Here is a 141212-nt window from a genome sequence, read left to right as displayed (position 1 = left end):
TAGCAATATTCTGCAGGCTTTATAGTTTTTGGGGGGTTTTTTTGTTTTTTTTTGGGGGGGGGGGTGTTGTTCCCTTGACAGCGTCGTGGTTGCGTAACGACTCCCAGATCTGCACAGGCGCCTCTCGCACACTCCCCCCCCTCACATGTAACACGCAGTTGCAGCGTACACATTCTTTCACATGGCGTCCGCTTCCGGCGCATTCTCAGCAGAGGCCTGCTTTCTGAATGCATTTTTTATTGCGCTACATTTTATTGGATTTCTGCTCTAAATGGCATTTTACCTCAAGTGCTCCCGTAACAGATTACCGCCGATGTAAAATCATAAGCTTGTAAGCCGGCTGCGCTGGTCTCAAACAGGTAATTTAATACCATAACAACATGCGATCGCAATTCTCCCCAGAGCCTCCATGCACTGTCTCACATTGCACAGTGATGAATATTAAAGCAAAACAGCGATTAAGATGCGCCGTTCAATGCATGTGAATTAATACATGTGTTGCTTGTCTTCAGTTATGTTTGGAATGCAGTGCAGTTCCTGTGATGAATTTAATATGACATTTAAAAGCAGCCAGTTAATGCAGTCACTACTTGTATGACATTCTGAACAAAGCAGAGACTTCCACCATGTCTGATTTAGTTTTCACTTGGAGCTGAAGGACGTGAGAGAAATCAGGGTCAAGAAGCATGAGCAGTGTGTTCTGTACTGAAGTGGTGTTGTTATGGTGATGTACTCTGACAGTGTATGCATCACTATGGTGATGTTCTGTGGAAGTGTATGTGCTGTGGTGGGGATGTACTCTGACCATGTGTATGTTGCTATTCTGTTGCACTGTGACACTAAATGTGATATTATGGTGATATACTATCACAGTGTATATGTCGCCATAATGATGTACTGTGTCAGCGTACGTTACTATATGGCGTTGCACTATGACAGTGTATGTGTTGCTATGGTGATGCTCTGTGACAATGTATCTGTTGCTATAGCGATGCACTGTGACAATGTATGTGCAGCTCTGGTCTTGCATTGTGAAGTGCATCTGTTGCTATGGGTTTGCACCATGACAGTGTGTGTGTTTCTATGGTGATGCTCTGCGACAATGTGTGTGTTGTTATAAGGATGCCCCATGACAGTGTATGTGTTGCTATGGTGATCCACTGTGACAGTGTATGTGCAGCTATGGTCTTGCACTGTGAAATGCATCTGTTGCTATGGGGTTGCACCATCACAGTGTGTATGTTGCCATGGTGATGTCCTGTCACAGTGTATGTTGTCGTGATGTTATTATGGTTCTGTGCTAGTGCTGCGTTACTGGATAATCTTTGTTTGCCTCTGCCTTTCCACAAACACACCTGGAGGTCTTGCATTAAACACTTTCCTTTTCAAAAGTTCAACCCCTACTTACTCCAACCCCAGACAAAAAAAAAACAACAAAAAAAATCAATAATTTTCAGGTCTCAATCCGTTTTCTTCCCACCATTCACGAAACGATTCATTTCAGATGCTACGGGTTACCGGTGGTTTTTACTCTCTGTACCCTAACCCTTCTTTCACACAATAAATTATTTTGCCTTCTCACTCTATTACTTCAATCCTAGATCGCCGACATAAGGTTAAAAACTACCCTATACCCATCAATCACCATGGCAACATAGCAGTTTCATGTTAATTCCCCCAAAATGATTTTAATTCCCAATTAAAATTCAATCGCGCTAGGAGACAGATTAAGGACGACCACAGCTGTGTACAACAGCGTAACCTTGGTAACCATTCATGACATCTTAAAAGAGAAGCTCCACTACCACCTTAAATATAATGCATTAATTACAAAAATATTGTAATTATGCAGATATTTTGTGATTATAATTCAATTCAAATAATTCGCCATGATCCTTATTACCGAAATTTTGTTGGAATACTTTAATATTAAACAGTTTTATTGTTTACTGGAGCCGTGATTTGCAATGGAAATATAATGTATTAAATTTGCCTCATTTGTAGGAGATGTTCCGTGGCTTTAAGGTCTATATACGGATTTCATGTTTGCTGTTTTCATTTTCTCTGCTCGCCGATATAAAAAAAAACCCAACGCAATGTTCCAAACGGCTTTACTGGTGGATTAAGACAATCTGCCGCGTCCCGGCGCCGCGCGGAGGTCCGAAACGGAGTCGCCACGCTCCCCGCGTTGAAGGAGGAGTCCGCTCCGGTGAAATCCACCGAGGAGCGGCCCGGAGGCACGAGAAGCGGCTCGGCTCGGTCCGTTCGCTCGGAGATGCTGCTGGGAGCCGGTGGAGACGCCCACTCCTGGAGAGGGCCAGAGCATGTGACTCACTATGGATAAAGGTGTCAGCTGGAGGGATAATTGCCTCCAACGTCGGAATGCGGATTGAAATGGATGCACTCGATTTTTCCCCCCCGTCTAAACGCGTTCATTTGACATCGTGCGCTGCTGATGGCACTTCCAGTCTGTGACGACGCTGAGCCAGAGTTCAGAGGAGGTGTTCCGCATGGAGATCGGATCGGGCACCGAATCCCTTTTCACGGTGAATACCCCCCCCCCCCCTTTGCTGCCACCCGGTAGCGAAACTCGCAGCTTCACACCCCCCGCCCCAACATTGCTCTCTTTATATCTCTTCACACCTCCTTTACTCCCCGTCAGTCTCCCGGCTTTTTCTCCGAGCCTGTGCTTCAGACGCCACCCCCCCATCCCCCATCCCCCAGGCTGGCTCGGGGTTCACCGTGTGAGGAAGAGGTGCGGAGGGGGGGGGGCACGCGTGACTCGCTTTGAAGGCTCTGCGCCGCGGCAAAGAACGGCGTTGGGGAAACATCTCCTGTCGGATGGGCCAGAAACAGCTCCGCCCCCCAAGGGGGGACGCTGATGTGAAAGCCTTACAGAAAAACTACCGTTTCGACCTCAGCTCTGGCCTTGGGTTATATAAACACAAAGTACAATTTTAGACATGAAAGCACATTGGGCAAATTCATTTTGGAGACATTCTTATCTAAAGTGGCTTCTATGCCTATTAAGGCCTTGGTACATTTAGTGAGGTTAATTTATAAGTTTGTCGTTATATTTTAAGAGGTCAAAATGTTATTAGCTGTCCAGTCTGTCTGCTAAATGCTCCGTTCCCCTTCATCGTTTATCTGTCTGGCAGAATTAACTCCATTTTTTTGGGGTGGGGGGGTGGCGGACTCGATGTCAGCATGCAGCTGAAGTCACCTTTAACTGGGGCAGACTGGAGGATATTGGAGATAAAACGAATTATGCAATCCCACAAGTAACCACCAGGGGCATGCAAAGGCTGTTACTACTGCTTTTTGCGCTTTGCGTGATTTAATAGTTTTCGCCGTCTTATTTTTCAGCTGAAAACGGTTAAAATAACTCTTAATACAAAGTAGAATGCATGGAGGATAAAGCCCGGCTTCAACTATAGAAATCACAGTCAATCGTAATCTATACAAAGATAGATGATGAGGCCTACGTGTTCTCCGCTGCTTACGTAGGACCCGTACATGTGTCACTGAGGTACATTTCTGACTCTATAAGCTACCTTCAGTGTGTCAATGCGAACATCAGCAAATGCTCCATCACAGACTGGCACGTACCAGTTTTACCTGTCCTTCTACAGCTACTTCACTGCGAACAATTACTGAAAATGAAGGGATGTTTGGGTATCCTGGGGTAAAAGCTACGTGCTACTTACATGTGCGGTGCGACGTACAGGCTACTTCGCTGTAAAGAGGCACTCCTGGATTTTACCACTGGACTGCACATGCAAATTGAAATATTAGTGCACTTTTAATACAGTGATTTGAGCTGAGCTTTTGTTTTATGCATGTTCTTACCTTGCAGCATCGCCGGGAGATATTTATGGTCTGATTTGTGTTGCGTGAGTGTTGATTTTCGTTGTCACTTCCAATCTGTGAGTAAAATGTTTGCACTCGACAAATCGCCAGTATCTACAAACATACAACTATCTATACCCATGCGACCAACTTTTTTAAACTATCCCTTCAATACTTAAAAAGAGAGGACATGATCCTTTGATGTACTGTGGGGTATTCAATTGCCAATTAATCGTTGGGGCTACATTGAAGTAAACATCTGTGATATTGGCGAAAACTGTTCTGGGAAATTGCCAACTACCAAATGTAATCCACACCCCAAGTAACAAAAAACCGAATTGGCCTGTCGTCTCATTTACTTGTGAAACGTAATGTGTTACTTGAACTTTTCTAATACAGTACAGAGTCTACAGAAATTGAAATTTCGATGTAATTCCCTGCTACCTTAAAATCAGTCACTACGGATATTAGGCCTACCTGCCTTTATAGTTGGACCTAAAAAGCGGTAAGAATCGTACCTCTCCGGACGTGTTAAAAACCCAGTAGTACGACCTGACAGCGAGGTGTGAATTTAGCCGTACAAGAGGAAAACAGATAGGCTAACACGTAAGTACAATCCATTAGATTCACACAGTTGAGCAATCCCATTCTCACACTTCAATCAGGCCACTCGCGAATGCTGCAAGCTGCCGTATTCCTTCTATTTTTGATAGTGACAAAAGGCGCACGGTTAATAAAATATAATGCTCTTTAGATTTAATTTTCATTAATTCCAGACTATTGCCTCATTATTCCTTCACGTCGTTTAATTGCGACGTAATGGGTAACCACCCAGAGAACATCGGGCATATTTGCATAATAAAATTGTCCAACAAATGCAGAAATAAACACGTCAATAATGCAACGAGGCGACATGCTATAGTGATCCCGGTGAGTGTTTGCGGTACGGCGCGCGCTACACTCCCTGATAAGCAAATGAAACCACGGCAGACTAAACGACTCCAGTTTAGAGCACGATTAGATCAAAGTGCATGATTAAGTCTGCCCGGGGATACCAGGATACTTGCAGCATACAAGAGAACAAAACAGGATGAACAGAGCTATAGTTGAAGTATAATACTGAAACACATAGGAGTAAATCATTAAAAAACTGCCCAATGGAACTAATTCATTGGAAAGTGCTGAATTTACTCCGGATGTAGGTTCACCGGGTTATAGTGCACGTTACAAAGTGTTTTTTTCTTTGCGGACTACGGACAGTCAGCAGTTTAAACCAAGAAAGAGAAAGCCATCTGTTCAAGGGCGGGCAAGACAAGTCCTCGAGGGACAAACATGTGTGCCTTTCAAATTATTCCAAAGTAATTGCTTTCACCGATTCGTTCTTACGTGCTGTGGATTATAGATTTACGTAATCAGAACCATGACGTCCTCATTAATGTAAATTACTTACGAATGTAAATCAAACAGACAGCTGTAGAACAGGTTCTCTAAAAAACCGAAACAATTCATATATATATATATATATATATATATAACAAGTTAGGAATTAAAGAAATATTTGACTGGAAGGCCGGACAGGCCCACCAATAATTGATGAGCATGATTCAAAATCGATACTAACATTATTTTTCCATTGGATATTTCTATAATAAATCTGTATTCAGGCTTTAACACAAAATTCGTCTCAAACCGAGTTGTTAAAAGTTCTTTTTATAAATGTCTTACTTCTTTATCCTTTTTTTGTGGACTCAAACGTGATTTTCCCCTCGTCTATGCGGTTTAAATCCAAAGGCTACAGTGATAGATGAGCTGTCTTTATACTATTCAATCACCTTTCACACTAAATGAATAATCAATATGCGTTGAAGCACCTGAACGACAGTCATCTTATTTGGAAGACACAATAATTAATAATACCTTTGTCTGAAAATGTGGTTAATACTCTCCAAACGCGTCTAAAAATGGGGAATCTTCTGAACCTCTGTGGAATTATATTTTTTTAATGACTGTCAGTTGTATAACATAATTCCTCGTTTGTTGCGCGAGATGCCAACAGCAGAAGGGACGACTGGGTTTAATCTAATGAACATGGACTGTTTGATTAATCAATAGCTAAATGTCAGCCCTGCCTTTTTAGGGGGGAGAACGAGGCGATGCGTGTTCTCCGAGGAAACAAACCCAAATCAATTACAGGCATCCTTCAAGGCCTTATCATCAAGGCTTGGACAAAAAGATCAAAATGGAAACCCTACCTGGTAGTTAAAGCGGAACTCATAGTGCCCACTTCCTTCTATATTTTTTGTTTTTTGAAAAATAATACGGTAAACGCTCCATCTGCAGGTCGTTTTGCCTAAATGAGAAATTATTAAAGGCCTACTGGTTTCTACAATTGATTATTATATGACTTGGTTCCGATTGCGCCGCGATTTATATAGTTCTACCTTGATTATACAGTCTTTATCGAACGTGTAGTTTTATTTAGCCTACATTCAAAATATGACTGTACGGTACACCATACCTGTGTTTTACTGTGGATGCTTTGTCGTAGCATCTGTGTAATCTACCAGTGTAAAGTTTAAATATTTATGTGAGATCTTAACGCGCTCAACAAGTGAAACGGAAACATTAACAGAATCCACACGAATTACTCATTTATAATTGGCATTAAATTAATTTGAATTTGCAAATCTTAGATCAAATACACACGGGGATAATGACTGTTAGGAAAGCCATTACTATACAGCCAGATGTTACTCTGATTCCAGCTGTGCACGAGTTTAATGGCGTCTAAGATGATATCCTGAAGGAGAGGAAACCAGCACACGTGTGTTCAGCTGTTCGCCAATTTAGGGTATGGAGTAAAAACTCCTGCAAGGGGGGGGGAGTTTTAACACACTTAACCCGAATGGTTCTAAGAATGGCCCAGTAAATGCATTTGAAAAGCCATTTAGGGAATAATGTCTCTTTGAGTAAAAGGTGCAGTTCAAGCAACTGTTTCATTTTGTCCACGGCACAGGAATTCACTTCTATTGGAAATGGTTTCCCTTTTTTTCCTGACGTAGACGTTTAACCGCCACGAAATGTATAATTCGTGTAAAATAGGTCATCGGGAATACGAAGGAGACTTAACCGTATCACATAAAAGTAAGTGGGCAAGAAAAAGTCGTCATATCATTTGAAATATTGGAAATTGGGTTACACGTTCCTTTGACAAATCAAAATGAAGTGTTTGAATAAATTACCATATACCTCATGTTTCGGTCCACCTGCCTAAGCCGCTAGTTTGCGATAATCATTTACTTCATAAGATTGACAGGCGAAGCAACCAATGAGGAGGAGGAGGGATGTGACAATGAGGCGGGGCCTAGACGGGCAGACATCCTGACGCAAGTTGATGCAGAGTGCCTTGTCGGCGACTGGCGAGAGCGCACGCCAGTTTGGAGTACGGGTCGTACTGGCTTTGTGTTCCCTTTTAATTACGCTTCCGTTTATTTTATTCAATGCAGCGGCTAAACAAATATATTTCTGGATGTTTTATGGCGCCATACCGTATTGTACCTGAAAAGGCAAAGACAAATGGTGAAGGAGGTGAAGAAAAACGGAGATACTAACTTGATTAAAAACGCTAAGACGTAAAATACAAAGGAATGCAGCATTTATGACTGGGAAACACTTTTTAGTATTTTTTTGCAAAACCACTCGACTGGGAGCAGTTTCCGGAGATCTTCCATAGCAATTTTAAGATTCTTGTTCTGGCATTTGCGGTTCCTTTATGAAAAATCAATGCACACGTTGTGTGCTTTGATGAGTTCGTAAAAGTCATCATTTTGTGGCGAGTAAATTGGACCGGGAGACTTTTGGAAGTGGGTAACAAAGGGAATACCTAAAGGTGCCCGGGGAAACGTCTCCTATTTTTTCACACTTTTGTCTTTGCCGGAGAATCAAGATAAATCATGGATTCGTGCAAAACGTAGAATAGCAATAAAAAATACATTTCATGAGAAGCGCTTGTCTCCGTAATATTGCTACACAAGTTACCTGCATCGGTAGCGCGGTAGGACTTTCAGACATCTGAAGGTAAACGTCGAAAGCATAGAAGGATCAGAATTAAAATTCAGCCTATTTTCGGCTGGTCGTTCGTGAATTTTGGACTGCGCATCTGTCGTTTTGACTTGCAAGATAACGTCGCCTGACATTTTCTTTCCTTTTTTTGTAATTCAGATACATTTGCCCCTATGGACAGTCACTAATGTGAGAAAGCTGAATGGCTGACGAGTCCGCCGGCGTTTAAGAGAGACGCATAACTGCATATCGACGGATGCATTTTGGTTTCTAAAAGCAAGCAGATGTGTACAAATACGATCGCCTCGACAGCCATGGATCGACCGCTCTGGAGTCTGCTAGCAGCGTTATGGATAGCCCTTTTCAAGTTTACCCAGCTGTCCACGGCAGAAGAAGGTAATAGAAAATAAACACATGTTGATTATTTAACGCAAAGCAGGGGTTAGCTATGTAAACATTGTGGTGAGTCTTCAAGCGTTGGGTTATAAAATCATCCAGACTCCTACTCTGTTAATGTTTACAAATCAAACTGTTTTTAATGTTCTTAAACCGTTAATGGTTATTCAGTGCAGCTGCTTTGGACTGGCAACAATGCAAAGTTTCCCCCTTGCGATTCATGCAGTTACGATTATATTCTTGATCCACAATATCGTGTTTGTAGTAGAGAATCGTTACTTTATAAATTAAATAGGGCGTTCTGATGACTACGATGAGGTCTAGTGGTTTAATTAAATTCAACACCAGTCTTTAACAACATAGTCTCCTTTTCAATCATGTAACGATACGTTGCAATCCGATTATATAACTGTTCTTTTTAATGATTACATGAAAAGCACAAATATTAACGCCTGCGTGCAATTTTGTGTTTGTTTACTGCATTATTGCGTTTAGTCTGTATTTCAAACCGCGCACGAATATATACGATGTGTCAACATACATTTGTTTTATTGCCCTAATATTGGTTGTTAGTTTAAAAACATGCGCTTTTCGTAATCAGTAGTTCGTGAATGGTTGGTTTTGTTATTGGTGGTTTGTTGTATAAACATGCCAGTAAAAAAAAAACTGGTAAGGGCCCTTTGTTAATCATTCTTTATCTAGATAATCTTAACTTCCTTTACACCAGTGACCAGTATTGCCCAAGCGCACCGTACTTTAGTAACCAACACGTGCCTGGCCTATACTGCCTATTGAAAAATGCTGATTTACTACTGAAGAAATGTATAATGTTTTATTATTATTATTATTTATTTTTTAGAAAAATCAAACAAATTTAAATGCAAAGATCAATCCAATGTTTAATCATATATGGAACAGAGGGGAGCGTCATTTCATACAGATACTTGAAAGCAAAGCAGTATTGGTTACATATGAATGTGTCAAACATTATGATTCTCGTCTTAGATCCAATTGGTCGTGTTATGAAGGCAGTTATGAAGGAATTAAGCCGTTGGCATTTGCGCTGATATGCATTGATCATAACAGATATTAGACGTTATTTAGTGCGCCGTTTTGATTGCCCTGGATGTCACTGTTGGCCTTGACCCCAGAATGTGTAAACAACACATACACATTACTCAAACCCAGGTTCGTGGGGAGTCAGACCTTGAGTCAAATATTTTGTTGATCCTGTGAACTGCATGTCATTTCTTGTCAGGGCTCATTCTGAACTAGACGATAAGATCTACCAGTGTGCCTGGAGCCCGATGAGGAATATTCACAAAAAAATAATTATTAGTGGTGATCAAAGAGGCTCCGGGAAGCCACTAGCAGACTAATCAGAGCTGGCACTGCGTTGGGTTGGACCCAGCGCTCTGTAGTGTTTTGCACACTTGCAGGGCGGGGGATGGGTGGCAGTCTATGCAGTGGGTTTTGATGTGTCATGAATGGCCTGAGTCCTTCCATGAGTTTTTTTTCTTTTTTTCTTCCCCAAGTCACTTAAGTGATATTTAGCCTTCTATAATGTACCAATCTGTAATGTAGCCGGCTCCAGATGTCTGAACCCTCCAGATTGAATGACAGGAAGTAACTGTACAGTCTTTGCTTATTAACGTCAACATAAAGGCCAGACTTGTTTACGAGGCGCCGGCGCTTCTCTTTTGTAGCATTCTGGTGGAGTAGGTGGATGGAGCCCTTCTGTGAGCACGGGGTTTGTTTGTTGGGGCGTCACGCCGTCTACGGGAAGGTGACCCCCCGCGGCGTGGCCAACGCGGTTTCCAGGATCTCGCCCCGATGCCGGGGAGAGCGAGACGGATCAATTGCGGGTCACGCGGATTAGCTGGACGTTTCGTGCCGAGGTGGCGACACCTGGTCCCCGCCGGCCGCGATCAATTAACGCGAGGCCGCTCGCAGGCCCGGATTACACCCGGTGGCCGCTCGACGGGATTCCCATCATGCATTGCGCCATCACACGCGGCGCGGCCTACAGACTGATCGCGTGGCGAAGGTGACCTGGCTCCATTTTTTAATTCTTTTTTTTCTGTACCATTGAGATCGATACTGAGAAACCTCGTGACCTGGCTGGTTTTCTTGCTTGGGTCGGTCCCCTTAGAACAGCCGGGAGCAGGCGGTTCGAATCCGAGACAGGATCAGGGCCGAGACTTCCAGCAGGATCACGGGAACGGGGTGGAGATCCGCCTAGTTCACACGCGGGATGGGCACGGGCAGTCCGGTGGGAGGACTAGGAACTTTCCACCTTCCCACAAAAGTTCCCAACTAGGAAATCAGCTGCAGGTGAGCAAATAGGGCGTATCGTTACCCAGGCAGCAACCGGAAAGCCAGACACAACTTCTGTTTTAAAGAAGCCAGAATTATCCAGAATTAAAATTTTTAAAGGGGGGTGGCTCTGTTGCGGTAGTCACTGCACCCTTGGTGCGAGCCTGGACTAGCATTAGCCACGTCACACTTAGTCGAGGACGGAGAGCATTAGCCGCGGCGGAGGGGGGGGCGCCGAGCGGCTGGCGCTAATGACGAAGGCACTCGCCCACGTCGCGGGGCTGCGCTCCCCTTTCCTCCAGCCTGTTTGGACTGGCGGTGTTTTCCTACATTTCGAATCTCGTCTGCTAATGGTGTGCTAAAGCGAGCTCATTTTATGCTATTAATTTGCCCGGCGGATGCTGTTATCCGCAGTGATTTAGTGAGCCCACCGTTTTACTTCTGACCTGTTTATACAGCTGGAAATTTTACCGAGGCAATTAAAGGCAGTTTAAGTGCCTGTCTCTAAGGTACAATGGCAGCAGCCCTCCTGGGACTCCCACCTGCTTGGATGTGGATCCCTTTACCGTTACGCAGAATCCTACTCTGTAAAACGTTTAAACGTTTGTCGTGGCATTTGCGTGTGTCCTTAGGAGACAAACACAGAGTGCATTTTACTTGATTGTTGGGTCTGGGGGGAGGGGGGTCTTCTGAATCAATTTGGACACAGCATTTTCAAGACTGCTGGAGTCTTGAACAAATATACCAGGCTGTCTATTTAACTTTTGGAATTGAAAAATATTTTCATTGCAATTCCTGTGATAATTCTTACGATATTTTGGTTGTTGGTCAGGCCTCTGAATTTTCAATTGAATTCCTGTCTAGGTCATCCTACTTCCTCGCCACTACTTACACCCAAATGGCTAAATAAATCATGATAAAAATAAACATTAGTTTATCTTTCCACCTGTGTCTGCCGAAAAGCGTTACGCCCGTATAAATCACTCCAATACAATCAGCTTCAATGCCATCTCACGTCACTTTTAAATTATTTAGCGGTGCAAGTTCGTTCTTGTGCTAGTCTCTCTTCGTATGACTGGCAGCGCGTTTTAATCTCGCGTGTATGGGAATGGGCGTTAGCCTCCCGTATGTGATTTCCTTTCAATCTCGTTTACAGAAGTGGCCCTGCATTTTAAAGTGGCACGCAGGGGGTGTTGTTTTTAACACAAAAAAATTGGGCTGCGAGTATTAGTGCATGAACAGTAAGTGGCTCTCAGCTCGCCGTGAAAATAATCAGTGGGAGTAAAATGACACACTGCCCAGCGATCGATTGATTTTTGTTACAGGGTGGAAAGAATATCATTGTGAAAACTAATGGGAAGGCGGGGTATGACGTGCGGGGTCGATTACATTGCCAAAAGACAAAAAAAATTAAGCAGAAATTTAATCTTGCTGGGCGAGAACCACGAAATCTTAAATCCTTCTTGTGGGAAAACGTCAAGAGTTTGAGTGGCAAAAAGAAGAATCCCTTAAAAGCAACAGTGGCAGTTAATGAGAGAAGCGGGGTGAATACAATCAAATCCGCCTTTGAAAATCATTCTTTAAGTTCTGTTATCCTGAAAAGAAACTTTAAGGCGCTTATCCCTTTCTCCTCTTTCTCATTTCCTTCCCTTCTTTCGAGACCAAAGTGCCTCCAAGTCGCTTTGCTCCTGGATCTTCTCAATGTCCTTCCCACAAAGGGACGAGAAGAAGGAGTGAGTGCGGAGAGGCAGTGCCATTTAGGCGGAGGAGTGAGACTCGCTCACCGCCTCTTTTGTTTTCCCGTTGTTCGCCTTGTCCCCCCCTGTCCCCCGCACGGTGTTTGCAGTCGCCGCCCGGATCCCCCGCCGCGGAAATGCGGATCTAGTCGTCGAAATCCCATTAAACGGAACCGATTTTTATATGAAAAGGGATTTGCATTTAAAGCGAGCCGCACCACGCCCGTATCTCTCCCGGTCGTTTAATCCCATGATTACCCCCTTGACGAGTTAAACAGCCGTCGACTTTGACTGCTGGGTTGGGGAGACCTCGTTTCGGCGACTCCTGGTCAGTTGGTCCCCCTCCGCTTTTCCATATACGGTTTAATAAATTGCCTGTATCCGTACAAAAATAAAACCCAAGACAGAGTGCGATTTTCCCTCATACTTTAATAGATACATGCACGTATATCATAAATCACGGTCGACGGGAGATTTTTTTTTTTTTTTTACGAAAGACAAACTTCAGATTACATTTGCAACAAGGCGGAACACAGTTTTACTATGTTAATTTTAGTATATGGAAACCTCATCGCGGACTGTTCCTATGAATAATTTAAGGGCTTAAGAAGTAGTTCCCATGCGACTTTGCCTTTGAAAAATGAATTTGTGTGTTTTGCGCGATTTTTTTTTGTTTTTTTTGGTCTTGTTAGTGTAGAATATGGGATTTCTTTTTATGTTTTTTTTTCTCCCTGAGCTTTATGTAGTGATATTGTCAGCATTCTATTTAGTATTTTTGGCCTTTTGTGTTTGTGGAGTATTTGAATGTGTTGCCTTCATTTCAGCATAGAGAGTGAGTTTTCTCTTTGAGGGGCCGTTACCGGCTCCCTCTTTTCATGAATGGATCTGTCAGGCTCGCCTCATTTTCGCTCCCGTTGACACCATCAACAGCCTGAGAGGCGAGACATGGAGAGAGTTGGCACAGAACGCCAACCCCCCCCACCTCCCACGCATACAACTCCCAAGGAGGTTCGGCTGGAGAATCGCAATGGGGAAATGCACAGCGGGACGGGAACCCAAATAATGCTGTGGGGGCTACGTCAGGCGTGTGCAATGGAGGCCATAGTTTCGGAGTGTAAAGTCGTGGGAAATGGCAAGAGAAGTGTAATGTCTGCGGGTTAATCATAAACCGGGAGTGTGCTAATCTCGCCGTGATCCGCCGCCCTGGCTGGGCCGGGTCCCCGTGCGCGGTGAGTCTGCGCGTACGCGGCTACGTCTGCGCAGTTTGTCCTCGGCGGGGTCACGATCCGGGAGAGTGTTCGGTGCCTGGCCTAACGAACCGCGGCTGAAGGGACCGCAGGTCCTCGGCCTGGTGGCCGACGGGTGCCCATCTGCTGCCTGGCTAAAATAATTCCCCTTGAAAAACAAGACACACCGCATGTTTGCCCCCCCCTCCCCTCCCGCTGGCCCGGTACCTAACGCCTCTTTGGTGACCTTACCCCCCCCAGCACTCCCTCACATGGCCAGCACAGGGCTCATGCACCGGTGTTCATTAATCCGGCTCGTTCTGTAGCACCCCCTCCCCTCCCCAACAACAACGAGGCTCCAGAAAGCGGGTTTGCTGGCGGGCGCATTCGAAACGTCGCGGGTCGGCCGCGATGCCCCAAACACGGCGTTCCTGAAGCGCCCGGTCCTCGTTCTCCACCCCCACGCAGTTTACAGTGTGGGGAGCCTTCGAGAGCAAGGTGGAGAGTGCTTCACGAGTCCTCTAGTTATTTTTAAAAAGGCACAGGGGGGTGGTGGCAGGATGGGGGGGGGGGGTACTTGTCAAAGCTGCTGTTTGCTTGGGTCTGCTGGAGGAAAATAAGAAAAAAAAATGAAGACTCTGGGATTAAGATGAAAGAACCCCCCCCCCCTTCCCCGCGCGCGGTGAGAGAGCCTCCGCCGACCCGTGGCACCCCCGTGTGCCTTGCCGTCAGACAGCGGCCGCCGTTCCTTCCCGATCTCACGCGGCCGCGCTTGGCTGCGGATTATTCCGCTCATCTGGAACCCGATGCCGATTCTTCGGATGCCAGCTTTCAGGCGCCCGCCTCCCAGTGCAGATTAGTCACACAGGGCTCTGTGTGTGTGTGTGTGTGTGTGTGTGTGTGTGTGCATGTATCTGCGTCTTTTTGGAGCTTTTGGGTCCCGTGTACATCTGCTCTGCTCTCTTACTGCACGTGAGCCCAGTCCATAGTGAGAGAGGCCTCCCCAGCAAAGGTCCAGTGTAAATATTACACTTGGGACAGGCAAGGGCGGGGTGGGGGGGAAGTAAGAGGAAGTTGAGACCTACGCTGTAATGATCGGGTTAAGCAAACACCCCTTAAAGAGATTGAAACTATTTTTTTTTGTTTTGCTTTGGCCTTCAGTCACTGAGGAAAAAAATAAGGCCGTGAATGCGGAGGAGAGGGTGAGGATTTTTTTAGGGAGGGGGGCATGGTGGCAGACTGCACAGTTCTGGCAGTGGGATATGAGGAGTGTGCCCCTCCCAACTCTCCTCTCCTCTTCTCTCCTCACCACCAGAGTGGCACTTCCGGCACTCACCTTTTTACTGGTGTAAAAAGTGAATCGGAAATTGGAACGAGACGCGGTCCTCTCATTCCAGAGCAGCTGGGTGGTACCAGAGATCACAGGCGAGCACCAGGAAGTGTGTTTGCACAGTAAGCAAGCGTCCCTGGGGTACCAGCTTACTGGGTAAAGAGATGGCGCCGAGCCCGAGCCGAGGGTGCTGGGCAGCAGATGTTTGCGGGAGCGAGTGAGTGTGCGCGCGCGCTAGATTAGCTCGGGTGTGTTTCCGCGTCTGCGGCTGCCCTCCGCGTGCTTTGCTGCGCGATCATGTTTTTTTTTTTTCCCCCGCTTCGCTTTGATGTCCTGGCTGCTTGCTGTCCCTCCCTCCCCCCTCCTTCTGCCAGCGTGGGGTACGGGGGGGGACGCGGGAGGAGAAGGGCTGCCTAGAGCTGGAGCATAGCCACGAATTGGCAGGGAAAGGGGGTACGGCGGGGCGCTTTCGCCACCAGTCAGCGGTATCTCGCTTTCTGGTTCGGCGTCCGACTTAATGGGAAACAGACTCATTAGTTACATGACAATTATGATAATCATCATTAGAAATTAACGTTGCAGTCATTTATAATTGTGTTTTTTTACGCATATCCCGCTAAACCAAGAAATTGCGGATGCCGATCCAAAACATTTCCCTCAGTTTGTGTGGAATTTCCCCCCACCAACTTCTACATCCCCCCCCACGAAAACTCACCCAAGCATCATGCACTTTTTTTTTTAATAAAGATAAAGAATAATTTGGTTGCCGGCGTCAGGGTCGTTTTTTCCACTCGGTGGAAAATGAAAGGGCTTTTCTTTTTTTGTTTGAAATCATTCCCTGGCTTGCGGCTCCATCTCTGTGGAGGTGACATTTTGCTTTTGTTCTTGGTCCAAATGTAATTTTATTTATTAATTTAATTTAATGTTTTTTTAAGAGAAGCCCTTCAGGTGATCAAAACGGCCCGGCCCGGCCCTGGCAGCGAACGGCGATCAGACCCCCATCGTAACGCTTCCGGGAACATTTTCAGTAACGTTTCCTCAAACACAGATCTTTTGTAAAAGACGGTTTTCTGTGAGGTTTTCCCCAGTGCCCCGTGTTTGCGGGGCGCATGCGTTGTACAGGCATGTGGAATTCCATACGGGTGTGGCAGTAAGTGTGTGTTGTATGTTTTCCAGCGTCCTAATCCGGGAGCACAGAAGCATGCTTTTTTTTTTTTTTTTTTTTTTTTAATTATTAATATATACCTGGGCAGACTTGGCCAGGCGAGCCATTCGGACACATTTTGTGAAGGTGGTCCAAAGGAGTTTAGAATTTTGGTGCTGGGGGGGGACCGGGGGGGTGCATTTGTCCCTCCGCCCATGTAGAGCCCCATCCCGCTGTTTGTGTGTGTGTGTTTTGCCCGAGTGCAAGTACCCTGCAGGGTGATAATCAGAAAAATATTTGGCACCTGGCTCAGGAGGGCGACGGCGACCGGCAGCGTGGGGGACGAGGGGGACGAGGGGCTGCCCATCTGCTGCCTGACTGAAATAATCCCCATTGAAAAGCAAGGCACACTCACACATACACTCATACTGACCTCCGGGGTCCTACACAAAAAGGCCTCACTGACTCCCTCCTCCGGCCTGCTGAGTGACACCCAATGACCCCTCCCTCCATCCTCGTACCAACCCCCCCCCCCCCCACACACACACACAAAGTGAGGAGAGGCCAGGGGGGGCCTGCAAGGGAGATTAGCACTAAAATCGGCCGGCCTGATCTCTGAGCTCTACATTTTTCGCACTGAGGGGCTCTTTCCACCCCCCCTCCCCCCTCCCGGTCCAGACACACCTCGTCCCACCCCCCCGGCATTTTCACACACTGAGATACGGAGGCCTTTTTTGTTTCTCTGTCGGTTTTTTTAATATATATACACCTTTGATGGCATTGAAAACAGACAATCCTTTTGTGTAATATAAGTTAGTTATTGATGCTGCTGTCCCTTATGGGTAAATTTTAAAGAAAGCCTTTGTTGTTTCTTAAAATGAGGATATCGGTGGGAATTCTTCAGTTAAAGGGCGTCTTCCAGCCCCCCCCCCCCCCCCCCTTACAGTTTTATATTAATAACTTATGTCTCCTAACCTTTGATGATAAAACTCACCCCGATGGTCTGGAATTCCCCCCTCCCTTCATTGCTCCCATACCCACACACACTATACTGTACACGCCCCCCCCCCCTCCCATAGAGGGTCATTGTGTAATTGGTCCTCTGTGTCCCCCTTAATTAAAACACAAGGCTAATTACATCCTACACTCTTCCCTGCTTGGAATCACTGTCATTTTCCTATTAAACTCCAGAGTAGGTGAAGCAAACATTGGAGCGGTTTGGGTATGAGAAATAATATATTCGGAAGGAAAGTTGAGAAGCCATAATTTAAGGGGTAGAGGAATTGTCTCCGGGGGGGGCCGTCTGCAGCGGGAGCCCGGAGTGTTGCCGCCGTCGTCCTGCAGGCTTCCTGTGTGCCGGGGCTGCTTCTGGCAAGACCGTCCCGGTTCCGTGCGGAGCTGGAGCGGGAACCCGCCCGGTGAGCTGTACCCAGGGCACGGCGGTCTCCGGGGTTCCAAACCTGTTCTCGGGATCCCCTCCCCCCACTCTCACTGCCTGGGCGGCTTTGTTTGCATTTTTTAGCGAAATCTCGCTGGCGTTTGATGTCCTGTCTCCCAGCCTAGAGTTCCTGTGTTGCTGGGCCGTGATGCTCTCTCCTGTAATCGGAGCCCGAGCTGCGGTTATTTAATTTGCATCTTTACATACGCAGTTAATTTAGATTCTGTAATAAAATAAAACAATGACGTGGTTTCTCGACAGATCCTGCAGCCGTTCCATTCCAGAGGAGGTTTGCTTTGTCCCCTCTGTCCCTGATTTGGTTCTGGGTTTGTAGCCGTGTAGCTGTGGTCTGTCACAGGTACCGCCAGGCCAAGCCGGGCTTGGACCCATTCCCCCAGCGTGGCCCTGGGTCCTGTCAGCGTGGTTTAGTTTGCGTTTTGGGCGGGGGCACCCACAGAGGTCAGCCGTTACCCCCCCCTTTCCCTCTTCTGATTGGGCCTCTGGTCTCAGTCACAGAAGCATGGGCCGGCCTGACAGGCAAGCATGACATCAACCGGCAACAAGGGCTGCTTTTGTCTGACGACGTCCCCAGCTCCTGCGGAGTGGGGGTTAGGTTCACGACCCGTGGTCCGACAGCAGCTCCGTCTGAGTCTCGGGGCTCTCGTGGGGATTCTGTGGCCTGTCACCGACGGGTCTGGGAGGCAGTGGATCTGGTGTGTCTGAGCGTTACTGTTTTCTCTAGATTTAACACACATGCTGTTAAATTATTCATCTGATATCCTCTCTTTTTCCGGCAAAGTGACTTACATGGCAGATGTGCCAAAATAAAATTTATCCATCTACCAGTGCATTAAAAAAGAAAAAGCACTTAACCGGGGGCTGGGAAGGCGCGTCCCCCCCCCCCTCCTAAATCACATTCCGCCGACGCAGCTTTGACTGAGCGGCAGGCAACATCGCCGTAGCGATGTGTAACGGGCCGCCTTAAGGATCGCTAAGCGATGTGTAACGGGCCGCCTTAAGGATCGCTAAGCGATGTGTAACGGGCCGCCTTAAGGATCGCTAAGCGATGTGTAACGGGCCGCCTTAAGGATCGCTAAGCGATGTGTGACGGGCCGCCTTAAGGATCGCTAAGCGATGTGTGACGGGCCGCCTTAAGGATCGCTAAGCGATGTGTAACGGGCCGCCTTAAGGATCGCTAAGCGATGTGTAACGGGCCGCCTTAAGGATCGCTAAGCGATGTGTAACGGGCCGCCTTAAGGATCGCTAAGCGATGTGTAACGGGCCGCCTTAAGGATCGCTAAGCGATGTGTAACGGGCCGCCTTAAGGATCGCTAAGTGATGTGTAACGGGCCGCCTTAAGGATCGCTAAGCAAGACGAGCCGTCGACGAATCAAAGCCCTCTGTTGGATTCTGGGGTTGCCGATGGCGATCCCACCCGCGGCGTGATGCACCAAACTCAAGCGAGTCCTGGGTGGAAGTAGGACCCATGGCCGTCCGTCCATTTTGCACGTGTGAAATGTTGAGGCTTTGGGTGGCCGTCGAGGTGCCCGTGGCGGGCGGGCGGGCGGGTGTGCGCCTCTGTGTGTGTTCCTGTGTTTTCACACCACAGCACTCTGCTTTTCGCTTAGCCTTCAGTTACTCCTGATGTAATAATGTGAAACTTGGAGCTTTTTAGTTTGTGAGATTTAAAAAAAAAAAAAAAAAAAAAAAAAAATGAAGAATGAGTGCAGTTGGAGGAGCTTGGAGGGGACCCAGAGCAGGGCGCCTGGCGTTCGCGAGACCCAGATCCGCGAGCGAGCGCCTGCCCGTCTGGAGTCATTCTTATTTTTTCGCTTTTATTTTCCGTGCAGAAATGCAGCTCTTCTGTCTCATTCTGTCCCTTCATAGTGTCTGTCTGCTGTTGTCTCTGCCTCATTTGTTTCCCTCCCTATATAGCTGGTCCTGTCTCTGCCCGCCTGTTCCCCTGTCTGTCTGTGCCTGACTGTTTTTGCCCATCTGTCTGTTCTTGCTTGTTGCCCCGGTCTCCCCCGTCTCTCACTGCCAGTATATTTCCCCGTCTGTCTGTTCTTGCCTATTTCCCTCATCTGCCCACATTTTTCCCTCCTGTCTATCTGTGCCCTAATCTCCTGTCTGTCTCTGCCTGCCTGTTCCCCTGTCTGTCTGTCTCTGCCTGCCTGTTCCCCTGTCTGTCTGTCTCTGCCTGCCTGTTCCCCTGTCTGTCTCTCTGCCCGCCTGTTTCCCCTGTCTGTCTGTCTGTCTCTGCCCGCCTGTTTCCCCTATCTGTCTGTCTGTCTGTCTCTGCCCGCCTGTTTCCCCTCCCTGCCTGTGTTCCCCCGTCTGTGTGTCTCTGCCTGTCTGACAGCACATTAAGCCTCTGTGTGTGTGATTAACCCCCCCAGCTGCTCTCTTCCATGCCGCCGTCATGCTGCTGACTATGACAGAGTGTGTTCAGCCTGCAGCGGGCTGCCGCCCCCCCTTTCCTCTTCTCCGAGTCGGATCCCTGTGATCCGTAGCGACACCCCCGGGTGCGTAAACACGACACACCCTGGCATAATGAGCCGACGTGCAGGTGCGCGCCTGTGGCCCGGCTGCCTCGCTGTTCATTTACCCCCCCCCACCCCCCCCCCACACCCCTGCTGGCCCCAGCTTCAGACTGCACTTGGCATGTTCTGGTGAGAAAAGCTAACGGCTAATGGCTGTGGGAGTGGCTCAGCCACACAGGAGTCAGCTGTGTGATGCTCAAACCACAGGAGCGGCGAGCTGGGTCTGTCCCAGTCTGTCCCCGTCCCCCTGTCCCTCACGATCAAGCCCCATGTCTCTCCCTCTCTGTCTCCCTCTCTTCCCCCCATCAGGCCCTGTCTCTTTCTCTCTCTCCTCTACATTTCGGGTTTGCCTCACTGAAGCACAAAAAGTGTTCTCCTATGACATCTTTGGCAGAAAGAGGTCAGACTTTCCGCTCTCTCACCCGGACCGTTCACCTGCCAGTGTCTTTCTTCTCTCCCCTCCTCTCCTTTCCTCTCCCTCTCTCCCTCCCTCCAGAGGATTCCTCATCTTTGTTCCTCTCTTCCTTCCTTTCATGTCTGCCGTATTCACTCGCTTTGTCTTCTCTTATTTCTCTTCACCCGTTTCCGTGCTGTCCCTGCCCCACCCCCCCAAATCCCCTGTCTCTGTCCCGAGCCCGTCTCCGTATCGCACGCGCCGTACATGTTCCGTTAGTGTTATAGTTTGGAACATGGATCACTGTTTTAGGCAACATCATGGCCAGGTGCAAAGGATTATGGGATTTTGTGGACACACCACGATTCTGACTGTCGAGCCATTTTCACAAAGCCTGCTCTTCCTTTCTCTGTCAGTTTCTTTCCGTCTTTACCCCTCGTCTTTCACTGGTCCCTGTCTGCGGTTCTTCCTAAACTTGTCTAGATGTTTTTAGCCCACACTGAATTTCTGCTTTACCTTTTCATGGTTTTCTCTTGTCCTCTTTCCGTCGTGTGTTCAACACAGATGACAAAAACTCCCCCTGATGTTTTTCCTCTTTTCCTTTATCCATCCTCTTTCCCCGCCTGCTATTTCTCCCTCTTCTCCTTCGCTTTCTTACTTCCTCCGATGCTGAGCTGAAAACCCCCATCTGTGCGCTCTCCTTTTTTTTCCCCCCCCCCGCTTTCATCCTCTCTGGTTTCCTCTCCTCCCTGCGCTCCCTCGTTCACCTCCAGCGTGCTGATCCTTTTATTCTCTGTGTTTGGATTTTGGTTATCAGCTCTCTGCAGCCTCCTCCACCACCCCCCCCCCCCCCCCCCCCACCTCCGCTTGGCGGATGGAGGGAACGAGAGACGGATAGAGAGAATGAGGGATCCTAACACTGAGGGAGAGGAGGAAGGAGAGGAGGGGGGAGCGGATTGAGGGAGGGGGGACGATTTGGCATGGTTGCAGCCCTCCCGCTCTGCCGTGTTGCAGCGCCTGCCGAGGTCACCCTTGTCCCCCCTAGGTGACAGAATCCGGCACCTGCGCGCTTCACATCGCGCCCCTGGTCCAAGCGGAGAAAAACAAATTATGTTTCAATTATACACACTTGGCTCTGCCTGGGGCGTGTCGACGGAGCGCTAAGCCGGGTTAGCCTGCGGTAATTAGGAAAGAAATTGTCCAATCACACCGGGAATGGAAGGCGTGCAGGTTAAAGCTGGGATGAGTAAATAGAGGGGTGGGGAGGGGGGGTTCTCTGGGATTTCATTTTCAAGTCGGGGAGCCCGCTTATGCAGACTCGAGGTCAGGTTACCGGAAGGTTCCCCCCGGGCCCGAATCGCGTACGGCCGTCCCACCTCTGATCCAGAATCCTCCGGGATCTCCGATGGGCCTCTCTGGAAGTCCGGAATGTGTTTTTCTTGTTGTCGGGGGTTGATTGAGAGAACCCCCCCCGCCCCCGCCGATGAATGAATAAATAATGGTAATTCTGATTTAGCTGCAAAATGAGCGCCACAGATGGAAAGGAAGGGAGGTGGGGGGGGGGGGGTGCAAAACTTAGTTTTCCGTGTAGAATTCATCAGCATTCCGACGGCGTGTGACATTTACGCGTCGTTCCGCGCTCCTGCTTTCCTCGGTCCCGGGTGTTGTGTGTGGGGGGGGGGGGGGCGTCGTGGGGAGTCTGCAGGCATTTTGGGAGGGTGGGGGGGTGAGTTGGGGGCCATGGGCTGGGCAACAACAAAAACCTGATTCATTTTTAATCAAAGCTGTGTGTGTGTGTGTGTCCTCTTTGAACTCCTGCACTTTTTTTGTGTCATGGACACGCGATGTGTGTGTTTCCGTGTGCATGTTGGTCTCCTGGCATGTGTGCTTGCACTCCTTAATGTGTGTGTGTGTGTGTGTGTCAGGGCTTAATGGCTGCCTGCCTGCCTTGTATTCTCTCTTCCTGTCCCCACCTTCCCCCTGCCTCTGTACCGGGGCTCACTCAGTGTGTATAAGTGTGTGTGTGTTGTGGATAATTTTAGATCTCGCCTGTTTTCCCACAGTTGGTGGCCCGCTTTGCCTCTGGGGGGGGGGGGGGGGTTGGCCTCTCTCTCTCTCTCTCTCTGAAATGAAGGGAAGAGGCAAACAGGAACCTGTGCCAGGCAGTCTACCTCCCATCTCACCCCCACCCTGTCCACTGGCTGCCCCCACGTTTACCCCACTCGCGCACACTTATCACCCGCCTTGTTAAGTAGCAGCCCATGCTGTCTGTGTGACACACTTTTCCACCAATCAGAGCTGCTTTCCCCTGCTTTGTGCCCGCCCACCTCTCCCTACCCCATCAAAGGGCTGTCGGGCAGCTTGGGCAGTTAAGGTTGGCCTGTTCTTGGATGCTGATAAGGCTGTCAGATCGGGGGGGGGGGGATGACCGTCGCCGTACCCTTGAGCGAAGTAATGAATATGCATCGACCGTAAAATATACCCAGATGTAGAAAGTAATTGTTAAGTTTAAAAAAAAAATATATCCCCACAACTTCTGATTGTCTGCTGTTGAGCTCTGTAATTATGAATGCAGATCCTAACCTCGTTCCCCCCCCCCTCCCCACCCCGCTTTCTCTGTCCTGCAGAGATCCTGATGAACACCAAACTGGAGACATCCGACCTCAAGTGGACGGTGTTCCCGCGCCTCAAACCCGAGGCGAGTCCCTCCACCGGCTGCTCGCTCGCTCGCTCCCTCCCTCCCTCCCTCCCTGTGCCGCTGCCAACGCCCCGATTCTCGCAGTTAAACCGGCTTGTGACCCTGCGGGGGGAAACCTGACGCTCCTCTGAGCTCCTGGCCTCTGCTCCATGTTTCTATGGCGACTACGCAGGGCCCCCGAATGTCGTGTGTGTTTTTGTACATGCTACAGCAGGGTGGTGTGTAGCGCAGCGGGTTTGGGACCTGTGCCCACATCCAGAAGGTTGTGGGTTCAGATCCCGCAGAGCAATTGCATCGCCGTAGGGCCCTGAACAAGGCCCGTATTGCTGTGTAATAAATGTAAATACAAAATGTTGATGATATAGACTATATAAAGATTGCACATTCCTCTTTGTGTGCTTTGTAAGCACTTTGCATTCAGCAGGGCGGAGTGCAACTTCGTAGTAGGTTGCAGATCTGCGTGGCTTTGTGTCCATAGGGTTGTGGGTTCGAATCCCACGTATGACAGAATAATCATGTCATCACTGGGCCCCTAAGCAAGGACCTTAACCCTGAAATGCTCTATAATAAATGTCAAATTGTTGGTAATTAATGTTTATTGTATTGTTGGCTTGTTTTAATAGTGTGTTCCTCTTTGTGTGTTTTTTAAACCCCCCCCAGTGGGAGGAGATGAGCGGGCTGGACGAGGACAACAACATCGTGCGCACCTATCAGTTCTGCCCTACGGACAGTTCAGGCAGCCACTGGGTGCGCAGTACCATGATCGAGCGGCGGGGGGCGTCGCAGGTCTACGTGGAGCTGCGCTTTACCATGATGGAGTGCTCCTCTCTGCCCACGCAGCTGCGCACCTGCAAGGAGACCTTCAACCTGCTGTACTACGAGGCCGAGGAGGATGAGGCCACAGCCACCTACCCAGCCTGGATGGAGAACCCCTACACCAAGGCGAGTGGTGGGAGGAGAAAGTTCTGGAAGCGGGTGGGTGGGTGGGGGGGGGAGGGGGCATGAGGTCACACGATCAGGAATGCAAGTATGTAAGATCTCACAGATGTCTGCCACATGCTACCCATGGACGCACAGAACGGCCATTGTGTTTATGGCCACAGCGGAGTTTCCATTAAAATCCTAACCTGTTCTGGTGCCAGTAGGGTGTCAGTTCTTATACCCCGAAGGTGCATTTTCCTGGTGAAGGGTTCCGCTCCATCAAAGGACTGCTTGTGAGTTAGTCTTGCCTCCCAGTGAAATAACCCCCGCCCCCGTCCCCCCCACAGGTTGATACGGTAGCGGCCGACTTCCTGCTACGCCGGGGAGGCGAGCGAAAGTTTAACGTGAAGACGCTGCGGCTGGGCCCGCTGACCAAGCGCGGCTTCTACCTGGCGTTCCAGGCCCAGGGCGCTTGCATGGCGCTGCTCTCTGTCCGCGTCTTCTTCAAGAAGTGTCCCGCCACCACGCGCGTCTTCTCCGCCTTCCCCGAGACCGTGCCGCGCGCCCTGGTGCAGGAGGCGCAGGGGGAGTGCGTGACGCACGCCGGACAGCAGGGGGCGCGGGCGCTGCCACCGCGCATGTTTTGCGGGGAGGACGGCCAGTGGGTGGGGCAGCCCAGCAGCACCTGCGCATGCCTAGCGGGATATGAACCCATGGACCGTGACGTGCGATGCAGAGGTGAGTGTCTTGAGGGGGGGGGGGATAGTTTGGGTCCAAAACATGGAGACGAGGACTTGGAGGCTTGTCCGAGTCTGTGAATGCTTAAACCTGGGGTAGGGCTGGTTTATTCATTAAGGAGGGGGCTGTGACCTGCTCATTCCCCCCCCCCCCCCAATCCTTTTTTGGGAGACTCTGGGGAGCTGGGTAAGGTGGTCCTTTCTGGGTCAGTGCCGTTCACCCGTGATGTTGGGGCTGATGGAATCAGGGAGGGAGTTTGTGTGTGTTGGCGGGGGGGGGGGGGGGGGCGGGGGGGTAGGTACTGGTGTGTAATCCTACTGGGAGTTTGTGGTTAATGCTCCCGATCTGGAGCCAAGTTGGGTAATAAGGGCAGAGCGAGTGCAGTACGACACGGGGGGGGGGGGGCGGATGATGCATGGAAAGGTAGCTGGATGGGGGGGGGCCAAGGGAATGGAGGATGAAAGAGGAATGGGAGACTGAATTTCATTTCGAGACGAGAGATCCTGGAAAAAAAATCCCCAGAGAGTCGGCCCTTCTCCCAGAATCCTCGTCCCTCCATTTGCATATTCAAAATGCTTCCCACCCTACTTCTCTGACCTTCCCTTAATGACCCCTGTCCTCGAAACGGTGGCCCCAGCATGACTAGCTCACTGCCACCAAACCCATTACTTCCCCACCTCTCTCTGACCACGCCCATGCTTGTCCTCGTTGCCGTGGCACCGGTATTCCCACCGGGAGCATGTTCTGGCCTTTCCCGTCCGCCTGACTTGCTCTCCCAGCTGAGGTGCGAGGCTAAGTTTGGTCTGAGGACGTGCGCGGGGGGGGGGGATGTGCGGGGGGGGGGGGGGCTGCCCTGTCTTTGTTCTGTTTGGTTTGGGAGCTCAGGCCGATAAACAAGCAGGAAGTCTGTCATCTGATTAGATCGAGGAGGGGGATACTAGTGACCACCCAGCTGCTGGGGGGGGGGCGCGTCACGACATGCTCGGCCTTCTCAGCTAGAGGGGGGGCGCACTGGTTAAGGACCCGTCACATGATCTTCGGAGCCCGACAGTCTTTAAGGACCGGACCCCCCCCCCCCCCCAATCTCATTTCCGTTGCGTGAGGACGCTGTACTTTGAGGTTAGAGTGGTTAATCCCAGAGGTCAAGACCCACGTAGAATTACGACATGGGGGTGTCCGCTGTGGTACGCGGCCCAGAACAATGACAACAATGAGGAAGGAGATGAAAGCGCCAGTAAAGACCCCCCCCCCCCAACTCAGTACATCAGTCCTATTGGACAGCCTGAAGAGCGGGGGGCCCTAGTGATGGCGGAGATGTGAAGGGGGTCGCGGGGTTAACTTGGGATGCAGTTGTCTACACGTGGAGGCCGCAGGAGCAGCTCAGGGTGGTGCGTGAGTACAGAGTACAGCGCTGCATCCAGAGCAGAGCGCTGCCACGGATCTTGTGAAAGGGTATGGGTAATATCTTGGATTACCCATAATCCACCACACCCTGCCACAATGCGGCACGCCTGGAGACCCAGGTGAACAAGTGGCTGCAAGACAGGCTTTTCACAAGGGCCCTTCTCCCGAAGCTCAACGATGTCCCCACCCCCGGCTGGGAGGGGGTGGGGGTCCCCCCGGCTGGGAGGGGCTGTTTAAAATGAAGCCCTCTTGAATAATCTGCAAATACCATTTGACTACACCAGGTATGAGAACCCCAGCTGTGCTGCATACTTCAAGGGCCAGCAGGGGGCATAGCAGTTAAGAGTACAGTTTCACGATCTGTCCGCTAGCTCATGGCTTACTGGTGGTCCAGCTATAGTGTCCCCTGAGGGAAGGTGCATAACCATGGTAAACTGCATCTGCAGAAACCAACGAAGTCGTCTTAGATAAAAGGTGTCCACTTCTGCAAAGCAACTAAATAGAAATGTATGAATATGTAGTCCAGAATGCGGGGAAGGTCAGAGCGTGTCAGAAACAGCATTACCCATAATCCCCTGGCTCCCCTTTCGGCCATGTTTGTGATACAGCTGGTATGTTTAAAGGCCTATGGGCAGTTTAAGGCATAACCCACTGCCGTCCGCCCCATATGACCACGCCGGCTGGTCTATCCCGTTTGTGGAGACTTTTCCGCTGCGGGCAAAGTTTGTTTGGGAAATGAGGAAGCGGGAGTGGTATTATTGGCTCTGAAGGAGTCCATCAGATCGCACCCGGTTAAATCACAAAGCCCTGTTTAAACAGTTTCTCTCTTTATGCTTGGCGGTGGAGAGGGTACTCTGGATCCAGATAACCCCCTCCCCCCCCCAGGAAACTGTTTGTTTCCTTTCAAGTGTGATTAGCGTCGTGTTGCCAGTGGATATTTTTTGTGTGTTTTTACCTGTTTTCGTTTTTTTCCCTCTTGAATGTTTGCATAAGCGGCGATGGTCAAGTGTCTCTTTGAAAAACATAACGGCAAAATTATGAAACTATAGATGCTGTTTTGGCAAGAGAGAAGGGGGGGGGGTTGCTTTCGTGATAAAATTCTCTTCTTGTCTAACAGCACAGTGTTTGTGAATTACACACGCCTGGACAGCAGATATTACGAATGGGACGACCCAGGTGATTTCGAACGTGGGATAATGTTTCAGTCGGAAAAAACAGAGGTTGGCTGGGGGTAGGGGGAGGGGAGGGTATTTTCCGATGTCGCGAGCGAAATTAGCTTCAGATTTTGGAGGTCAGTGAACCCAGCAAAGTCAAATTCCGATTTAATAAGCGCTTCATTAGTATGTTAAGTAGCGAGTGTGTATGTGATAGGGATGAAGAAGCAAACGAACGTGACAATTAGGGAATAAACAAATAACGAACGTTTCAAAAGAATGACGCGGAAATATGAAGTTATTTTCTCCTTGTTATTTTTCACTTTGGTCCAGCACTTTAAGCACAAAATTGGATGCCTGTTTTTTCTTTTTTTTTTCTCTTGTGACTTTTTAATTGCATTTTTAATGTGGGGGGGGGGCCGCAGGGGAGGGAGGTGTATTCTCTGCACGAGCATCATTGCCAAGCGCCCGCGGAACACAGTGAGACGTGCTGGATCCCGTTAGCCCGCTCCCGGCGAGCGTTCCTGCTCTGTCCGTGCCACAATCTGACTCGCCCAGCCCCCCCGCTCCCTCTCTGACGAGGGACGCTCGCCTAACTGAATATTGACATGCCGCGAGTTGTTACAGGCCGACTCACATGTGTGTCACGTGGCGGGTCAAAAGTCCCGCCATAGAAATGTAACGATCTCAGGACCTGTGGCATTCGGGACACTCTGGTCCGCCCCCTAGAGGGCTTCCTCAGAATTGCGACGGATTACATGCTAACACGCAGTATAATTTTTACATCTTTTTCTCCCACACACCCCCTCCCCGTGTACACATCTCTTGCCCGCTGCACATCTCTTCACGTGCATTGTCTGTCTCCCCCATTGTGACACATCCCCATCCCAGTCTCTCCCCCCCACCACCTCTGTTTCTCCTTCCTCTGGTGACACGCGAAGGTCACCATGGGGTCGCATTCCAGATGGCGCGTGTGAGATAATGCGAGGTCTCACCCTGCCCCCCCCCCCCCCCCCACCCTTTCCCCATTAGCATTAGCTGTTGCTGAGCTGCTACTCGCTGACGGCGAGATCAGCTCTCCCTGTCTGGACTTGTCCGGCATGTAAACTCCGCTGATGGTTCACCCCCCCCCCCACCGCTTCCCTGCTGCCACTAGTGAAGGTGCAGAGTTAAAAGCGCCTTTCTAAATTCAAGTGCCTCTATTCCCAAACAGCTGCCCAGTTTGGCGTGTGAATAGCGTGTAAATCTCGTCCCCGTGTCGCGTTAACGCACCGAAGTGCTGTGGCACGAGAACCAGCACCCCGTAAATCTGTCCCAGTTTGTACCAAACTCCTAGGCTGCCCGAGTCTGTTTATAAACCCTGCCCCCACCCCATTTGTCCCCTTTTTTCAGATGTTAATAAACCCCAGCCTCTCTCCACTCTCTGTGTTTACATATGCCCTGTGGTGCTCTCCACTTAGCACGTATTCTTGTGGAAATTCACCTTGTGGGCAGCGAATGTTTAACAAAGACGGGGACCATTCATATCCCCTCCTCCCACCCCCCACGGAAAAGGAGGGCCTCTTCCATCACGATGATGTCATCTGGTTCACATATTGGCCTGACGTTTTCCTTTCTTTTCTTTTTTTTTTTTTGTGCCGACGTGTAACTTCCTGCCAGTCTGGGTCTGACACCTTTTTGTTTGTAATCGGTCGCTAACGCATCTAAACCCCGGTGAGGCTGCCACGCCCATCGTTTTGTGACAGCTGCTGGAAGAGCGGAGTTCCCAACTTTCTGATGACCACGAACCAAAGTACGTCGTGCAAAAACCTCAGACTGCAGGATCTCACATGATTAATAGGGAAATACTGTCTACATCATAAATTGTTTGCTAACTGCGGCCATCTTGGTTCACCTTCTCTGAGGGGGTCAAGTAGTGGACCGTTGATTCTGATTCCAACCCATTTTCTGATGTCTCCCATGAATGGCGTTTGGCAGTAGTGCTCATTAGTGTCCGGAAGTCTAGCATGTCGTCACCAGTATGCGTGAGACAGTCTTGGGAATGAGGCTTGTGATTCACAGTGATTCATTGGGATGGGATCCCTCATGGGTGGGGGGCGGGGATGTACACTTCTGTCCTTTTCCCAGACCTTCCCACCCTCCCCAGGTATCTGTTTGTGAAGATGGGGAACGATTTTGAGAGAATTTTCCCCACAACGTTTTTTTTTTTTCCCCATCCAGGACTCCTGGGAAATAGATGCTGTCAGGATGGCTTTTAATAAAGTGAAATGCCTTCACATTGTGCTGCCTATCAGTTTTCTTTTTGGGGGGGGGGGGCAGGAGGCAGTTAGGAATCATTAAACTCAGTTGAAGTGCGAGTCAGCGTGAAGTCCCCTCAAAAATAGAAACGCAGACATTGGTGTTTGTGCGTGTGTCTGTGTGCGTGTGTGCGCCTTAACCCCCCCGCATGTAATTATGGCATCTCCTGAACAGCGCGCTGAGCTGTCAGACGACTCCTTTTGATGCCGGTCGCAGAGTATCACCGGAACCGATTTGATTTATGGCGTCGTTTTTATTTATCCCTGGGCTGGGAGAGCTGGAGAGGAGAAGGGGCACGCGCACGCACGCATGCACACACACACACACACACACACACACACACACACACACACACACACACACACACACACACACGCAATCATATCCATGGAGCTCCAGATGGGCTGATTTGATTCATGTTTGCATACATCCAGAGCTGAGTCGGGCTGACTGGGAAGAGATGCTCCTTTTCATGCCGTTCACTCCTGCTTCTCCGTTTCCCTCCTCCTGAATCCCTTCTCATCCCTTCATCCGGTGCCTTTGAATTAATCACCCCCACCCTTTTCCCCTCTGTCGTTCCACAGAGTGCCCAGCGGGGCAGTTCAAATCCGGCCCGGGGGCGGGGCTCTGTCTGCCATGCCCCGCCCACAGCCAGGCGCTCAGTGCTGGGGCGTCGGCCTGCCTCTGTCTCCAGGGATACTTCCGCGGGGACGCCGACGAGCCCACGGCGGCCTGCACCAGTGAGTACCGGCGAATCCGCTGCACCTGCCGCCTTTCGTTGTGACGTCACTTCCTATGATGCAACATTCTGGACTCCGCCCCCCAGAGAATCTCTTGATGACGGCTTTGGCCTTTCTCATTGGCTCGCTCGCCCGCCCTCTCTCTCCCTCCCCCTGTCCTCCCCCGTCCCGCTCGCTCCCGTGTAATCCCCTATCTCCCGGTCTCAGTCTTGTCCCCCACCCTTTGATGTTGCTCCCTCTTTCCTCCCTCCTCTGGGGGCTTTTTTTGTTCTCCTTGCTCCCCCCCCCCCAATGATCTGAGCCTGGCAGCATTGGCAGGTTGCCGTGGCGCCGCTGCCGGGATTATTATTATCATCCGAAAAGGCTTCCAGTGCTTTGCTCTGTGACCAGAGTTGGGGGGGGGGGGGCGCGCTGAAGGAACTGACTCCCGAAGAATTAAATGTCACTTCCAATCCTGGAGTTCGGACTGAACCAAATATGTAAAGTTTAAAAACATGGGGGGGTGGGGCGTTTAATTGGGATTGAGTGGATTGAATGAGTGTGAACAGGCTTTAAGGAGGGGGGGGGGGGATTGTTAATCAGCCCTGAAGCTATATGAAAAGTATCAGCTCTGTTCAGTGGTGGTCTGGCAGGAGGGGGCCGTATGGGTATGTTATGTGGCAGCAAGCCAGGCTGAAAGACTGCGGGCTGGTTATAGTGAGGGTGCCCCCTACAGGGCAGTCACGGGGATGGCGGGCAGCGTGCAAAGTCCTCACCGTGCCAGCCGCCGGGGGGACGGCAGATGGCGCGCATGCTAACGAGCCGGTCATGTGATTTGGAGGTCGTGGGGTCCGCTCGCCCGTGGCGGTCTTGGGCCCGTACCCATACGCTTACCTGCTGCACCGAAAAAACAGTCCGCGCTCGTGCGAGCGATCTGAGCCGGGGCGCTCTAGGGTCCAACATCCGAGCCCGGTGATCCCACGTGCTGTGCCTCCTCTCTCTCCTCCCCCTGGCAGCCCCTCCCTCGGCACCGCGTAACATCATGACACAGATCAACGACACGTCGGTGACGCTGGAGTGGAGCGAGCCCCTGGACAACGGCGGCCGCAGGGACCTGAACTACGCGCTGCATTGCCTGCGCTGCTCGGGCCCCTCGGGGAAGTGCGTCCCCTGTGGGGACAGCGTCAGCTACCGGCCGGCGCAGCGCGGTCTGGCGGCTCGGCGCGCCGTCATCTGGGGTCTACAGCCACACACTACCTACGCCTTCTCCGTGCAAGCGCTCAACGGCGTGTCGCAGCACAGCGGACGGGAGCCTGCCAGCGACAGTGTTAATATCACCACCAGCCACAATGGTGAGGGGGACAGGGGCGGGGCACAGTGCTGCGGGGGAGCGGGATAAACAGGTGGTGTGTTATCACACCAGGCACGGAAGGTTGTGGGTTCAAGTCCCTCTTGTGCGTGTCCTGTTTTTGACCTGAATTGCCGCTACATGGACCCGATTTTGCATCCAGCGACGTACAAACCAAAGCATAGTAAAAAGGGTTCTGGAAGCCGGGTGCTGAGCGTTTGTGTGTCTGTGCGCTGCCCCCCTACCCCGCCCCCGCAGTGCCCGTGCTCGTGTCCGGCATCACGAGGAGCAGAGCCACCGAGAGCAGCCTAACCTTGCACTGGCCCGTCCCCAGGATGTCCCACTACACCATCCTGCAGTACCAGCTCCGCTACTGCGAGAAGGTGAGGGGTCGGGGCGGGGCTACGGTAAGCCACACCCACAGTGATTTTCATTGACTGCTCCATTGTTCCTTTTAACCTCAGGCACCACCCTTCCCCCCCCACCAGGAAAGGTGTAATGAGGATGAGGCCTGGAGGTACAAGGAGAGCGACGTGGCCCAGGTAGTGCTGAGCGACTTGCGCCGGGGGACCCAGTACGAGGTGCAGGTCCGTGCCCGCACTATGGCTGGCTACGGAATCTTCGGTCCTGCCACGTCCTTCCGCACCCTCCCTGACGGTGAGTTCGCTGGCCAGCCCGTCTCCTCCTCCCCTCGGCCTCCGCGTGGCCTCATTCCTCACCACCGTAACGTGACGCGTGAATTCTCCAATCAAAACATGCCCCACCCTCCCTTTCAGACGACGCGGTCCATTCACAGCTGCTGGTCACTGGCGTCCTGATCGCCATGGGACTCCTCCTGCTCATCACAGTCATCGCCATCGCCGTCTTCTGCATCCGGTGAGTGGGGCGGGGGGGGGAGGGAGGAGTCAGCCGGGAGGAGGTGAAGAGAGAGAGTCCGGAATGTGAGAGAGCGGAGACTGACAAGCAGGCGAAGGAAAATGAGGAAAATCTGTACAGAAGGAGGCTAATATTACCATATATCCGGCGGGTTTGAGCTTAAATTAAAGCCTTGTGACTCTGGGCTTTACCTTTGGTCGCTGAGCATTCCTCTCCTGCCCCACCGTTTAGCTGATTCTGAAAAAAGCATTGTGTGGTGTGTGTGTGTGTGTGTGTGTGTGTGTGTGTGTGTGTGTGTGTGTGTGTGTGTGTGTGTGTGGCTGGGAGTGCATGTACAGGAAAGAGCTGTCCAACCCGCTCCGCAGACCAGGAGAACAATCACACTGACCCTGAACGTTAACCCTGCCTGATGCTTTTCTAAAAACAATACCATAGTAATTCCATATAAAGTAAGCCTTATATAAAGAAAAGCGCACAGCAGGTCCGTAGGAGCAGAATAGTTTTGAGTTAAAATATGTAGTGATTCTAGATATAGCTTCTGCAGAAGTGTGCGGCATAAAAAGCACGTGAAGCGGGGCACTGATGCAGCCGTGTGCCGGAGCGTGTCCGTCGCAGGTGACGCTGACCCGGGGGGGGCGGGGGTGACTGGCTCAGGCGCGGTCGGCACGGCTGCGGTAAGAGGAGTCGCCAGGAGATGAAGGATGAGTGTCAAGTGAAAAGAAAAAGGACTCGGGTCGGGAGGGGGGTCGGATTTGGCAGTTTTCCCTTATAAGTCCTGGGGGAGAGGTCTAAATAAAACCAGCCCGGATAAGCACCTCTGATCCATACGTGGGGGTGTGGAGTGGGTGTAGCCAGAGGAAGCATCAACCGTGGCAAAAGAAGTACCGCGTGTTGGATGGGGGGGGGGGCTGGAGGGAGCATTGAAAAGAGGATAAATGGACAGAGTGACGTTAGGGGAAAGGACAGGGGGTGGGAAGATGTGGAGGGGGGGGAGCGGTAGAGTAGGGCCCAGACACTGCGTCTATTTTCGGTCTGCCAGTGGGGGGCAGGGGGGTGGCAAGGCTTCCCGCTGCCGGGACGTGTTCTGCCAACAGCTGGGCCGCTAATGGAGCCCTTTCGGCCTGTAAAGGCGGTGGGGGCAGGTGGTGGTGGGGGGGGGGGAGCCGCACTGCGAGGGGTGATCTGCGGGCCAGCACCAGCGTGTGTGCACGCCTGCACTCGCTTCCGGAACTTTCTGGACTGTGAGTTGAAATGGCAGCCCGAAGGTAGTCGGGTGACACCGCCCGCCCCCCCCCCCGCCTCCCACCACCAGCGGTGCAGCAGCGTGTAAAACGCCGAGATCCTCCTGCCCGTTTAATCATTGTTGGTTTTGCCGCCATAATCATTCAGTTTTATTGGGCCGCACCGGCACCCCCCACCCCAACCCCCCCCCCCCCGAGCGTGTCACTTATGATGTACTGTCTGCCGTGGTCAGTTCGGCCGAGTGTAATTCCGCTTAAAATCGGAATTTCAGGAAGGGGGGTGGGGTGGTGTGACCTAATCTAGCCTTTAAAAATGTTTATTTTTACCTGAGTTATCATCTGGACGTGACCGTGTAAACAGCTCAGACTGTGCGCTTCGGGAATGTCAGCTGTGCCCAGACTGATGTCCTCTCTCGACCCCCCCCCCCCCCCCCCCCCCCCCCCCCCCCTGACTGCCCACAATCTGCAGCAAACACTCTCGAATGAAAGATCCGGAGCTCAGTGACAAGAACGGGCAGTACCTAATGGGGCAGGGTAAGGCATGTCCCCTCTACCGGCGCTGACGTTATTTGTCAAAGTGGGAAAAAATGTACAAGTTTTGCCCCATTTTCTTTTTTTAACTCCCTCCTGCCCCCCTGCCCCCCCCCCCCTTCCCATCACCCCTGCAGGCGTCAAGGTGTACATCGATCCCTTCACTTACGAGGACCCCAATGAGGCCGTGCGGGAGTTCGCGAAGGAGATTGACGTGTCCTTCGTCAAATTGAGGAAGTCATCGGAGCTGGTGATTATTTCGTTTCGTGTTTTCCTTGATTCCTCCGCCTCCTCGTTTCGGAGCCGCTCCTGATTTCGAGCGGGCCATTGCGTCAGTGTCCGGGCACGTCGGGGGTTGTATCAGTCAGGTACGCGACGCAGACCTAGGGGCGTGGGCGGAGGGTGCCGCAAGCAGCCAATACACTCACTTGCTCAACGGCGCCCCCTGCAGACCCATCTAGGTTAGTGCGCTGAGAAAAGGAAGAAAAAAAAAAAAAAAACCTTGCACAAAGTGGCGGGGCTTGTCTTCGAGGTATCTGGGAATTCTCAAGGGGAGGGTGCTAAGTCACGAATGCCAGGCCGGCTCAAAGTCGAGGAGTAATATGAAGCGAGAGTTGTTACGGTTATGAATGCGCTGGCATGTCTGTTGCTCCACTGTGGGTGGGAGGGGCAAGGTGGAGGCAAAATGAAACCAGATCAGCCCTTTCCCTTTTGTCTGTGACAGGATTCTTTAGTTCTCTGCCCGGGTTATGAAGCTCTGTTCTCGCTCTCTCGCCCTGCCTCCCATCTGAGCAGTAAAGCAGTACATTCCATGCTGCACTCTTTAGCGGTTATTGCCGTTACGTTCCGCGACTCCGAGGCCAATCCGTTTCCTTACGGGTCGGTTTCGCGGTGCGAGCTCACACCCGTGGCGACATCAGGGAGACGGAGAAACTAGGGCGCTTGTGTTTGACCTTCGGGGGAGGTACACGGGCGAACGGCGAGCGAATGGGGGAGATCGTTTCTACGCCAAGCTTCTCTGTGTCACTCACCCCCCCACCAACACCCCTCCCCTCTCCCCAGGTGAGTTTGGGGAGGTTTGCCGGGGCAGGCTGAAAATCCCGGGGAAGAAGGAAAACTATGTAGCCATCAAGACCTGAAGGGCGGCTACACGGAGAAGCAGAGGCGGGACTTCCTGAGCGAGGCCAGCATCATGGGCCAGTTCCAGCATCCCAACATCATCACCTGGAGGGCATCATCACCGCCAGCTGCCCCGTCATGATCCTCACCGAGTACATGGAGAACGGCGCCCTGGACTCTTTCCTGCGGGTACGTCCGCGCCCGCCTCTCTCCCCTCCCGCATCCGTCCATCTGGCGGATTGTTTACATCTATTACCGCAAGGAGATGGGACTCGCAACAGCCCCGAGAGACTGAAAATCCGGTAGATTAAAATACCGTACAAATCACGTGCGCAGTGTACAAATCACCAGGTTATTACTGGCCATCTCGCCAATCATCCACCCAGAGGGTGTATATGGGGGCGGGGCCACGGGAGAGCGATGACCCCCAGCTGAAAGCTGATTGGCCGCTGGAGTGTGCCCTCCCGTCACTCAGATTTAAAAGATATTAATGTCTAATGATGAGGTTTTTGTATAACTATGGCCCCCCCACCTTAAAAAAAACAAATCCTGGAATACCCCCTGCACCTACCTGTTTTTGCCCCTGACAGGTAATAACTTTTTCTTCTTTAAAGTGATTATATCTGCATGGTAACCCCTCTCTCCTGCGATGCTTCCCTCCAAAGCTGAACGACGGGCAGTTCACCCCCATCCAGCTGTGGGCATGCTGCGGGGCATCGCCTCGGGGTGAAGTACCTGTCGGAGATGAGCTACGTCCACCGGGACCTGGCCGCCCGCAACATCCTGGTAACAGCAACCTGGTGTGCAAAGTGTCCGACTTCGGGCTGTCCCGATTCTGCAGGAAAACTCCTCCGACCCCACGTACACCAGCTCCCTGGTACGCACCGCACCCCACACACCCCCCCCCCCCCCCCCAAGTCCCGACGTGTTGCAAGACATGCCTGATAAAATTCCCCAGTTAATGTGCTGGCACCTCCCCATCCAGCTGTCATCCCTCCATCCATTCCCACGTTACCGCATCCCTCTTTTAATTTGTTATTCCTGTCTGGGGGTCATGGTTTCTTGCTGTAACAGCTGATAACTGCCCCCCCTCCCCACCATGGCCCTCCTATCTATGGCAGAGCCTCACGGTTCCTCAGTTAGCGCCCACATGCTATTCTGCTCCCCAGTCTGCTGGGACAGATTGGCATGTTAGTCCGCCTCGGTACCGCGGCCCGCCAAACAGACCCGACGAGGTCGGAGCGGCTCGGCGTTACCCCCTGAAAAGCCCGGCTGGCTGTCGGCTTCCCGGCAGTCAACACAGCGCTGCGTTAAGGCACTTTGCCAACGCTGTTTATGACACAGCACGGGGTGAGGACCTCTCTCAGATACAAAGGCATAACTGCCGTTCCACTTTCCGGACACCCAGGCAGCTGGCCTAGTCGGTTACCGTCACAATACTGACCCCATCCACTTCAATAGGGTGGCAAGATCCCCATCCGCTGGACGGCCCCGGAGGCCATCGCCTTCCGGAAGTTCACCTCGGCCTCGGACGCCTGGAGTTACGGCATCGTCATGTGGGAGGTCATGTCCTTCGGCGAGCGGCCCTACTGGGACATGAGCAACCAGGATGTGAGTGGTTCCGCGCCCATCTCCACATCCTTCCGATCAGGATTCTTGACTTTTCCCGATCCGTCTCTCTATCTCTCTCATGTGGACCACATTGTTCTGGTCTTCTGCCCAATTGGATTGGGTTAAATTTAAATTTAGAGCTTGTGGGATGGCCACGTATTGGATCAGCTGCACATTTGGTTCCGTGCCGGAAGTGTCAAGGCCGAACCCAACGCCCTGATTGGTTAACCACAGTGAGATGCTCGTTTGTGACTCCACTCTTCCCCCTCAGGTGATCAACGCCATCGAGCAGGACTACCGGCTTCCCCCGCCTCCCGACTGCCCCACCCTCCTGCACCAGCTGATGCTGGACTGCTGGCAGAAGGACCGAGCGGCTCGGCCCGCTTCGCCGCCATCGTCAGTGCCCTGGACAAGCTGATCCGCAACCCAGCCTCGCTCAAGATCGTAGCCCAGGAGGGCAGGGTGAGCCGGGGAGGGCGCCGGCCAGCCTGCATTTCCTCTACGCTCCCAGTCACTGAACTGGGAGCTTAAAGCCAGAATCCAATTCCATATGCTGCTCCTTGATCCTGGCAGCTAGCGAATTAGCCTTGCGCTCACAAGGTTGTGGGGTCAGATCCCGGCCCGTTCGGTGTGTGTTGCGTTTGTATGTTTTTCCTCACGTTCGTTTGAGGTTCACACTGTCGTCGTGCGTATGTGCCTCGTGTGGCTCAGCGGGTTAGGATGCTGCTTCTGTGATCAGAAGGTCGCTCGTTCAAATCCCAGGGTCGGCTGAGTGATGTCACCATTGGGCTCTAAACAAGGCCCTTAATCCCCAATTGCTCCAGGGATTGTCTGACCTTGCTTTATGTAAAAAAAAAATATGAGTCTTTGGATAAAAGCAAAAATAAAAATGTAAATGACCTGACATCCAAGGTGTCCCTGCCTTACTGGGATGGACTCCAAGCGCGACGATTCCGGGTGCTGCTATATTCCAGCCGTGTCAGAAATGACCGCGTAATTATGTTTATGGTAGCAAGAATCTCATTTCCTCAGAAATAAATAAAGCACTCGGCCTCCATCTAAATGCCTCCTTACCTCCTTCCTAGCAGCTAGACGGCCGGTGGCCATAATCCGGAAAGAGGAGCAATATCTTTTTGAGAATTCAGACAGTGACTGAGCGCAGTGCCAGCCAGTGTGCAGTGTGCAGTGTGCACAGCGTTAATTTTACTCTCCGGAGATTTCCAATACAGACATCACGGGCGTCCCCCCGTGACTGCAGACTTTCCGGGTGTCCTTCGTTCACGCTGGATGTGGGGAGAGCTTAGGATGTGGGGCTGGCCATCTTGAGCCAGAGTGTTTTAGTGTTGGGGGGGGGTAACCAAACGCGAATCGTAAAGGGGGGCCATTCGCCTGGTGGCATCGTTAAACAGAAATGACCGGGGGGAGATGAGGGCGACAGAATGAAGATCCGTAACCTCGACCGAAATGGGCCAGGCAGCAGTTGAAGGTCGAGTCTAAAGTGAGCGCTGACGACTGCTCGGGACCGCTGGGGACTTTCATCACTGCAAACAGGAAAAGGTCAAACTGACCAATAAAACTGCCTGTTATTGGTTGAAAAATCAATGGAATAACGATGATCAAATCACCCCTTAACCCCCCACCCCCCACCTAACCTTTGACCTACTTGTCAGTCATGTGATCCTCCGTTGAGATGCCCCGCCCCCCTGACCTTTGACCTACCTGTCAGTCATGTGATCCTCTGTTGAGATGCCCCGCCCCCCTGACCTTTGACCTACCTGTCAGTCATGTGATCCTCCGTTGAGATGCCCCTCCCCCCACCTGGATGGAACATGACGCCGACTGCCTATGTGACACCCTCCCCCTCCCTTTGCCCAGGCCGTCCCACCCACTGCTGGACCAGCGTGGCCCCCCACCCCCCTCCGCCTGCGGGTCCGTGGGCGACTGGCTGAGGGCCATCAAGATGGAACGTTACGAAGAAGGCTTCCTCCAGGCCGGCATCACCTCCTTCCAGCTGCTCGCCCAGGTCACCACAGAGTGAGTCTCCTCCCCCCATGGTCCCGGCTCCCCCCACTCAAACCGTGGTTCCCTTAACCTTACACTAACTGAATGGGCGCCTTACCTCCTCCTGGCCAGCGAGGGGCAGTAAGATACTGACATGCATCCTCTGAGCTGCGCCTACCACCTGGGTTGGGGACCCGCTCATTCCCCTTGGCTTTTGGTGCCCTGCCAGGACTAGTTAATATTCATGAAGGGAGCACTACCTGATTGGTTGGTGAGTAGGTTGGCAGGGGAAGGCTCATTAATATTCATGAGGCAGCCCCACTTCATTGGCTGGTGAAAGGTGGTAACATTCCCTCTGTCACTAAGTCTTTTCTGACTCGACTCCTTATCAGTATCTGGACCAGCGATAAAGGCCCCACGTGTCCTGCATGCGCTGGAGTCTTTGTGCCCCCCCCCCCCCCCCACAAAAGGTGTCTGATCTGATAAGGCGGGCAGGCTGACATGAGTCTCGTCCCCCCCCCTCTCTCCCGCAGGGACCTCCTGCGCATCGGTGTCACACTCGCCGGCCACCAGAAGAAGATCCTGTCCAGCATCCAGACCATCAGGGCCCACGACGGCACGCTGGGAGCCATGCGTTTTTAAAGATTCCGGGGCCCCGCCCCTAGCCCCGCCCCCTCTGGACAATAGGAGGACTCTCCAGCCAATCAGCTGCTCATCGCTAAACATGATTTTCCCGGTTGTATTTTTCCTTCCTCCCCCCCTTGCCACCACCCATTAATTGCCCAGGACTTCTGTGCAGACTAAATACAACCCCCCCCTTATTTTTACATTGTGGAGGGTGGGGGGTCATCCTGACTTGAAGCACAAACCACAGACAGACCCTACTCTTAGGTGTCTGTTCTTCCCAGATAGCTGGTGGAATGAAGCACTGAGCCCCTCAGCAGAACCAGACCTACGGACCTTGATTAGGTGCCGGTTCTGCTGCAATAGGCCAAAAGAACCAGGTTCCACCAATGTGGCACGCGGACCTTGCTGCATCTCTGGATGGGACTGGCGTGAGTTCTGCAGCAAAGCCTGTTTGCTGACCTGGGATCAGGAGTGAATGGATTCATTTGGATTTCCTACCTGGATCAGCCCAAAGTTCCGCTTCGCGGTGCTGTACTTCCTCTTCTCACAGACTGTTTTTCCCCTCCCTATTTACTCTTTCTTTTGATCTCCCAGTACTGGGAGACGAGGAGGGACCAGGGGTGTATTTAGCACTTGTTAACGTCCGGAAGGAGCCGCGATCCCTCACTGTTCCGGCTCCATTCCCACTTATCCGGACCAAAACTTCCAGTCTCCCCCTGGACCAAGAACGCGGTTCCAGCCTGTAGGAGCCCAGCCCCTCTAACCTTCACTACACTGTGCTGCCCGCACACAGCAACCCTACAGGTACCGTACGGTACTGCGAGCGACAGCCACACCCAGAACGGTTCTGTCGGCATTCGGTATGTGAACGGGCCCCAGGCCCTTGGAATTCTGGGACAATATTTCTGATCTTCACATTGAGGATCTGTTATTATAAACCAATGATTTTTTTTTTAAGTTTCCTTTTATTTGTATAAATATACATATATATGGGTTTGAGGCTTCACTCCCCGCAGTGTGTAATCTCTGTGTCTGGTCACAATAAAGATTCACAGCACTGTTTACCCCGCGACTGTGTCATTTCGGCGGCGTCCGCTCCTCCTATTTATGACTCTCGTAAAGTTTTATCGCTCCATTCTGCGTTTATACCCAAAAAGACACGCTCTCCCGTGCCTGTAGCACACTCTGGCGTGTGTCCTGCCCCCCATCCATTCCCCGCCGGAAGGGCGCGCACATACGCATCGTGTCGTCCAAGCGCGTAATTGTTTCTCGGTTGCTTGTTCTGGAACGCTCTTTCCGGTGTGTTCCCTGACCTCTTTGGACCTGGATCCAAGGAAAAGCGGCAGTTTCAGGCGCCGCACACGCCCCGCCTTGCACTGCCCCCTAGTGGCGGGGTATTGGGAACCACTGCGAACCCTCCTTTCCGTCTGCCCTTGAATCACCGGTTTCAGCTCTGCCTTGTAGAATCTCTCTCTCTCTCGTCTCTCGCTCCCTTCTTCCTCCACAGGGGCTGGGGCCAGGCTCACTGTTCCCTCAAGGCTCTTTATCTCTCCTTTTCTGTCCCCCTCTCCGTTCGCCCCCCCCCCCAGTGCCCAGACGGGCGGCGACTCACAAAAGCAGATTCTCGTTCCGTCTCCTTGGCTTCTCTAAGTCCTGGATTTGGAAAAGGGACGGAGTTAAAAGGAGGAAGGACTCAGGGAGTGGGGGGAGGGGATAATACCCTCCCACTCGCCATGCGGGCACTGAGACTGGGCAGAGACTTGTGCCGGTGGTGGAAATGAGGCTCGGTGCCCACCGTGAGGCGCTATCACTGCGTGCTGTCAGTGTGCTTACCCGCCCTGTGCAGTGTGGAATCTCCCCCAATCCAAGGACAGATGGTTAGGTGAGTCGGTGTCTAAATTGCCCATTTTTTGCGTCTGTCTGTGTATCATGGACCTGTGATGGACTGGCATCCCATCCAGGTTGCCCCCCCCCCCCCCCCCGCCTAGGGAGCTGTGCTTCTGGGACAGCTCCAAGCTCACGGCGCTGCCCGGTCTGGAGAGGATGAATGGATGGATGGATGTGTGGATAGATTTTAAAAATCCTCAAATAAACTGGATGACGGGACACTGTAAAGGAGTGTTTAAAATCGGAAAACCGGAGTTGGTTGACAGAGGGAAATGTAAAATATAAAGAAAACAGATGGAAGATTCCGGAATGAGCACGACTGGAGATTCCAGTAGAACAGGGTGCACCTCCAGCAGCATACCTGCTTGACACTTGAAATCTCGTTCATTCTACCGAACACCCCTAACAGGAGACTTCAGTCAACCCCTCCTCCCATTACACCCCCCCCCCCCCACCCGTATCGCCATGTTACATTCCTGAGTACGGCCGGGCGAGGTTGTGGAGGGTTTAGGGAGATAAGGATGCAGAAGCGAATAGCTGTGGGTGATAGTGGAGGTGTGTGCACGTGGGGGGTGAAGCGGCCCCCACCCTCATTCTCAGGAATGCAATCGACGCTGCAATCTCAGTCTTCAGCTGCCCTTCGCTTAATTTCCCCTCCTCCACCCTCGCTAACCCTGGCCGCACCTCCTCCTGTCCGTCTGGTCTCATCCCCCGCTTCTATCTTCCACTTCATCCCGCCGTCTTGCCCTAAGCCTGCCGCTCGTTAAAACATTAGTCCTCTTTTATTGCCGTCTTCCTCTCCACTCGTTTATGGGCTGATTTTTTTTTTTTTCTTGCTGTGCCGGTATCCATCCATCTTTCCTCTATCACTGCTGGCCTTATCTCTGCTCGCCTCGGCATTCTTGGCTATAGGGGGCATCTTTACACGAGGGGGGGGCTCAGCCTCTGGCTCCCCCCAGGTTTAAGTTCCTGTTTGCCCCCCCCCCCCCGTCCCTCCCTCGGAGGTAAAATTAAAAATCTGCAATCAGGCTCCATGGATTCCTTTCGCCGTTTTATCTCGGTTCAGGAGACCTTTTTATGCCTCTCCTGTGAGTTATCATTTTTCGGTGAAACGCGACTGAAAGACGATCTAGGAGCGGATCGGAAACAGCTGTTACAACATTTACATTTCGGCCGTATCGCGAAACAGGTGTGGGCTGCTCTAGGTGAAATAATGGAGTCTGGAGGGGAGGGGGCGCACTTAAGGGTTAGAGGCGGGATGAAGTTCAGTTCCCCTCGCCTGTGAGCTCACTTTCATTTTATATTCAAGCCAGAAACTTGAAAAGGATACCCACCAAAATTTGATAATTCCCATAAATGTCTTCCCTTGTATTTACGGCGGTGAGACACCGTTCCGAGTAATGCGTTTGCAAGCGTGTGGATCGCGGCTAGAGCCAACTGTTCCCAGCGAGTGTTTTTAAGAGTCGGCGAGAGGAATTTGTGGCACTTTTTCAGGGAAGGGAAGCAGACATTTTGCTTACGGATATAGAGATATGACACAAACAGGAGAATTGGGTAAAGTTTTGCTTAGGTAAGCTGTTGTCATTTTGGTTATATGTAAATACTGTGACCTCTGGATGTGGTTGGAAGAATAAAAATAAACCAAAAATCTCTGTGGTTCTGCATCTAGGATGTTCTGGGGGGATGGGAGGGGGGTTGGGCTTGCCGCTGGGCTAGTCGGCTGACCCTTTAACCCAGAACCTAACTCCGCCCCTCCAAAAATACAAACCAGAAGTAACTTACTTTCAGACCTACTTTTACACAGCAGGATAAGCCGCTGAAGCAGGCCAGGTCGAGTATCTCTCTCTAGATATACGCCTCTGGGGTATGACCCAACAACCTACTGTTTAAGCCTTCAATCCCTTTGGTACTGTTGTCCACAGCGATGCTCTTCTAATCACAGCCGTGTTCATTATTCTTGTTGACACAAATATCAGCCAACATTGAAAATCTGTGCTTTACTGACAGATTAGAACAGTGTTTAAGACTGAATCGTTCGTAGCTCGTAGATCGGAACGTTGTTGGCTCAAGTCCCAGGGTTGGCAGAGTGATTTCACCGTTGGGCCCTTGAATAAAATAATGCAAGTCGCTTTGGTCGCTTTGAATAAAAAGTGTCTGCTCAATAAATAAAATGTAAATTTGTATCTGATCATCTAAGCTGGGCTGAATTCCTAATCCCAGCTCAAGAACTATTGACTCCCTGCTTGTGAGTCCTTTGTACCCCGTGAACTTGGCTTGTTGACCTTCCTGACAAAGGTCTGTAGACAGACGATCGTCAAAATGTGCCGCCCCGCTACGACCACAGCATCCAGCTGATCTGCGTATGATGCCTTTTGCCCGAATCTTTAAAGCGTTTAAAAGTAATATTTTGAAGCAGCGGCTGTGTGGTGAAGCAGCTGAGTTTCCTGAAGCCACTCGGCGTCCAGTCGTCGGTATAAGCGGGTGCGAGTCATGCGGCACGCCGTCTCCGGCTGCACGTCAGCGGGGGGGGACGAAGGCGCGAGGAGATGCCGGGGAGCATTCCAGGGGGGCGCGATCGTCCCTGCAGCTGATTAGTGTTTCTGACCAAAAAAAAAAAGATCCGTTTACCAAAAAAAAAAATAAAGATCAGTTTTTTTAGAACAAGATTACTGGGCCTTTCATAGATTTATCGGGGGGGGGGGAGAAGAAAACTCAGTGTTAAATATCTGCTTGCGTTCAGAATTGCAAACGAACCGATCGCAGGCAAACCGACCCAAAGCTGCCCTCACCAGCCAGACTGTGGTCCTGGCCGGGCCCCTAATTAAGGCTGTATATCAATTCTGACCCCCTCCTCCGCCAAATCCATCCCCACTGGCTCAGCTTTGATTACAATCAGTGCAGGTTCGGTCAGCGAGCGGCTGGCATGATCCCCCCACTCCACTCCCCCCCCAGAACATCCTAGATGCAGAACCACAGCCCACCGAAACATACATGGCTGGCTCGTCAGATTGCACCGTGTGTGTGTGTGTGTGTGTGTGTGTGTGTGTGTTTACACAATTTTGTACAGCTTCCAGACGAAGAAATCCAAAACCCACAACATTTGGTTCCGATTACCACGCCCTGGCCTGCTGCACGAGTGTGTGTGTGTGTGTGTGTGTGTATATGGCAGTACATCCCACCTGGGCCCCCAGCCCTGAAGGGGCCTCTTCGCTCCTCCCAGGTACACATTACCACTTGCTCGCTCAGGCTTTTACTGGTGCTCAGGAGGTGGGGGGGGGGGGCAGACTCTTCCGGCCAGTAAAGCAGTCTCTGTTCCTGGAGAACCTCATATTTCACCACGGTATAAAGCTGCCAGGCGGACGGCGTTCGCCTTGACGGCACTCTGACCCTGGGAGGGGCGGCTGCTCTGCCTTGCGTGTGATTTCTACGTGGCTGCTCTGCCCCGCCTGTGATTTCTATGCGGCCGCCGCCTGCCCTGTCATAGCGCTGTTACTCACTCCAAGTACTAAAATAAATAAATAAATAAATAAATATCCCATCTCTATCAAAATCAGTTTCAGTTGCCATTCTGTGACGTTTGGGAGGGGTTGTCCTGACCACACACTCACATGAAGGCTGATATTTGGGGTTTTAGGGATTCTGGGGGGGGGGCAGTTTTACGAGAGTAAAATCTCTGAGGTCACGCTTCAGATAAGCCCAGATGTCCTAGTTCTGGTACCAAACACGTCTGAGGCGAGTCTGATTTACAGCCCGTCTGCCTTTATTCTCCACATCTGAACAGTCTGGATGTGATAGTGTGTCTAAGCTGTGTGGGTATGCGCCCCCCCCGGCCCCCCAGGGGAATCTGGCTGTGAGATTACTTGCCTCGCCCTAGGAACCTGGATCCTCTCCATACATATTCCTTCCGATTTAAACATCTTATTTCGGTGGGAATGACGGCTCTGAGTCAGGCCAGCATGGCACCTCCCCCCCCCATCGCCCCCCCTCCCCCATATCCACACCGCATGTTCTGTTTTCCTGACTCTGCAGTGGAGGTGAGAGCTCACTTCCTCCCGTTCATGCTGTGAGCTGCCGCACCCTTGACAGAGGCCCTTACGTCCGCAAAGCACCACTTCCTTTCCTACCCCCCCCCCCCCCCACATTAAAACAGTATTTAGCACAGTCCTCCCCCATCCTGCACAGATGTAGTTATCCCCCAGTAATCAGTAATTTTAAAACAAGCTAATTTTGGTCCCTGTCTGCAGGGATTAGCGTGACCCATGTATGAGACTCTAGCAGCTTGCGTGTGCATTAACACCTTCGTTTGGTCACTAGTTCGTTCGGTCAGTCGTTTGTTTGGTCAGTCATCCGTTTCGGCGGTTTCAGCATCTTTGTCCCGCGTCACCTTGAACTTTTCCTCCACCTCCTCCCGGGCCACGGAACCCAGTTTGCACTTTCCCAGCACCCCCCCCTGGAGAGAAGGGTTAGGGTTGGCAGGTGCCATCGATCTCTCCCCCGCCCTGGTTTGTCCCTAACCGGCTGTGACAGCCCTCCAGCCCTGGACAGACCCTCCAGTTCACCTGACCGGAGCTGTGCTAACTAGCGGGGGGGAGGCTTTAACTGCCCTTGTTGCAGTTATGGCGTCTCTGTTCGGTTTCCTCGTCCAAAAAGCCCCCCCTAACCCCGACAGCAGACGGCAGGGAGGCACGCCACGGGCAAGTGGTGGAATTCTTCTCCAAATCCGGTTCCAATTCCAGTAACAAAAAGATCTTATTTTCTTGCCCCCCCCCTTTTTTTCCCTTGACAGCCGTGCTATTGGTGTTGGGCTTTTCACGCATTTCCTGCCCGCATTAGCAGTTGTGCCCCACCCCCACTTCACCATGCCCAATTACTGACACGTTCCCTCCCTCACATCATACCAAGGTCAAATATTTGACCTTTTCCTTTCTGCGGCTTTAACCGTTAACCCTTTTGCACCTGGATTGATGGATCACACACGCACGCACATGCACACACACACACACATACACACAGTCGCTGGCTCTCTCTTCCCGCCGCCGGTTTTGCCGCCGGCCTCCTCAGCACCAGATTGGCATGCCGTGAGTTTGGCCTCCGGCTCCCCGTTTGGCCCGAGCGCGCGCCGAAGGCCGGCTCCGCACTCCGGTTCTGGCAGCCGGCCACTCTGATGGCCGTGGGATCTGGCACCGGCGGGGCATCGCCGGAGAGTGGTCCCAGGTGTACGCCGGAATCATGCCGCGTCATGGAACGCGGAGGGGGGAGGATTCAAGCACTCTTCCCATTTCCTGAATGAATTCATCCACCTTCGATGATCCAACAGTACCTACATTTTCCTGGATTTTCGGCAGAAATAAGAGGAACCTGGTAAGAGTCAGGGCGCTCCCCCGGCATTCCTGAACCTTGGCCTCGTTTCCGATAACTAAGTGTTGGTATTCGTCGTGCCGCTAAACGCACTGCCGTGTACAGCATAGGCGTGGCACGTTAACCGTCCTGCGCACCTACTTTCAAAGGGCCAATTGTACGGCTTTGAGTGGCAACCTTTGCGTGCCTGCCAGCTGGGGTGTGTGTGTGTGTATGTTTGTTTTAATCCCTTCTGAGTTTCGGTGTTTGGTCTGAGTCGGACTTATGCTCTGCCGGCTCCACTAAAGCCCGTGTGGGATTTAAGGCCGACAGTCCAAGGTGTCAGTCATCACCTTGAAGCGGGAGGCGGACAGCCACAAAGCTAAGGCCCTAAATCCCCCCCCCCCCACTCTGCACCCCCAGGATATACACACAGACAGGACACAGACTGAGGAGAGACCCCTAGTGGCAGCTGGAGGGGTGGAGTCCTCATCGTCCACAATAACGAGAACATCAGTCGCTATGGAATCGTTCTGGCGGCCCTTAGGAATGTCACAGAGCCTCTGGCATTGTGCAGGTAACTAATGAACAATTCTCCTCCGATTATCCCATATATACTGTCACAATGAAATGGGGACGTTAAACAAGCCAATTATCTACGACAGAGACTGAAAAACCACAATATCTTATCACTGGTTGTATATAAGGTGCTTGTTCTTCTCTGTTCAATACTGCACAGACGATTCAGTTCCATGTGGCCATGAATAGCTAAATAGGACTCTGTGTTTGTGATCGAAGGTCATTGGTTCAAATCCCATGGCTGGTTGAGCAAGGCCCTTAACCCACACTGCTCTGCGGACTGCCTGCCCATGGTCTCCATCCCCACTTTGCACAAAATCATCTGCTAAATATATAAAAGTCTGCCGAGCCCCATCCAGCACACTAGTGGTTTTGTCGTTTTTCCCCCCCCCATCTATGTTTCTGAACGTTCATGCGGAATCTGGGTTTAATTGTCTTATCGGGAGGCAGAATCCTCGCTTCTCTGGTCACGTTTCTGCGGCGGTGCGGCACGAAGAGCCACATGTTTGGAAACGTGAGCCGTCAGTCGGCGCCCCGGCGGAGCGACATTCCCTTTATCTGCCTCCTCCCATGGCAGGATTTGCAGCTTGACATTCTGTTTATGTCAGGGGCCCGGGGCCCCTCGCTCCTCATCCCGGGGCCCCGGGAGAGACGGCCGCGATACGCAGGTTTCTCTTGCACAAAAGCGCGCGGTTGACCCAATTACTTCCTTCTCTGGATTAATCCGCGCTCCACGGAATCGGCGTGCCTCCCCGCACTGTCCCTCCATCCCCGGGACCCCTTGCTCCCCGTTCAGCTGCAGTTTAAGAATTCCCGTCTCTATCGCTGAGTTTTCCGACCCTCCGCTGCTGATCCTCGCGTCCGACGGAGCGAGGCGTCGCTAATCGTCTTTTCCGAACAAGGCCCAGGGCTCCCGGCTGCATTTCCCTCATCCGTTCGCTTTATATCGTCGATTTTTACGATTTTTTTTTGCAGTGAAGCTCAAAGGAAGCCAAGACTATGTAGAAATGTGTATCACCCCTCCCATTCTTTCTGGAATGTGAGCCCTGGGTGAAACCCTCAACCAGAACTGAAAACATCCGACTCGTGGCTAAGTGGAAGATAGACGTCTTTCTTTGTAAGCGTGAGAAGGTATGTATGGACACTGTGCTTCAGTCGCCTGCAGATAAAGCAAACAAACAAGCATAATGGCCACTTGCTGCCTGCCCCCCCCCCCCCCCCCCGTTGCTCGCTGATCATCTACCCTGTGGGTAGTGGGACGGGTTGGGGGGGGGGGTCTCTCGGGGATAGCCGCTCATGAGAATATCGTGAGAGGAAGCGGAGGATGGGACAGGTGACGATTCCATCGTCCAGGCGGGGGTGACATTTGGCCCGGGTATCTGTGACGGTCCCCCACGCTAACAGGTGTGTGGTTTGAATTCCCGGGAACGGCCTGGGAAATGGCGGTAAGGTCTATGCCGGGGGTGACGGCAGGATCACGCCAGGTGGCGAGACCCAACACACCCCCCCCCCACCCCCCGAAAAAGCAGGTTCTCTACTTGTGGACAAAGGGTCTGTTTCACCCCTAGGCCGTGATGTTATACATGTGCTCCAAACAGCCATGGCTGGTGATGTCAGCTGTCCGGAACCCTCGGCCCACCCGCCGGCCAATCAGCTGCCCCCTTCCAGAGCGCCGTTTCTGGGAAGCCACCTTCTGCTCCCCTCTGCACTCGACCACCAGGTCTCATCCAGCAAAAACGCTACTGCCAGTCTTTCTTATCTTATCCCCCCCCCCAGAAGACCTCTAAGACCACTCCAGCGTAATGATGGCCATAATTAACTGTAATAACCTTGTTTTCGTTCATGTAATTGAAGCCATCATTCCAATAATCGCCACCCCCGTGGGACAACGTGTGAGCGCGTTCGTGCTCGTCCGAGAGATTTACAGGAAACGTGTGAGTTTCAATATTTACAAACATTTATTAAGATTAAGATATTAATCGCACCTTAAAAGTTAAGTTGTTGTCCCCATATAACATACATAATGGCTGTGAAGCACTGAAATGCGGCAGCTGAAGGTCAGCATTCAGCCCGTTGCCGCGGTGACACCTGTCCGCCTGTACCTACATCTGTCCATGAAAAAACTCCCCAGCAAGGACAATTTCTAATAATTATATAATTTTAAACACTTACAACTCAGCTGGCTTGTACATTTGCCCAATTCATCATCTTATCGATCCCAAATCCACTTACCCATTGACCTTTGACTCTACAGCTGTTGATTCTGCCCCCCCCCCCCCCCCCCCAAGGGTAATGGCGCATATGTGCACTGAGGGGAAGTCCCCCCACCCCAACTCCCAAGTCTGAAATGACCCACCCAACGGTGGTGTTCACCACCACTCAAACCTCACATTTATGTGGCGCCCCCTGCTGGCCCCACACAGTCACGACACTGAACATGAAATGAACGCGTTCCTTATTTAGACAAGCAGCATGTTCTGCTAACCAGCCAGGTAGCTACAAGGTTCTGACTCTACTCGCAAGCTATTGATGTAATTTTTGAAACAGCTGCGGGGGGGGGAGACAGGCCGAAAGTGAGTTTTTGATTGGGGCCCCAGAAAGAACAAACTGATCCCTGATGACACCCATCGACCGGGGGTGCATGATTTTAATATCACCTTTTTTCACCATTTTCGCCAGGAAGCCTCCACAGTGTTGTTCAGAGTGAATGAAGCAGGATTTCTCAGTCAGCTGGGTTAACGTGAACGTCCAATGAGAGTTTAGCTATGGAGCATTCCTATTGGACAATCATGGACAGTCATCTAGCTTAAGTTAACCCAGCTAAATGAGAAATCCTGCTTCATGAAATTCAGTTTTTGTGGAAAACATCACACATCCCTGACCCTCCTGGAAAGCCCTGAGCTGTGAGACCCAGCAGAGCCAAGAAAGCACCACAGACACTGAGAAATAGTACCTCTGGAAAACAAAAACCGGCACACGACGAAAAGACAAACGCGTTGGGAAATTTCAGCCGACACCGCAGCCACTGAAACACCCCGGGCCTTATCCCGTACGACAGCCCATACAAGACAAACGTGCGCAATTATCTCGGGCCATTTCGGACGTAATGCATTTACCACCCAATCGATACTTATCAGCGACTATTAGGAAGGTCAAGATTAAGATTTATCGTACCGCAAAATACACCTACGAGCTAGCAGATAGCGCGCTAGTTAGCGGAGAGTGTTTGTGGCCCCAAAAGGTTTCAGGTTTAAGTCCCAGGAGGAGGACAGGAAGTGGAAGGAGACCTTTAATGTGTCCAACCGAGGAGCTGTGAGCGGGGCAAGTCGTCTTAAGAGCCCGGGAGGCTGACAAAATCGAGAATATTTACACTCAGTGTTGGGACGCTTACGCTAACTGGGGGAGTGTGTGCGCATTAGTTACGGAGGCTGACAGGACCGCACACGTCTCGCTTCAGCCCAGGACAGGTTTATAGACTTTATCCTCTATTTTTAGAACAGCCCTTAAATCGCGGCGACTTTCCGCGGAATTATGAGCAGACGTAGCGGGAAGGCGGATAACGAGCGATGCCTCCCAGCTGGATTTCGGCTCGCCAGAGTCTTAACGGAGTACGAGATGTTTCTCAGGTCGCTCCGACGCCTTAAAACCACACCGTGTGCTGAGCGAGACCACCCCCCCCCCTCGCCCCCACCGTCTCACACGTTTTCGTGTCGGAGTTTACTTCCCGCTCGCATCCGCAGCCTTCTCCGCGCCAGATTACAGGATCGGCGCAGTTTTCCCGGGATGAGAACACGATTCCGTCCTACTGCGTTCTGGCTACCGGCTCTTTATAAAACATTTTGGTTCGTCGGTTCCACTTTACAGGACTTCAGAGGGAACCAAAAAAAAAAAAAAAAAGCCACTTGAGATTCACAATTCGGCAACAAAAGCGACGACTGACACTAATGAAACACACACTATCAGACACATCCTTGTTGTAAGAATTACCCAAATAGGCAAAAATAGCACCTTCTTCACAGACATAACGTATGAATTTTCTAACACGGTAAAGAGATTTGGGCCAACTGTTAAAATAAGAACCATACAGCTATTGTTTTAAGGTGCGAAATGGGCAAAAATCAGACCGTACTCCCACACGTGAAAGCGGAGGATTGTGGGAAGGTGACAGCTCTTTGCTGCATTCCACAGCTCCATAGCCCACCCCGAAGTGGAATGGAATCGGGGTCGTAGGGGGTCCTGCAGACGAGGACAGCAAACAGCAGAGAGGGCTGACCTCCTAATAGGACCACGGCCCCGGTGACCGTCGGCAGAGCCCCTGCCCCTAGTCTCTTTGTGCATCCGAGCCCCCCTCCACCCCCACGGCAGCAGACGCACTCTCAGAATGACCCCCTTCATAATCGGACTCCTCCTTGTCACGCCCATCCCTCCTCTTTCACATTCCACACCTGCCCTTTGGTCCCTCTCTGCCTCTTCTTCATGCCCCCCCCCCCCCAATGATAAATTACGTTGCTCCCTTGCTCCTTGTCACATGTGCAACCCATAGCAGATATATCTCCACCGGCATTCTGGTAACAGGATCGGCTTTAACACCCCCACCCCCACACCACACGGTTCAGCTGTGTCTCCAAGTGGCCCCCCGACCCCTCGCTGGAGTGGCAGGAGCTGTGGGGAGGGGGGGGGGGGGGCATGTGACACAAAGGAGAGTAGCAATGGCAGGAGATGCCGCCCAGCTGGCCCTACAGCTGCCGCCGCCACTCTGTCGCTGGGAGCCGCTGGCACGGCGCCCGGGGGCTGCCAATCCGCTCACTCGCCCCCCACCCCCACCTGGCATCACCCGCCCGGCCGACGCCCTTCGCAAACGCAGACACCCGCTCCGCCACCCGGAGGCGCTCTCCCAGCCATGCCGAGACACCGAAGGCCGCCCCCTCATCGCTGCATCCTGCTGCGCTCGACTCGGTGCCGCTCTGGGGGGGGTGGCATCTCCCCGCAGCCCCAACACGCCCCCCCCCACCGCCTTTCGGGCTGTTTCGGGATGCGCTCGCATCTGCTCTCGTGCCTCTGCAGCTGCGGATGTGGCAGCAGGCCCGACGCGGTGCGATGTGGATGTATGGGGGCCCCTGCCCCCCTGCCCCACCCCCGCCGGGCCCAGTACGTCCTTCTTAAAGCCTCCTTTCCGTGAGACTCCCCCCCCCCAGTCTCACACTACACACATCTGCGACCATCGTCGATGAGACCATCATCAGACACACAGGATGCCGACACCTGACAGAAATGCCAGCGAGAGGCCCTCCCTCCCTCCCTCCCTCCCTCCCTCCCTCTCTCTCACTCTTCCATTGTCTCCATCTCTTTCCCTTCTAAAGAACAAATGAGCGAGACATCCTCCCCGTGAAAGTGTTCCCCCGTTCGCCTTTGTGCCCGTGTCCACCCCCGCTCCTGCCCCATTCCTGCGCCGATCCGCACCCGGCTGTTCTGCTCGGCGCCGTGCTGACAGGAGCTGCGTGTCTGGCTCGTTCTCCCGATCCAGGGAACCGGAGAACTTCTCTTTTTGCCTGATTACTGCCAGAGCCCGTTTCCCCCGGCGACTGACACATCATCCACACAATTACCCACAATCCCTCCTGGGGACATTTGCAGTGCCAGATTGCTGGAGCTCCCAAGCGCTCCATTGTTTTGTCTGTGCTGCCCCCCCCCCACCCCCCCAGGCAATGTCCCTCACCCCCCCCCCAAACAGGCCTTGCCTCTGAGCCTCATCCTGAATGGGTCACACACCATAAATCTTCAGGAAAATTTGCATTAGTCGTCTTTACTTGCCGAACGGCCTCCTGTCGTGATTCCCTGAATGAATAGACCTGTGCACATACACACACTGCCGTATCTCTGGGGGAAATTGGCCGGGGGGGGGGGGCACTTCCACAATGACTCTCATTATTACACAATTAACCATCCACAACCACACAGACCACCAAAGCTCAGAAGCAGGTGAAAAACAGATCGAGAAGTTAGAAAGTTCTCCTCCTTGTTCCAAAAAAAACAGAAGTAATGACAGATTTATGTACACAAGACAGCCCCCCCCCCAATGTGCATTTCTGTCTTGCAAAAAAGAAAAAGATGAATCCATAAATGACGTCAGCGATAACGATGATGGCTTCATTTTGTGGCGATGTTCCCATAATGTCAGTTTTTCGCAGAAACAGTGAAACCTGTGTGTGTGATTTTTTTTGGGGGTGGGGGGGGTGCGGGGCGGGTGCAGAGAAGGACCCACATCTGAGTCCCAGCACCTCTTGACAGTCCCTTCAAACTTTCGCACCATTATTAAGAGAAAACGATCCGGCGACATGCAAACGTTTCCGCCGAACCTCAGATCTACGATTTGTTTTGAAGCGGTCTCAGGTTTCCTCCTGTATTTGCCTTCCAGCTCCAATATCTTTTTCACAAAAACACTGGGGCCGATTTGGGCGACAGCCTAACCGCTGCATTCCCATTAAGACCCTGGTCAATCTATTGGACGCCAGCTCTCTCTCTCTCACACTTTTATACCATTAAAAAGCTTGTTTATTCAGTGGCAGAAGCGACTAATTACCAGTTATCAAGTTAAGTTCCTCTTCTATGCCCTCTTGTTCATTTGCTCACCAAAGTGCCGTCAGCCTAATCAATTTACATAACTAACACTGGTGTCTCTGTCCATTTGTATCACGACACATTTCCTGGGGCGATCAGACTAAACTACGTCCTTTGTGGTTAAAAATTACAGCCTCCCTTGCTGGGAACAACATTTTTTCAGTCAGAAGTCCAATGCAGGAAAAAAAAAGTAAATGAAAATATCGGCCATCCAAGAATGAATGCGTTCATTTTCTCCATCCTGATGTGGGACTTCAAGCCTCATTTACGGGATCTGACCTAATCCGCGAGACCCCCGTCTTTCCGAAATGGACGCTTTCCATCGCGCGCTGCTATCTCCTGCGATTTAACCATTTGTCACCATTACCGCCGGCTCGGCCAGCACCGATCGCGGAAAAGTCGGCTTTCATTTATCGGGAAAGCGGCAGACACGGCTAACTGGATAGACTCAATCCTTTGGGGAGGGGGGGTGGATTCTAAGATTCTAAGCCACCTCTTGAAGCAAAAACTCACCTCGTAACTCAAGAGAATTATTACCCCCCCCTACCCCCGCCGTCTGCATTAATGTTTCATGCTGTATGTTTGGTGCCAGGATCGCAGTTTTATGCTGTAACTGGATATGCGTCCGTCCCGTCCCCCCCCCTCCCCATCCACCCCCGCTTCCCCTGCTCTGTCACCATTTGGCCGAGAGTCCCGCATAATTCCAAACTCATAATAAATACATAACATGAATATAACAACTCTTCCTGCTTCTTGGCCACGTCAAATTCAGATCCGGATAGATCTCTGTCTGAAGCTGGAGTGAGTGATGTGAGTTTTTTTTAAACTCGATGGTCGATGTGGATTTGCATTCAAAGACTGAAACCGCAGTGCTGAGTCGGGAACCCGCTGAAACCCCCCCCCGGCCTGACACTTGTAGTGGTACAGTCCGGCAGACAGGACCGGCCTGAGACCTGCTCACATACACACCTACCTGTCCAAAAGGCCTGAACCAAAAAAGGACCACTGGGGGGGGGGGAGCAATCCCAGGGCCAGCAGACCAATGCTGCTTTTGGGCCGCCGAGCAAAGTCCTTAACCCCCGAGCTCCGGGGGCTCTGTACACTGGCTGACCCCAAATTGTGAATCCCCTCCCCTCCCCCCCACCCCGAAACACAGCACCACCCAGCCAACCATGTGTTTACAGGCCACAATGCTTAAAATCACAAGAAATACAGTAAAGGGTGACATGTAGTGAGGACTGGGGGGGAGCAGAAAACAAGTGGAAGCATCACAAAAGTGATGAACAGCAGAAGTGTAATCATCAGAAAACAGGCTTCACAGGGCTCCGTGTTTCTCTCATCCAGGATATTGTTTTGCTTAGCAAAATGGATGTGCTTCACCACGAGAAACCACCGGGCCTCCGAACCAATCCAAGGCCGGCGGAACTTCCCAATTAATCAAACGGAGGCAAAATCAATGAAGAGGGGAATGAAATTCCAAAAAATCTGCTCCGTTTACAAGGTGCGCTGGATTTTTTTTCCCCCCTCATCTGATGAATCTGACCTAAATAAAATGTACACAGCTCCCGGTCGTACCAAACTGAACACGCAAGCGCGCACACACACACACACACACACATCTTTTCTTTTTGATGTCGAACCAGCAAACTTTTGGCCTGAATCCACATTTCCAACCACAGAATGATTAAGCTCAAATTTACAGGCAAGGTCCTGCTCTCACACGTGTCTATGATAGAAATGCCGCCCCCCCTCTGCATTTTCACCTCCCATAATGCCCCCCCCACCCCTCACCGGACACTCTCCCTTCTCTATCACATCAACATGACTCCTCATCATCAGGGACGCCCCCCCCCCCCCCCCACCCCGTCTAGCTCCCGGCTTCAAACAAACACTGGCGAGTCACCATGGCGATGTGAAAAGGTGTTTGGCGCGCAGCGTCTGTGCCAGGCCGGGGGGGCGGCGCTGACTCCCGGTTACCGACCGCGGTTCTGTCCCCACACAGTCCCCCGGTCCCGGCCCAAAGGTAGGTAAAATTAGAAACCGCGAAGCTGAAATTCGGATGACACAGAAGCCGATGGATCTGATTAGCATGCTGCTAATTATGCGGTTTTAAAAATGGACTCGTTACAGTGCAGCGCGCCCTGGCTGGCTGCGGGCGAGACGCCGGCGCATGTGCGCATGGGAGCGAGCGGCGCATGCTGAATATTACATGATGGCAAGATGGGGAGAAAAATCAGACGATTCCCAGATAAACTAGGATCTCGGTGGAGAGGCAATGGGGGGGGCAGGGATGGGGGAGGATGATTGAAAAAGTGAATGCAGCCAGTCGTACTCACCATGAGCTTGACCTACGCTGAAATGAAGGCACGGACACAAGAAAACACTTTTTGTGGTCACACTGGCATGCGGTTTAACCCCCCACCCGTCCCACCCAAACTCCAAAAATCTCTTTTCCAAATCAAAGGGGCAATGTAAACATTTAGTTAAACGTTTCAGTGTGTTTCTGCGACCATGTTCAGAGGAAACCGCATCCCCTCTCCCCTTGCTGCAGGGGGCGATGTGGAGCACCATGAGAGTCCGATCCCTGTAGATGGTGGAGTTCGATGCATTCCCCAAAGTATCTAACACAAGATGGTGGCTTCTGGCTGTTATTCCCCATTTAGGGGGGGGGGGGGGTTCAGCCCAATCCGGCTGCACTGGCACTGCATTCTGAGCCGGATTCCGGGGGCCAAACGGGATGCACTCTTCCTGGAGGCCCCCAGGGAACTGGGGGGGGGGGGCGCTGGGGTCTCCGGAAGGTCGAAGAGCTCATGCGGGCCTCGTTTAGTCTGCCTCCCCCCCCCCCCCCACCAGCCATGTGGCAACATCTGTCCGGCAGCTGGACCGGTCCGAGTTGCGGCACCCGGGTCCATATGGACGACGCCGGAGGAAGGGGGGGGCACACGCAGATCATCGATCTGCACTCATTTACCTCCTCTACGGGGGTGGGGGAGCCCAGAGGGGGCAACAGTTTGGGAGACAGAATGTGGGGTCAGAGAGGCGGGGGGGGCGGCAGGGTGGGGGGGTAATTATGTCTGGTACCACTCTTCACAGCTCCCGGGTCTGACATGAAGCCTAGGCAAATATTTCAGCAATTTCAGTGACACTGGGGGGGATCTTGTGTGTTCTGTTCCCTCCATCTGTCTACACCCCCCCCCCCCCTACAGTTTCCCTCCCCCTCTACCTGACACACATTCTCACCATCTTCACAGTTACAATACGAAAGACATTAACATACCGACTCATTTAATTAGCCAAACACCACGTCCCCCCCCCCCTCCCCACAGCGGCATTACGTAAAACCCGATCCGGCCCAGTTTCCGAGGACGGGCACTAGAAGCGAACCTGTTACCCGGATGATACCAGACGAGAAGGGAAGACGGGCACAAACACCCACGTCGGGGATCATCGCCACAGCCGGGCGCCGAGACTCGAACCTCGGATCAGGACCGGCGAGTTCTACGTATGTGTGTCAGGCTGGTTAATATTTAATTAGCGTTCCCCTATTAAGCGGAGGCCGTCCAATCTGAGCTGATTAATTATGAATGGATCTGCATCAGAACAATTCCCCGACGCTGCTGCCCCTCATCTGCGCTCATTAGGTCTCTCTGGGAGCTATTTAGCGCCGGGTCAGCTCACGCACGTGAGAAGTGCGTCAGGCCCCCCCCCCCATGGGGGGGGCGGGTGTGCACTCCCAGATGTGCTACCACATGAGCGTGTGTCCGGGTACATAGCGCCAGTCCGACCCGTTAGGCCAGCTGTGCGGGAAGTAGCAAAGGGACAAAGGAAGGCAGAGGAAAGTGCGGGGGGGGGGGGGGGTCGTTTTTGGGAGGGACAGGAGTTGCCATGGCCCAGCTGGTGTGAGGAGAGGTTTAAAAACGACCAGACGGAAAAGGCCCTGCGTGTAGGACAACATCCTGAACATGGAGAACACAAACGCGGGGGGGTGCTTTTATTTCTAACAATCAGCCACTCATCCAGTAAATCAAGTGCAGCACAACCTGATCTGGGGTCAGCGAGGAAAGTAATCCATCTCCCACCCGCCGCCCAGACACCACCGCGGACGGTGGGAGTCGCCCCCCCCACCCGCATGCCGCCTTAATTACTCCAGCCGCACTTCTCGCCATTCCGCCCTCTCTCCCGTTAACCATGACCTCGTCTTATTATCCGACAGCCTGAAGCCTTGCCATTCTGGTTTCGGCACTGGTACCCATAGGGGAAATCCACTGGCCAATCAGGACCACACATATAAACTGGCCAAAATGAAGCAAACCGGCCAATCAGAACCAGCGTCTAACACTTATACTAGCCAATCAGAACTAAACTAGCCAATCAAAACCAATCAGAGCCACACAAGTAAAACGAATGAAAACAGCTGCGATCTACGTTTTGTCCATCACGCCCAACATCAGTCAAGTGTCCTAACAAACTAATGAAAGGGTTACAAAGGACCATGGCGGCATTTCAGGCCTAAACGAAAACAGAGGCAGTAAATCCTCTTCACCTTCTGCAAACTTTGGGAAGATTTGCAGAAACAATAAATCAAAACTGCAAGCACAAGAATCCAATTAAGCACTCAAATCACGAGCGAAACAAAAATCACGAGCGAAACAAAAATCACGCGCTCCTGCTAACCGGCGAAACCTTCTGTAGAAAAAAAAAAGAAAGAGCAGCCGTATTACTTTTGTTTAGCGTGCGACCAGTTACAGCAAACAACCAGGGAACAGTTTACAACACAAAAGCCAGGCAAAGGTCGATGGGGGTGGAGGAGGAAAAAAAAACTAATTTCGCCAACAATTTCCACTGACGAGTCAATTTATATCTCGGCCGAAAAAATAAATTCCGTTTTTCGTTCGTTTACTCACGTTTTAAGGGGGAATCACGAAAGCCTCTCTAATCCAGAACGACCAACATTAAACACCAAAGAAGCTTGCCCCCCCCTCCCAACTCCCCCCCCTAGAGTCTAAGCTCCCTCCCTTCAGTTAAAGTGCCGCTTTGTCAGGAATATAATTTCCCAGCTCTCTGTGGCATATCACAGCTCCGACAGACGGGCCGCGTTCGCCAGCGTCAGCCATGAAACTTTAAAAGTGACTGTTAACCCTCGGCTTGACGGGCCGGATTCGCGGCACGGTGGATATCCAGGTGGTGTATCGGAGGAGGAGGAAGGCGGGGAAAACAGCAGGAATTACTGAGAGGCACTGCGGGATCATTATCAGTATGTCTTCAACCGTTAATCTCTAAAAGAAAATATCGGGATTAACGCAAAGGAGAGAATGACAGAAAGACTGGACTGCGATGACACTGGTGATGTCATTATTGGTGGGTGGAGGGGGGGGGGCATCCAGGTGCCTACTGAACAAAAGGCAGAGCCCCCCCCCCCCCATGACTGGCACCGCCCAACCGGCCCAAACTGGAAGGCCAGGGATGTGTAAAGCGAATTGTCAACATGGCCGGGGAACATCCTGAGGGACCTGCCCAGCGTTTGGGGGTGGGGGGTGGGGGGCGGAGGGGGGTCACACTGACAAAATACACGTTTTCGACCCAATTTTGCTGGAAAGCGCGGAGGGCGGGTTTGGAAAAGCTGTGTACGTTTAGGACAATAGAATAAAGCGAATGAGCGAATGAAAGAGGCGCGCGGGGGTTTGTCACAACCTACGGCAAGCCAACATCTGCTGACGGTACGAGTATTCATCAGGAACAGGAGAGAGAGGCGCCCTGGGAGGCTCAGGGGCACGAGGGATGGGCGAGCGATTTCCAGCGCAGCCCTCCAGGGGGAGCCATCCTCTGGCCAGTACAAGCCGTCAGCATCCCGGGGGGCCGTCCCCCACCTCCCTGACAGGCACGGGGCTGTAGTGTGTCCATGTGGTTTGGCGGGAGGGCGGGACACAGAGAACGAGAGAGAGAGAGCCCCCTACGAGGCCCCGTGAGTTCCTCTACGAAGGATTAGCGTGGACGTGAAATATGGCTGCCAAGTACAGGGCCAGCGGCTTGAGCTCCGCGTCTGTTACGCTAACACTGCCTGGACTGTTTAATTACAAATAATTGCACACATGCACAAACAAATACATACACTTTCGGAAACTCGTTACAAGAGAAGCTAACAGCGAAATGCTCTTTACGGCCACAAAAGGAGGAAAACTGAGGCGCTTGTTAATGACCCGGTAACTTCCTGTTCCTCACTTCCTGTTGCTATTAAAGTTCCAGGAAATGAGTCCATATGCACTACCCCACCCCCCCCCCCCCCCCCCCCCCCAAACCTTGCATCTCACATTTTCTCAGGGGCCTTATAGTCCGTCATGTTGCGTCCACATCTGTTGTTCTCCTTCTCTCTCAACATACATGACCAGCAGGAGGCGTCGCAGTTAAAGGTGCAAGACGTTACCAGTTGGCAGCCACTACTGTCCCTTTAAGCGAGGAGCTGGAGTCTGACTGAATCAGTGGAATTTCCAGCTAAATAAGCGGGAGAAGGTTACCAGTTTGGGAGTCTGCGAACGCAAGAGGTTGTGAATAAAATACGGCCGTGGCTGTTCTGGGCAGAGCCTGGCCGTTACGGCCCACCCGTGCTATAATGAGCATTCTGCCCGCCTAAGCTCAGGCTGAAGCTGTCGTGGGGGGGGTGGCTTGTCGAGCCAGGCCGGGTCAGGGTTCACGGTGAGGCATGATGTGGGTGCAGCCCCCATCCAACACCAATGTCTGCAGTCCGAGTGGGAGGAAACACTCATCTTTCATTCCGCTTTGTCTTGCCCCCCCACGCTGCCAAAAGAGGCTATAGATCATCACTGCCCCCCCCCCCCCAATCCAGCAGGCTGACTGACCTGTCCAGTTCACAGAATCCTCTGCACAGGATCGGTCCTTTACCCCGTTCCACGTTCTTATGATCTTCAGATGCTCAGCGATGAGACATCAAGAACCCCCCCCCCCCCCACGGTGAGCAGGATTTACTGTACAGTCAGTCACCACTTCAGCTTAGCTGAGGGGAAAGCAAACAAGAACTAGGTTAAGCTTAAGCCTCTCCGTGATTGGCAGAGCACAACAGCCCCGCCCACTCCGGAATTTTGAGCCCGGCTCCTCCAATCAGCACTAAGACATGAAGCCACCTGCGTTCAATGCGTGTTACAGCATTTACACAGCTGTGCATTTAATGCCCCGATTTCACTAAAGGTACGACAGAACGACCCTCCTGAGTCCACAGACCTGCTCCGTACTGCATAGTACCCAACTGAGAGTCCTATACTGCGGGTCAATGGCATATACATCAGCACGGTAAACATACATGCAGAAACACTGACTCCCTCTGGCACATCTGGAAGACATTAGCATTGGGATAGAAAATGGAAAGAATTATATATGTATAAAGAGAGAGAGAATAAAGAGCTGTGTGTGTTGGACGTTGGACAAGAGTTTACTGACAGGATACGCTGTGCAAGATCTTGTTCCACAGAACAATGAGAATGTGATGTGGAATGGGGGGGGGGAGAGAGTGAGCAGAGTCATGATGGAAACCAGATTTAAGTGCTTGTTCAGAGGGTGCGGACCTGCTGCTCGAACACACACTCGCGCACCGCTAAATACCCATCCGCTGGCGTTCGCGCTGTCTACCGGAATCCCCACCGGAGAAACCAGGGGGAATGACCTCAAGTTAAATATAGTCATAAGAAAAACCCTCAGCACACAGACCTGCCCGAAAACACACACAGGCACGAGAGCAGCCGGGGGCAGAGCAAGCACAACAATAACCATGCCAGAGCGCCATTAGATCCAACGACCTTCCGCGAAGAACCCACTAAACTCAAGGCCGTTATTTGTGGATGTGAGCCCCGCCCATGGGCAAAATAGCGAGCTGAATGCTTTCAAACTTTAGGTGGTTTTTAATATTCCTCATAATTCATACATCTCAGCACTTCAGTATTTAAAAAAATAAAAATAAAAAAAAAACAAGGAAGGCCATTGGACATGTTAACCCTTAATGGGGAGGATCACAGTTCATAATAAGAGACTCAAAATGACTCTTGGGTCACTTTATGCTGTCTTCAAATGCTGGTGTCCCCCCTTAACCTAGACTACAGACTCTCTCCCCCGATTCTCAACTGTAGATATGGTCACTTTATGCAATTAGCATATATAATTTATCAAATTTGTGTTGGAAATTATACCAGAGTCACTCTAATACACCAAAACGAATCAATTTCATCATTTTTCAGACATACCCGTAAATTTTCATACAAAAATTGCTTAAAATGAGTCCCATCTAGCAGCATTTTATAATATTTAATAAATCCATCTAAGGTTATTAGCTGAAGCACGTTCTTCCAAGTCTATTGCAATTAAACATCACGGTAGAATGTATTCACGATAGGAAATACACCGGAAAAAACACGGTCAGAGAGGTTAAACGATTCCTTGGCTCCAGGAAAGGCCGTTTATTTAATATTGCAGGAAAAACGGAATAGAAAATTAACATTAACATGAGTTTGTCGGCGCTTGACTAGCGGTCACCGGCGCGCCACGCCGGCCGACGTGGGCCGCATCCAGCCGGGCACATTTCCTGAAATGGTGCGTGATTTAATGAGAGCGATGGCGATCCAAGTGACTCAACTAATTCAATCACATCTGAAATATCTGAAACTTGTAAAACCTCTTGCAGCACCGTGTTTTGCCGAGCGCCGCGTCAAATTAAACAGAATTTAATTTAATGCGTAATGCTGGATGTTATAAATTGGTTAAATAAATGCGAACGCGAAGATATATAGGACAGGATTAATGCAAATGACTTCATGGGAAAGATCTAATGAGATTTATCAAAGCTGGCAGAAACCGGGGGAGGTATCGTTGCGCAATTATTTTTAGAGGTCAGAGAAGCGTGTTTGGTATTTTCCTCCGCGTTATTATGCATTAAAATTAGACCGGACGGAAAACCTCTACACAAGGAACGAGGGTGATTTAAGACAATGGTGAAAAAGATGCAAATGACAACGATTTTATATTTACTGGTTTTGAGGGGATTGATATTATCGTAATGTCAAAATTTTGAGGTCAGCATTATTCTTCAAGCCGCTTATTTGCTGCGAACCAAATGCGATGATCAGGCTGGTCTTACAATAAAGCACGGGCCCATTTTCACTATAAATATATATTAGCAGGATTCTGCTTTTTAAAAAGGAGGAAAAGATTTTGGTAACTGCAGCTTTTGGACACTGAATGCGAACCGCAAATATACTGGAGTGCGATGAGTTTTCCAAACAACACTTCGTAAGTGTGATGCGAGGGTGACTTGGGTTCTTACACTGTTCTGTATGCAGAGAACGTGCATTTGCTTTAATTAATCATTTAACAAAAGGGTACAACGTGGAGAAAATGAGATACACGTCATGTTGAAAGCTAATTTGTTTTCTCTGTGGGGATGAAAGGGAGATAACGTTGACAGACTTTAATCTTCGGTACCGGAGACGCTGTTCTAGGTTTATCGCGCACAGAGGCTTTTTGCTTCATGCAAATTCGAACATCGAGTTTGTTGATACGAGAGAGGTTCTCCTCCTCATGTCTATCTGCAAAGATGTATGTTCGTCTGAGAAAGCGGATAGAGGCACCCGTACTCCCCGACTGAAACACTTTAATGTCGTAGAGTTTCACAGTGGGAGGAAGACATCTCTCTCCCTGGACGTCATGCTGATGGGGAACATCTGTATGCGGTTATCAGGATAAAAGCCAGTAATACGGAGGACCGCGACTAATATAAGCAGAGGACAGCTCTGCTGTCGGGATTTCCACACATTGATTGCTATGCCGTCCTCGCAGTTATTTCAAAATCATTATGGCGACGGAGGTAATGGTCACATGAAAGAATCACCCCCTACAAGAAACGACATCGCCAATATACTAGTGATTATAACAAGGAACTCAGTCGATACGTCTAAATTTAATGAACCGTCATGCTAGTTGATCTGGCGTGCTAATTTCAGCTAAAAAAAACACTCCCTACCAAACATGTCAGCTCTACCCGGGAATTTGCCGTGGGGTGTGTGTGGGGGGGTGCGGTTCACAAATCCTCCACATCTGCCGCGGCCTTCCCACGGTCGTTATAGCAGCTGGGATTTTTTCATTACGATATTGACTGCATATGCATGACGCGCAGATCCTACCTCATCCGATCGATGCGGACCTTCTTAAGTTCACAGGAGTCACTAATTCACCGGACCAATTAGCCAGCGGCGTCACGTGACCGAGAGAAGGGACACTTGTGAAGGCGGTGGGGAGATGGAGCAAGAGGCTGGTCAGAAAAGAGGCGGCAGTGGGGGGGTTGCATACCTCTCTTTCATCCTTTCATCATCGCCTCCCTTTTAAAGACTCTTGTCGTCTTTTTACATCTCCCTCCTTTGTACCCTCTCGGTCTCCGTCTATTCACGAGGCACACCTTGCCTCTCACCCGCACTTTCCATAGTCTTCATTCAACACCCCGTCTCCTGCGCCCCCCCACCCCCCAAATACACACACACAATGTACAAATTCCACTGCCTCTTTGTGCCTCTCTACACCTCACCACCGAGTGCCTTTAATTGACGGTAATTGGGGTGGGAGGGAGAATGTGGGGAGGGGGGGACGGGGGGTTATTATGTACGGCTGGCTGTACTAGACCCTGAAAATTACCCAAGGGAGAAGGAACAAGTGGGGGCAGGAGTGAATGAAAACAGAGAAGGAATGAAGGAATGGGGGGGGGGGCAGTCATAGGAAACGGAGCAAAATTTCAGAGGCAGAGTTTCGCATTGTACTACCACGGACAGTAATTACTACTACTGTTCGTTACCGGAGATGCCTGTTCTTATCAACAGCAAATCAAGGTAGTTTTTTTCTTTTATGTGCTCTAAACATGAACCGTGCTGGCCTGGAAAAAGACCACGCATGCAGAAACGCCGAGTATCCCACCCACACACGCATAACGCACTCGAGACCCACTTCTCGGGACTGGTCTAAGCCGAGAGAGTCAAAAAGAAAAATTCCCTTGTTTTTTTTTGGCGGTGGGGGGTGCAAATTAACGCACCCCTCCAAGGAAAAATACGTAGGCATAATAAATGTAGCACTGGTGTCGATAAACATGGGGGGGGGGTGTCGAGATCAAAGGCGCCACGGCACGCGCCCCTCGGGGACTGCGTGATCCGAGGATCAGCCTCGCTCGGAGGGAACTCGGCAGCCTCGGTACCCGGACTCACGGGATACCCGCGATCGCCCGTTTTTACGCCAGTATTACGGACCACCTGTGGCTCACGGACGGTCATTCAGTCATTCAGAAACGACGGACATAATCCATTAAAATAACGAGCGTGAAGTAGGCGCGAGTAACTGTATAATCCGCCCAGAGCACAGTGATTACTCCAGTTAGGGTAATGATGCGACGTAATGAGGGAAATGCTTCAAAACCAATTCTGGGTCAGACTCCAAGCACTCTCCGCTACGCCTGGTTTGGCCCAGTTACCACTCGTTCTCATTGAGTTAAACTAAACAGGTACTAATGGCGCCCAGTGGTGGCTACCACAATGGGTTTAGAAACCTAGTTTATCTCCTCGTTATTGCTTAGGGAACAGAGGCAGTTCATCATCTGTCGAAGAGACAGCAAAGAAAATCAAACTGATTTGGGTTCTTCAAAACCACGAGTGGAGACCACTTCATTTCAACAGCAGCCCTCCCAGTCTCCACCGGGCACGGGGGGGCATCGTGTGACCTCTCCACCCTCCTACCACGAACACTCAACCATAAATAAAATGCATCTATGGGCAGCAAGCAGTGAAGCAGTGTGGTGCAGAAAGAGCTGGATTCGTACCTAAAACATCGCTGGTTCACTTTCCCTTGCCCTTGAGCACAAGGTATATAGCTTTTTTTCCAGATGGAAAAAATAATATTTTTCGGTCAAGTCCGCGATAGTTAAATGCACCCGGCTGAGAATGGATTCGCCCGGTAACGCAGACCTGGATCTACAGCACACTCTAGTGTTCAAACTCTGGAATTGCTTCATTCCTACCAGCGCCACATAATGGATATTAAGCGTGTGATAGGCTGTAATTAGTCCGATAATTTTGCGGCTAACAAACGTTCTGACAGCTGCAGTCAAAACATCACGCCGTGGTGCCGATCCGTGCATTAATTATCTGTAATAGGTCTGTTCAGTCACATTTACCATTTCAACAGAGTCGAAAATATTAAGCCTTACATAAACATATAAACTCTTGTCGTCTTATTTTCACACCCAGGTAAAAAAAAAAAATAACCGCTTCGGACAGAGTGCTTGCGTAATGGTTTATCCTTCTTACAGCAGTGAGCTTTTCATGGACAAGGCCCAGTAACTCGCAGTTACATTATGATGGATTTATTTGTATTTACTTTTAGTGCCGCTTTATCTGCGCTTACGTTACTTGTTCCCCGAGATTAACTTCAATAGTTCACCCGTCTCACGCGGTGGAAAATCTTTTTCTAAATCACAAAGAAAAAGCTTACTCCGGCAGTGGCTTTTGTATGAAGGCGGTTGTGGTTGAATGTCTCTGTGTGGACACAGAGCTGTTTGACTGTTAAGAGTGATGAATGTGCTTGGTGCACGGACCCTCGCCCCCCCCCCCCCCAATTTGTGTTCCGTTCTGCTGAGTCATCGGTCATGAACGACCCTGGCAACAGCGTCAGCTCTGGTGGGAAAGCGGGCAGGGGTCAGGACTTGGAGCCGTGCAGTATCCATGTGTTCCTGACTACGAGTGTTGCATTGCGTCACAGGTGCTGCCTGGGCACCCATAAGACAATGCATGCACCCATCCCCCCCCCAAACACAAACACAATCTCACTCCTCTTCATTTCTATTTCCACTTAGCACTCAAGATTGAAAGGTGCGAGCAGCCTAGCCGTTCAAGAGCTTTTTTTATTTGGCGCGGGAGGGGGAGGGGGTGCCCCGTTGCGGGGTACTCGGCTTTAGTTATGTCGGTAAAAACGCGTGACATTTACCAAATGTAAATCTGAAAAAGCTACACATCTCGGTGTGGACGGATGTAAATGTCACTCACAGCTAGATTCTGCCGCACAGATCCGGTCCCATCATCACCCCCTATCTCCCCTGCCTCTCTCGTTTAGGTCTCTCCGATCTGCACCTGGCTTGTGCGTTTCAGCCCATAATAACGTCTTCTAAGACGGAAAAACGGAGGCGTAAAGGACCCTTAGCGCAGAACCGAGACGTAGCCCCTCCGCCGATATATCTTTGCGGTTTTTTTCCGATCACTACAGAGCCTCTAATTACTCATATTTGTTAGCAGTCGACCTGAATACCTTCCAATGTCATTTTCACAGGCACGTCTGACAGTGTGCAACACTCTGAATGAGAGCATCTGTTACAGGCTGTAAGCAGAGTTCTCCCTCTCCTTCGATATCTGCTCTTGGCTGCCCTCTCCCACCCCACGCCAGTCCTGCTCTCCAAAATAATGAGTTGAAGCGAAGCAGGATGGCCTATGCCCTACTTCTCCAACCCCCTCCCCATCCCTTCCCCCACGCCGGACAAAGGAGAGCGAGGACCACCGTGGAAACCCCACCCGGCATGTCCCTCGGCATCGCGATCCTTATCGGCGCCCTACAAACAGCCGCGACCCACCTCACAATAAAGCCTCACAATAAAGGTTACGTAAAGCTGACGGAAGAAGCTATTCGTGCGACCTTTGCCCCTCCGATCGCAGGAACCGCGACTGCAGCACGTAGCGAGACGGACGTCCAGAAAAGCGAACATCACACGGAAATCAAGAAGCGTGACCAAAAATATATTGAACTCAACGCAGCATACAGTGTAACGGAAATCACTGCTGCTGAACTGAGTCAACATGCCCTAGCATGATGATCCCATGAGATCTCAGAAGCCACGGGTGTAATTATTAAGAAAATGTACAAAGTACATTATATTTCGGACCCATTCCAGGCAGAAAGCCTCAAAGAGTGTGAAGGAAAACTTTGTGATTGATTTAATTTAGCATCTCGTTTGTATGATTGCGGCACACATGTCACTGCGATGATGCCAACGCTGCAGAACAACACTTGTGATACGCAACAAGCTGGGAACTGCAAGGTATGACCATCATTAGCACTGGGAAAGGGAAGTCGCTTTCCCACAAGAAAGCGAGGAAGGTGGGAGGAGTGAGAGAGGAACTTCATTTGAAGTCCCCGGGGCTCGCGCCTGTTTGCACCACTACAAGAGGAGAAGTCGTCCTTTTGCTTTACTTATGAGAACAATGAACTGTCACACATCTGATTTATGACCCTCAATGATACATAAGTTAATTTAAAAATAAATTAATCTGGCACTTCAATTTACCGTACGTCTATATTTAAAAAATATGACTTCTAATATTTACTATTTGGCAGTTCTTAAATGCCTCTTGCTTTTAATCATTTCCAGTTAAATTCTTTCATTCTGCCGTGAAGTTTGCAATTACATTTCACCTAGTAGCCTATAATGTGAGTAATAATATGTAGATAATGGAGCCCGAAAAACTTAAAGCTGGAAAAGTTTATTATCATGCTGGATCATCCCTGGGAAACATTTAGGCTTCATCCTCGTCACTTCCGTCATCCATGCTTCTGGGCAGTGTTTTGATTTTCGCTACCACTTGTTAAGTCAAAAACAAAAAAAACAACGGTAACACTACGAATTTAAACAAACGCAGGGCATTTTTTTTACTAAATAAATGCACCATCATTTGTAAATGTTAGTTCCGTTGGATTAACCAGAGGCTAACGTAGAAAATTGCGTTGGCGGGGCTTTAAATAGACACAGCTAATACACAGGATTAAATTGTTCACATTTTAGCAGATAGGGATGTTTTTAATGGCATAGAAATAAAATTAACTTTCAGATTAATAAACCGTTTCGCAATCGCAATTAGTGTATGGGCGTAACGATCGTATAGGTCCCTATGAAGTATTGCGTTTGTTCTTTATTCGCTTACTTGATTTGGCCCGGCACGGTCTTGCCCAAAAATACCTGCCTGAATAATGTTGTGTGGACTGACAATAAATAACTCGTATTTAATTTAATTATAGTTCCTCTGAGTGTTTATGACATAATATCGCCACACGAAGCAGAGCAAACATTTCATGGGACCGGAGTTTCATGGGAAAACGGGTAATGAAAAGCAGAATATGTAAAAACGCGGTTTAAAAAAAGTAAATATCACCATACAGGAGTGCTTCTAAAAGTCAGATAGACCATGCAACTTCCCGAACAGGAATTAATCAGGATTTTTCGGGCGGGGGGTTGAAAATGATGAAAAGCAGAGCTCATATATTTTAAGTGACACCAAGTTCGTGTAAATGAGTTGTTCACAATGGGTTTGAGGCAATTTTCATTTAACACCTATCTTTACACTAAAAGCAAGGTCAAAGCAATAGAAAGAATTTTAGCCGCAGCCAAGCGTTACCAGAGACCACGTGATATAACTCAGAGCACGATTTAAAAAACTGCTTCTTCCCCACACTAGAGGGCGCTTTTTGCTTGTCAGTGGTAGGCCTATTTTACTTTGAAAGTTCTCCTTTCTGTCAGTAATGATTGATGCACCGTGATCCACATCTTCGACATATATTTAAATGAGACTCAGCCAGCTATCTATTGGGAACCAGAAAAATCCACATTTCAGTGTGTAAAATAAAGAAAAAGGAAGTTACGTTTTTGCATGATGAGAGAAAACTTTATTATGGATATTGTTTCATAAATAAAGGACAGACCTAAAGTAATAAAAATGTATAAATGGGTGCTGTGCGGATGAATTTTGATGGGTTTTATAGCACTTAGTAAGTATGACGGCACTCAGCATGAATAATGATTTTAATATGCATTCACTAAGGGTGTGAAAAACATCGCCAAATAAATTTTCTCATTTGAAGGTCCCTCAGTCCCCCCAAAAATCCCACCCCGTCAGGCTTCAGTGGTTCATCTAGAAGTTTCAGCAGGTGTGTTGAATTTGAGCCTAACGCGCTCGGTTTCTTAAAGAGAAAGGAGGTTTGTGCCAAAGCGCGCGGCCAGAAAACAGTGTCATCTGAATGTATCAAACATTTTTCATATCAGAAAACAACTGTCTTCATGTGACAAAAAAAAAAAAATCTGCTGGCTCTTTGGTTATTTTTTTGGTTTAGCTTATGGCTTTGTCCCATAGGTCAAAGTGGGTGGTCCAAGTGGCGCCCCCCACAGGCCACTTATGCCTCGCACACAGATCAGATCTTGTAGATGCCCAGGAAGGTGGCGTGGGGAAGGAGGCCAATACCTGCATCCTTTCGGGGAATTGAGAGCTCCAGGACGGAGCCCGACTCCAGATTGTGGCCACCTGTAGTGGAGTGGGTAAATAGGGGAGTGGGTGAAATGGTATGATCTACCTATGGTGGGCGGGGTCAGAGTGTTCAATTATTATCCAATTAAAATAATAAATAAATAATTTGACCACCAATCAAAATTGAGTAGAATCAGAGGTAATAAAGCACTCTTGTATATAAGTGGCTGGGACTGACCAGCAGTGTAGCAGGTGTTGAGCGCTTCGCTGTTGTTCCTGGGCATCCACTTAACGCACTTCATCAAGCTGCTCTCCTTGTTTTCGCGGTACTTCTTGATCACGTGGCCCATGACGAACGTGGGGTCCTCATACAAGACCTACCATCCGAGTAACATTTTCACCTTTGTACAACAACAAATAATCCTCAACGAGGACACACGAAATATTTACATTTCTTGTACTTGTTTTTGTTTTGTTGCTTGTTTGTTTTTTCTCTCATAAGAGAAAAAAAAAACATAATTCAAAACGAAACTCCAGAAATGAATTATGCATTTTATTTTAATCCGTCAACTTTTCTGTTTATCTACCTGACTGTAGATGAAGTAAAGCCCTCCTCTCGTCACGGTAACGGTTTCCCCAGATACCTGCAGTCCCTCACCTTGACTCTGTCCCACAATCCATTTCACCAGCGTCTTGTCATCTTCGTCTGACAGAGAAAAGGTAAGAGAAGAGGACAGCGAGATGGGCACGGACGTGTGGCAGCCACGTCAATCACTAACACCCACATGCGGTTTGGCTAGTCTCAGCTCTAAATAGCCACCATTTCTTAAATGTAAGATACGAGTACGGGTGACCCTGGGTGAAGCAGCACCATACAAGGAAAAAATACAAAGGAAATTACGTTAGGAGAGAAATCCGATAGGGAAGGGGGGGGGGGAACATGCATTTAACGGGAAGTCTAAAATAGGACAGCATTGTGAGGCATTCCAAGAAGGAGAGGTCTAAATGAGCTGTAGCGAGGGAAACGAAATCTAAAGAGAAAAATTGGATTCAGACTTGCCATAGGAATGGGTCGAGACAGGATGAAGGTGCAGAAACGCACGCCGCCCTTAAAACAAAACGTAATGTTGACAAACAAGCGATTTTCCCAGGACGGGGACTTAAGTTACAAAAAAAACAATGTTATTGTATCTGCTTTAGCATTGAGGATTTACCACAGAGATATCAGTCTTGAAGCTTAACTCTAATGCCTTTAATAATGATCACGGCCGGAGCCAAACATGAGCGTCATCGTAAAGCGTTAGTATATGTGCATTGCCGACACATTTTGGTTTATGTCATAGCAGCGAAACCAGGGGCGTCAGAAGCATTTTGAATGGGGTGGGACACACTGGCATAAAACTAATATTTTATGTTAAATGTGGGGGGGTCCAAAGGAATAATTATAAAATGTGAGGGGGACACCTCCCCCTCAGATTTAATGACGGCGACGCCCATGAGCGAAACACCAGGTGCGTGGAAGGGGGGGGGGGGGGGGTCACTTACTTTGTCCCACCTGGCGCTGCTTACGCGGTGTTTTAGAGGTAAGGTCTCTCTTTGTCCGGCTGGCATCCTGACCAAGAACTGGGCACTGGCATCTGCTCGGGTCTGTCCCGTGGGCATTTAAGAGGCAAATCAAGATTCGTCCAATAGACTCACCCCACAACTTATAAATCACTTGCAACTGTGATGAATTGGGAAGGAGTAACAGTATCTCGCGGTAAGACTTAAAAAAAAATCTGATATACAAAATAGGTACATACTAAAGAATCGATCCTATGATGTGCAGTATAATGGTCATTGCAATATTGTAGGCATGTAGCCTAACTAATGTTAATATCCCCATTTGTCGATACTATTCGTATTTTTCAAAACAAATGAATAAATGAAACGTAGGCCTGTTCTTGACATTACCGATATAATGCATTACCTGCATAGGCTTACATGCACTGTACACGTGGTATTTTCCATCTATTGTAAGTCGAGGTTTATCCCTATAAAATGCGCTGCCAGGGCATTTTGTTGAAAAATCTGCACGCATTATCGATATGGCGAGTAGCGCGTGGTTGTGCGTGAACTGCAGCATCGGCTAATTTGTAAAAGAGATAAGTATTGTTACTCAAAGGGAAATGTTATTTTCAGTAATAGAGATCGGAAGCGAAACAGCGGGGAGGCGCGGCGGCTTGCTGCCGGCACACGGCGCCGCCGTACCCGGGCACTCACCTAGGGCGCAGCGCGGCGGCGCGCCCGCATCCTCGCCACACAGAGACCCGACGCGGTGCTGCAGCTCCCACAGCTCCAGCCGAAGTTCCCGGATGTGGGCGCATTGTAAGAGAAGCAGACCAAGGCAGGTGCAGGTGGCGGCCACCCAGGCGGCCCATGGCGTAAATGTGCCCGGTAAACGTGGCGAATCAGGGGGCGCCATGACCCCTTTCCTCGGACCGCACATAAAGGGATGCGACAGAGCACAAACCGAAATGGCGATCGTAGGACTTTTATTTTGCCCTCCGTCCCCTCTTAATAAACGAATAGCCTACATTTAACTTTCGCAATTTTTTTTTTTTTGTAAGATTGCATAGGGAGGCGGGGGGCGGCTGAAATGTTTTGCCTATGAAGCGTTTCTTTTGGAGAGACGCTACTGTAATTCAGTGACTAACTGGAACCAGCTGGCAAGGCTTAAATGTCAGCTCTGCATGGCCGGCGGAAAACTGCCCAGAATGAATACATTCAGAGTATGTATGAAGCACCAGTAGAAATCAAATCTCTGCATTTGTATTTGTAGTGAGAGCAGCACCTCGAAACCACCTAATTTGCAATATTACGAATATTAATCTAATCACATATAACATTTTCCCCCGAGAATTTACTTAGGCTCAATCGATTTAAACTCGGTTTCCTTAAGCATTTAAAGCAGGAATGTCTAGACAGTCTTGGGTGAAAATACCAAATACTGTGGACAATCAAAGTTTTAACATTCATTGTATAAAGGAAAATAAGCAACCAATAATCAACAAAGAAACTAACCAATCACTGAAATTTCTTTCCGCTAACGTTGACCCATTTTCCATGTTTACTTGCACCACACAAGCACAATGAGGGTGATGATATTAAATTAAAATGTATAGGCTACAAAGCAATACAAATCGCGACACATGGGTGTTTCAATGTTCATTTTATTTTCATTCTTAAGAAATATTAACAGATCCGAAAATCAAGAAAATAAAAACATTTACAGCACAGGAGGAAAAAAAATCTTAAATGACTTTATATATAAATAAGCGTTTAAACACCAGTAGTGAATGACGTGGACACGTCACATACGTAATATTTTGTAAGTGATGCAGAAGATTGAAACTCATGCAGAGCAATTTAAATAACAAAGCCGTAGCCACTGATCACGCGGTCTTTAAAAACAGAGGGGGACAGAAAAAAACAAACTTTAAAATAAAATTGGATATGAACATGCAATTCCATCATAGACACCAGTATATTTCAAATGCGGAATAATATTTTCTCCACATTAATCCAGAAAGCTCGTTATTTTTTAAATATATTCTCAGCTGTCTCGTATTTTACATTATTTACAGACTAATGCATAATTATTAAATTCAGTCCTCCTCGAGCTAAGTCCTAGACTGATTGTTAGTGTTAAAAAAGTAATTGTTTTTGAGAAATATTTGTTTCCGTGGATTTTATTGGCTTCTTTTAAAAGTGCAGTGCCTAGCGAACTCTCGCGGCGTAAACTTTAGTTCAAGACCACACCGGAACCCTGACGCAAACCGAATGTGCATTAAATGGATTCCCCTGGAGCAAAATCATTACGATTACTCGACTCACCATCAGCTATCAGCTTTCCCACCGCGTCTGAAGGACCGGGACAAAACACCTAAAGTCCTTATACGATGCTGGATCCGAATTCCCTTTAAAACAGGAATATACCGTATAGGAACTGTCCTGCACGCGGTGTCTTGGTTTGACACGTAAAAACATTGCATCATACGCTCATATATGACATTTCTACCGAGTAAGATTCTGCAGCTACCAAAATAAGAATTTAAGGCACTGCACATTTAAAATGAGTAAAATATCATTTTGTACATACATCACATATACAAGTTCTTTGTTATTACCTGAAACTTTTTCAGCAATACAACTTATAACTGGCTCCGTGAAATAGGCTAGCAGTTAAAAATAATAAAAACAAACGATGAAATTAAGGACATTGTGTTAGTGTCTGTCGTTAACATATCTGCTGCTCAAGAATACCTCACCAGATCTCCCATAGTGGACTACTGGGCGGACAGGGATGGAGAAAGGAGACCCTCCCTGGTCAACACAATCACCAACTGATATGCGACACCCCCAGTCAGAACCAATCGCTGAATGTAGCCTATAAACGTGGGTAAGACTGTAGGCCACATCTGCGTGTTTGTAGGCTTCCTTTTTAGGGAAATACAAACCCTTTCCCGCTCTAAATCTGACTTGACATTGCTTCTTCCCTTAGCATAAAGGCACGTTACTGTAATTTTCTCAGTTGCACAAACTTGACAATCCATATTCCCCTTTTAACCCCTTCAACCGAATCATCTCTCCAGGGATCAGAGCACCGATTATCGGATTCCGTTCATCCGCATGCGGATCTCCTCTTCTTCCCATAACCAGGCCTATGTGGATTGTCACGTTTGTCAGCCTGACACCCCCCCCCCCCCTCCCTACTATCCATCACCAATACCTGAACACAAACTGCAGCCCGACGGAAGAGTCAACCTACAAGTCGTCATAAACAGGCACATGCACGGGTAACAACGCAGGCACACACACACGTACCAAAACAGCGCTGCGTGTGCAATCTCAAGTCCTTCTCATACTGAGCCAGGTTGCACGTTCGCCTGCAGCATCCATAATCGAGCACTTAATGAATTTAAAAAAATAATAAAATAAATAAAAATAGCACATTGAGGAATAAGTACAGGTAGCCTGTGGTGCTATCGTGCAGTCATCTGTTAGAAACGACTGTAGAGCATAAACAGGTCCAAACCAAACCGAGCGGGTGAGCGAGGAACCGACGCTTTTTGGACCAATCAGACCAGCGGCAGCGGATGCACAAATCCAGCACTTAGCCACACAAAGGTCACATCTCATGACGCCTGTATGAGTGTCTCTCGGATCTCCACGTTTGGCCTTCACACATGACAGTCGATTACGCTTCGAAAATCGAAATAAAAAAAAAGTAAAAATACAACTGGCGTGACAGTAATGGCTCTACTGTCTCCCATACTGACGTCACTGGCAGACCCTCGGGACCTCATCAGTTCATTTCAGCTCCCATCAACCTCTCCCCCCCCCCCCAGCCTCAAATGGTACAGTCTCCTGCTAAATCTGGCATTGGTCCAAGTCTAAAAACGAACGCGCTAATTTGTAACTTTTGGGGGTGCACAAAAAGGCAGAGTAAACATTGAAAACCTCTCTGGATTAAGACTTTATGACTTGTAATATCTGTCGGTGCGTCACAGGTTCAAGTTAAGAGAGTCGATTCTTCAGTCATTTCATAAAGTTATTTTTTCCCCATCTGAAGGTACAGTAATATAAAAACATGCCTCAAAAAAGGTATATATCCAATAAATAAGAATGTTAGACATTAACAATGTAATATATTTTTGTATATATAGTCTGTAAGAATACCACAACAGTACAATACATTCTGAAAAAAGCATTTTTCTTGCTTTGCGAAAGGAAAGATAAACATTTAAAAAGAAAAAATCGCCTGAAGTGAAGAAATGACCCAATCGCGTAAACTCCTTCTGTTCGGGGCAGAAAGATTAAAAGAAAATAAGGCAGATGTTTCCCTCCACCCCCCCTTTGGCCTCCTCCTTTCTCCTTCTCAAGAAATGAAGAGGCAGAGGATGACAACGGGGAAGAGAAAGAGGGAAGCGAGAGGGACAGGATGGCGGCAGCCGTCCCAGTGAATCATGTGGGTGGCGGGGGGGGGGGGGTCGCACAGGAAGGAGGAAGCATGGGTGGACTCCATGACACGAGGGAACTTGTGCGTGAGTGTGTTTGCCCAGGAAGCAAAACGTCTGTATGAAAATTTGCAGCCATGCCCCCCCTCCCCCCAGCCCACAACCCCACCATACATGAGGAGCGACCGCAGAGGTGTGAAACAGCGCCATCAAGAGGCCAGGCCTCGCTTCTGCAGCCTCTCCAGCTCTCTGCTCTGCTTCAGCTCCTTGATCCTGCATGTTTTTTTTTTTTTTTTTTTTTGGGGGGGGGGGGGGGTAAATTACCAGAAATGTTGGGGGGGGGGCAGGGTAGCTAAGACGGCTGGAATCAAGAAGGGAGGGGTTACCTGTGCCGGCAGCGACGAAGAAACCTCATGATCTTGCGGGCCGCCTGGTCCTGCTTCTTCGTCAGGAATGACCCCCTGTGGTTGTACAAACCAAAGTCTTGTCTCTGATTTGATGGTGGCGGGGGGGGGTACCTCTCACGCACAGCAGGGGGAAGGGGGTGGTGTCACGCTAGTCTAACCTCAGGTACAGACAGCACACACGCCTCTACACACTTTTCCTTGGACCCCATTGTGAAAATGCTCGTTTGATGGGTCATTTTCCAGAAAACTGAAATTTTCTGGGAATGGTTTAGGTTCAGAATCCCTGGGGTGACACACCCAGAACCCTGTGGTGCTGGGCGACCCGGGTAGGATTGACATATCCAGGTTCCCTAGGCTGACATCAGCATGGACACTCAGGTGTTGCTGATTTAACTATCTCCTCCAATTTTCTGAAGGTTGGGCTCTGGGCTACAGCCTTGGATGGCCTATGCATTAATCCGCCCCTAGGGGGCGACAGTTCCCACGTGGCTCTGCGAGCCGTATGATGAGGAAACGGCTCACTGACGTACCTGATCTTGGCGTTGAGCGGGCCGGCCCCCCGGTGAGCCTGCTTGAGCCGCTCGTACCCCTTGTAGCTGCGGTAGTACTGCTGGATGAGCACGGCCGCCCGCCGCGACTGCTGGAACTTCTTCTGCTCGTAGTAGCTGCGGAATTTGCTCTGAATCAAGATGGCCGCCTGCGTCATCTTCTTGTAGAGGGCGTACTAGAGGGAAGCAGTGGGCGGTGGTTGTGTTTGTTTGAGTACTCATAGACCTCAGAGAGAGTTCCACATAATTACATGCACACACTCATACGGGGGGGGGGGGGGGGGGGGGTTGGGGTGGCGGAGGGGGTAGACAGAAAAATCCACACGACACTGTTTTCTTTTTAACGTCGAGGCAGGAGATCCCCGTAAATCTGCTGGCATGCTGATCTCCTACTCTGTACGACACAACTGAGACTTTCTGCAAATGTACACATTTCTGCGGGTGTGTGGGTCTGTAACAGGATGGGTGGGGGTTTCGCCCCCAGCCTGCATTTGGAGGCAAGAAAAAAATAAAATCCACTGGAGTCATTACCTTGAGGGCTATCCATGTAAGCTAGCAAGAGTAATGAAAAGCGGAGAAGGGGAGAGAGAGAGAGAGAGAGAGATACAGGAACTGTTAGTCTGGGTTAGTCACGCGCAGAAACAAAGGAGATCTGTTTAACCGGACAAAGGTTCAAAGTGAATTGCGTGGTGTTTACACAAAGAGAGATGAGCGGTTTCGACACTGAGGCTGCTGACCGGCAAAAGGCAGGATAGAAGAACATCGACTCATCAGTGCCTGTGGTTTAACGATCACGTCAGACAAAATGCAGATGTTAGTATGGATTCCGGAACTACACTGTGAACCTCTTTATGTGCCAACATAGATAGTTAGAAACAGCAAGGAACACACTGACTGACACACACACACACACACACACACACACACACACACACACACACATACACATGTTGGCGTACCCATCATAATAGGGACCTTCCATTCATTTCTAGGGGAAAAACCCTAATCCCAATCACAACACCCTTAACCCCTACCCAGCCCTAACTACTTTTTTTTACTATTTTGATTGCATTACTGATTCTTTTGCACATATATTTTTATAAAACTGAGGTTATCCAAATGGCGACCTGAAAAATGTCCCCAAAAGTAAGGAGGTTTCAGGTTTTACTGCACTTTTGAGGTCCCCAAATGTGATCTGTGCAAACACACACACACACACACACACACACATGTGCGCAGAAGGCGAGCTCTGATCGATGTCCGAGCGGAGTGGCGGTCGTAATTTCGGACACTGGCCAGCAAACCAAAAAAAAAAAAAAACAAAACAAGTTCATTCCCCAAAAAAAAGTCTGGAGATATGAACCTCAGAGCAGCGACGTGCGACTGGACAGGAGCCGAACTCCAAGCGAAAGCACAGGCTGCGGCGCAACAGGTTTGGCTGTGAGGGCCCAGGAACCCTGACGCAGGCTAATTCTCTGAGCATATGCTGCTGAGGCCTTAGTGCAACTTACAAAGGAAAACATGATCAAATGAGCAAGCAGAGACAATGTCCCTGAGGTATGAGCGGGGTTACGGCTACCTTACGGTATTGAATTACTTATCTGACACTTTCATTCAGAGCAACTGGCAGGGCTTGTATGTGTGCACAGAATTAATATGATTAACATAGCAATTCAGGTTAGGTGCCCTGAGGAACAAACTGCTGAAATCTCCTTAGATTTCAACCATACACAATTACAAGCCCTTTCTTCGTGGCGCCATGTAATGATTCCCCCAGCAGGTGTGTGGATGTCTGGAAAAGTGCCACCCCAGGATGGAGGTGCGATTTGGTACGGCTCGCTGGCGCCCCCTACTGGCGAACAGCAGTACCTGCTTGTACTTCCTGTAGCACCTCTGGATGACGGCGGCCGCCATGTCCTGCTGCTCCTTCAGCCTGCGACCCTGAGAGAGAGGCCAAAGAGTGGTGAGAGAGCTACTGGGGGGGCAGCATGGGACCGGTTCGTGGACAGGGCATAACACACGGCATGCTGGGTAATCAGCGGCATGCGACACGACACCCAGGGGACACCTGAAAATCAGCAACATTTAGCTTTAGCCGCAGGGTATGCTGGGTAATCTGCAGCATGTGACACAAAACCCAAGGGACGCCTGAAAATCAGCAGCATTTATCTTTAGCCCCAGGGTATGCTGGGTAATCAGCAGCATGTGACGAGAAACCCAGGGGGTATCTGAAGATCAGCGGCTCGCAGATTTAACCTCAAGGCATGCTGGGTAATGGGCACACACCTTGTATCTGCGGAAGGCGTTCTGGATGACGCGGGCAGCCTCGTAGAGCTCCCGCTGCTCGCTGTCACTCAACGTCAACAGGGCGAAGTCGTGCTCCATGCGCCCGTTGGCCGAGGCACCCAGGAACTCGGCCCAGGCGGCGCTGTTGTGGGGGCGCAGCCGCTGGAGTGCCAGGGCACCCAGGGGAGACGGAGGCTGCGGGGAGCGGGGTGACCTGGAAGAGGGTGGGAGTGCCGAGGATCGGACATACCTGCTCCCACCCGGATCAGGAAGAAGACAGGACAGCAGACAGTGAGTGTCCACAGCAGAATCGTTGCCCAGAAGATGCCAAGCATGAGTGACAGGGAAGCAGAACCTGGGTGGCAACGGTGTCGGCAGAGTGTCTGCCGTGTCCAGGTAGGTGGCCAGCCAAGGCATGGTGTCGGGGATGGCGGCATTATCCCTCCTCTCTCTGAGGGGCGACTCCCGGGGAAGCTCTTCCTGCTTTATGTGGTCTGGCGTGGCCTCAATGATCTGCTCTGCAAGAGTCACCATGTCCACCTGGACAAGGAGACCAGTTGAGGAGAACTTTGGGGACAGCTTTGTTTGTCTATGCAGCCTGTGTACAGTTGTTTGGGCAGTGCAGGTGTGTGTTTATAAAGCCTGTGTGCAGGTGTTTGAGAAGTACAGGCAAGTGTTTATAAAGCCCGTGTGCAGGTCTTTGGGCAGTACAGGCAAGTGTTTATAAAGCCCGTGTGCAGGTCTTTGGGCAGTACAGGCAAGTCTTTATAAGCCCGTGTGCAGGTCTTTGGGCAGTACAGGCAAGTCTTTATAAGGCCCGTGTGCAGGTCTTTGGGCAGTACAGGCAAGTCTTTATAAAGCCTGTGTGCAGGTCTTTGGGCAGTACAGGCAAGTGTTTATAAAGCCCGTGTGCAGGTCTTTGGGCAGTACAGGCAAGTGTTTATAAAGCCCGTGTGCAGGAGTTTGGGCAGAACAGGTAAGTGTTTATAAAGCCTGTGTGCAGGTATTTGGAAGCACAGGTGTCACCTGAAGGTCTTCCACAGCTGGCAGGTAGTCCTCATTCTCAGCATCCTCGCCTAAACCCAGCAGCTCGGCCTCAAAATCGGTATGCTTGGAATGAGGCGTTCCAGGGGGGCTGCCGGCTGACTCATACTCCATGAGGAAGGACGGCTCCTGGGTGGGCTCCCAGGGAGGCAGGGGCAGAGGCAGCCGGAGGCGAGGCGAGGTACCAAGCGGTGAAGCCGGTGGTGAGGACCCAGAGGGCGAGGGTCCTGTGGTGTCCATGGCGTCAGTGGGACTGTGGAGCGGTGAGCTGGGGGGGGCGGAGCCACTGGAGTAAGCGGAGCTAGGAGATCGCGATGGAGGGTCGCCGGGGGAAGCGAGGCTGCTGCAGGAGCTCAGACCTGGGTGAGAGAAGCCACAGAGAGAGGAGAAGTAGAGAGGGAGAAAGGAGGAGGGAACAAACCATAGTCCTTCAGATAACTGTAATTTATGGTTACCATGGAGATGAATAATGTAAATTTAAATATAAATGGAATATCATGGTTTTCAGGGAAAGAGAGAACAAAGACCTGTGTCAGGGCTGCTGGAAAGCGGCGAGGGTGGGGGCGGCAGTGGCGTGGTCTGGCCCAGGTCAGCCCCTTCACCAGCGGCCCCCCATTGAACGATGAGCTCTTCCAGGCAGTTGGCCAGCCTGGTGTGGCCCCGGGAGCGAGCCACGGCCAGGGGCAACCGCCCCAGGGAGTCCGGGATGTCCACAGCCAGACTGTTCCAGTGATACAGCAGCACTGCTGCCCCCTGGTGGCCAAGAGCGCAGGCCCACATCTGCAAAGGACGACGCATGGAGAATACGAATGTGCCCGTGTGGAGGCCTTCATACTAACATTCTGCTTACACATCCTACACGAGGGGTTAACTGAAAAAGAGGAAGCCCGTCTTTGCGTGACAGGGAAGTTATACTGAGAAATAAACTGCTTTTCTTTTTTAAATTTCTGTTTTTTTATGGCTCTTACATTTATGGACTCTGAATCATGTTTGCTAGCTAGTTGGGCTCAGATCCTGACTCCAAGCTGACTGGACAGCACCTCCTCCCCTGCAATTGACTCCTCATGCCTACCCAGGCTCGGTCCCCCGATGAGCCGACGGTCAGGAGCTGGGTCTTAAACCCCTCCCCCACTGCTACTTTCAGGGCCTGAACAGTAGCAGAGCCTTTGGGGTCCTGCTGGGGTCCAGACCTACCAGAGGCGTGCAGGAGAAGTGGTCCACGTTCAGGGGGTCCACCTCCTGCTCCAGGTCCAGACTGTCCAAGTTCACGTTCCTGGAGGGAACAGAAAAGGTAAAAGCAGATTTATTAAATGTATTAAGAAAAACCAGAAGTGAAATCAGCTTGGCTTCTCACTAACGTCAGTGTCTCTAATCTCTCGGTGCGTACAGCGGACTTAGGCAGTCAAACAAACTATTCAAAACTGTTTATCAGGGTAGTAAGTATATATTTGTGCAGAAAATCTACTTTAAAATGTATGCAAAACAACAGTAACACAGTAATAACCAACACGAATTTCTTCCATTCTCCAAAAAGTTACTGAGATCACCTTAGATCAGGGGTACCCAATCTTATCCGCAAAGGGCCGGTGTGTATGCAGGTTTTTGGGATAACCTGTAGGTCAGCTGTTCAAACCCAGGTGTGAGGACTCTTCAGCCAATCAGTCCTCTAATCAGTGACCTAATCAGGGAGTTGCAGCGAAAACCCGCACACACACCGGCCCTTTGCGGATAAGACCGCCCACCCCTGCCTTAGATGGAGAGATGAACACTGCTTCAGTTCCCAAACCTCTCCTCAGGGGCACCCCAACCATTACAAGCATTTATTCAAAGCTCGATTAATGAATTTAATTAGTTAAATAACTCAACGAGGTACTGATTAGCCAAAGAAGGTGGGGTAGTGGTCCAGTACTGCGGCTTACGCACCTCCAGCGCATCAGCGTGTGGATCAGCTGCACGTAGCCCTGGGCAGCCGCCAGGTGCAGGAGGGTCATCCCTCGGTAGCAGGCGGAGTGCAGGAGCCTGTCGCCACCATCGCTGCCATCGCCGCCGCCACGCCCAGCGGTCCAGCATCCTCTGGCCATCATGCTGTCGCACACAGCCACTATCCTCTGCTCGAACCAGGGGCCAGACTGGGTAGGGGGGGGGGAAACAGACATAAGATTAGACTCCAGATCCCTGCTAGCTTTGCACCATCGTTAAAATATGCATCTATCCATTTCTATTAAACACTTAACGAGTGTGAGGTAGTGTGAGCCTGAAACCTATCCCAGAATGCACTGGGCACAGATCAGAAGTCACCCTGGATGGAACAGCCATCTATTGCAGGGTACATATAATCAATCACACACACACACACTCACATACTAACTGCATGTTCTTAGACTGTCGTAAACCCCGAACTATGGGAGACCGTCTAAACTCCCCCAGACTGAGCCAGGAGCCCGTTTCGAACCAGTAACCTCACAGGTCTTCGCTTACAATTGTGTCAGCGCTACAGCAATTCGCCGTGCGATCATATACATGGAAATATGGTAGAAGCGATGCAAAATAAGTGGATTCATGAGATACAACCACCCACAACTGAAAAAATGCAGGGAAGTCTGCCAGGTGGCAGAAAACAGTGCAAATCGCAGCTAGCGGCCGCGGGCCAAAGCTGTGGCATCGCCGCTGCCTATCCACACATTCAACTCGATAATCTCATTAATGTGCCAAAATGGATGAATTTCCAGAAACTACTAGGCCGTGAGCCAGGCGAGCTTTGAACTTTTTCTTTTGGGATGCTTCCCGGGAGCCAGCGCATGGCGTCAGTTAATGCACCACGCTGTCATTTCCCGTGAATCCGGCCCCCTGGGGGCCGGCCGGGAAATTCTACACCTGATCTTCATACTGATGTGACCTCTTCAGCCCCGGCATGTTGTGGCTTAATGGCCTCTTCTGCGGGCTCGCACCTCCAGGGTAACGGGTTCGACTGCGAAGTGAGCTCCCCCTGCTCTACTATTTTTTGTCATTCCGACTAGAAGTTTCTATGAATCGGCCTCCCTATATTTACCTGTGTCCGTCCCTATGATGGACTGGCACCGAATCGACCAATCAGGGACGACCTATTTTCATCCAATAGCATAATCCTAGAGATAAACCCCGCTCTCTCTAAATAAAAGGAAGAAGCTGCTTGTTTCATCACACCTTTGACCCGACGTGTTTAGTTTCACTTATAATAAAAACTTTGCTATTTTAAAACAAGCCACTTCCTGCTTGACACCAGGCACTCAGGCCTGTAATAAACGTCCCTTTTCCTCAGGCACAGGGGGGGCTGTTATGGGCTGATTCGCCCCCCTTCGTCTGTCCATTAGGCAGCTGGTTCTGGAACCCAAAACTGGAAACTCAACCTTGATACTCTTAAGCTCCCCTGTAGGTGTATCATGTGGGTCTGGATTAAACCAGTGGCGTTGGGGGGGAGGGGGGTTACCTGGGGGGCAGGTGCCTTCTCCTCCATGTCGGGGGTGGGGCGCTGACTCGCCTGCTGCCGCTGGTCGCTGCCAGCCGCCATCTCCACCATGCGCCTCTCCATCTGCTCTAGCCTCTCCAGGATGAACATGCGGAACTGGCCGTCTGTGGCGGGACGGGGGGATTGGGGGCGAGGCGGGAGGGGGTGGTCAGATACCCAAAAGGAACAGCTGTAACCTGCCACTGGTACAAGGGGGGGGGCGGCGGCATGTTCCATATCTGTGCCGACCGCCCCAACCCCCCCCTCCTCCCCGCAGGCCAAACAAGCCGTTCGCTCTAAATGGGCCTGATGACTGTCACTCCCCCCCCCTGCGCTGCGGACACCTCACACCCCCGACTGGCCAGTACCTGCCCCCGCTCACACACACACACACACGCGCACACATACACACGCACACACACACGCACACACAGCAATGAGGACCTTACCCTACCCAGCCCTAACCTTAACCAGAAGTAACCAAACAAATTACAAGTCTATTGGCATTTTTACTTTTCTGATTGCAGTCACAGATTTTTTCATAAAACTGAGTTTGAATAATGGCCCCAACAGCGTCTACACAGGTTTTTATTTGCATTGTGGGGAAATCTGGAAACACACACACACAGACACACACACACACACAGACACACACACACACACTCACACACTCACACAGACAGACACACACACACACATACACACACACAGACACACACACACACACACACAGACACACACACACAGACACACACAGACACACACACACACACACACACACACAGACACACACACACACAGACACACACAGACACACACACACACATACATACACACACACACACACACAGACACACACACAGACACACACACACATACATACACACACACACACACACACACACACACACAGACACACACACACACACACATACATACACACACACACACACACAGACACACACACACATACATACACACATACACACACACACTGTAACGCCTAGGCCCAGCACTGCCCTGGTAATTAATTTCCTCGCTCGCTGAGCCAGTGGAGGCACTGTGTCAGTCTCAGGGTGATATTCCCATTTAAAGCGCGCAGGCAGGAAACCTTGTAACTACGTTTGTCGGCGCTGGGAGCTTGGCAGAATTCCCGACACCTCCTTATGTCCACCTCTATTCCCGAATCGGCCTCCTCCTGCACCTCTGATCCGCCACGCCTCCTCACTGTGACCTCCCACAAACGAGGCCCCCCGAAATCGGGGTGTGCCGGCAGATGTGCGGAGCAGGAGAGGCAGGGGGGAAGAGGAGGATGAGGAGGCGCGAACTCACCGTCCAGGGAGAGCCAGTCGAGCTGGGAGGAAGGCAGGGAGGAGGCGCTGCGCGGGCGGTACTCAAACAGCACGGAGGACGAGACCCTGACCGTGTCCTCCAGAACTTGCAGGGTCACCAGGCCGGCTGCGTGGGCTGTGAGGAGACAGAGAGGGCAAAGGAGGCCAAATAACCGCTGCCATTATGGGATGTCTGAGCTGCTACTAAGATGCATCCCAAGCTGAACTGATCACGCGGGACAGAAATCCCAGCAGTTTCCTTTAAAACACTGTCAGTTTCACACCCGGTGAGATGGGATAAGGCCCTAATAAGGACTGCAGAAATACTGAGTGATGCATTTAGAAGGGAGACCAGCGTGTCCTCATACCCTAAAGAGCAGGAACTGTCCGCCCTCGCTGCATCATAACATGTAACGCTGAAGCCACAATCAAATACTATTATGACACACTGGGGTGCAATTTCTGTGCAGCACTGCCACCTAGTGTGAGTTGGATGTATTGCCTCTGATGTGTAGCGACGCAATACTGCCCCCTAATGCCAGCAACACACATTGCCTGGTGGGAGTTTGTCATCTCGCGTGCGGCCTCACCAGGACAGTAGCAACGCAGCACCCCGGGCTGGATGAGGGAGGCCGGCACCGTGCTGTGGTCGAACATGCAGGTGTAGCGGTGCATTGCCTCTGTCCAGGGCCCCGTGATCAGCACCTTCACGCCACCCTGTGGCAGAGGACGGAAGTGCATTTCACCTCTCATGCTATGAAAGCTGATTCTCCAATCAGACAATTTTATCAGTACCGATCAAAAGTTTGGACACACCTACTGGAAATCATTTGCTTCCCAACAAGATACCGGCCCCAAGCGCCCCTCCAGGTTATGTAAGCACTGTATTATCTTGTGAACAGTAAAAGAGACAGAGTGCTGTGACAGGTGACCTGCCCCCCCCACAATCCCCCCACCTGAACCCTATAGAGCTGGTTTGGGAAGAGCAAGCTTGTGTCCAGAACTACTTCTATAGCATTTTCTATAATGTTAGCATGCTATTTTTGAATTACTCCGTATAAATGATATAGGAATGTATCACAACTCATGTAAACGCCTTGGGGCGCTTTATAAAAATAAACTGAACTGAACTGAACTTGTGGAAACTCCTTCAGGCCTGTAGGAGAAGCATCCCAGGTGGCTACATCTGGAAGCTGGGTGAATGAATGGCGAGAGTCTGCAGCGCTGCCGTCGAAGCAAAAGGGGGCTGTTTTGAAGAGTGTAAATATTATTTCATGCCACTGTGTGCTGTGGATTGTATATAAATGGTATGACAATAAAGACCTACTTGACTTGAAAACAGACAAATGCATTAAAAGCAGGTGTGTCCAGACTTTTGACTGGTACTATGCATAACACCGTTTTACCCTTGTCTAAATATACATGCACATTGTCTTTATGAACACTGTGTATTGTAATTCTTGCACATGCTTTTAATTTATGCATTCAGGCACGAGCCCCGGACATCCCTCACCTCCGGGTAGGACCACTCGGGGGAGAAGTCTGTGATGGTGGCCAGGGCATGGAGGTCAGTGTCAGGGTCGCCAGCCGGTGCCGAGGGGGACAACGAGGGAAAAGGCAGCGAGGATGGTGTGGGCAAGGCCTGCGACTCCACCACATAGCGCCCCCCGGTGGCCGTGGGCAGAGAGACGGGCTGAGACAGGGAGGAAAAGCAGAAGGGCAGGGACTGGGCCTGGGGCGAGGGGGAAGTGGCTCGACCGCTCTGGGCAGGCCGGCTGTCCTCGGCCATGAGCTCAGAGATGAGGTCCGGAAAGGGGCTGTCGAAAGAGATGACGAAGGCTTCTCCGGCCGTCGCCCCGGCCTCCAGCGGCCCGCCGTCGCCCCCTTGGGGCCCGGAGGGGGACTGCCGGGCTGCCGGCTCCTGCTCGCTTTCGACGTCGTCCCCGCTGTGGTTGGTGTCCATGGGAGTCTCCTCGGCCTCGTAACCGCTCAAGCGGGAAGATGATGAGGAGGAGGTGGACAAAGAGGAGGACGAGGAGAAGGCGGACTCCTCCTTCACCTGAACCCAGGGCCCGACCGTCCCCGCGCAGGTGTTCCTGAAGCTCACCATCAAGCTCCCGAGACCCCGCCCATCCCCCGTCGGCAGCACTTGCTTCTTGGGGAGCACCGGCGGCTGGGGCCCGGGATCCTCCCTCTTCAGGCCCTGATTGGCCGGCCGCTGCGGCCCATCCGCCTGCTCAGACTCCTCTTGCCGGACCTCCCTTTTCAGCACCTCCTGCGGCTTGTACTGTAGAAGGTACAGCTGCCGCTGCTCCTGATCCTCCTCCTTCAGGAGCCGGTTATCAGGCCACTGCTCCCGTGTCCGTTTGGGCCCGCTGAGGTCCGTCTCGGAAAGATCCGGATCTCGGGCCACCTCTGATGGATTCGGGGACAGCATTTGGCCCAGAATTGGCTCTCCCTCCAGGCATCGCCCCCCACCCTCATCTCCAGCCCTCGCCAGCTGCACGCTGCCCCCCCTGGCCGGGTCCACCGGCTCCAGCGTGCTTAGGGTGTCCAGGTTTAAGGACGGTTCCAGGCAGAGGGGGAGCATGGGAGAGGGGGGCTGGGAGGGGGAGAGGGGGAAGGAGAGGTGTGGGGAGGTAGGGATGAGGGGGGCGGACTCCCGTTCTGTGTCCCTCCCACGCTCCGCCTCCGAGGAGAAGGAGGAGAGTGAGGAAGGTGGGGAGGACGAGGGCGGAGAGGCAGGAGAGAGGGAGAGGGCGAGCGAGGGGGCCTGCGAGGACGGGGACAGGGTGGGGGAGGGATTGGGGTGCGAGCGTGGGTGGGAGGGGCCCCCGTAGGTCTGGCCCTGCTTGGGGCTGTTCAGGAAGGAGTCCGGATCGAAAGCCACGAGGGTGTCAGAGGAGGGCAGGCCCGGGGAAGGGGAAGGAGGAGGCAGGGAAGGGGGGGAGTGGGCACAGAGAGACGGGGAGAGCCCAGATGTCACTGGGAGGGGAGACGGGGACGGAGAAGGAGGGTGTGGGGAGAGGAGGGACAGGGAAGCAGGGGGGTCGGCCCCGGGAAGGAGGCGGTCCGTCAGGAGGAGGCCACCAATGACAGGGCTGGACAGCAGGGTGAGGCTGAGAGTGGCCACGCCTGGGGTGGGGCAGGCGGTGCGGGGCGTGGGGGGCCCCCCAGAGGTGGGGCAGGAAGCGGCGGCCGCTGCGGCCGAGACGGGGGTGTGAGGTGCGGAGGCGGAGGGGGGCGGGGGCGTGTCGGGGTTCGGGGGCACGGGGGACAGCACCAGGCAGCCGGACTGCGCCACCGACAGGCAGGGCGACGCCGGGGTCGCCCGCTCCCCTTTGGCGTCCTCGCCGTCCTTGGCTCGGCTGATGGCAGTTGTCATGACGATGACAGCATTCTGGGGCAAGGTGACGGTTGCCAGGCTCTGCTGGTTGCTATAGAAACCGTTGCAGGCAGCACCGTTGCTGCCAAGGGTGAGAGGGGAGGCCTGGTGCGGCTTCGGGGGACTGGAGGAGGATGAAGAGGAGGAGGAGGAGGAGTCGGCGCCGGAACAGGGGGAGGCCCCTGCGCTGTCCTGGGGGGCCGCCGGGCTCCGCACGCCCAGCCTCCGCACCACCGTCACCGGTGTCTGGGCCTTTCCCGGCGCGGCCCCACCCGCTGCGCCTCCCACCCCCGCCGGTGCATCGCTCCCCTCCGCCTCATGGCCGCCTCCTCCCTCGCTGGCGGAGGCCAGGCCCTGCACATCGGCGGGGTGGGGGGGCAGTTTGGGGGAGATGATCCGGTGCTTGGTGCTGTTGCACCGGTGGGGAATGTTGGCCCCTGGGGAGGCTGTAAGAGAAACGGGAGTAAGGGGCAGGGCGGGGGTGCGAGCATGGATACGTCACTTTGCTCTGGAGTCATGCAAGATTAAAATACCATCCTTCATCTATTAAAGGAGCACCTCAAAAATAAATGAACAAATGAATAAATGCATGAATGAGTGCAATAAGGCCCTGTGCGTCTGACTCATCATCATATCCATAAGGGTGCCCCCCCCCCCCCGACCCGCCTGCGTACCCAGGGCCGTGCTGCAGAGGCAGGCATGCGTGCGGGGCTGCGGCTTGGTCTGCTGTGACTCCATGATGTGCTGCACCAGCTGCTCGATGGAGAGATCCGAGGAGCCATTGCTGCTGCTGTTCCCACAGGACCACTTGATGCTGTGGACTGGGACGGGATGTGGGGGCTCAGAACACATAGCGAGGCACCGAGGGGTGTGTGCATACACATTCACACACATACACACACACACACACACACACATACACACACACACACACAGACAGACACACACAGACACACACACACACACACATACACACTCACACACATACACATACACACATACACATTCACACACACACACATTCACACACATACACACACATACACATTCAGGACAGTGACCCAGTGTGACACACAGGGACAGTGACCCAGTTTGACACACAGGGACAGTGACCCAGTTTGACACACAGGGACAGTGACACAGAGTGACACACAGGGACAGTGACACAGTGACACACAGGGACAGTGACACACAGTGACACACAGGGACAGTGACACACAGTGACACAAAGGGACAGTGAAACACAGTGACACACAGGGACAGTGACACAGTGACACACAGGGACAGTGACACACAGGGACAGTGACACAGTGACACACAGGGACAGTGACACACAGGGACACACAGGGACAGTGACACAGTGACACACAGGGACAGTGACACACAGGGACAGTGACACAGTGACACACAGGGACAGTGACACACAGGGACAGTGACACAGTGACACACAGGGACAGTGACAAAGTGACACACAGGGACAGTGACACAGAGTGACACACAGGGACAGTGACACAGTGACACACAGGGACAGTGACACAGTGACACACAGGGACAGTGACACACAGGAACAGTGACACAGTGACACACAGGGACAGTGACACAGTGACACACAGGGACAGTGACACACAGGGACAGTGACACAGTGACACACAGGGACAGTGACACACAGGGACAGTGACACAGTGACACACAGGGACAGTGACACAGTGACACACAGGGACAGTGACACACAGGGACAGTGACACAGTGACACACAGGGACAGTGACACACAGGGACAGTGACACACAGGGACAGTGACACAGTGACACACAGGGACAGTGACACAGTGACACACAGGCACTCACACATGGGCTTGAGCTGGGACAGCAGCTCTTCGCGGCTCCAGCGCAGGCTGTCGCGGCGCTCAGCCACGGCGCACAGGAGCGGCCGGCTCACCTTCCCGCAGTCCTCCAGGGACGGCACGTTTAGGTAGTGCACCAGCACGATGTCCGGGTTCTGCGGGTTGGCCGGGTGCCCTCTCAGCGTTACTCCACACCGATCAAAACAGAGCGCCCAGACCAAAGCAGAGCGATGGACACCCTTACCTGCAGCAGCCAGTAGCACCTCCTATGGAATGTTGGGACGATGGAGGAATGGACATAGCAGCCATACAGACACTGCAGGGACAACGGAGAGTGCAGTCGTACTTTATAAGAGTGATATTCTGTCTTTTTCCAGGGTTCAGTAATCATACACCAGACAGACAGGCTGCCATGTCTCATCCACACATCTAGGGGGCGCTCACCTCCATGCCCTGCACTTTCAGCTTCATGTGATCCTCTCTTGTCGTCTTACCGTCTTTCCTCTTTTTCCAACAATAGCCATCTTTCCGGTACTTCACTTTCTTCCTGTTGTAGAGTATGATGGATCCATTGAGGGGCCTGGGGGGGGGGGGAGGGGGGGATTGGAACAGCGGATATCAGAGCTGATGAGTGTGACATCGTCGTCTTCATAGGTATGAGGGTTAACAGCATTTCTCTGTCATTTTTAAATTTCAATAATATCGTTTTCAAATAACTATTTAATAAGTGAATTAAATTTAATTGATTATTTTCTTAAACCTCACTCGGGGGGGGAGGGGGGGCAGCATTACTGGTTAAAATCAATCATAGATAAATGTTAGCTGCCTCATGGCATGTAGTCCTGACCCCAAGGTATGGGGGCAGTGTGGGGGGGGGGGGCAATACCTGGTCTTCAGGGTGCAGGAGAGCCACTCTTCATGTCTGTCGAACGAGATCAAGTAGGACGCGATCTCCTGCAATGATACACAGGTTCAATGCCTCTGCTGGGTCCTTCACCCACCTGTGCCCCGCCCCTTTACACTAAGCTCCTCCCACCTGTTTGTCCCCCAACACTCCACCTCCTCCAAGATGTGAATCGCGTCTAAAACCACGACCTCAGACATCCGATCACACCCAAGCTCAGTCCTGACATTAGACCGCAATTAAACACAAATGCAGCACTTGCTGATTATCGGAGGAGCCCCATTAGCTGAATCTGTGTTACAGCGCGATTTTAAACACCAATGAGCACATGAATATTTCTGCTGTTTCGGGACCAACAGCAGTGAATATCACCGTGACTCAGACACTCAATGTTGCCCACAAGATATGAAGAGGAAAAAAAAAATCTAATAAAATCATGTGGCCAACAAATAAACAGCTTCAAAATACTAAATTTGAGCTATTCAGAACCATTTTCCTGTGCCGTTCCCCTAATCCTATCAGCACCCGGTCGGCATGTAAAACACACCTGAAGAGGTCGCATTAAAATACCAGGTTCAAAAAAAGAAAAAAAGAGTGAAACGTCGCAATCACGACGCATTAACTGCGATCGGCATGACAGCTGAGGATGCTCGCAGGCACGCTGCATTTTTTATTCATCAGCTCGCTTGTTCCTCGCCTCTGTGCTCGCTGTCTCATCACGAGGCGGGAATTCGCAGCAACGCGAGTCCTCGCAGCTGCACTCCCGCACCGGGGGGGTGCCCAGGCGCCGGGAGAGAGACGCATGTGTGACGACTCGCCGCGCCAGTCGCATTCCTGCATTCTTTTTTTAAACTACAGTAGCGCACCAACGAAGGAGATGCATGGAATTTGTAACGTCTGCCCATCGGATTTATGACCCCAGGTGTTCATCTTCTAAGCAGCTATCCTGGTCAGGATCACAGCGAGATCCGGAGCTCGTCCAAAGCAGCACACAGCACAAGGCTGGGTTACATACTGGACGAGATACCAGCTGCATAATTAGTCTTGATAGTTAATTAAAGAGAATTCCAATGACATCTGCCTAATAAAATGATCTGTTGATCTATCCACATATACACTTTCATCTGATATCCACCAGTACAGTGTGAACTGGTGTGTGACTCAAGCCCTGCAATGTCAGACGATGACATGTTGGGGGCGCTCTGCCTCTCCCGGGTTCCACGGGTCTGAACAATCTGCTGACTCAGACTCTATCCGACCGGCGGACATCTGTGCTCACCACCGACAGCGACCCCACAGCAATACCCCCCCCCAGCCTGCTGACCTCATTGGTGTTCCAGCGTAGTCGCTCCTTGGGCAGGCTGGAGGTGCGAGGCAAACACTCCAGCAACTTGTTGGGCAGAAACACCTTCATCTGCTTGCTATTATCTGTGGGGGGGGGGGGACAGTGTGAGAGATGACAGGATAGGGGGGAGGAAGGGAGGGAAGGAGAGAGAGAGAGAGGGACAGAGAGAGGGAGAGGATAGGATGAGAAGAAGAGAGGGTAGAAGGATAGAGTGAAGGAGAGGATAAGAGGTGGAGAGAGAAAGAATAGATTAGAGAGACTGAGAAAGAAGAAAGGAGGGGGAGAAAAAGAGAGAAGAGGAGGAGAGAGAAAGAACAGAAGGAGAGAGTGAGAGAGGATAGGAGGGGGAGAGAAAGACAGAACAGGAGGAGAGAAAAAGAGATGATAGGAGGGAGAGAGACAGAGAGAGAGGTGGGTGGAGAGCAGGCAGCAGAGTAGGAAAGGAAGGACAGGAAAGGGGGAGATTGAAAAAGTAAGAGAACAATATAGAAAGAGGGGATAGGAGAGCAGGAGATGGAGACAGTAGAGTGACAAAGATACAAAGTGGGGACAGGAGGAAAGGATAGGAGGAGAGAGGGAGAGAGATGACAAGAGAGGAAGAGAGAGAAAGAGATGGAAGGAGAGATGGAAAGAGAAGGATTGACGGTGGTAGTGCGGAGCTGTGAGTGAGCTCTCTCACTCAGCGTGGAGGCGTTTGCTCAGCTCCAACTTCACCTGGAGCCCGGCGCTCGAAAGTGACCCCCCCCCCCCCCACCACCGAAAACCAGTACCTTCTCCCAGACTGCCCACCTCCCCCAGCCTCACCAGACTCAGTAGTGCTCTCCTTGTTGTTCATGGTGAAGCGACCCCAGCGACAAAGGGCTCCTCCAACCAGCAGGGGGCACTCACGCGGTCCGGCGCCGCCGGCACACTGCCGCTGTCACTGCCACAGAGGAAGAAGGGGGGAGTGTGAATCATGCCAAACACCTGCATGTCCAGCGGTACATTACACGTGCTTGAGGGTCTGTGTGAAGGTTCTGGGCTCTTACAAGAGAGAAACACATCTCTTACAAAACAGAAATGTCCGTGGCAGAACCCCTCCCCAAATCGCCCACGCTGTAAGCAGAGATGTATATGGTTCCCGTGGGAGGCTCGAGAGGCCGTGCGGACCACGTGGATCGGTACCGACAGCGGACCCGCACCTTACATAACCCGCAGTTGTTTGCAGAACCGACCGGGGCGACAGGGACCGCGTGTGAGAACACATTCCCGGCACAAACAACCCCATTCGGACAGACGGGTCTGCGTGCGAATCGCGAGAAAGGGGGTCTTTGAAATACACTCAACTTTGTAAGGACGTCTCCCACCCCCCACACCCCGCCCCCCCCCCCCCCCCCCCCACAGACACGCACTTTATGTAACGTGAAACATGAAACCTTAAGGCGCCGAGCGTCACGGTCGTTCACGGTGAGGCCAAGCTGACCGAAACTCGCCCGCAGTCCTGTGGGCACGGAGACATCCAAGCCGGCAGCCGGGGCTACTTCCGACGGGGCTTCACAGGGGCGCCGGCCCCTGCTAAAAGCTGATTGGTCCCTGGAATGCCGCCCTCCTGTCACTCATCGATTCCAAGCGTATCATTGGCTAATGATAAGGCTGACCCCTCCTGTATGAATTTTGGCCCCTCTTATGCCATCGAGAAATCACCCTTGGTCTTCACCTGGATGGGGGGCGAGACAAACTGCCCCCATGTTCAAAACGTGTTTATTTCCTTGTTTGCTTGCTTGTTTGCAAGGACTCACTTCTTGTTCGGTTGTCTCACATCCCCCTAGTGTCGATATCCCTCCTCGCCCCTCTTCCAAGTGAATCTCCTCCTCCTCGTCTCCTCTTCCTGTTGCCTAGATACCACATTATCAGGCGCAATCTTCCATGGAGCTCGCCCGCGACCAGGAGTGAGCGAGGATGAGATGGAGATGGGGGGGGGGTGGGGGGTGGTTGCTCATACCCACGCAGAATAACAATGCAGGGATGGGGGGGCGGGGGGGGGGCTCCACGGCGGATCGGCGACCAGCAGGGAGAGACGTAACCATGAGACCGCAACACATCAATTGCGCCAGGGTTCCAAGTGGCGCAGAACAACGTGGAAACGTTCTCCTGTCAATTTGGATAACCTACCTCCATGCGGATGCTGGCGTGGGACCTGGCTGGCCAAAATAACGACTAAACCATTAAGGGTTCATCTGGCAGCCTGTTACGGCGATCCTGACTCGCCAAAAATCACATCAGCTCACCGAGCGACAGCACAGGAGGAATCAAGATGGACGTCGGCATGGCGGAGAAGGCCCGGCCTTCTCCAGAACCAACACACGCGAAATTCCGGCTGGGACACTCGTCTTGGAAGACTGAAAATAGCCGGTTACACTTCCCATGTCTTTTAATAACTAGCTAACGGAAAATCAGCGTGTAATTTCACTTAATTATACATTCCAGGCCTCAATGTTTTACGTGTGGATCAAAAACGGTCCTTAATTCGGTTTATGCCGAACAGCGACATGGAGGCCATCGCGGGAGTCCCGGATACGAGACGTCCCTAATCCAAAGTGTAATTACCTCAGCGCCGGGAGAGAGCGCCCGCCACGGCGACCATCTTTAAAAAAGTGGAGCAGGCGTAATTTGACTGTCATTAGTGCGTTAAATCAATCATGAGTCGAGCCCTCGAGAGACGCTAGGGCCCCGGGCCCCGAGGGAGGCGTGGGACGCGCACAGGAGGCCCGGGTTCTCTAGGAATAGGGTTACCGGAGTGTAACCGGACACACTGCAGGTACAGAACCCACACCGGGGGCAACGCTGAACTGCTTTAGAACTTTGCTTCTCCCGGGATGGGATGGGTTCGGGGCCCAACTTACGCACCACCAGCATTCACATCACTCAACTCACGGCACTCATCCAGCCCAGATGGGCTCCTGCCTTTTTCCATAATAAGTCTCTGTTTTTCCCCGGTGTTTACACAACGGTACAGGAGAGACAGGTCTCGGACAGTATAAGTGGTCAGCGGTGTGCTGAGCGCGAGGTGTGTTCCGTCCCAGGTTTAAGAACAAATGGCTGCGTACATGTGGAGAATGAAGAGCAGTGGATCTGGAGGGGAGAGTTTTAATAAGCGGCAGTGCTGACACAAGCACACCCCAACATGCACTCAAACGTGTCAATCTGTTATTACATAACCTAGTTATAAACAGTCCTTGATCTGGTCACACCCACCAGGGACAGGACCCGATAACCTGCCGGTGCAGAGTGACTCATTAACAGACCTTTGCCCATCGGCCTGCATCTTCTTATCACAGTTGCACTTTGACAAGCGATTGCAGCTTTGACTTCCACTTCTGCATTCTCTAATCGCTCCTGGTTACCTAACCCCAGTCTCACGTTAAGCCTTTCACAGTAAACCCTTCCGGCGGGAACTCGACCGTAAACCCATACAACATTTAATAACGAAGTACGGTCATCGGAACACAGGGGACAGAGATCATTCACCCAAATGCCAAAAGCCACTGACGGTCACCAGCATCGTGTCCACGGGCCAGACGCAGGTGGATCCCTGCGATCTGGGATCTACTCAGCCTGTATTTCTGTGATTCATCCCCCATTGCATCCGCAGGCATGATCTCACTGATAACGCAACAGACACAGAATCACCTCTCTCCTGAATGACTTATAGCTTGTAGGGATGGGGGGAGATGCGCCTTGGCATGTACTTTCGATACGGACTTCTCCCGATGTGTTTCAATGAATAATCGATGGTGGGCAAGGGGTACAGAAGGTTCGGCGCGGTTCGTGTGACAGGGCTGAAACGGTATCCGGAGGCCCCGGCGAATCAGCTCAATTCAGCGGGAGAGACGATCACACCGAAAATGCACACAGAGACACTCCGGGCTAATGAAACCGTCCGTCCGGGCCACGGAGCGCACACGCATGTTGGAGGGGGGAGATGTCCCTACTGTGCACTTCTGCACCTCTTTCATCGTAGCAGGGCAAAGGAGAGGAAATAGGGGCATGGTGGCGACCGAAAACAAACCGCGGCTCATGGGAGACTATACGGGTGCTGCGGCACGCGACAATCTGCCCCCGGAGCCGCGAGATCGCGCCCCCTCCCCGTCAGCTTCACCTAAGCCGGGTGGGCACTGCTTGCACCTCGGAGCAACTTGCCAGTGTTTTGCACGTAAACATCCAGCTGTTGCCATGAGATTTGACATCATGGGGGCGGGGGGGGGGGGGCGTGAAAAGTGAAAATGTAACCAGCTAGACAGCTGAGTGTGTTAAACCTACGTGCCCCCCACTGCTAACCTTAAATTACGCCCGCGATCCCGGCCCAAGTGTCCGCCCCCCCCCCCCAAAGCGGGGGTCCATCTACCCATTCGCAGGGAACCGACAGAGACCATTTTAGCAAAGCTAGACACGGACAGGCGGGAGCCCATCGCGGCTTAGTGTGCACAGGGAACCGGTCGGACGTGCAGACAGCGCCGCGGGCGCGGCTAGGTGTGTCGCCGGGGGTATGCGAACACACCCCCCACTGAAGGCGATGCACAGCCCGGGCTCACTGGCGTGCAGATTTCAGTCATACGGACTCAGTGCTCGGCTGGCTAACGCTGGTGAAGTCGACAGCGCTAACCAGTCAAATGTGTCCCCCCCCCCCCCCCAGCGCAGAGCAAGAACGGCGACGGGGGTCTGCGAAGGAGCGACAGAGAGCGAGCGGGTCTCTCGGAGAGGATGGACGCGGCGGTCGGTTAATAATTTTTTTTTTAAAAAGGAAACATCGCAAGACAGTAAGAAATAGCCAGCGAATCTGCCCTCACCTTCCGCCCTCTTCTTAAGCGCCGCCATCTTCTTTCGGAGACTGACGTCATCGCGCAAAGTGACAGCGAGAGAGAGAGAGAGAGAGAGAGACGAGTGCGGTGAAAGCGACGGGGTTGGGGGGGCGTAGGGGCAAGACCACCGGTTCCTCACTGCTCTAGGCTGGGGTCACTGCATGTCAGTAGACACACTCCTAACCCTTCCGACATTTTTTATTATTATTAAAAACAACAACAGCAATAATAATGCATTGAATTTCTTTTTGACAGAAAATTGAAATTAAAGCTTTCATCTTGGAATATGCATTCACATGTTCGCAAATTGCACTTTGTTCAGACATTTCTAACAGACGGACAGGCCTATATGATTAAAAAAATAACTTTAATATATGTGTCTGGATGCATACATTAACGCAAATACAAACGCACAAGAAAAGTTTCAGGCCTTAATCCGGAATCGTCTTTATTCATTATTAAAAGATTTATACGCTTTTCTTTCCACGACCAGTTTCCTCTGCTGGATAAATGCAAAATAGCTTATCTTTTGCTAAATTTAAGCCAATTTTCCCTTGAAATGCATCAGAACAACGGGTTAAAATTAAAGAAACATGGACTAACATGTTATGCAATTAGAACAAACCAATAAAACCAAATAGTTTAATCTGAATATGTTCATGTAATGCGAACCTGGGTGTTACACAACAAGTGAATCCCTTTTGCAGCAGAAAAATGCGAACAGACATCGCGTCAGTTTATCGCTAAAAGCAACACAGTTTAAATACAACTTTGACACAGTGACGCTGCGGCGTTAAAAAAAGGGCCAGGACCTTAATTAATAAATTAACACTATGCCACAGGTGGAATATACGTTAATGTGTGTCTGACAGCTGAGGCTTCCAGGTGTCACCAAACCAAACACCGGCAGCAGAGACATTCCCCGCCGACAATAAATAATTAGTTTTAATCTGTTACCTCGTCCTGCCAGTAGGTGTCAGGCGTGTCAGAGGAAATACAAGGAAATACTCTATCAAACTTTTTTTTGATTCGAAATTTCCGTAAAAGGAGATGAACGCGAACCAATAACTTCTTTCATTCGAGATCCTGACGGTACGAAAACAATGCTGCATGGTCAGTTTTCATTTGAAAACCGCAATGCTTTTGTGTCCACATCAGAACCGTAGCTGTAATTAAGGTCATGCAGCTTAAGTGCGCTGAACATGTTTAATGAGCCTTTAATCAAATATTTGTCAGTTTTGTTGTGGTAGGTAGGTATATATTGCCGTTTATAATGGTAAGATAGGTGTCACAGGACGTTTTTCCATAGCACAAAATTTAAGAAAAAAAAAATCACTTTACAGAAAGCATACGGCAGGTAGCTTCGCCTATGAAACAAATCTGTTTTTTAAATTCGACAACTGTGTTATATATGCCAATGTATTAATTATGTTTTATAATATTGTATTAAAAAGAGTTATTGCTCTGTGTTGTACCAAGTTCCTCCAAACCGACGCCAGAATGGGATATTGTGACTGTGGTGGTCCTGTCTATCTGCAGTTGTCAAGACGAATGACATCATCGGGTTTTCTCCTGGAGGAAGATTCAGCTTCTCTAACCGTGTGCCAAACGTCACCTGCAGAGGTATCACAGAGGGACTCTAAGGGTTCCTAGAGAGCAGTAGGACAGCCTCAAAGGACGGTCAATAACAATAGTAATGCATTTATCAAACGACACTAACAATATTCAGAAACATGAAAAAAGTTCTAATCTATATAGATGTGTGCGCTGTCAGTGCGTCATGTCAGTGGATCATGCCACGTGTTTGGTGAGTCAGTGCCCACCTCTTGATCACATGACCCATGGGAATCGGATGGGGGCGGAGCTGTGCCCCCAGCCTGCAGTGCTGATTTGGCCATCGGGGGCAGCGGACAACCCTCGACCGGCCACCACGAGTCCTCCTCGCTGTCCTGCCAGTTTGTTGAGCTCCACCACCTCTCCGTCTTCAGCCTGTAGGAGAAGCACTCACCGGTTTCGGCTGACGGATTACAAACATGTGAAACGGCGGGATAAAAAGGTGACACCATGCAATATGTAAGAGGCGACTCATCCCCAGTGCTGATTGTTTTTCTGACAGGACAATTATGGGTGAAAAGTCATCCGCCCATGTATGAAACGATTCACCCTAACTGCCCATGTGATGAAGTGAATGTTGTCACTGACACATACCAGCACATGTACTGACCTGAATCTAACATCTGATATTATTCAGAGGATTAATGCCGCTCTATTAAAATCGTTTTAGTGTTTTTATGCTTAGTCAGAGAGATGCAACACAATATCAATGCTGAACATACAGCGCCATGCAGGACCGGCCCGCCCTATAGGCGATCGCCTAGGGCACCATTTGATTAGGGGGGGGCGCAAAAGAATGATTAAAAAAACATAAGAAATACCTCTGCTTATATTCTGTGACAGTTATTTACATCAGTTTTATCATTTACTGCTTTTCTTGTGAAATGGACACCAGCTAGTTAGTTAGCAGGCAGATTCCATGTGCTACTGAAATGTTTTTAATATAAATGAATCGACTAAGTTTGTTTTCTGCTGCTCTGTGTGCCATGGTGCCTTGGCAGTGTTCCTTGGTAACTGCATCATCACTGCTGCCTTTTAGGTACCTGTGGCTTGTCATACTCTGCCCCTCCTAAAGGGGGCGCCCTCGTCCTCCCCAGCTTACTTGTCGATGGCGCTCTGCCGCTTCTTCAAGTCCCTGATGTGCTGCAGCACTGCTGCGGCCTTGTGCCGTGCGACGTCGTCTTCCGCCAACCCCCCCACCCTTTCCCCCATCCCTCTCCTCCTCCGCTGGCCCATCAGTTCCCTGGGTGTGGGCAGTTTTTCCGGAGCCTGAGACAGCCTCTGTCCCGGGAGGGGCTTTGGGGACACAGCGCACCCTGCCTGCGTGACAAAAGACAGCATAATGCTGCTGCGTGCCCATTGGAGGGGGCACCTCTCATGTTACTCCTGTGGAGTAGACGCAGGCACCAGCCATACAAAATGACTACGACTATATAGACTACGACTATAAATAAAAGCCATAAACAAAGTACGAGATTATAAGTTACATAAAGGACTCCTGTGATGCTCAAGAGTCCCCAATAAAATTCGAAATAAATATTTTATTCCTGGACCTTAATGGATTTTAATGAGAATCTCTCTACCCAGGTGTGTAAGTGAAGGCTTCCATTGGACAACCAAGCTATAACTTTCAGGGAAACTGATATTATTACATTGATCCTTTCTCTGTTAAATGAGTGCGGAGCTTGCGGTTCCCTAATCCTACCGGTTTTGTATAGGTGTCCGAGTATGACTTCAAAAAAGAAAAAAAAACAAAGAATAAAACGACAAACGCCTCATGCAAAGTATATTAGGTGTGAAATACCGAAAGAATTAAATGTTGCACAGCTACTATTAGATTCATCTTTAAGTCTCTGACACTCATATGCAGTATCATTGCAGGAAGAACGCAAGCTGGATAATTGTGGGTAAGTGTTCGTTCTGGTCTGTTCTGTAATGCATCAGCGCTTATAAGGACCTCAGGCAAGAACAAGCACTGAAAATATAAAAGTGTCAATCTCCTATTTCCAGTACTGCTCTGTTCTATGCACATGTACTTTAGATGCTGTGATGAGCAATGTGAAAAGTACACGACATTCCCCGCGGCCAGAACTTCAAAGTCGTCTTTTGAGACAAGGATTATCGCCTGCTATCTACATGCCGGTGGCTTTTAGCATAACGCTATAGGTCCCTGTGTCTGCCGCCCAGCGCGGCACCTACCATTCCTGCAGACGTATCCATGTAGTTCTCTGTCACGAGAAAATTATGAGGGAACTGCTGTACGCCAGGCCGCCGGCTGTGGAATGATGAGGGCAGAGGTTATGCGTACATGTGATTGCATGCGTGCAATGACAGACACGCAAACAGTAAAAAAGGAAAGTGTATTTGTTAGCTAGATTTTGCTATCCCAGCAACAGCAAAAGCAGCCTTCAGTAACCAATGGCAACAGCAAAGGAACTCTGGGGGAAAAAAGGGAAATAACATTCCCACAACAATACTTAGAGATTTTTAATTTTACTGACATCGATAGAACCACTCTTATATGAGTTTTTTTAGCGGTGGTTTATCTGAATTGCTTTAATTGCAGTGCCGTTTTGGAATAATTCATTTTGAGAATTCAGCGTGCCATTTTTTTTTACAATTACGGCATCAGATTGGTTATAAAAGGGCTCTCATTCACATAACTCAGCTTCAGAAACCCCACTGTTTTTAACAAAAGCACCGAAGGCCTCATATTAATATGCAAGTTTGTGTCGGGTTATTGTAAGTCAGTGTTGGCGTTAAGAAAATCTCACACTGCGATTGCGATGGTTTGTTATGCAAACTCATATTTAACTAAGTGGTGATTTTAGCCCGTGTCCGAATGTGTCCGCCTGGGTGTGACGGTGGAATTATACGTTAGTTACTGCGATCGCACAGGTGCTACAGGGCGACCGCTGGGTGAGAGAACATTCCACAAATGTCACCACAGCTTCAAATGGCCACCCATGTCTCTCAGTTCGTCTTTGGGTGTAGGATGTGCTGGCAGTGAGTTCAGATTAGCTTGTCACTGAGAAGAACAAAAAAAACCTCATGCCCGACGGATCATGAACTGGGGGATAGCGCCTCCAGTATGGAGCCGGCATGAAGGACGTCTCCATCTCATAGCTCCTCCACACTGTACGGGACCTCCTGAAGGGAAACCCAAGAAGGCCAGCAAAAAGATCACCTTCATTTTTTTATAGAAAGGTTGCACTGTCATCTGATAACTAGCTGCTAACATTATTAGCCTTTTTGCCTGTAGCAATACAATAGCTTTGCTTTTTTAACTGTTATATATCAATTTATAAAGCTGGATATTTCTAAAGAAATCATTCAGGATATACAGAATATTAGTATAATACACCTGTTTAACATCTCAAATCCAAGGCCCAACAGTCAGTAATCTCAAACATTTTTGTGGTATCACTAATATGTTGCTTGCACTTTATGCACTCTGCACAAATTCAGTTGTACGTCTGCTATATCTACATATATATGCCTAATGTATTTGATCCACATCATTTTCATAATGTTTCATGGTGTAATATAGATGCATAATATAACGTCTACTCTGTATCATGATCTACTCTGTCCCGTGACACTGCCGTTGCTCATTACAAATAACAGCACAATATAATATGTGATTGTATATGCCTGCTTGAGCTGTTGATATGTTTTTAGTAGTTATTTATATTTTTAAATACATTATTATACCCTTTTCCTTACTGTGACTGTATTTTTGTCATTCTCTTTATATCTATATGCCTGCCACTGGATTGAAGGAATCCCCCCCCCCCCCCCCAAAGGGATCAATAATGTCAAGACTAGTCAACTGTATATATGTCCCAGTGCCTCTGTGCACGTTTTGCTAACAGCAGCTTAAGGTAAAATATATTATGTTACTCACTTAGCGAATGAAATAAATTGGTCATTGTCGGTATCATCGTTAGTCATCTGTGCTCCTGGGGTTATAAGAGGTAACATTCTCAGTTTGGCCAAGAGACTCGGGTTAATAGCGTTTTAGTTGTGCTTGCCAGTCCTGAAACGATAAGATACAAGGTCCCTGAGTACAGGGGGGGGAAATTATAAATAAGGGAATTAAATAATGTAAGTACATAAATCTCTCGGGGTTCTTGGTAAACTGTCTTTTATAAATTCATTACAGCATTATTGTAATCAGTCCTGGAGATGATTAAACCAGGAACAATTTTGAATTTAGCTCCAGTGTTACCACTGTGAAATACAGAAAATCACTGCAGATGGCTCTCAAAGGCTGGGCACATGTTGTAAGGGTGTAGATGGAATGGGTCTCTAAAGTGTGTGACCGTATGTGTGTGACGCACTGCCCTATGATGGACTGGCATCCTACCCAGGGTGGACCCCAACCTTTTGTACTGGGCTGCCTGAGACAAGCTCCAGGCCCTGGTCAGGGTCAGAGGTGGACAGTCCATGGCCATATAGTAAAAATCCAGACCATGATTTTGTTTGAACCAACCAGTTGAGCACAAAGAGTCACAGAGTACTCAACTGGCGTGCTCAACTGGTTGGTTGAAACAAAAACCTAGTCTGGATTTTTACTTTCCAGACCTGAACGATTCACCTCTGGTCAGGATAAGCAGTTATGAGATGGAGAGATAAAGGATAGATAAATGATAGATAAATGACTTGAATACATCAATATGTCTTCCGTACGTGTCCGTGGCGAAGGCCCGATTAGTAGACGCGATTAGCCGTCAGTGTTCAGAAAACGCTCTGCTTCCTTTAAAATTATTTATACTTACAACCAATAAAGAAGCTAATTAAGAAAGTTACAATCTAATTATTTTTTCAATCTAATTGATTTCCCTGGCTGGTTCCAACATTCACACCGTTAGTGTTGTTTTCTGTACAGACGGCTAGTCTTAGCTAGCTTGCTACAAAAACAATGACAACTGTGTATTCACTTATATATTTACTACGTTAACCATGTTTTTCGAGTTATTACACCAAAATATTGAACCAGGGAAAACGATACGCGTACATTATACATTTACACGAACGTCTGTTCAAATTAATACACAAAAAATATTAAAATGGTAGCTGTGAAGCTATAATATCGCTACGACGATTGACAATTGTTCCCGGGCCGATCTTTATTCAACGATATTTTAGTACACTACTGTTAAATACACCTAAATATAATTATGAAATTATTTCGATGTATACGCGTTACTCATTTCAACGGAGTGATTAAAAGGACTTAACTTAAATTTAGCTCAATGACAAGTTAATACTACCTGTCAAAAACAAAGGCGTTACAGTAGTCTTGATATTTTGGTGCCAAACAACGAGAAAAAAACAAAACACTGATTTAATGTCGTGTCATAACGAACCAGAAAACCAATGCTAAGTAACAGTATCTCAAATCAATGCGCTGTCTGCCAAACATAATATACGAGGAGCTGTTTTCTGAGAACGAGTCCAATACGAAACTGACAGCAGCCGGTAATGTTTGTCCATGAAAGTAAATACGCGGTCCAGGTTTCGGGGTTGGTGTGTGTCTGGGTGGGGGAGTCCTGTATTTCTGGGACATAAACTGTTATCCTGCCTGGGAGAAAAGGCGAACTAAGGGCAGTATCAGGAAGCGCCCTGCTTCCTCTGCATGCTCTGCCCTCCAGTTTACTGTGTCCCCTGAATAGTACATACAGTATAATAAAAGACAGTATTCAAACAGATTCGACGCATACGTTTGCTCTGCTTATTAAGCTACACACACATAACAAAATAAAAATACAAGTATTGATATAAACAAATAAAATATTACGTGCCTCTGGATGCATACGTATAGGCCTATACAAGGTGGAAGTATGTAAATATTGGAGTAGTTAAATTTTACAGTAATTGCAATTAGTACCAGGGACGTTGTGCTTTTGTTCCATTGATGGTGACAGTGGAAGACATATGGTCAGAACCTTGCATTTCGTTCTAAATTTTATAAGTAAATGTAATGCAGTACAGTCTAACACACTGAGCCTATCCCAATGTCCACTGTAAATCTACTCCTACAAAAAGAACAAGCGCAGTATAGTCCTAGATGATTATAGGTGACATAGCCTTGTAGAACTCCTCACCATTCTGTCAAAATATCCAGTATGAAGTCCTAAAACAGGTTATGATGTAGATCTCGGTTATCATTTTAGTGTTCTATAATGCATTGTTAAACTTATACTTTAGTGATCCAATATAATTCCGCCAGAAATACCATGGTATTGCTCAGAAATGCAGGCTGGAATTGCACCTGCACAGCTTTAAACTGGGACCTTTAATTCTAACACATTCAGTACTGAACAAGACTTGTGCTGACCTGTTCTACACCATCATTTGGCAAAAATCTTATAACCGTTATAAAATCAGAGTTGTGATACTGTACTATTTTTTCTGTGTGTTGTGTGTGTTTTGACTGGGGGCAAGGAGATAGGATCGATCCCCCCCCAATTGTCCCTGTAGTTTTTCCCAAAGGAAGCGACATTGGCCCTTTAAAATCCTCCCGGCTGGGCCGGCTGCCGTGACGTCAGGCGGGAGATGGCGACCGGCTCGAGCCGCTGGGACCTCATAGGGGGGGCGCGAGGGAGAGCGACGGGCCGCACGCAGAGACCGCGGCCGCCGCTGCTGCTAACTCTTCTTTTATTTTTCTTTATTTACTTTTTCTCCCTTTTTTAAAAAAATAATTAACAGCGAGACATCGCCGTCGGCTGCCGGAACGTACTTTCCCCCCAGTCTTGCGGAGGAGTAAAGGTCACCTGCGCTGGCTGTCCGGAGAGGGGATTGAAGTTTGGGTTCTCCTCCGCCCGGCCCGAATCATTTTCTGGGCCGTCGGTCAACTTTTCATCGGTTCCGGTTCTGATGTTGTTTTAAATTGTGCGCGTTAACAAAAGTATCCGCTTCAAAGTTTTCTGCCAGATCAGGTTTTAGTTTCTAATTCCTTATTTTACCTTTTTTTCTTTCTTTTTTTTTTTTTAAAAAAAACGACACAGCCAGCGCCCCCATGAAACTTTTTTCCACCCCCCCAGACCGATAGCTGTGGTCCAAGGGATTTGTCCGGCCCAAAAAGAGACGGGCTGGTGTTGGGCTCGATCGGGGGAGCAGCGGGGCAAACTTTTATTATACCGTAAGGACATTTCGGCGAGTTATTCCCTTAGCAACAATGAGGACTGTTAAACCGCACTGAGAGGAAGGAAATTCAACCCAAAAAGCGGTGAGTGGTTTTAGTTGATTTTTTTTAAAGTACCTAATTTCTTTTTGTGTGTAGTTTTTGTATAATGTAATTACATATAAGCCAGACTTAAGTTTCCATAGTATTGAGTAAAGACTCATGAGTTTCTTTAAGCCGGTTTAGAGTTTAAAACTTTCCGCTGTTATGATGTGGGGGGAGGTGTGATCCAGACGGGCTGGCCGCCGGTCTCCCCACCCCAGCCGGTTTCGCGATGGTATGAGTAGGGTCTGCTTAGCCGGCCGGCCGGCCTCGCCCCCCCCCCACCGTATGACTGATTATCAGTCAAGAGACAGAGATGAGAAAGTGACACCGCTTTATGGGCCCCGTTTCCTTTACTGAAATCCCTCTGTTTTTCTGATACCGTTATGATTTTGCTGCAGGAAAAAAAAAAACGCAAAAAAAAAAAAAAAAAAAAAAGTTCCGGGACAAAGTTTATGGACGGCGGCTGGCATTTCTCTGTGTTTTGCGGATTACGCTGAAAAGCCGGGGGAGGGGGGCGCTGGTGCTATCTTTAGCAGAGGCTGAGGGTGTAGGTATGCGGCGTGATGACTTTCCAATTGTACGTGGGACGCAGGACGTCCAGACGGGAGGCCAACAGCAGCCCCTGCGCCCAGGATAGTGACAGATGGACGACGTAGAAAACAGCGCAGAACTAGTACCTTAAAACTGCCCTCATGTAAACAGAATTTTGTCTGGTGTGTCCCCAATTTTTGGCATGATGCCGTACTACAGGGGTCTCCAGCTCAAGTCCTGGACAGCTTAGTTCTCTCCCTGCTCCACCACACCAGATACAACTCAAGAAATGGATGGTGAATGTCAGAGAAGTTAAGTCAGGTGTGTTAAATGAGGGGAAACCCAAAAATGTCCTGGGCTGGGCTGGAGTTGGACACCGCCGCTGAACGATATCAGTTTTTCCGACTTAAATATAAGTCGGCCATGTTTTCCACACCTGAGCTGCTATCTTGCAGTAAAAACGTGGTTTTATTTATTGAGGAATGAATTGGCAGCCTGTTTGCTCTCCTCAGTTTGTCTTTTGTCAGAGAGATTGACACTTACTCCCAGGTGGGTGCTACACACATAATAGTAGTTTGTGTTTTGTTTTAATAACCTCGGTGGTGTCACAGTGCATCATTCAGAAAATTAAACAGCATTCCGCGAAGTCTCCTCGGTGGGGAGCCGGAGGAATAGGAAGATGCATCTTTTGTGAATATATAGGTATTTTGTGATGTAAGGTAAAAAGTTACCAGACAATGAGTGGCCTCTCGACGACCTGGCAGCTGAGTTCAGTGAGGCTGGAAACACCCAGCCTGATGAAAGTATACGTGTATGGAGGGGAGGGGAGGGGGGGGTTACAGGCAGTTTTTTTTTCCTCCTTTGTTGCACAGGTATTGGTAGTTAATATAATGCGGAGACAAGATTAAATCTGTGAAAAAAGCTGTGCGAAATTGGGAATTGTGCACTCTGTGTTTGGGTGGGGGGAGGGGTATTGTTTCGAAGAAAGACCCCTGGCCTACTTGGCATGTTGGCGTTGTGATGGCGAATGGTCCCTCCGGACGGCACGTGTGTGAACTCGGAGACAGATGCAGGGCGACTCTTTGGCTTGATGTCAGATGTTATGAAACGGCTAGTCTGGTTTGAAACCAACCCCATATAAGGGCCCTCAGCCCCCCCTATAGGCTGCCTTCTTAGGGGGTGTTTTTACATTTGGGGGGGGGGCATAAATAAGGCAGGTTTGGTGCTGGGCTGGCTCAGTGCTGCGGACATATCAGTATGTGGTTGTTTATTTGATGGTTCCCTTTCTGCAGAGAAATAGGCTGATGCATTCTGGGTGATTAGGAGGCCTTTATTCAGATTCCCATGGATACAGATTGTGCCCCCCACCCCCCCAAACATTGTGCCTGTGATCGAAAGGACGCTGGTTCATATTCCAGGGTTGGCAGAGTTTCACTTTTGGGGCCTTTGAGCAAGACTCATAACCCCAATTGCTCCAGGGACGGCTGGCCCTGCTTTTTGAATAGTACAGTGCTCTGGATACAAGCGTCTGCTTAACAAATATAATGTAAAATTATTCCATGGCTTAACAAATGACACCTTCCAGTACCCTTTTGGCACACGAGTTTATGCATTGGCAGAATAATCATAATATTTCTGTGTATGCATTTTTTTTTTATTGACTGTGTCTGGTCTGTGTGTCTGCTGCTCAAGCTCCATCTCTTCTTCCTGGTTGCTTATCAGCAGCCTAGCAACCTGGCTTTGGCACTGACCTCCTTGCCGCATGCTGCCCACACCCTTGGAAACGTGCACCGTCAAACACCCCAGAGTTGCTCTGTGAGCTGACCCCCCCCCAGCATGTAGTCAAAGCAAGCAAGGCCTCTGACAGGAAGGGGGGCCGTGCAGCGGTCTTGGTGCAAACACTTGGCCTTCATTCGTCTTTAATAGGTTCCTCACTGTGCTGATGTTGTTGCTAAACATTTAAGCTCCTCATCTGTGAAGGAGGGAAATTCCACGGTAATAGAAAATGATGTTGTGTCCTTTGTCTCTCGGTATCTGCAGACAGGCCATGTGGAGGTTGTTGGAAATGAGAATCATGTGATGGTCTTTCTTGTTGAATATGTGGCTCGAGTTTGGTGACATCTTCAGTACTCTGGCTTTAGATACTTTGGCATATATGAATAATCCTTTATCTTCAGCATGATGATACTAAACAAAATGTGGCCTCTTTTTCTGGACGGACTCACTTTCTTCTAATATCTTTAGACCTTTTGATGGCTCTTTGTGTACTCCAGGGCTCTTTCGGAGCTAAACATCTAAGTTCTCGGTTTCTGAAATGGCCACACTGGAACGCTTCAACACGAGTTACGGCATAGTGTTTGGTAAAATCATTTGTTTTGTCACTATAGTTTTCTGGCTTTGGGGATTGTGGTCACCTCCTTTTGTCGCATGGCAGCCTTCCTAATGTCTTGTTCGCTACTTAATGAAGTCTTCAGCCTGTGGGTTGCAGCGCATTTCTGGAATGTGGTAGCATTTCATATTCTGCTTTTAATGCCGCCAAGAGCCGACACGGAGAAATGTTTCCTTTTAAGTTTTCAGTCGATTTATAGATACTCAGGGCTGCCAAGGAGAGCCAGTTCTTGAGTCACGGATGTTTTGCGTTGGCTTCATTGAAATCGCACGGGAAAAGGTCTGTGAAGTTGTATTATGCTTAGGGATGGGAAAAGCGTGGCTGTAACACCCATAGTGGGGGGGGGGGGAGTTGCAAACTTGTTTCTCATTAGAACCTTGCACTCTTGGTTAACTTGGGGTTAAACCAGGTTCTCAGTAAGCATTTGTAAGGTCTGAGTTGGCTCTTGTCTTTGTTTTATCTGATCTTCCAGAGTATGAATGATTTGGTCATCACGTGTCAAACTGCAACAAACAGCTACTGTTCTTCCACGCAAAGATATGGGTAATCTCCTTTCCCTCCGCATGTTAAACCTTAACTGGGGCTCCGTTCAATTTGTCAGGAATTTTCTGTTATGTGCCGTGAGTCACATGGCACTGGTGTTATTTGCACATGTTGTGTGTTCACCTGAACGATGTGGTGATGTCATACTGTAAGCATTACCGTTTCAGCCTGACTGTTTTCGCAGGTTGTGCACCGATAGCATGACTGCGTTGAGTTTTATTCTGTGGTTCATGGGTAGAACTCATCTGTGACGGTGGATAGCTAAGTGAAAAATCACCCCAGGAGCCTCAGTCTCGTCTGCTCTTAAGGACGTCTGAGCTCGATGTGTCCTCTCTCTGCTGAAAGGGTCTGCGGACGGTGTTGTGATCCCACAGCATCTCTCTATTTAGTCCATTGCCCGTTACGCAGGAAGCATCAGCGAATGCTGGGAAAAGCGAGGGAGATCTTTAGAGAAGGTGTCAACAGGTGTATGGTCAGGTGTGCCGAGGATGTGATTAGCGTCCCAGCAGAGCGATTGTGGGCTGGCCAAGCCCTGATCGGATGGCAAAGATGAGAGAAAATGACACCCTCTGAAACCCTTTGGTGTCTTCCACACCTGGAGGACCTGCATGAGGAAATGACAGTTTGGGGTGGTGTGTGTGGGTCAGTCTGTGGGAGGTTTACATTCCTGTGGCTGTCATTACATGCTGGTGCCCGTTCCCACCAAGCCCCCCCTTAGCCCTAAGCGGGAGCAGTGATGTCATCAGCTAACGCCAGGTCTCCTCCTGCTGAGTCAGTGGTCTGAGTGACGAGGGGTTTATATCACCTTCCTGCCATGTTTGGGGATCTGCAGCGCCTCCTGGTGTCGGGGAGGTCTACGCGCCGACAGCCATTTTAGTTGCCGTACTTGGCCGGGGTGGATCACGGCGACGTGGGCCAGACAGACATAATCAGGTGATGTTTGTTCTCTCTTGCTAGGCCACATACCAGGGGTTGGAGATTTAACTAGTGTCTGGGAGGTACAGTCATACCGTCTGCATTCCAGGCTAATACTCGTATTCGAGGCAGAAATCTTTAAATCTCTGTGTGAGCACTAATCTTTAAAAACAAAGCAGAATGCAAAGGCTGGGGCTGAAATGACAGAAACTGTAGCTGTCTTCTCTAGCGTTCAGCATGCCACCTCCTGTCCATACTTTGATCAGTTACTGCATTGATTAAACTGATGGTACTAGTTCCATTTCACACTGAGGAATGGCAGCTGGTGGGGGGGGGGGTAAGGAGGGGGTTTCGCACATAACAGCAGAGGCGAAGCTGGGTAAAAAGACTTAAGTCCATCTGTGCTGCTTTAGCCTCCCTCCCCCCCCTGTGTCGCCCCTTCTCGCCACTTTGTTTACGGTTCAACATGGAACACGCACCGCACGTGACTTCGTTCTTCTCGCTCCAATGCCAGCGTGCTCGCTCTCTCTCTCTGGGTGACGGCCTGCCAGCCGTCCTGTCTCATCAAAGTCAGCTTCGGCCATGCCCCACAGATCAACTCCAGAGCCCCTCCGGCTGCCTGGCGTGAGACGGGCATGACACGGTGTGACCTTATGCACTCATTCCGAATGCACTACACCCACTTTACTATACACTACTTCAAAAAAAATGGACGGTAAAGCGTGAAACGGCTCATTCCTCTGTTTTGGTTGCTGATGGCTATGCCCAGCTTATGCCGGGGAATTTGGCACACTGGCTACAGGAATCTCACAACGCTTGGCAAATTACTTTTGCTTAGGGCCTGTTGAACCCATGTGAAGGTGTAATTTGGTTGTAACTGGCCTAGTCTCCAGTAGCAGATATATGCATGGCTAGTTACACACACACACACACACACACACACACACACACACACACACACACACACACACACACACACACACACACACACACAGAGGATTGTCACTAGAGATTTTTGGGAAAGTGTATTATGTTGGACCCCCAACCCAGACCAATCCGGTTATTTTCCAGTTTTTTTTAGAGCCCCTGTCACTCAGAGCCCCCTGGAATCATCTTATCTTTCCCCTCTTTACAACACCCCTGCACACAATACAGGTATCTGCCATACATTCATCTGCCTTTATGGGAGTCTCATTGCGTGTTCCTTTGGTGTCAGATGTCACTGTTCTCCGGCGGGTCCATCGCCTTGCACAGCCTGACACCTTACTTTAGTGGGCTGCAGGGGGGGGGGGGCGCAGTCTGAAGTCCATTGTAAGCCAGCCTGCCATGCCTTGGGGAGTTTATTGAAAATGTAGTAATCGACCAGTCACATGGTGGAAAGAGGAGCTGGTGTTTAATCTGGCTGCGTTGTCAAGGTGTAGGCCTAGATGGGTAGTTTTGGGTAACCTTCCCGAGGGTCCAGCTCGTTCGCAGAATGTCTCTGCACCCAGCTTGTCAGGTTATGGTTCCATGCGCCCTCATGAGCAACCAGGGTCACTAGATATCCATCAAGTGTCTTCCTGTTGTTTTGGGCCCCCTGTCATCATGGCTGTTATTCAGATCATCTTCCTCTCTTTGGTAGTGACTTTTTACGTGACTGTGAGCCGTTATTATTTGTTAGCGTTTGTTGGGCCCCTTTTTGTTTTAAAAGTTCATCTGGTGCCTCAGCAATCGGTGCTGACTGACCCAATACAAATGAGGGCTAGGGGGGCACAGAAGGGGAACCAGACCGGTCTGTGTTCCTTTGTTCAGCGCCGTCTCCGGCTTCAAACAGGACGTGCCTCTTGTAATTCGCAGAATGGGCTGAGGAAAAGCGGCATTTCGGGGAAGAGGGGCTCCGAGGTGGGGAAGCAGGAGTCACGGCTGCCGTCCAGGAGTCTTTACGTCACTGTTGAGGAATCACAGCTCTGCAGGAACATCGCGCCGAAGCTCAGGTGCTGCGGCCTGCGACAACAGGACGCTGGCATTGCTCGGGGAAAAATGGGGAGCAATTTTTGACACCTCTGTACGAACGAAAAGGGGCAGGTTGGCACACTTGTGTTGCGTTAGCTGCATTTTTGGGTGGAATGCAGTTCACGATGGCTTGGGGTGAAACAGCCAACAGCTTTCCAGGTTTACAACCGGTTGTGCCTGATTTATGTTTATTTATTTATTTTTCTATTTTTTGCATGAGGATGATTACTGGGGTGTGTGCTATGCACTTGAACGGCTACGTTAGACGCTTACCGTATTGCTTTAACTTGAGCTGAGGTACGCAGCACTTCAAAAAAATGGTTTAGCAAACAGCTTCCTTTGTTTCTAAGACCAGATGCGGTGAGTGGCTCAGTCCCTGTGCCCTTAATTGGAAGATCGCCAGTTCGAGCCCTGGCTTCGGTAAAACAGGCACATGTCTATATGGCCTTGAGTAAGGCCCTTAACCCATACACTGGCTGTGCATATGGCAAAGGATTTATCATTTATGCAAGTGACTTCTCTGTGTTTTCATGTTGCCTAGATAAATGCTATGGTTGCCCATCTACGTTTGGTTTCCCAGGCTTTTGCTTGAACTGCGAGGGCGACTTTGTGCTTTGTAGCGTTTCCCCAGTGATTTGATACTTTATTGATCCCCATGGGGAAATTCTCTTTACACCTCCTATGGGTGGCTGCGAAGGGCAGCCACCCATAGCAGCGCCCAGGGAGCTGGCGGTTAAGGGCCTTTCTCAGGAGCCGCAGATGGGCAACCAAACCGGCAACCTTCTAATCACAGGCACAGAAGATTAGCCCACTGAGCCCCATGGTTTCCCCCCCCCCTGTTCTGTCTGGAAACATTGTATACTTTTATCAGTCGTTTTGTGCACAAGGTCAGTTTGGACGGGTTGTACTGCTTGCAGTTCTCAGTGCTGGAATGGAATGCAATGACAGATCTTTTGAGTTTAGCGTATGAGGAATCTGTTGGTCGTTTGGTGTTCATCGTGCTGTGCCAGTTTAGTGTCTGTGCACATCAGTGGTTAAACGTTCTGCTTTTTGATGTGTGCGAAATGACCGCGTTGGACTTGTCTCATTAGAGGTGACTGATGAATCGTGTCTATGGGGGCATGTGTGAGCACTCCTCTGACTCTACCCCCCCCCCCCCCCCCCCTTGGCTTCTGATCAGCAGGGACCAATCATGTGCATACATGCACAGTCTGGCTCTCGTTCATCAGGGATTATCCATGTATCCTGTGGTGCTCTGTCTCCGCTGCACCGGCTACCTGCCAGTTTCTCCACCTGTACGCCTCGCGTGTTAGAGGCACCTGTCTTCTGCAGGTGCACCTGCGCTCTCGGGTTTAAAGGGGCCGCTTGCTTTTGGATGGCAGTACAGGATCGCAAACCTTGCCCTTTATTCTGCTTGGTTTCCAAACGAACCTTATCCCTGTGTGCTATTGCATTGTTTATGATGCACACAACTTTCTGGGAAATGTATTTCTCTCTCTTTATTCTTGTCAAAAAATGTGGGTTCTTTTTTTAGTGATATAATTGAATAAATTAATTGTCCTGGTAAGTCAACTAACTACCAGAGAAATGGCACCATTGTGCTAACTCAAAACATAAAATATGTTGCCGTTCTTTTCTGTCACTTGTGGTATGGGGATGTCAGGATTTGCAGGTGTCCCCTTAAAATTGTCAGTGTCTGTAATCTGGACTGTACTTTAAGCACCATTTCCCTGATGACTTCTGTGGAATCTCTTACCATTAGCAGCTTGGTGTGGAAAGTACTTGCTACATATGGGACAGATGTGTTTCTCCAGACCATTATCATTTTGCCCCATTCTCGTTTGTACAGCCTCTGTTCCTCTGTGTCGGGGATGGGCAGTGGTCCCTAGTTATTACGGTAGAGCCCAAACAGAATACTACAAGTCAACAGCAGCTTCCTTTGTTCCTGACGAAAGTTAGCTTCACCTCTCCATGGAATCAGGCCCCCAAGGCACAGCCGGAGACAGGGTTCTTCCAGCATCCTGAAACTGGAGCTCTTCCATTTCCCCAAACTGATTAGACCGGTTCGGTGTCTGTGTATGGGGTTTGGCGGAGTTCATGCTGCAATGTTAACATTGCTACATCTCAAACACGTCCTGTCAGCAGAGACCTCTGGGTACCACGGTCACTTTCTTAACGAAAGTCTCAGTTCTCCATCTTTTGTTGCTGGTTCCATAGGACTTTTCAACAAATGCCCTGATGCTGGTTCAAAGGGTCTGTTGGGTTTGAGTCCTGCTGTCTAATAGAATAATTAGCACCTTCCAAGCAACTGGTGAGTTATTTGTGTCAGTGGTCGCTTTACCCCTGCATGTTTGCATTAAAGCTGGGGTTGATTGGCATTCTTCCTCGGTTTGGCTTTACCTGGGGGAGCGTGACCCGCAGAGCTGTTTGGCTTCAACGGCAAACTGCATTGGTGCAAGGTGCCAGCCATGAACAGCAAACTCCCAGAGTACCTCCCGTGTTACCATGGCAATGGGGAATTTGCTTTAATGTCCCTCATTTAATCCCCCTCCCTGAATTGTAGCCCTGTAGACACACAATCCTCCTGTTGTCATCTTGCAAGGCAAAACTGTGCTGTAGCCAGAGATGAACAAGCTGAGGCGGGGGGGGGGGAGCGTGGCGACACTTTGCATTGTGGGTATTCCGCCAGAGGGAAATGTGAATCAATCACTCATGGGGCTGGTGTAGTGGAGGTCAAAGGTCACTTGGGTCGCCTTCCAGTTTCCAAGGTGCCCTTTATTCTGTAGGAGGTGGAGCAACAAAACGCCAAAGTCTCTTTCCACTGAAAGTCAGATCCCCTGCACCGAGTTGATGGATCTAATCGTCACTCACTGGTTTTTCAGAAAGTGTTCTGGCAGTTACCGTGGCCATTAAGAGTGCAGTTCCCCTGCTTTTGTTGCAGTGATGGAACTAAAAGCTAGGAAGGCCGGCTTGTAGCAGATGGAGAGTTTCGATTCTGCTGATCAGGCGTTTATGGTCACCAATATGTGAAATGCTACTGTAAAGTTTAGGCAGAGATAAGGCTCTCGTCAGACACCAGCTGTCGAAGTATAACACCTGCTATTAGCCCATTTCGGTTAAAGCTGTATCCTGTTGAATGAACAAATGTAGGAAACTTCTTTAAAAGGGTTATATCCCGGAGGGAAGCTCGATTGAGCGTCTGCTGGTGACTCACACTGTCCCAGAGTTTCTGAAATCCATGTAGGGATGTCCACTCTTATACTGGAGATGGTAAGTCTACTGTTTTCCTTTCCTCACTCAGGCCTGACTCCCTCCCCCATCAGCCGGCGCTCCTGGTAACCTCACCCCTTAATGAGGAAGATGGCGGCCTCTTCTGTGAAAGTGGCGGTGAGGGTGCGGCCCTTCAACTCCCGCGAGACCAGTCGCAGCGCCAAGTGTGTCATCCAGATGCAGGACAATTCAACCTGTAAGTAAAGCAGGCCTCTATAACCTCGCCAGAGGTGGAAAGTTCAGGTCCAGAAAATACAAATCCAGACCAAGGTTTTGTTTCAACCAACCAGTTGAGTACTCTGTGACTCTACACTGAACTGGTTGGTTGAAAGAAAACCTTGGCCTGGATTTCTACTTTCTGAACCTGAGTCTTCCATATCTGAACTATTTGTAACTGGGACAAGAAAGCTTCTGTAAGCAATCCAGCTCCCTCATTGGCCGTCTGGAACTGGTAAAGTGCTTCTGCAAATAACAAGGGCTCTCACTGGCAATTTAGAAGTGGTTGGATGTTGGATGTTGTTAATTATAAGTGGATTTCTTATGAGTCCTGTGATTGGTAGTTTGGCGACAGCCCATATTAGTCTTTCATCTTATGCCATGCCTCGACAAATTTTATTTCCTCCATGGAGAAAGTTGTCAAAGGCTCTTGTATGATTTTTATTTATTTTTTTACCATTTATACAACCGAGGAGGTTGTGTTATTACCACAGGACCTACCGTCTTCTGGTTCCTGCACACACCCCTACTCTGACCTGTTTTTAGGAGGGTGGGGCCCTCTTAGTGTTGACGTCCTGCACGCACCCTTACTCTGACCTGTTGGTGGGAGGGTGAGGGCCCAGTCAGAGGTGGCACCTCGCAGTGCAACGTGGGAGTTGTCCTTACTGGCTGAATCATCACCATGTCGAAAGGCTGGCTCCTGTCCGAGGCTTGCATCAACGTCCGAGCGCATCCCAAAAACCTTGCTGCGGGAGAAGCATTTCGATCCTCAAGCGGCAGCTGTCCGCGCTCTTTCCGAGCGGCTGAAGGCGCGACGCGGTGGTGGCTGCCTCGCCCGGCCCGCTCATGCCTTGCCGTCCGAATAATGCCGAAGTTGTACTTTTTTTTTGGCTTGGTTTTTCCCTAAAGAGCGCCAGTGACACACCACCCACCCACCCACTTGGCTTGGTACAGTTCAGCCAGGGGTCACGTAGGGGGTGTGCAAAGTGGGGGTAGCAGTCCTAGGCATCCCAGACTTATGGCCCAGAGAACAGACTGTGGCTGACCCTGGCAGCTGCAGGCCTCCTGACTGCCCCCCCCCCCCCACCCCACATGCTCATGGATACCAGCTGACCACTTGGCATGAAGCCGGTGCCCTAGTGGCTCAAGGTGGTGCAAGTTGTAGGACCTGGACAGAGTATGTATGGGGGTGACCTGCCTCTTACAGGCGTGGGCAGGGTGTAGGCAGGGTGTAGGCAGGGTGTAGGCACTGCTCCCACACACGCCTTTATCCAGTTGGCTGTTTGTTTTTAAACCAAGGTTCTCAGGCTTCTGCTTCTGAAACACCCCCCCCCCCCCCCGCTCTCAGTTTCTCCCTTTGTGACTGATCTGCTACGTCCAGGGGGCAGAGGGAAGCCCTGTTACTCGATCCAGGCATTTCTTCAGAAAGAAAAGGCCCGGGCCGTAGCCCTCCCCATGGTCCCAGACATGCCATTTTCTCACGTTCCAGACAATACGACGTAAAAGTTAAAAGGAGAATCCCACCCCCAAGGTCTGTATTTTGAAGTCTTGCATTGTTTTAAAAAAAAAAAAAAAAAAAGAAATGAAAAATCTTCCCAAATCACATGTTTGAGAAGATATTGGTGTCCCTAGTTTTTTTTTTTTTTTGTGATTTATACCAAAAACTTCTGTTTACATCTGACTCTTCTCGGTGCGTGGAAGTCGCTTGTTGATACTCGGGTCGTCAAGAGGCTCCAAATAAAGTCTCGAGGCAAAGTGTCTTAAAAACCCCTTTTTAAAACAAAAATATGACCAGACAGACGCCAGTGTCCTCTGCGAGAAAAGCAGCTCAAACGTGTGACCTTGGGTTATTCCAGTGGCCAACACTGTCCACATGATGAAACACCTCGAAGGACAAAGCCACTTGCGTTTAACTCGACCCATTAACTCGGAGTCGACGCGTTACAAAAACGAGCATCACATCCTGTCAAAGCCTGGTAATGATTTGACTGATGCGGAGAATCGTGTTTGCAGGTGAGGCCGGTGTATCTGGGGCTGTCGCTCCTGTCTGGCATTGCCAGGTCCCTGCGTTATGGGTTGGGTAGTCTTTCCTTGGGAGTCTCAAGCAGGGCAGTAAGAACAATAGCTGCAGTCTTGTTTACGGTGAAGTGGAGGTTGCCTTTGTCGTACAGAGCAGGGATAGTGTTTGTGTAAAACGATGATGCAGATTGTGCGGGGCTGGTGGTACACGTGTCTGTTACACTCACGGTGCCCTCGGAGCTCTCGGATGTCGCGCGGTGACTCGGGGTGATCTGGGGAAAGGCCAGGATGGAGAGATGAGTGATTCAGATGCCATGTCACATCTAAAGTTCATTTTAGCAAGTATGGGAAATGTTGACAAAAAAAATGGCAGGGGCGAAAACATGCCCCCATGGAGACGATCTGTAACAACTGCAGCCCGGCTGCCCGGTGGATGGGTCCGTGAAGCGAACCTCTAAATTCCTTCGTGATGTGTCGTTCGCGGTACGGGACGTTTGCTTCGCAGAAGGCCGAGTTCTCCTGCGAGCGCAGGCATGCCGGGGATGTAGGCCGAGAGGGGAGTGTGTAGGGGGAGGGGAGGCTGGCTGGGCGCGGCGCGGAGAGGAATGCAGGGAGGCGGGCGAGTGAGCGGCCTCTGTGACGCCCTGGCCCATATCCTTCCCTCCGTGTGGCGAGCATGTGTGAGGAACCAGCGTGGGCCAAACTGTGCCCCCTCTGGCTGCTCCAAGTCGGCGATCCATTTCCCGCATACTTCTGGGTGTGTGTGTCGGGGTGGGTTTGTGTGCTAGACAGTGTTGTTTCACTGCCCCAGAGTGAGAGGAAGGAGGAAGGGAGAGGGGCCAGTTGTGCCCCCTCACCTAAAAATAACCCAGAACTCTCTGCTGTCCCGTCTCCATGAAAACAGGCTTCAACATAGCAAACGTGTATTCTGGGAAGCATGCCACTGCGAGTGCCACCCCCCTCCAGTGGCCTCAAGTCCTGCGTACGTCTGTAAACCCCCACCCCACCTACCTTCTTCCTTGATCTTCCAGCTTAATCTCCCAGCATGCCTCGCTGCACCACACCCAGTCATTCTATTGGCTGGAAACTCTTTCCAGGGCCTCTCCTATAGACTCCAGCCAAATCCTTATTTAGAATTCTTCTCTTGGACCTGAATGGACACGCACTCACTGTTGAGGTTCTTCTGGACCGCCATGTCCAGGAGCTTGTGACCCAGAAAGTCTGCTCCTACCCGGGGAAGGCTGCTTCTGTTTATATGCTATTTATTTGTGGATGAAAGGGTCGGACTATAACCAGACGGCTTCACGTGATGTAAAACAAGGCCTCTCGCGCGCAACAGTTCCTCCCTGGTATCCATAACTGCACCTAGCTACTGGTGCATCTCCGCTGGCTGTGGGACACACAGCCTCGGCTCCCTGCCCGTTGAGATGTGGACCAGTTAACATTCAGCACCTCCTAGCAATTTAAATTATTTATCTGACGTTTTTTATGCGAAGTGACATACGAGAGAGGGTTATAATTTGTGTGTACTCCCCGGGATTCGAACCTTTTGATCTTTTTGTGTTCCTAGCGCAGTGCTCTAGTTGTTTAGCTACAGGAGGAAGAATATGTATCATTTTTATTATTTATTCATTTTATTTATCTTTTCAATGCCTATTTTTGTGCAGCTGTGTTTCACCAGGATGCCTCAGGTTAAGTACCTTACTCACAGCGCCCCCCCCCCCCCCCCCCACCCGGGATCTGGTCCAGCAGTTTAAGCCCCATGTTTCTTGCAGATCTGTGTTTTCTCGCTGTCCAAATAAGCCTTGAATCCGCAGGTTCTCCGGGATGTACCTCTTCATTTTTTTTCACCAGTATAAATAAGCCATCTGAGCACAAAGCTTTCCATCCATTAATTATATGCTTTGCCACCCTAAATACACTGTCTACAAGGCGGGTTCCCTGTTATCAGTTCTTTTGCTGCCATTGGTTGGTTTCCGTCTCTCAGTCTGCCTGTCAAATGAGGCGAATCACGGTTGTCTTCATGGGACATGCCATCACCCAGCTCCCCAGAGGGGGACACAAAGACCCTGTACTTTCTGTCCTTTTTTGGTAAATGCTCCTGGTCCTGAAAAACCCACATCTGTACGTAAAAGAAAACTGCAACATTGACAAAAATGTGCATCCAGAATGTTGGCGGTTTTGGGTTCCAATATTAAAAGGGCATTTGTGTTTTAAATATGTTGAGAACCATTGACTGTAGCTCTTGTAACTCAACAAGGAGAGCATTGTGCTAACAAAAGAGGGTCATGGGTTCAGATCCTAGGAGGCACGCTCAAAATCGTAACCCTTGCCCCCTACTGTAAGTCGCTTTGGATAAAAGTGTCAGATAAATGTAATGTGCTTTCCATCATTCCATACGATATTCCTTCAGGAATGCGGCCCGTTGTTTAATTCATAGACTGAGCTCAAGAGCTGCAGCGTCCAAGACCCATGATCTGCTGGCATTTTGATGTGTGAGAGAACATTGTGCCCAGGTGCTTCTGTGCTCATTTGCATGATCCATCCGACGTGTAATACTTCTGATCACAGACTTGCTGTCCCCTTTCTGGCTACAGGCATCTCCAACCCCAAGCAGCCCAAGGACACGCCCAAGACCTTCACCTTTGACTACTCTTACTGGTCTCACACCTCGGTGAGCTGTGCGGGGGCTGAAGGGCCGGCGGGGTGGTGGGTTTGTCACCAGACTGGTGTTGCTAAGAGACCGTGTCACACGAGGTGAAGAGGGGGTCTCTGAGAGACTTGGAGATTAGCCATTGTTTGTTTACCTGGATGTATACACCACCGCGATAAAGGAAGTCCCACTTAGGTTGTGACGGGTGGCTAAGGGAGTAGATGGATTAGTGGATGGAGGGGTAGGAGTATGAATGGAGAGATGCATGGGCAGGTGAGTGGATGGATGGGCAGAATGGGTGGGTGTATGAATGGAGAGATGTGTGGTTTGATGAGTGGGTGGGTGGATGAATGGTTGGATGGGCAGATGAGTGGATGGATGGATGGGTAGTTGGGCAGATGAGTGTATAGGGGAGCAGATGGCCGTGCTCGCGGAGGCACCCTGGGGCTCCTCCAGCTCTGAGACTTGGGGGCTGCTCCCCCCACCACAGGCCGAGGAGCCGGGCTTCGCCTCCCAGCGGCAGGTTTACCTGGACATCGGCGAGGAGATGCTGCTGCACGCCTTCGAGGGCTACAACGTCTGCATCTTTGCCTACGGCCAGACGGGCGGCGGCAAATCCTACACCATGATGGGCAAGCAGGAGCCCGACCAGCAGGGAATCATACCACAGGTTGGGGACATAACTGACATTAGGCTCATTGTGAGGGGTGGGGGGACACCGGTGTTCCTCTGGGACAAGTCCAGCCTGTGTATATTAGCTGTCAGTGAGCCCATCCTCTAACACAGTCGGTGCCTTTGTCCTCGTCATGTTCCAGCTCTGTGAGGACCTCTTCAAGCGCACCGTGGACAACGCCAACCCCGATCTCTCCTTCTCTGTGGAGGTCAGACCCGTCGAGACGTGGCAAGTGACTCACCGAGCCGTGTGTAGGTGACAGTTGGTGACGGTGGCTCGGTGTCGGCAGGTGTCCTACATGGAGATCTACTGCGAGCGCGTCCGGGACCTGCTGAACCCCAAGAGTAGGGGCAACCTGCGGGTGAGGGAGCACCCCATCATGGGCCCCTATGTGGAGGACCTCTCCAAGCTGGCCGTCACCAGCTTCGACGACATCGCCGACCTCATGGACAGTGGGAACAAGGCCAGGTGCAACATGCAAGGGGGGTGGGACTAAATCAAGGAGGGTGTTGGAAGGGGAGGGAGGGTGTGGCCTGTTGGGGGAAGTGGGAGGAGTTAAGGGAGTGGCCAGTGAAGTCCACAAAGACCACATGCAGTGTCTAGAATTAATGAGGACAGGTACGATTCCTCAAGAAGATGGTTGCCTGCTGTGAAGTAGGGGGGGACACCTTCGATCACCCTAGAATGACTCTGAGCCGCTCCCGCCCCTCAGGACAGTGGCTGCTACCAACATGAATGAGACGAGCAGCCGCTCACACGCCGTCTTCACCATCGTCTTCACCCAGAGACGCCACGACCAGATGACCAACCTGGACACGGAGAAGGTTGTCCATTCGTCTGTGTGTGTGTGTGTGTGTGTGTGTGTGTGTGTGTGTGTGTGTGTGTGTGTGTGTGTGTGTGTGTGTGTGTGTGTGTGTGTGTGTTTGAGGTGTCACGCCCCTTGTGCTCACAGCCTCTCACCCTTGCTTCTCTCAGGTCAGTAAGATAAGCCTGGTCGATCTGGCAGGAAGTGAACGCGCTGACTCCTCTGGAGCGAAAGGCATGAGGTTAAAGGTGAGGTTCTGCTCCTGTGTGATCCCTCTGCGTCCACCATAACCATATCTCACCATGGCGTAATACCCAGGCTCTGATTAGATTAAGGCAGGTAACTGACCGGTTCCACACACCAGAAGCTACAGGGTGACTTCATCTTGCTTGTCGGCCTACAGATCAAGATGGTTTGATTATGGAAGTAAATGTTTTGTTGCGTGAAGTTTAGCGTGAACGTAGATCATACATATTTTTCCCACAGTACCTACATTCTGATGTCAGATTACGGTGTGTAAAGTATTTATTGTCACTCCCCCTGCAGGAGGGAGCCAACATTAACAAGTCCCTCACGACCCTGGGGAAGGTCATCTCTGCCCTGGCTGAAATGGTGAGTGTGACCTGGGTAGTGGATGGATGGATGGATCTGGGCAGCCCGTCGTCCCTGGATGTCGGGGAGGCTGCCGGATGCAGTGGCTTCATTTCTGAGTAACGAGCCACACAGCATCGTCTGTCCTGCCAAATCGAGATGCTTTTATACACACTGGATTTGATTGCTGCATTGAATACAGTGAAATACATCCAGTTCTCAGGTGCAAGCAGTGATAGCATGTTAGCTCTTTCTCTTACCGGCGCTCTTATGAAGACCCTTTTCTTTTTTTCTTTTTCAGCAAAGTAGCAAAAAAAAGAAATCAGATTTCATACCGTACAGAGACTCTGTACTAACCTGGCTCCTCAAAGAAAACCTTGGTAGGAAACATTCTTTCTCTGCCTCTCCGCCTCTGACTCTCTCTCTCGCCCCTCCGCCTCTGACTCTCTCTCTCGCCCCCCCCCCTCTCTCTCTCTCAGTTCTGACCCTCTCCCCCAGGCCTGACTCCCTCACCCGCTCTGACTCTCTCCCTCTCTGTCAGGTGGTAACTCTCGCACTGCCATGATTGCTGCCCTCAGCCCAGCGGACATCAACTACGAGGAGACCCTCAGTACCCTCCGGTACAGCTCCCCCCTCCGTCTCTTTTGCAGATGTGTTCACTTTTATATGTAAATCCTGTATCACCAGCCCCTGTGCCCCCCCCGCCATAGATACGCAGACCGGGCCAAACAGATACGTTGCAACGCCGTCATCAACGAGGACCCCAACGCGCGCCTGATCCGCGAGCTGAAGGAGGAAGTCAGCCGTCTGCGGCAGCTGCTGTTCTCCCAGGGCCTGAGCTCCGAGCTCCTCACTGCTGCTGGTGCGTGTAAACAAACTAACAAACAAATACAAACAAACAAACAAACAAATACACACAAATACACACTTCCCCCCTCCCAATCAGGTTACGAGATGAACAACAACCAGGCCACAGGTGCAGGACTTGCCAGCGCGGCCCCCTCCCCCGGAAACAAGGCAGAGCACTCGGAGCATCCCCCTGCCCCCGGGTCCGAACCCATCGCCGACGGCGAGGTTCCCGCTTCCTCCGACGAGTTCCAGGGAGGTCAGGTGGTCATCAGCAAGGAGGAGGCCGTGGAGATGCTGGCGGTACGACCCGGCGTCCCCTCGGTGTCCTCGAATTTGGTGCCCCGGGTCTCTCTGAACCCGAAACATTGTTTCCATTAATTTCTCCGTTTTTTTTAAGGAAACTGAAAAAATCATCGCCGAGCTGAATGAGACCTGGGAGGAGAAGCTGAGGAAGACGGAGTCCATCCGTCTGGAGAGGTAAACACCCCCCCCACGATCCTTCCCTCCCCCACCTTGCCCTCCTGCCGGTGTCTCACTCTCGCCTCCCCCATCTTAGGGAGGCTCTGCTGGCGGAGATGGGCGTGTCAATCAGGGAGGACGGTGGCACGGTGGGGGTCTTCTCCCCCAAAGGGGTGAGTGACTGGCACGTTGGCGGGGTCAGAACGCCCCCGCCTTGATGGGTCGGATGGCGTGCCCGTTCTCCGGCTTATCCCGCGTGTCCCGTTTACCACAGACGCCACACCTGGTGAACCTGAACGAGGACCCACTGATGTCAGAATGCCTGCTGTATTACATCAAAGACGGCGTCACAAGGTGAGGGGGCGGGCGCACATGCATGCTGAGGTTTCTGTGGTCTGTATAGTCCTTGGCCAGGTTTGACCCCTCCTGCCCTTTCCTTGACCCCCCCCCCCCCAGAGTGGGCCGCAAGGAGGTGGACATCCGCCTGAGCGGACAGTTCATTCAAGAGCAGCACTGCATCTTCTACAGCCGCGTTAATGAGGGCGGAGGAGGTGAGCTCCCCCCTCTCCTCCCACCACCTGTCGAGAACTGTACCACCCAGATATGCGTGGCAGGGCTGTAGTATTCTGGGTGTCCAGTAGGGGTGCCACACACTCCGCTGTAACGCGTTGTCTCTCTGTTTCTCCCGGTAAAGCGCTCTGGGGATCTGTCAGGTATTGTTTTGCTTTCAAAAATGCTGACATCAGCCATACCCCCCCCCCCCCCCCCACCATCCTATTTCCTGTCCCTCCTCATCCTCTCAAAGTTCCTGTCCTCGCTCTCCATCCAGGATGTGATGATTGTCTGGCTTTGTCTGTCAGCCCTTCGCTAACCACCCTCTGCCCCCCCACGTTTCAGTGGACGTGACCCTGGAACCGCTGGACGGGGCAGAAACCTACGTCAATGGCAAGCAGATCACGGAGCCCCTGGTGCTGAAACAAGGTGCGACAACGGCGCCCCCTGGGGGACCGGAGTGGCGGCACAGTTGGGAGTGTGACCACCTTTTTCACGCTAATGAGTGCTGGTGCTCTTGGGGGTGGGAGGCGGAATGGATAATCTCAAAAGTCACATGACAGGAAACGCAAACGCACATTGAGGAGGATGTTTAGAGGATCTGCTGCACTGGCAAGGGCTGTATCTCTTCCAGACTGACTACTTTTTGCAATAATATACATATACATACACACAGATGACTGCAAGCTTTGGGGTCATAATGCAGGGTAAGCCAGTGTGCAGCGACCCTGGAATAAGTGGGGGCTGAGGGCCTTGCTCAGGGGCCCAACGTCTGTCCGCCGCGGGATTCGAGCTGGCAACCTTCCGATCACAGGCACAGGGCCCTAACCCACTGAGCCAAACGCTTGCTTCTTAGTCCGAAATTTAAAAAAAACCCTTAAACATACCTTCTTTTCTTTTCCTTCAGGCAACCGCATTGTGATGGGAAAGAACCACGTGTTCCGCTTCAACCACCCGGACCAGGCGCGGTTGGAGCGGGAGCGCAGCGCCTGCATTGAGCAGCAGGGGGAGCCAGTGGACTGGAACTACGCTCAACGGGAACTGCTGGAGAAGCAGGGCATCGACATCAAGTTTGAGATGGAGAAGAGGTGAGCGTTGTGCCCCCCCCTTCCCCCCACTGCCTCAGGTGTGGTGTGTGAAAGAGCCTGGGAAAAAACGTGAATACTGCCCCACAAAGGCAAAACGCAATAATTACACTGACACTTAAACTGAGAAAAAGGGCTTCAGAGTTTGACTGTTTCTGAGTGAATTATTCCTCCTGTTTTGGTTTGATGGGTCCTTGCGTGTTGCTCCTCTGGCCCCAGCTGAAAACGCAGACGCCCGTGTTCCCGTTCCTGCGTCTGTGCACTGTGCTGAAAGCAGTCTTTGGCCCCGAAACTGGAATATTATGCCTGATCTATAGCAGGAGGGAAATGCTTTGTGATGAGCTTTGTTTCTGATTAGGTGTGAGGCAGGAATGAATGGAGGAAGGGAGGAATGAATGAATGGGGAAATGAATGTATGAAAAAATGGATGGATAAATGGGAAAATCAATTAATAAAATCAGATACCAGCCTCTGAGGCAGAGAGGGAAGTGTAGGTTCCCCCAAAGCTGTCACACCCTCTGTGGTGGATTTGGGAAGGATGCAGGAGCTGCTGTTTGTACTCTAATGGCACTTTAAGAGTGTAAGTAAGGTAACCAGCCATGGCAGGGAAGGGGACCGTGGTGGATCGACGGATCCCCAAACTGATCAGGGACTCTGTGTCTTGCAGGCTGCAGGACCTGGAGAGTCAGTACCGGCGGGAGAAGGAGGAGGCGGATCTGCTGCTGGAGCAGCAGAGACTGGTGAGAAGAGGACACACACACACACACACACACACACACACAAAAACAAGGGTTATGAGCCTGTCTGTTGATAGTAGACTATATGCTGAATATAGTTGATGACATCAGTTTTTCATTCTTCCGTTTATGGTATTTCTGGATCTTTGCAAAACAAAATAAAGTCCCTGTTTGTCGCTTCCACTTCCCCCCCCCCCGGACAGTATGCTGACTCTGACAGTGGGGACGACTCAGACAAGCGCTCCTGCGAGGAGAGCTGGAGACTCATCTCCTCCCTGAGGGAGAAGCTGCCAGCCAACAAGGCAAGTGGCGGGGCGTGGGGCGCGGGGCGGGCAGCAGGGAGGGGGCGGCCGGCGGGGGGCGGGGCGGGCAGCAGGGAGGGGGCGGCCGGCGGGGGGCGGGGCGGGCAGCAGGGGGCGGGGCGGGGCGGCCGGCAGGGGGCAGGCGGGCAGAAAAACTTAAATGCCAATGATCTCAACATGTCACCATGCTCCTTCTATCCTTCCAAGAAAAATAAGAGTTTGGAGGTCAGTCTGGTGGCACTCAGCTTGTACCAAGTGTGTAAGGCAGAGCTCTTGAAATCACAGTCCTCAAGCCCTGCTGGTTTTCCAGCCTTCCTTTACCTGCGAGCCTGATGTGAAGCCTCTGGCCAATCAGAATCAGTAATTATTAGCCACACTGTCTGGGAGAACTGAAAACAAGGCCTGGATTTGGAATTGAGGGCCAGATTTGAATAGGGGAGGTGTAAGGAGTCCCCAGGAAGGCCCTGAGGCCAGGACAAACAATAACAGTGATGAACTATAAATCAGAGGAAGGACTTAAGCAACAAATGGCCATGATTTTCAAGCCGGGGCTATTTAAAGAGTAAACTGACCATCCCCATGTCCCCTCCCCCCAGGTGCAGACTATAGTGAAACGCTGTGGCCTCCCCAGCAGTGGAAAGAAACGGGAGCCCATCCGGGTGTACCAGATCCCCCAGCGGCGGCGCATCAGCAAGGACCCGCAGCGCCTCACCATGGCTGACCTGAAACTGCAGGCCGTGAAGGAGATCTGCTACGAGGTGGCGCTGGGCGACTTCCGGCACTCGCGGCAGGAGATCGAGGCACTGGCCATCGTCAAGATGAAGGAGCTCTGCCGCATGTACGGCAAGCGGGACCCCGGCGAGCGCGACAACTGGCGCCTGGTGGCGCGGGACGTCTGCGAGACGGTGGGCATTGGGGACGAGCAGGGCGGAGGCCTGGACGGCGGGGGCGAGGGGAGCGGCGAGGGCGGCAAGGCCGGCGTGGGGGATCTGAAGGCGCACATCGACAAGCTGACCGACATCCTGCAGGAGGTTAAGCTGCAGAACAACATGAAGGACGAGGAGATCCGAGCCCTGAGGGACCGCATGGTCAAGATGGAGAGCATCATCCCCGCCATCGGGACTCAGGTGACTGCAGGGACTCGCACGCGCTCACACACACACACACATTCACTCCCTCAGGATCCCTCAGTCCATCTTTTTTGCTCCCTCCCTGCACGCCTATACCAGGCATTCAGTGTTGTTTAGTTCAGTCTCGATCGTTCGCTTTGTTCTCGATCGTTCGCTTTGTTCTCGATCGTTCGGTTCAGGTGTGCTGGGAGTTGGGAGGGCACAAAAATGTGGACTGGCTGAGGGGTCCCCGAGGGCTGGGTTGAAAAGCGCTGCTATAACGTGTTGTGGGGGCAGGACTGGAGCCTAGCCCAGGTCACAGAGAGAACAGGGTTGACAGACACCCTCATGTGGATAACCAGTCCATCACAGGGCACATCACACACACACACAGACACTCTGCAATTTAGACACACCAATTCACTCATCTTGCAGTGTGTGAAAATGCATCCTTTAGTCCTAAATTACAGTAAATAAATTACTAAATGCATGCATTTTGATCTGTTCGGTGTCGAACAGTGCAAAGGTGTGACTTCTAGTAGTAAGTGATTGGTCCATCCTGCTGCAGGATGATGGCAGTGCTGAGGAGGAAGAGGAGTTCCAGCAGGAGCCCAGAGAGCTAGAGGAGCAGCATGACTGCTCCATGGGAGACCTCCCGAAGGAGGAGCGCATCACCAAGCTGATGGAGGAGGACCCTGCGTTCCGGCGAGGCCGCCTGCGCTGGCTGCGGCAGGAGCAGATCCGGCTGCAGAACCTGCAGCAGCAGCAGATCACCAAGCGGCTGCGGCGCGGCGGGGGGGCAGGGCCGGTGGTGGTGGGCGTGGGGGTGGGGGTGGGTGGGCAGGGGCCCTTCCTGCCAGGAATGGGCCGCTTCATCCCGCCGCAGGAGTGCAAGCTGCGCTTCCCCTTTAAGAGCAACCCGCAGCACCGCTACTCCTGGGGCCCTGCTGCCGCATTCATGCTGGGCCTGGGGGGCGGCGAGGACAGCCAGGGGGAGGCCGTAGAGGAGCTGCAGGGCCAGGCTGGGGGAATGGAGGCCCCACACGCCCCTTCGCCCCCACCGCCTGCCTCCACCCCCCCCGGAGGCCCTGTCATGCCCCTCCTCCCTCCCCCCTTCCAGCTACCCATACCTCTGCCCAATGCCATGCCGGGGGGCGGAGGCCAACACCGTATCCGCACACCTAGCCCCCATCGGGCATGGCAGCAGCGTAACTATGGCAACAACCACCATGGCAACCCGCCGTTCCCTCATCAGCAGCAGCCGCGGCAGTACCGCCGGAACTCCTTGGACAGCTCGTCTTCTCTGAACAACCACAACTACAACGGCAACTTCAGCCATGGCCGCCAGGGGCACCCGCGCTACCGCCGGCAGTCCCCCGGGCCTGGGCCCAGGCCGCAGGAGCGGGACTCGCTCCCGTTCCTCCAGGATGGATCCTTCCAGAACCCACGCAAGCCTGGCATGCACAACCATCACCACCACCCGTACCACAACCACCACCAGCAGCAGCACCACGTTCACAGGGGGGGCACCGGCTTCCTCGATGGGGACATACCCCCACCCAAGAATTACACGCCCCATGAGCACCCTGGCACGGGCGAGCTCCAGAAATTCCCGGGTTACACGACCCCCCCACGGATGCGGAGGCAGTTTAGCGCCCCGGATCTGAAGAACAGGGAGACTCCGGTCTGAGGGTGCCACCCCCACCCAGCATCCATCACTCCCCATCCTGCCCCAACGCCAAACCTCCTGCACCGGACAGCAATCATCAGTCCCCACACCCCCCTCCCCCAACAAATTTGTGGGCAGGTCTGCCCCTTTGCTATATACTGCTTATTATCCCTTCTCCTTTTCTCTCTACATGATGTCATAACAGGGGGGGCGGGGGGGCTAGGTTTGAGCGATCTCACCACACATCTAAACCAAGCACTTAATTTACCCGGGCAGCACTCACATTGGCCATGAGAGGGCGACGTGTCACGCAGCATTGTGTCCATTCACTGTTAAACCAACAAGGCAGAATGCATTTGTAAATAACGGGGACTTTAACTTGGTTTTTAAATGAGTTCTATGGCTCCACTTGACGCTGTCCTGTCCTGGTGGGGGGCCCTGGATCTCGCGGGGGTGGGACATTGACAGCCCTCTCAGTGTCTCCTCTACATTAACAGTACTTACACTTCCTGGCTTTACCCCCCCCCCCAGACGCTTGCACCCGGAGCACGCCGGCCCCTTGGGCTGTGGACCTCGACCTCAGACACATGACCTCTTCACACTGTAACTGATTGGACGCTGTGGTTTCTGTGTTTGGGAGGTAGAAGCGTCGCTGTGTGATGCGACTGTGCTGCCTTACACAGATTCCGTGTGTGTGTGTGTGCGCGTGTGTGTGTGTCTCGAGAGCTCTCTCCGTGTCAGTCTGTATACGTGTTTTATATAGACGTAAGTGTCCGAAGCGGACACTAGGGGGAGCGTTGAAACCGTCGCTGAAGTTTTAGCTACTGAAGCACCCAAAGAAAGCAGTTTTGGGGGTGTCAGAGGACTCCGGTTTGTAACCAGCCCTTTGCCACCAAACTGCATGTCATTTGTGTAAAATGTTAACCTTTTTTTTTAATCGTGTTTTTTTTTTTTTGTTAAATGCTGCCCCCTTCAGGTTGCAGTTGGATGGGTCAGGTTAAAAAAAAAAAAATAAAAAAAAGACCTCAGCTCCTTGACGCACCTTATAATCCTCGTATTAACAATATAATCATTGAAGCTAGTGTCCCTGGGACTGGTTTGCATGTAGGAGAGGGGAAGGATGGTGAAATTTTATTTCAAAGCAGCAGTAGTAGTCACTGCTTTTGTTTTAGCTTTTGTTTGAATCTTTTTAGTAATGTATATTATTTGGAAGGGTGTTTTTGAATTTGAGATGTTCTCTGACCGCTCTGGAGCCGTGGTTCCCATGGCCAATCAGTTGGCAGCAGGGTTCAGGCCTTCAGTGTGTGGCAGCCAATCAGGTGGCAGAGTGCAGGCCGCTTCCATCCGTGGGAGAGCAGCTTGGCGAAGCGTTTGTAGGAGGGGCCTGGGAGGAGAACCTGCTGTAACCTGTCAGGCTGCCTTGCACGACGGTGGGTTTTTATATCTCTGGAGATCTCAGAGTTGTAGAAATATCTCAGACAGTCTGAAGAGTTTAGGAATGAAACCTCAAACGATTAGGATATGAATAGGGTAATCTCACTGATCTGTCCATTGGGGCAAAAAACACTAGGTTATAAATCATCATACCAGGTGGGGGCTTTGATTGACGTGCTCTGCACTGTGGGTGATTGGGTTTGGTTAGCATAAAACACGAGGGGGGATGTAGAACAGAGATGGGATGAACCTCTTCCGTAAATGAAACCACGGGAAATGGTGACATATAGCATTCTGGAACACTAAAACGCACAAGGTTCCCAGCACACTCAAACCTATAGCGTGATGCAAGCAATCGTGCCCTACCTCTCCACACTGTCCCCTTGAGGTGACATCATCACCCGGGGCCGATGGCGTGGGCTGCCAGTTATAGAGGTTCCTCGCATTCAGTAGGTCTCTGTACCGTTGGGGTCATTCACTTTACTGAGAGTCCATTTGGAACTGATACCGCAATTTGCACTTGCATATATACAGCCGCAGAAAAAAATTGAGAACACAGCACTCATTTCTCAATTTTTTTTTGCAAACTGCAGTCTGGAGATTCTCTGTTTCTCCTTGATAAAGGGCTTCTTTGCTTTATGGGTCTTCGGTCCTGCTTCAAGGACTGATATTAACTGTCCTAGCAGTGCACTTCACACCTGCACTTAATGTTTCCCATTCCTTTCGAAGGTCACTTGATGTCATCCTACGATTCTTGAGAAACTGTTGTATAAGTTGTCATCTCTGGCAGAAAGTCACTTCCGCCCTCTACCTGACCTGGTTCCTGGTCATTCCCAGTGTCTCCTGCTTCACATTGTTCTTGTGTCCTACTGTCTTACAAATGATGAACCTGGAAGCAACTCATTGCTCAGCGTAGCCTTCTGCCAGCAGAACCAGGATTAAACCAGGATTAACAAATGCAGATTTGTTTAAAAAAATATAGTGGTCTCAATTTTTTTTACGGCTGTATACCATGTTTTGCATGCCGGGGGCATGTAGGCAGGCTGGGAGAGGGGGGAGTTAGCCAGATGAAAGAGAGAGAGAGGGTGGTATGTGGGTTTGAATCATGCTATCATTTAAGGCTGAAGAGCACACAGAATGTGACGGAGAAAGTGTAATACGCCAGTGGAAATGGTGCCAAATGTCATGGGCTGAGGATACATTAGTGGCTGTATGCTGTTGAGAGTTATCAGTGTTAAAGGTTAGTTGTAATTGGTCAGAGGATGAGAGATGGGTTAGTTATTGCTGGTCTGTGAATGTTTAGTAAAATACAAGTGCCAGGCATAAGTATGGGGTTTTAAAGGGGTTTGTGATCTTTAGGGTAGTCAGCGTTATCTGCCAAAGGTTGACTTCACCTCAGGTTACCCATTTGTTGTTAAAATGTGCTGGTTTCTGGAAATAGTAGTGCGCCCCCCTCTGTGTGGAGGACTTTACTGCAGGACTTGTGCCTGACACAACTATAAGGCAAGGAGAGGCGAAAAGGCTGGAGTGAGACTCTGTTGAAACAAGTGTTGTGATAATGTGAAACCCCCCCCTCCCTCCCCTCAGTGTCCCACGATTCAGACCTATCAGAAAGGGTTTGCAGACAGCAGGAGAATTACCCCCCAGGGCATAAAAATGGTTTGTCCCGGTCTTCCTGGCTAAGACCCTCGCATTGACTGAAGTGGGTGTTTTTTTTAATGCTTTTTCCGGAATTAGTGTAGGAATGTGCGTATCGTGAACGCAAACCTGAGGACGAGGATCAGACCTTTTCTAAATAGGAGCACCCCACTGACTTGACGAGTACTGTACATGTGCGGTAGGACGGAGGTGCGGATGAGAGTGACGTGGGGGGGGAGACAGACTCGCCGTAATAAATTCAGCTGCTCCATCCCCTTCCTCATTTTACAGATGTTATAAATTAATCGTTAAATAAATATTACCGTTTCATTCTCTTGATTTTTTTTTTCTGTTATTGTATTAGGACAATCTGTTAGTGTGTTTCTGACATTTCTACTTTTTTCCTGTTGTGTTTCTGACATTAAACAAAACAGGCTTCTCTGGCTTTACTTACTTACTTTTAATGGGAGTTGTTTTTAATCGTTCACTGCATTTGCTCTCCACTCTTCCGTAATTCTTTGATCTCTCTCGTCTTTTTAATTATGCTAATGAGCTAACACACTGCTGATGCTGCTCGGTGTGTCTCGGCTGGGAAGGCCTGCCGATTTAAGGCCTCCTGCCCCTAAAAGGTTCCTTGCCATCTAAGGTTTACAAAGCAAAAGAGGCGGCAATATGAATTATCTTCTAATGAGTGGATTTTACATCCGGCTGAGAGAGAGAGACAGAGTGTGAGCGAGGCGATCCGCAGTTGTGTCTTGGGACTTGGATATATCAAAATAAGTCCCCCCCCCCCCCCCCTCCCCCGCTGTGTCTCAGTGCCCCATGAGCTGATGTTCATTTTCCTTTTGTTACTTGAGTCCTTCATTTAAATGTTTTTTTTTTCTCTCCCATTGATTTTATCAGTTGTCTGAAAGAAGGCAGGACTGTTGTAAAGTTTGTGGTCATTTGAGCTTGTGACAATGCATAAATAAAGGCGAACCTGAACGGGTCGGTCTCGGGAATGTTTGGACCGCCTGCTTGTTTGTACAAGAACGTACGTTTGGGTGGGTCATCCTTACAGCTGTGTGTTTGGACCTGTTACCCTCCCTGTTCATTTACACTAGGTATGGAGAAGCATCTTCAAGATCACCATCATTGCTGATTATCTACAGACCTGACAGGGGTCGGGGTCTCTCTCCATGCCCATTACGGACATTTAACTTGGTGACCTGGGCATATTTTAACTGAGCTAACAAGGTGGGTTTTTAAAAAAAAATAAAATAAAAAAAATTATGAAGTACCACGAAGTTCATCCACCATAGAACTGAAAGGATTAAGGTTATAACATGACTAACTAAGATACAGCTGAATTGCACAAAACAACCCCATAACCAAGGGTACCCAACTCAACAATAACCAGCTCTTAATATGCAAAAAGAACAGTAAGCTCTGTACTTTTATATAGCTGTATGGTCCTGCCATTCACAAAGCTATCAAAAGCACATTCCATTAGCAGGGACAGTTCTATTATGGCCATGATGAAGTTGTGGTGTGGAGCCAACATACTGGCATGAAGTCATTTCTCCAGAGGCGAAGATGGGAACAAATCTGAGCATGCGATCCTCAGCCGGATCATGCAGCGGCACTGGTGCGCTAATTAGACTCAGCCCAAACGGGAATGTGCCTTACTCATGAAAGCCGAAACGAGGGGAAAAAACACTTAGCCAGCTGTATAATTGGGAAAAAACAAAATGCGTTTAGGTTTAAGTGCTGGGTGGGGTCGTTTAATGACTATAATTTCAGTCTAATTCCACGGTTGCCACCACAAACATCTTCACAATGAGACTCAACAAAATTAGTAGCGTGAATGTGTTTTATTCAACAGATCGTGCCAAAGAAACACTAAGCAAAAAAGGCTTTTAAACAACAACATGGGACAGGGGTGAAGTGGTCGGGTACTGGCGCCCCCTCTAGGTCAGCCGCTGAATAACTTCGGCAGCTGGTTCCCCAGAATGACCTGTCGCTCCACGCCCGTCTCGGTGATGGTGGCCAGGCGTGCGACCCCCCCGCTGGAGCCGTCCCTCTCCATAGCCAGGCTCAGGGCTGTCAGAGGAAGGCAGGAATATCAGACCAGTCATGCACAAGGTGGACGGTCTGGCAGGCAGGGGGCAGAGCCAGAGCGAACATGTGATCGCAAGGCAGTCTGGTTGAAGTCTGACCAAGGTACACACAGTAGTCATCAAAATTTCAGGTTAACAATCCCCAGGTATCACTACTGCTGGCGATTTTTCTTCTTGTTTATGAAAAACCATCAGGAGGGTATCATTCATCTAGGGGCAATTCTAGGATTTCTAAGGTGGGGAGGGGGCATAAAAGGGACCATGATTCATACAGAGGGGCCGCATCCATCTGTACACTCAAGCAGAACACGCTGTGCAGAAAGGCCTCCATTTGTCAAACTATGCAATGTGGCTCTAGTTTCTGCAATATCTGGAGCATTTCATCAGCCACTAGACAACTCTACGTAGAGAAACCAGGTTTGAGATCAGAGAGATAGAGCCGTCTAGGTGCCTAACCCAGGCAGCGGACTCAGAAATACGGCAGAGTGATGCGTCGGCTGCCACTTACCCTGTGTCACGAACTTCAGGCACTCCTCCTTACTCATCTTGGACTTGTAGTTGGAGTCCACAAAGCCGTAGATGTAGGAGCTGCCAGAGCCGCCCACCGAGACTGGCTGCCTCACCAGCATGCCCCCCATGGGCACCGTATATACCTGGGGGGGGGGGGGGGGGGGATGGGACTGCTTTAGAAGGACGCTAAGGATCTGCAGATCGGTAACGAAATATCGATTCAGTATTGAATCTTTCATTTTGAGAAAATATACAATTTTTTCCACCTGATCATTTTAAGCGATGCCCCAATCCAATATGTATTTGGATCAGCATCGGCACCCATCCAGACCTAATTGATGGATCGGGTATCAGCCATATGTGACCGATCCATGTGCCATACTTACCTATTTCGTTTTTGGCAGTCTCTAAAAAGATATGTCCTATTTTATGTTAAATCTATGTGCAGTCAATCGCACGACAGGTCTTTTATATTTCCAATGTTTTGGTTTTTTTTTTTGCAGCATTCAAGCCGAACGCTAACGCTGCCTCTCAGTCTATTTGCCACTCAGTGGGAGTGAGCGCAGTGACTTCGGCTGCAGTGACTTCGGCTGCAGTGACTTCGGCTGCAGTGACTTCGGCTGCAGTGACTTCGGCTGCAGTGACGTCACGTGCATGCCCTTCTAGTAGCAGTGGCATCACCCATCCGTACTGCACACCCACCTGTCCGCCCCACCGCTTGTCCCAGCCGGCCACGATGATCCCGGCCATCAGCTCCTCCCTGTATCTATAGCACATCTCCTTGAACAAGTTGGCAGCCGTCTGCACCAGTGGGGGCTCATCCAGCTCGATACTAGTGGGGGGAGAGGCCGAGAGGAGGGGCAATGAGTGGCACGTATATCAGCCATGTCCTGAGCCAACGGTCAGAATGGGGGCTGATCCAGGCATTTTTTAACCAATCAGTATCGGCGACCGCTGCCCAATCCAAAGCTGGATCTGCAGACACTCCTCACTTAACGACAGAGTTCCAATCCTACGACTAGGTCGTTAAGTGAATTGGTTGATAAGTGAGGAGCTGCCCCGTACTGATATTTCAAACATACCGTACTGGTATTTTCAGTATATTTATACAGTAGTGTACTGTATACTGTATTAAACAGTGCGCTGTTCCCGCTACGAGTTTTCTCCGTATGCGACAGGTGAAAATCTATGAGTGAAACTGTACTAAACCAAACACAGAACATTCTTAGGGGATCTCTCATCTAGCACAGCAAAGGTAGCCTACAACAAGCTGGCCGGTAAGTGCAAATGTTAATTATCAACGGAATTACAAATAAAAGATAGGCTAACATATATAGGCATGTATCGCAAATTAGCATCACTGCAATCCAGTGAAACACCGTTAGCGTCTTTTTGCACATTGCTGAACTAAAACAGCGTCTGGAAAATAAATAAGTTACTTATACATATTAACTGAAATATGGAACAAGTAAAAAGGTTACAGCCGTTGCTTTCGAAGACGTAAGAAAAGTATGATACAGGAAAACTTAAAGCTTGCGCACGTCTATGCTTTATGCGCTAATGGCGGTTCCCTATCTCACAGTACAAAGCATATGCATCATATCAAAATAATCATCCTTCGCCAACCCAAATAAATTACAGAGTAGAACAACCAGAAGAGAACAGAAACCAAAGTTTTTCTACATCATACAATGCCGACTGGTCAGAGAGCTGTTCATAAGTCCAAGCTGTCATTAAACAGGTAGGTCGATAAGTGAGGAGTATCTATATTTCCCACGTCTGCCTAATTTATGTCCGTTGTGCAAGTGTTAAGGTTCCGTCGCCCGCTGCACTAAGCCTGACGCACATGGCATGAAGCTACAAACTATTGACATGTCAGCCTTGTGGAAGTTCTTTAGCGTATATAAGAGGGTTTTCCCGGCCGGGGTGGGGGGGGGGGGGAATGTGGTCGCACACCTGTGGAAGCCCAGCTGGTAGGTGACGGCATCGGCGATGGCCTGGGTGTCGGCGGCGGATCCGGAGCGGCAGCAATAGATGCGCTCGTGGATGGGCGTGAGCTTGTCCGTCACTCTGTTAGCGATGTAAGCTCTGGGGGGGGGGGGCAGATGCACGGAACACTGTGTAAACCCACACGTGAGGGCTGGAGAACCACATGACATACAACATTACAAAACAAATTCATCCAGGTCAGGGTTACGGGGAGACCTGGAACCTACGCCAAGCAGCACAGGGCAGAAAGCTGGGTTACTGCCCAGATCGAACGTTACAGAGCACTGCACTAATGTCCATCGCACACGCTTCAGACAAATGATCAGCTTCTGAAGGGCTCAAACAATCCAAACCCTGCGTGATGTGTTTGGACACATTTCCATTAATGCAGCAAACGAATGATGAGCTTATTTGGGGAATTTTAAGTCTTTGCATCAGCATATATTTCGATAACGCACTGAGTAACAACCTTGATGTGTCTAAAATTTGGCAATGACAGGGTGATCTGGGCTGGGTGGCTGGGGGGGTACATCGTTTGCACACTTCATATTCCAGAATAATAAAATTAATTAGCATCTGTATCATTTACACTACTACATACATTACAGTTTAAAGCACAGGTGTCAGACTCCAGTCCTGGGGGGCCGGAGCCCTGCACATTTTTGGGTTTCCCCTCGTTTAACACACCTGATTCAACTTCTTGTGCTAATTACCACATAGCAGTTGAGCTGAATCATTTGTGGTGGAACAGGGAAAGAACTAAGCTACACAGGGCTCCGGCCCCCAGGACTGCAGTTTGACACCCCTGGTTTAAAGGAAAGAGGCAGAGGACATTGATGTTACATGTACATATTTAACGGGTGCATTTGTCCAATGCCACATACAAGTGAGGCAAATATCAATTACAAACATAGGAGCTGTCGGGGATTCAGCACCTGATGGACATGGAGGATCGTGTTATTCAGATCCCTTACCCAGTGGTCGTTCGGGAGTCGGCGCCGATCACCACCCCTCCTTCAAATTCGACTGCCATGATTGTTGTCTAGGCAAAGCAAAGTTATTTAAATAGTACAATTCAATCACAAGGCACGTCTTCGGGAAAAAATGATGATATTGATAGCACCTGGTAAAATAATTACATTGACATAGCGACTATATTGTGGGATATTCGCCAACTAAGACAACAAGTTGCACAGATATAGAGGATGCATCTCAATGTCAGTCATCTCGTAAAATATAGTGCGATATCATAATACTACGTTTATTAATACTATGTAACCCGCCACGTTGCACGTACTTATAAACAACATCGTTTGCAGAGACTTTAAACGTCCCGGGCAGTATTACTCTCATAGAGCCATAAAGTTATTCTATCACAGACACTAGTATTAAAACCATACACTAACAATCGAATAATTTGTACGTGAATTACACGGCTATTGTATACTACGTTAGTTGAAGCTTCTGAATGAGGTTTGATTGCAAGTGTTAGGCGGCAGACTAGCTTTCAAGCTAGTATATCTGCTGTCTCATTTAACGGCGGCCGTGAGGAAAAGTGCAGATAAACACGAACCACAAATCGCTTTCTCGCCAAACTAAAAGAAAAACCACTGGTGAATTGACGAGCTACAATCTCACCCCGGTGCTGACTTCCTGACGGACCCAGTCCGGTACCAAATCATTAACAGAAGAAAGATGCTGAGCTCTCATAGCTGTCATAGACGCCGCCATCTTGTCTGACTGGGCTAGAATGGTCAGTTTTTTTCCATATCGAAGTATCTATATTGCTAAATGTTTTTCGATGGTGCCCCCTATAGGTACGGAGGCCAAATGAGCACAAGGACGGGGAAATTCCACACGCTGGGACTTGCGTAAGGATGAGCCCCTTGGAGATGGAGGGGGATTTTTAAATGAAGCTTCATTACTATTAGCATAACTAATAGCACACTGTGTACAGAATGAACTGTTCCAAAGGGAGAGCGGGAGAGCCTAGTTAATCGACAGGTTTAGCCTTCTGGCCAATAAATAATAACAATACACAAATATGCAACAAATTGCATGTAATGATAATAAATAATAAAATAGCACGGAGATGATTTATTTCTACGAATCAAACAAACAAAATTATTTCTGCTGTTGCTCCAATCCCAGTATTCCCATTTAACGGCCTCTCTGTAGGCTGCTCCTCCGTGTGTGAGAATTCAGCTGTATTTAACGGTGCATAACTATATAAAACGTCGGTGGTTCTTGCAGTCGAAACGGTTACCGCTGTTCAAATGTCTTACACGATTTTGATTCTTTGAAGATATTTTATATTAGTTATATGAAGTTCTACTGAATCAGTGTTTTTCTGTTGCCGTATTTAGCTGCCTTATCTAGAGGGGTATAAAACCAATGTATTTAAAAAGGTAATTTTTGGACATAACAGAATCGCCAAGCTCGGCAAGAATAATAGGCTATCTCAGTTTATTCCACGCAGTGTTGATTTTTTTTTCTCTTCAAATCTCATAAAAACATCACATGCTGCTGTCACAGTGGTCTGACTGTAGTCTTACCTACGGTATTATGTTGGGTTAATTCTGCATTTGACCCACAAGTATTCTAGGCATTCGCTGGGGCATGAGATGAGTGTAGGAAAGTACCATTCCATTCATCTATTTTCTCAGAACTGCTTATCCAGCGAAGAGTCATAGTGAGCTTGGAGACTGTCCCAGAAAACGCAGGGCATGAGTCAGGGTACGCTTTGGACTGGATATCGGTCCAACACAGGGCATACACACACACCAAGGCAACTTTGGGACACTGATTCAGCTAAACTGCATGTTTTCTCACCATGTCGGGAAACAAGACAAACTGCAGGAGACTCACACAAACACAGGAACAGGCAAATGCCGCACACATTGAGTTGAGGGTGGGAATTGAACCCACAACCTTAGTAGGCAATGCAGACTCTAGCCGGCTCTGTTTTCAAACAGTGCATGCATCCATCCCTTTTCTGTAACCACTTATCCTATTCAAGGTCGTAGGGGATCCAGAGCCCATCCCCTTGGCAACAGGCACAAGGCAGGGAACAACCCAGGATGGGGCACCAACCCATCACAGGGCATGGACACACCGTTTACTCACAAACTCACACCTACGGGCAATTTGGCAACTCCAATGAACCTCAGCATGTGTTTGGATTGCGAGGGGAAACCGGAGTACCCAGCGGAATCTCCATGAAAACACGGGGAGAACATGCTACTCCACACACAAGGAATCATGGCGGAGGTGAGAGGCAACAGTTCTAACCACTGCACCACCGTGCCGCCCCCTCGAACAGTTCATATAAATGTAATTTGGGCCGCAATCCCACCAGCCGCCACCGGTCGATAACCACTCCGGGGGCCCGGTGAGCAGAGGGACAGTACAAATTGATTTTCTCCCCGGAACGGTCTGAGACATCCGAGGAATTTTCAGCAGAGTTATGCAC

The 141212-nt window shown here is 50.5% G+C and overlaps 6 protein-coding genes and 1 long non-coding RNA gene across 10 annotated transcripts; 3 read left to right on the top strand and 4 right to left on the bottom strand.

Annotated features, from left to right (window-relative positions):
- The first annotated feature begins 7245 nt into the window (after window positions 1–7245).
- ephb4a (eph receptor B4a) lies at window positions 7246–40784 on the top strand. The gene is given in 25 exon segments (XM_072706768.1): window positions 7246–8307; window positions 23062–23132; window positions 23793–24074; window positions 24401–24791; window positions 30232–30387; window positions 31383–31718; window positions 31973–32097; window positions 32203–32371; window positions 32491–32590; window positions 34301–34365; window positions 34500–34589; window positions 34592–34612; window positions 35425–35496; window positions 35499–35579; window positions 35582–35670; window positions 36147–36174; window positions 36177–36206; window positions 36209–36265; window positions 36268–36315; window positions 36318–36358; window positions 36943–37092; window positions 37364–37472; window positions 37475–37568; window positions 38968–39126; window positions 39627–40784. Coding segments are annotated over 25 exon segments (2985 nt in total). The 5' UTR covers window positions 7246–8195; the 3' UTR covers window positions 39736–40784.
- Window positions 40785–69853: 29069 nt separating this feature from the next.
- On the bottom strand, window positions 69854–73142 carry tnfsf13 (TNF superfamily member 13). Its single transcript, XM_023803507.2, has 6 exons — window positions 72714–73142; window positions 71997–72098; window positions 71512–71559; window positions 71039–71157; window positions 70690–70828; window positions 69854–70508 (listed from the first exon to the last, which is right to left on the bottom strand). Exons 1-6 carry the CDS (start codon window positions 72937–72939, stop codon window positions 70399–70401), a joined length of 744 nt encoding a protein of 247 aa, XP_023659275.1. The 5' UTR covers window positions 72940–73142; the 3' UTR covers window positions 69854–70398.
- Window positions 72098–74359, top strand: LOC140582467 (uncharacterized). The gene is made up of 2 exons (XR_011985441.1): window positions 72098–72210; window positions 72633–74359. It is a non-coding gene; the product is annotated as an uncharacterized lncRNA (long non-coding RNA).
- On the bottom strand, window positions 73646–97911 carry LOC111839523 (calmodulin-binding transcription activator 2). 2 transcript variants are annotated; one of them, XM_023803504.2, is made up of 23 exons: window positions 97852–97911; window positions 93830–93947; window positions 93005–93108; window positions 91663–91730; window positions 91221–91356; window positions 91021–91092; window positions 90781–90931; window positions 89610–89756; window positions 87064–89381; window positions 86141–86267; window positions 85552–85686; window positions 84202–84344; window positions 82659–82864; window positions 81930–82008; window positions 81263–81515; window positions 80718–81094; window positions 80047–80231; window positions 79692–79941; window positions 79275–79346; window positions 77937–77957; window positions 77388–77581; window positions 76837–76911; window positions 73646–76723 (listed from the first exon to the last, which is right to left on the bottom strand). In XM_023803504.2, exons 2-23 carry the CDS (start codon window positions 93858–93860, stop codon window positions 76660–76662), a joined length of 5208 nt encoding a protein of 1735 aa, XP_023659272.2. In that variant the 5' UTR covers window positions 93861–93947; window positions 97852–97911; the 3' UTR covers window positions 73646–76659. The 2 variants fall into 2 exon arrangements, with proteins under 2 accessions (XP_023659272.2, XP_023659273.2); XM_023803505.2 differs by lacking the exon at window positions 77937–77957.
- Window positions 97912–98211: 300 nt separating this feature from the next.
- Window positions 98212–105016, bottom strand: LOC111839562 (uncharacterized). Of its 3 annotated transcripts, none has more exons than XM_023803601.2 (8): window positions 104754–105016; window positions 103385–103540; window positions 102526–102627; window positions 101677–101752; window positions 101183–101209; window positions 100580–100797; window positions 99687–99852; window positions 98212–99478 (listed from the first exon to the last, which is right to left on the bottom strand). In XM_023803601.2, the coding sequence occupies exons 2-8, from the start codon at window positions 103459–103461 to the stop codon at window positions 99320–99322; spliced, it is 825 nt and encodes a 274-aa protein (XP_023659369.2). In that variant the 5' UTR covers window positions 103462–103540; window positions 104754–105016; the 3' UTR covers window positions 98212–99319. The 3 variants fall into 3 exon arrangements, with proteins under 3 accessions (XP_023659369.2, XP_023659370.2, XP_023659371.2); XM_023803602.2 differs by having other exon boundaries at window positions 103385–103516; XM_023803603.2 differs by lacking the exon at window positions 101183–101209.
- Window positions 105017–106047: 1031 nt separating this feature from the next.
- kif1ca (kinesin family member 1C, a) lies at window positions 106048–134143 on the top strand. Its single transcript, XM_023803476.2, has 23 exons — window positions 106048–106711; window positions 116383–116547; window positions 121184–121260; window positions 121730–121909; window positions 122055–122120; window positions 122202–122380; window positions 122625–122736; window positions 122888–122965; window positions 123264–123329; window positions 123610–123688; window positions 123850–123928; window positions 124019–124170; window positions 124255–124457; window positions 124555–124634; window positions 124714–124789; window positions 124891–124970; window positions 125073–125167; window positions 125514–125597; window positions 126076–126256; window positions 126921–126993; window positions 127194–127292; window positions 127889–128419; window positions 128970–134143. The coding sequence occupies exons 2-23, from the start codon at window positions 116433–116435 to the stop codon at window positions 130089–130091; spliced, it is 3807 nt and encodes a 1268-aa protein (XP_023659244.2). The 5' UTR covers window positions 106048–106711; window positions 116383–116432; the 3' UTR covers window positions 130092–134143.
- An 837-nt stretch (window positions 134144–134980) lies between these two features.
- psmb6 (proteasome 20S subunit beta 6) lies at window positions 134981–139535 on the bottom strand. The gene is made up of 6 exons (XM_023803477.2): window positions 139379–139535; window positions 138715–138782; window positions 137708–137839; window positions 136454–136583; window positions 135750–135894; window positions 134981–135224 (listed from the first exon to the last, which is right to left on the bottom strand). The coding sequence occupies exons 1-6, from the start codon at window positions 139469–139471 to the stop codon at window positions 135097–135099; spliced, it is 696 nt and encodes a 231-aa protein (XP_023659245.1). The 5' UTR covers window positions 139472–139535; the 3' UTR covers window positions 134981–135096.
- Between the last annotated feature and the right edge of the window lie 1677 nt (window positions 139536–141212).

The sequence above is a fragment of the Paramormyrops kingsleyae genome, chromosome 24 (assembly GCF_048594095.1).
Source record: "Paramormyrops kingsleyae isolate MSU_618 chromosome 24, PKINGS_0.4, whole genome shotgun sequence".
In the NCBI taxonomy this organism is placed as follows: Eukaryota; Metazoa; Chordata; class Actinopteri; order Osteoglossiformes; family Mormyridae; genus Paramormyrops; species Paramormyrops kingsleyae.
Note: the sequence above shows the minus strand (reverse complement) of the source record. Positions and strands in the feature narration are given on the sequence as shown.

Bases quoted from the DNA above. Each gene is read 5' to 3' on its own strand.
- tnfsf13 (XM_023803507.2), bottom strand. From the start codon at position 72,939: ATGTGCGGTCCGAGGAAAGGGGTCATGGCGCCCCCTGATTCGCCACGT. The intron at 71,560-71,996 runs GTAAGTGACCCC...TTTTGTTTTAAG, and splicing joins GCAGCGCCAGGTGGGACAAA to GGCGGCGTGCGTTTCTGCAC. The intron at 70,829-71,038 runs GTAGATAAACAG...CTCGGATGGTAG, and splicing joins TTTACTTCATCTACAGTCAG to GTCTTGTATGAGGACCCCAC.
- LOC111839523 (XM_023803504.2), bottom strand. From the start codon at position 93,860: ATGAACAACAAGGAGAGCACTACTGAGTCTG. The intron at 93,109-93,829 runs GTGAGGCTGGGG...CCCCCCCCACAG, and splicing joins GGAGAGCACTACTGAGTCTG to ATAATAGCAAGCAGATGAAG. The intron at 82,009-82,658 runs GTGCGTAAGCCG...TGTTCCCTCCAG, and splicing joins CACACGCTGATGCGCTGGAG to GAACGTGAACTTGGACAGTC.
- LOC111839562 (XM_023803601.2), bottom strand. From the start codon at position 103,461: ATGTTACCTCTTATAACCCCAGGAGCACAGATGACTAACGATGATACC. The intron at 102,628-103,384 runs GTGAGTAACATA...GTTTCCCTTCAG, and splicing joins CAATTTATTTCATTCGCTAA to GAGGTCCCGTACAGTGTGGA. The intron at 100,798-101,182 runs GTAGGATTAGGG...TTTGTCACGCAG, and splicing joins CGGACACCTATACAAAACCG to GCAGGGTGCGCTGTGTCCCC.
- kif1ca (XM_023803476.2), top strand. From the start codon at position 116,433: ATGAGGAAGATGGCGGCCTCTTCTGTGAAAGTGGCGGTGAGGGTGCGG. The intron at 124,790-124,890 runs GTGAGTGACTGG...CGTTTACCACAG, and splicing joins GGGTCTTCTCCCCCAAAGGG to ACGCCACACCTGGTGAACCT. The intron at 126,257-126,920 runs GTGAGCGTTGTG...TGTGTCTTGCAG, and splicing joins AAGTTTGAGATGGAGAAGAG to GCTGCAGGACCTGGAGAGTC.
- psmb6 (XM_023803477.2), bottom strand. From the start codon at position 139,471: ATGGCGGCGTCTATGACAGCTATGAGAGCTCAGCATCTTTCTTCTGTT. The intron at 137,840-138,714 runs GTAAGGGATCTG...CCCCCCCCCCAG, and splicing joins GACTCCCGAACGACCACTGG to AGCTTACATCGCTAACAGAG. The intron at 136,584-137,707 runs GTGTGCGACCAC...TCCCCCCACTAG, and splicing joins TACCAGCTGGGCTTCCACAG to TATCGAGCTGGATGAGCCCC.